Source organism: Thermobia domestica, chromosome 10 (genome assembly GCF_964235325.1).
Source record: "Thermobia domestica chromosome 10, izTheDome1.hap1.1, whole genome shotgun sequence".
NCBI lineage: Eukaryota > Metazoa > Arthropoda > Insecta > Zygentoma > Lepismatidae > Thermobia > Thermobia domestica.
Window position 1 is genome coordinate 111,415,635 of NC_137463.1, and position 144,179 is coordinate 111,559,813.

The window sequence follows — 144,179 nt, forward strand, 5'->3', positions numbered from 1 at the left end:
CTGAGATGTCCCATCGATTTTCCAGTGGGGTGTAAGAAGGACGTCCGAAGAATACCTCGATTGGGCACATCTTAAGGCCGGTATGCTCGCTTATGTTTAACGTATATTGAAGGCCTGGTATCAGAGACGACCAAAAATGCTTATGAGTAATAAGCTCTGATGGAGGATTTTAGCGTTTTAATAAAACGCTCCGCAGCGTTCCCTTCAGGGTGGTATGGACTTAGAGTAATGTGCTTTATCCCAAGCTCGAACAAGAATTTCTTAAAAAATTCAGAAACACAGAAGCGTTGTCGGTAGAAATAGCTTCTAGATATCCTAGTCGACTGAAGATGTCTGACATTTTGTCCACTATCGAGGCTGAAGATAACGATCTTAACTTATCTAGCACGACAAAGCGGCTAGCATTGTCAACCCCGATTAAGATATATTTAAACCCCCTGGAGTTAGGCAATACACCGATAATATCGAAATACCAGCGGGATCCGATTCTCTTACTGTACTCAGATATAAGTAACCCCATTTTCCTTTAATTTTCTTTAGAAAGCTGACATCTATGGCAACAACGTACAAATTCAGTCACTTCCTCTTTCATGTTTCCCCACGTGAAGCGTTTCATTAATTTCTTAAGAGTCCGATATGAACCATCTTGACCTCATACAAGCTTATCCTCATGGTAGTACTGTATTAGAACTCTTCTCAAAGCGTTAGGGATTAAGATCTTGAAAGGATTATGAACTGAATTACTTCTTTTCATGAGAATCTTTTTGTTTAATACATTACCTGGAATGTTGTCGCCATTTTCAATTCTATCTATTATCGCTTTCAATTCAGGGTCTTCTCTTTGAAAATCTTCAATGGGTTCCTGTATCAGAGGCAACTTCCATCTATGCGCTAAACGCAAATTGCTATCAAAGGCCGCTAAACCCAAAGGACCATCAACTAAATTAAACTCGAAAGGGTCATACACTCTTGTGAGAGTGTCAGCTATGACGTTATCTGTTGACCTAACATGTTTAATATTAAACGAGAACTGACACAGTCTGAACAAGAGGACCATACTTTAGTAGTCGCTTTGAGTTGCTTAATAGCCATGTAAGGGCCTTATTATCTGTCAGGACATCAAATTCTCTAACCAAATAGTGCTTAAATCGGGACATGGTTTTTACAAGGCTTATGTACTCTATTTCGTATATACTTCTATGCTTGTCTGCTTCTGATAGTTTCTTACTAAAGAAAGAAACAGGTTGAATCTCCCCGTTACTATTTTCTTGTGACAAACAAGCAGCTATGCCTTTTCCTGATCCGTCTACATGTAATATAAAGCGTTTATTTAGATCTGGGGTCTTTAATACAATGTTTTCAACTAATATTTCTTTTAATTTGTCTAGAATCCTTTCAGGAGTCCAGACAAATTTATTCTTAGGAGATTTTAATTCACACTGAGAGATCCCATTAGTTCCTGGAACTCAGGAGCAAATTTTGCATAATAGCTGAACAGCCCCAAGATCTTCATAAGACATCTCCTATTTCGTGGAGGTGGTATGTTTTTAATAGCTGAATCTCTAGCCGGGTCGATTTCCATCTGATCTCCGGAAATAATGTACCCTAGATAGTTAATCTTAGATTGGAATAACAAACATTTATCCGGAGATATGGTGACATTAAATTCTCTGAATCTTTCAAGTACCTTTATTATAGTATCTTTATGTTGTTCCATAGTATCGGAAAATATAAGAACATCGTCGAAATATGATCTTACTCCTTCTCCTTCCAAATCTCCGAGTATTTTGTGCATTACACGGTTAAGAATGTTACTACCTGTTTTAATACCAACTGGGACTCTCGTAAACTGAAAAAGACCCTTCGGAGTAACAATTGTTGTGATGTCACGTGAGCTAGGATCCAAAACAATTTGGAAATATGCTTTCTTTAGATCTATTTTCGTATAGAATTGCTTACCTGATAAACCAGCCAAACATTCTTCAATGTTCGGAGACGGAAAGGGACCATTTACAATCAACTCGTTAGCTTTAACGAAGTTCCCAACTATTCTATAACTCTTGTCTTTATTCTTCACTAAGAAGCAACTACTGGCATAGTTCGAATGGTCAACTTCAATTAGAATACCCTGCCTAACCAATTCTGAGATTTGATCATCAAATTCTTTCTGTTTATTTCTAGGAACAAGGAACGGATTTTGCTTAAAAGGTTTGTTTTCAGCTAAATAAAGTTTGCCTACACAACCCTTAATACATCCTATTCTATTAGTTATTACATCTGAGTATTGATCCTTAATCGAACTTATGAAAGAATCTATTTCAGGATCCCGAAAACTCCATGATTCTCGATTCGAGTTTTCCAGCTGTATGTATTCTGGATTTTGCACCTGTGGGAATCGATTAGAATTATTAACCGAATCTCGATTTATATTCTCCGCAATATACTTTCTGTTTTTCTTTATCAACGTGTGGAATTTTTCTGACTGTTCGACGTCCACGTCAGATGCTTCCGAAGAATTCGATGGAACCCTGTTGTTAACATGCGAGTTCACTGAAGGAACTGAAACAACATTTTTCTTTTCCTTTTTAATCACAGCACTATGATCACTCTTAGTCTGTTTTTCTTTTGCACGATCTTTTCTATTTTTCTTCATCATCTTCTTCTTTGGCTTCTTCTTCCTCAAAGTTTTCTGTTGTTTAACATTAGGATCCCCCTCTATATGGTTTAAATCTGGCTCAGTCCGATGATTAGTGTCGCACTTCAAATTATCCTTTGCATTATTCATATCTTCTATTTCTCCCACATTTGTAGAAATCATTGCTAAGTCAACGGAAGATCTACGATGCAGACGATTTTGACCACTATCCACTGACTCATGGGTAATGGAAGAGCTTTCTGGGCAAACTTGTTCTGTATCCAACCTCCGAATTTGCTAATCCACACTATTACAGTCTCTCGACAACTCTCCTTCGATTAAATTTCGTAGCCCGAGAAGCTGCGAAGCATCAGGAGCATTTATGGTCAAAAGATGTTTTTCTAGATGTTAAGGTCGAGATCACATTGTACACCTTTTTCGTTATGTCGGATTGAATAAGAAACTGCCCTAATAAACATAGAAGGTATCCCAATTGATTTCGAAACTAAGTTCTTCCTTCGAAACTTTCCACCAGTCCATACTTTTTGACTAACCTGTTCTCCAGACCTAAATCCTTTTCGAAGTGAATCTAAAAAGTCCCTGCGATAATTGAATCGCACACGCATCTTTCCATCGCACAAAACCAAAAGATTTTTATCGTAGTCAACTAACGCTGACGTTGAACGTAGATATGGCATTCCTAGTAAGAAGTCACAAGGGAGTTTATTAGTTACTCGAAAAATCATGGACTGGAAAAATCCGGATAAGTTAATTACCAACGTCACCTCTTCATCTGTAACAAAGTTAAGACCAGAAGGCGCATTGATAGTTCTTTCTTCCACCTTGCGAACATGTTCTTTCACTTTACATCGTTTCACTAAGTCTCTGTTCACCAAATTGAAACTAGAGCCCCATCGACACAAATATTTGTTAAAATGTCATTTATCTTACCAACGACGAATGTTGCAACAAATCCGTCCATTTCCGATGGGACACTATTATTCTTTTTAACAGGAGGAACAAATCAATTCCTATTTTTTTCAGAAAATCCTGAAGCATCCAAAACTCCAAAACTATTCTTCATGTAACTCGATTGTACATTAGTAATATGAGAATTCGGATTACTATTACAATGTTCGTTCTTTTTTATTGAATAACCAATGTTCGAACAAGAAATTTTTTCCTTGCTTTTATTACTCCTCAACAATATAATGTATTCTAATTGTTCCCTGTTATGAGACACATATTGTTCGGATATCTCTAGCAGTTCCTGTCTATTAGCTGGACAATAATAGTTTAACATCCGAAATCGCTGATTCGGATTCATACCATTCAATATGATTCCTACTAATTGACTTTCATTTAAACCAAGTTGTAAAATATTCATAGATATCATTACAGATTTAACATACTATTAATTCAGTCAACCCCTGTTTTCTATAGACTTTATCACTAACTAGTAAATGCAAAACCGTAGGTGTAATATATGTAGATACAATATTATTTCTAAAATAAACCCAATCAAAGCTATTGTTTAAGGCTGATGTAACTTCCTTTAATATTAAACCATCACATTTAGGAAGAAGTACCGAAAGAACCATATTAAATGAATAGCTAGTATCCATTAATATTTCTTCTAATTTAAAGAATATTTCAAAAGTTTGAAAGCTATAATTTCCATTGATGTTCCTAAAACCGGACGGTTTATTCTCTAAATAGGTTAAAGATTTCTGATGGGTATATTTAATCATCAGCTTGTGTTCTAAATTAACATCTGAATGCACATGATCTTGTCTATTGACAGGAAAGTTGAAAACCCTATCACCTTCAGATATATTCTGATTCCTAAAATTAGGATTACGATCATGAATTCCCAGACTAGGATTATGTAAACCTATTTTAGGAGTCGAACTCATTACGTTTGAAACTCTTTTGTAATAGTTACCTAAGTTAAGATATCTATTTTGAATACCAACTCGTTCTCCTGAGTTACTACTCGAAGAAATATTCGGAATGTTCCTACATAAAAGCGGTTATGAAAAAGTCACTCTAGGATCATGACTACTAGATGGATTAGCCATTCGACTGGCTCTATCTAAATCAACGGAATTCATCAATGATTGATTAACTACATTATTATTAACAGGAGCACTAAAAGATCTTACATTAAAAGTGTTTGCTAAGGGAGGATTAAGTTCCATGCTAATACGAACAAAACTTGAGTTTCGATCTAAACTAGAATAACCAGTAGCGTCTACTGTTAAATAATCTGCATTCGACATGTCTATACTTATATAATCTTGTCGAGATTACGTGTTTTTATAAAAAATTAAGCACACAAGATTATAAAAAACAAAACAGTATAAGAATAGAATACTATATTTAAACATATACTAAGGCTATTATTATCTACTCTACTATAATAATAAGATGAAAATCTACACGACCAAAGCAATAAAGCTGGAAGCAAAATAGAAATTGTCCCAATATTCCAATAATTATAAAGTATATACCAAATTTTTCAAAAGACCGGAAGAAACATTTTGACATATAATTATATTCAAAGAGAAATATTTTAATTTCAATTAATTTAAATTGATTGAGTCACTATAAACATCAAAGAATAAATCTATTTTTAATTCTGTATTCAAATTTCAAAAAAAAATATTGGTAGAACTATAACATTGGAGGAAAATTTTCTAATTTCAAACTCCAAAAATATTTAATTTAATTCAAAATATTATTTTGAACTATAATTTCAATACACAGAAAGAAAATGTAAAAGACTGAGATCTATTAATGAATATTAATGAATAAACAACTATAACACTAAACTAAATATTAAAAAAACAAAAAAGTTCTTGACTTGTTATTCATACTTGTAACGCCCCTTCCACCCGGTATCTCAAGAAAGCCTCCAGTTTGAGAATTATTATTATTATTGTGAATAGTAATAGTTCTCAAACTGGAGGCTTTCTAGAGATACCGGGTGGAAGGGGCGTTACAAGTTTTTTTTATAGTGATCTCTATAAGCTAGATAAATGTGTCACGCTTTAGGGCCACCCAAAAAGTGGCAACTCTCAATATATACTAAACTACTTCAAGTGATGTACACATGATAGAGCTAGTTATCTATGTAATGGATTACCGGTCTTAAATGCGAAAATAGTTCTTATAATCTGCAGTCACGTTTTGTACAGGAGAGACAAACTCAATTCCCAATGGGAAGACATAGAACCTATCACTCAACTTTCATTCGCATGCTCTTAGGCTACGAGAAGACCAAATGACGAATTCAAGTGACATATTATTGGTGATTTTTTTAGGGCTATGAAATAGGAGAGAATGAAACTCAGATAAGCCGCACGTACATCTAGTTCTCCAATACAAACTTACGTAACTTAGGGGTCGAACTAGAAACCTTTCTCTCTACAAATGGGCTCTTTAAGTAGTACACTCCGCATCAAAAAATTGGAACAGCTAACGCCGTGCAGCTAGGCCACCCAATATATACCTTCTTATCCCATAATCGTGTCTGGTAAAGAGACCCCCTCTCTCTCCTGCTTTCTTCTCTCCATAACTAAAATTAGCTAACAACATGAACGCAATTCTAATTTCAAACTACACATGAATTAATATCAATAAAATGAAATAACAAAACCGAGACGAAACAAGATTCATAAGTCGATTTAGAGAGAAACTGACACACACACACAATGAAAAATTGAAACCAATTGATGTATATTACACAGGGGTTCAAAAATAAGCCAGAGAGACAGAGAGAGAGAGAGAGAGAGAGAGAGAGAGAGAGAGAGAAGGCAAGAGAAGAAGAAAAAGAAAAGGAAGAACAGATAAAAATGTGGAATTTTAAACTTAGTAAGAAAACAACCTAACATTATAAAGTTCCGTTACCAGAAATCCAACAGTAATATAGAAATAACGTTTCTTTTTATTTTTTCAGGACTATTCGAATATATAGAGGATGCATGAAACATCCATTAAGTCACTTTCAAAAAGGATAACATACTCAATTTTCAGTAGAACTGAAGATCTCACAGACACATCTAAGATAATGTCAACAGTTTAACACACATGCTTCGTTTCCGCGTGGTTCAGTTGTAAATTCGATAGTGTTCATTGGACGTACTGATGCAAACCACATTCTAATAAACCCAGTAGGTAGCGTAGGTATATCTTCCGTTCCAGACTACTAATGCAAAGTGAACAATAAAAAAAGAAGAAAAAGAAAAAGGAAGAAAGAAAGAAAGATAAAATTGAATGAGTGCTATTTTACTGGTAAACTTTTATCAGAAATATCCTATATTAAAGTCCAAACCGTATCATTATGAAAAGATACAAATGTTCAAGTGGAAAATTGGATGTTCTTCATAGACGTTGCAAACCTTGCATGTTTCAAATTTCAACGTGAATAAATCACGTTGAATTATAGGATGGAAACAAATTTGTTTCGAACTGGTATAAATACAATTTTGTTTTCAAGTAAGCCAAGAGGTTGTTATTTTCTAGTCTTTTCCGAAGATTTATCTGTTCCGAACATCCAGCATCACTTTCATTTCTTGCGGATATAACTTATGGACCACCACTTGGACCACCACTTAACTTATGGGCCACCACTTGGTCGAGAATTCAAAACCGTAGTGACCCAGTAATTCGACTGAGACTCGGTAACCCAGGTGATAAAAAAGATATTTTGCTTATTTCCTTGCATTTAAACAGTGTTTCTTTCAGACATGACCAGGACTGGAGATGTTATCAACAGAGCACAAAAACTCGACGCTGAAGTTGGCAGTTAATTACATTTTCCAGACCAGGTCTATCGGTTTCTTGCTCCGTTTTAACTTTGGAACAGGCACATGCACATGATGTGCGTGTGTACGTGAGAGAGAGGGGGAGAAGTGAAAGATTCAAAAACAGGATAGGGAAACGTCAAGAAAGCGAGAGAGACGAATATAAATATGAAACATACTTATCATTACAGTGTATGGTGATGAACACACACATTACTTATTCAAATTCTTGCCAGTGATGCTTTGTAAGTTCTTCAACAGAAGATAAATCTCTGTTTGCATTATTTTATGCGAAAAAGTTACACTACCTGACGGGGAAACGAACCTAGATTTTCGCTTGGAAGTCTGGTACTTTGCCACTACACCACCTATTGCTTTACCCAAATTTTCTCTAACAAATCCTGGAATATTTCTTTCTGAGAACGGTAACATGAAAAGTGATTACTGCAGATCAATGAAGTGTTTCGAATATCCTGGTAAATCTCTTGCCCTTTCTCAAACAACATTCGTAAATCGCCTGTATTATATTAAAGGTGTTTGCCTTCACATTCTTAAGCATTTCATGTCTAATATGAGAACTGGATTCTTCACTATCACTTTGTAAAAAATGCAAGTTTGGTGTGAACAGGATTTGAACCAACGCCTGACAGCTTTATTAATCGTAACTCCATTACTTTACCGCTACACTATCATGCCAACTGAAACTAAAACCGAAATATTACTTACTTTAGCCTTGATCTTTGGAACGATCAAGCTTCTTCCTGTAAGGTTGTTTGCATCTAAGTGCACAACGAAATTCATTTATTCGATGACCTAGAGAGAAATTAGTACCCACTAGTAAAGGAAACAACATACAATCCAGGAAAAATTACAGAAATAAAAACATATTGGTCAAGGGGGGTCAAGGCATGATCTGAATATTTGTATATCAATCTTAGTTTATCTGGTTGTTTCTAACACTTGGTTTGACGAAAGGTTATATAACTAATAGGATACTGTCTTCTTCGGTTAAAATACCATATATCGTATTTCATATTTTATTAAATGAATTGACAAGAGCAACGGAAGTAGATACTAGCCTTTTGTACTCTTAAACAACGAAGGTGTAAGAAGAGATTTGATTCCTTGCTCATGAACATCTTAAAATTTTGTCTGGAAAATTGTGTGATCAGATTATTTAATAAAAAAATTTACAAAACTAGTGAATAGAAAGGATAATATTAATTACAGTAATGAATAATGAGGCTTCTTTTGCAAAAGTAATGTTCAAACTGGAGATTAATGAAAACTTAATTTCTAATTCCACACATGACATTACATATATGTTATTACTCTTACAAAGTACATTCGCGAAGTGTCCCCTCAAGATTCGTGTAAAATTGATTCAAATACAAAGTTCTCCTCGCCACAATGTGTATTGTACTAATTTTAGCGGCCCACACTGGTATTTATGTACCTTCATATATCCGGAATTCAACCATACACTAGTATAACGCTCGGACACAAAATTGCTTTTAGTTTCTTAGATGTAACTGAACATGAACGTGGGCATGTGCAAAACAAATTTGATCAAGTACTGCTTCTCTGACACATGTTACCAACCCGAGCTGCCATCTTGGATTCAATTTTCGTTTTTTCAAAAAGGGAATAGGTGCAAGTGATACATCAAATTTCTCGGAAATTCACTGATGTAGTGAGTTTCATCGTAGCTATTGCATAAATGTCAGGCACTTCATGAATATTGAATCAAATAGAAAGTTGTGCAGGGCCCGCTGTGTATATATAATGTTTTACGTGATTTATCGTTGACGAAATATTCTCTGAACGTACATAATACAGAAACACAGACGTCAATACGGAAATGGCCTTCACCTAAATATGGTCGTATCTGAATTTACATTAAGCATTTTGACCGTTATACAATACTTTTTGTTGTAGCATATCAAGGAACTAATACAATCACTCACAGAAATGTAATAAGATTATGACACCAATGTTGTAAGGAGTTTGTTAATACCTACAATATTTTTTCTAGTTAGAAATTGTTTTGATTTGTCAACATCAAAAATATATGTGTAACTGATATTACTCTGCAATGTCTATTCGCGAAATGCCTGGAAGGATTTAACATGCAATACCTTGCAAACGGTACAAGCTATAGTAAAATCCTCTATATCAGTGAGTTTCCGAGAAAATTGTACATGAATTTGATGTCTCACTTGCACCTATTCCCTTTTGAAAAAACGAAAGTTGAATCCAAGATGGCAGCTTGGGTTGGTAGCATGTGTCAGAGAAGCAGTACTTGATTAAATTTGTTTTGCACATGCCCACATTCATGTCCAGTTACATCTAAAGAAACTAAAAGCAATCTCATGTCTGAGCGTTATACTAGTATATGATTGAATTCTGGATATATGAAGGTACATAAATACCAGTATGGGCCGCTAAAATTTGTACAATATACATTGTGACGAGGAGAACTTTGTATTTGAATCAATTTTACACGAATCCCGAGGGTACACTTCGCGAATGTACCTTGTTAGAAAATGAAAGACAGTAAATACTACAAGCATATGCTACGAAATTTAAAGAAATACGCAATTGCAATATTAATTGCTTTGAATTGCAATTAAAATGCAATTCCTGTAGCTTGCTTAATTCCAAGAGAAGACAACCAATATGTACTCACGCAACGGGAAATATTATATGGCACCATTTTTTATGAACCAGTAATACATACAAAACTTAACATTTTCAAATGAAGCTACATACATTAATGGGTTACTTTAAAAAAGTGGGCGGGGGCAACTGCCCCCTTTGCCCCCCTTATCGCCGCCCATGTCGTCAAGTATAGTGTTCTGAGAATTTTGAGACTGGTGTATGTTTCTTTAGATTATCTTTAACATTAGTAACATATAAAAATATACGAATATATCTACGAACTGAGGTGTTATGGGTGTGGTTACGTTATAACTTTTATAAGAATATAAAATGTGGCATAATCTATTTATAAATGGTTACGAAGTACGAAAACATTTGGTCAGCTCAGAAAAGGGACATAACGAACATAGAAACAAAAGATGGCAGCACTTGCAGTCATGTGAAGAGTGTTAAAAATTTATGTTTTAATACTATTTTCAATAAAATATTACAGGATTATAGGGCAAATTTTTACTTTGACTCCAACTGTGACTTCAACCGATTCATGTGATCCGGTTCCCGAAGCAGTTTAGGAATCATTCCTAAACTGCTCCCGAAACCGGATCACATGAATCGATTACAATTACTAACACAGTGAAAGTAATGTACGATGTTAAGAATTATACTATAAGTACAAGGGCCACCATGTTACTATACGATGTTAAGAATTATACTATAAGTACAAGGGCCACAATGTTACTATACGAAGTTAAGAATTATACTATAAGTACAAGGGCCACAATGTTACTAAACATCAATTCAGGTGAAGCGGTGACTATGAATTTTGAGATCTAAATGGGGGGCGGTCGCCCCCCAAACCCCCCGCTCAAGTACCATAAAAACATTCAAAATAATAATAAATAATCACACCACTACTATAAAGCTAAGATAATTAGGGAAAAATTAAAAAAAAAAACACTCGTCTCTAATCATAAATCAGTGCATGACAAAAAAAATTACATCTCAACAAGACAATAGGACAAGCAGCAGCAAACCAAATACTTTGCCTACTACTCAAATGCAAAACAAATCAAGAATAAAAATAATATGAATTAAAAAAAGAAAACACTCACCATTTCGCCATAGCAGAACACTCATAAATAATGAACTCATAACTGCTGATTCCACACACGAAAAAATAAGATACCAAGAACACATGCACAATACTCAACATTACTAAAAAATGTTCCTTTCCGCACACACGTCGTTTTATTAAACCGAGCACACTTGCTATTATTACAAACAAGAAACCAATAAACGTCCACTTTTACAATACGTCGAAAATATCTTCACTTTAGACCACAACTATGATAGGTTTTCTCTAACTCAATTCAACCAATTCAATTACGCGCTTCTCGCATGCTACAAACAGCAGCACACACATACATGCACACAGAACATGTGACTACTAACCAACTACCATATGACTACACAGACACGTAGTGGGAAAAATATGAACTAAGACGTCACCAAAGGCACACAACATTCTAACAAGTGATTCACGCACAAACAGTTTCAGGAAGTAACTAAACCTATAAGAACCGATTAAAGTCACAGTTGGAGTCAAAGTAAAGACTTACCGGATTATAGAATAAATTGTTCATTATTTGGTATAAATATCAAATATATCGCTTAAAGCTATACTCATAACAAAAACAAAACCATAAATTATCAAATTAGTTACTAGAAACTTATGGTATTCTTGAAGTTGCAGTTGCCCGAAGAAAGGGCACAACCCTTTAAACCGGACGAAAGACAAATTTAAAAAAAATAGAGTATGATGCACATGATTATAAGACGGTTGGCCTTCGCTCACCATGCTAGTTGGCTTGTTACTAATAACACTTGATAATATATAAAAGCATTACTGTGGTGCTTTCCTCTGCGTTCTTACTTTTATTCACCTAGTTCTTTAACACCGTCGCTGTGTTATTTTTCACACCGCTCAACACTCCCTACGTGTCAGATCGGTAGTACCGGGCCTGTGTCACCAGTAACACTGAACCTTTAGGGCCTTATGCAGAGTCATTCTGACGCCTGATTAGTACCATACTAAAGAGTTCGACTAGCATACGTCTCCTGCAGTAGTCAGGCCTTTAGTATGACGCTAATCATACGTCAAAATGACTCTGCATAAGGCCCGTAGTGTTGAAGTAAAATACTAAAGTGGTAGTCATTATGGGATCATTACCCTGTGTTAGAATTATGTTGTTTTAAAACCATCATGTTTTGCTGTGTAACCAGAGCTGATGATGAGATAATAATTAGCTTATTACATTCTTTTTGGAAGTTTTTAATGTAGTAGTTTCCTTCGTGATCCAAGTGTATGTTTTCTTCGTAATCCACAGGATTTAGCAATAGTTGAAAATTGCGATCAACAGCATTCTAAACAGTCAGTTGTACTTCTTAATCGACTGAAAACTAAACTCATGCTATTAGGAATGGTTCTACTAATACATATATACATTTTCCGCAAGTAGTGAAGGTTATGAAAGTTACCTGCAATTTGCATGAGAGTATGGCAAAAAATTTAAAGATGTTTCTCTGAAAGTTTGATATGTTTTCCATCAGCATATATATCGCCACCACTCGTTGATATATCATGTCTACTTGGTGAACTGTACATACATCTTTTGCAACGTGTAGTACATCTCTTAAAGTTTGCCGTTGCCGATCGGATGTTAACCAGGAGATTTGGATTGCATACCACTCACATTCAGAAGTTCACCATTATTGGTAACTAGTTTGTATGGACAGGTATGGTTTTCCGAGTACTCTATCCAATTTCATGTCTACCATATGGTACTGGAGGACTTAACTTGATATAATACTGCAAGTAAAACGAAAGCCTTAATTTCCCACAGGGAATTCCAAAATATTTATAGTATTGGAGATCAACTCAGCACTACGGTCCATAGCAATCCATTAAATATAAGGGAAGTTAATGGGGTCAGAAAAGAGGTGATGAATTGCATGAAGCTTGTAACGTACTTCATTCGTTACAGATTTGTTTCTGAAAGATGATCTAGTTAAGGATTTTCTGTTTTTCTTGTCTTATCATTTACTTAATGTCTATTTCTAACTTAAATGTTTTGTCTTCTTATATTGTCTTCTCTAGTTGCTTATCAAGTATCTTAATTCATATGTTCCGCTGTTTGACGTTCTTTTATTTACTAGTTGGCATCCTCATTCTTCATTCAGCTACCTTGTTAAACAGAAATAAGTTGCATCCTCTTGAGTATTCGAATGGGGAGGAGAGAGAATGGAATGAGACCATATCTTGTACGGAATGAGACGGTATTCTGTACTTGTGTTATTTTCCTTTTTCATTCTTCTTTTGACTTCCTACTTAATAATTTCCATATTTCATGTTAGACTAGTAAGTATATTGTGTAACTCATCCCTTATTTATGTGTTCTAAAAACATTTTTTGAAGATAAATAGCCTTTCTACAGGAAAGTTTAATAGTCGATAGATCGACTTCGATTGTACGTCGGTTTATGAGTAGTGTGTGATTATGCACAAAATCTCGAAACATGTCGTAATAAGGAAGACGGTTTTAATCTCTTTATGAGATTTTAGAACATCCGAAGTTGTCGGTTGAATTGTAAATGGAGAGTATTTTCCTAAGGAAGTTTAAGACTGTTGCGCTGCATAAATGACTGTTGGAGCGGTTTGTTGACGTGTTATAGGACTGTGATGCCTAAAGTGAACGAAAGTTTGTAGTCACATGGCAGCTTTTGGAGCAGTTCAGGCAACGCTAGTCTATAGATAAAATATGTACAGATCTGTCCATTTGGATTTTGGATCGGATGTTAACCAGGAGATTTGGATAAACGATCAATTCTCTACGGAAACTCGTTATGGAAATGTCATGTCTTCCATCTGTCGTCGTAGCGACATCTTATAAGTATTCTATCAGAAACTAAAATCGTTAAGAGTAACGTTATAAAAATTTGTAAATCTGAGTACCTGATTAAAATGAATAGTAAATAAATATTTGTGATATAGTATCTTTGAAGGTTCTTAAACCATGGTTTCAGTCGTCCGGTTGGGTGTCGCATTGGCTGCCTATTATGAAAGCTTTTACTACAAACTTAATGGCGAATTGGGGCCGCGGTGGCTCAGTGGTAGAGCGTTCACCTCTGAGACATGGGGTCCCGGATTCAAACGCTGCTTGAATTTTGTGGTGGACAAGCACCATGTGCGTGGGTTTCCTCATGGTTCTCCCGTTTCCTCCCACTTTCTTCATTCCACCATTTCATTCATTTCTCATAATCACCGTCTTCTTTAGCCCAACCGGCATAACCGTGGGACGTAAAACTCAAAGATTTCATTCCTTTTTTTAATGGTGAATTGCGAGTTTTAAAGGTAAATAGGGTTCTATAAATAAATGGAAGAAGCTGTTTCTGTGCTTCGGGTGTGTCTCCAATTTAAATAATAGTGTTGGGGACCGCGGTGGCTCAGTGGTAGAGCGTTCACCTCTGGTGCTTAGGGTCCCGGGTTCGATCCCAGCCCGCGCCAAGTGAACTTTGTGGTGGACAAACACCGCGTGCGTGGGTTTTCTCGGGGTTCTCCCGTTTCCACCCACTTTCTTCATTCCACCATTTCATTCATTACTCATCATCACCGTCTCCCTTAGCCTAACCGGCATAACCGTGGGACGTAAAACTCAAAGATTTCATTCCTTTTTTTAATGGTGAATTGCGAGTTTTAAAGGTAAATAGGGTTCTATAAATAAATGGAAGAAGCTGTTTCTGTGCTTCGGGTGTGTCTCCAATTTAAATAATAGTGTTGGGGACCGCGGTGGCTCAGTGGTAGAGCGTTCACCTCTGGTGCTTAGGGTCCCGGGTTCGATCCCAGCCCGCGCCAAGTGAACTTTGTGGTGGACAAACACCGCGTGCGTGGGTTTTCTCGGGGTTCTCCCGTTTCCTCCCACTTTCTTCATTCCACCATTTCATTCATTACTCATCATCACCGTCTCCCTTAGCCTAACCGGCATAACCGTGGGACGTAAAACTCAAAGATTTCATTTCATTTCATTTTAAATAATAGTGTAACGTTGTTGAAATTGCGTTGTCTTGGGATAGAGACGATTTATGTTAAGATACATTGATGTTCTCTGTTTCCTCTTAATTTTGTTCCGGTGACACCTGAGCTAGATTTGTGAATTATTCTCACTTCCGGGTCCCGATACGCGTCTCGGCGGAATATCTGATCCTGTTTGATATTAAATGTGGATGTAATATTGTATGCAAAACCTTAAAATTTGTTATTATGAATAACGTGATGATATTTAAACATTGTTCGGAATAATTTAGGTAGCAAAGTGTAACTAGAAATTCGTGAACGACAAATTCTTGGTGTTTATTTTAAAATTATACTGAAAGAAAATCGTCTGTCCGTTGCCATAGAAACCGCCGTTTCTAGGGCAACAGATCCTGTCACGGTTAGCCAAAATTGAAAGAAGACGTAAAAAATTAACGAAGATAAAAGAGCTAATGTAGAGTTGGAGAGGAGTCGCTAAAATTAATTTTCTTTAACGAGGACGATTACGAAAGATCACTTTCTGATTGAAATCCAGATTATTTTCCAATAGAGTAACTTCCAATAAACCTTTTGTTATTGTTAATTATTCCATATCGGACTCCCGAAGAAAACTTATCGAAACAACTTATTGACCGTGCCAATAGCGACTACTCTCAATCATGACTCCGTTTTCTTTCATTTAGAAATAGGAAAAAAAGAGAAGAAAGTAGAAGGGTAAAAGAAGGAGGTAGGTAAAGAAGAAAGAAAAGAAATAGGGTATTTTAATGAGAAACAGATTACTGGATAATTCCGGAAATATAGTAAAAGGTCGGGAAAGTCGTTGAAAGATGAATCATTCTAAATGTTATTAACAACTAATCAATTTTGGAATGCTTCGGAATAGACACATGTTCCCTCATACCACCCAGACCTAGCTCCAGGCACCACGATCGTGGGGTTGCCCAGACCTAGACCTGGAAATGGGAAAAGTGAAATTTAATTCTTTGTAAAGTTATTCCGACCGGTGACTGATAACTATCCAGCATCTGAACTCTGTCCTCTAGGATCGACCACACATATGAATTAGCCGAGGAAAAAAAAAATCACACAATTTGCAATATAAATTTATGTGTCGTATCAATCGAAGTCTCAACTTCCTGGAAGAAAGATGTCGTATTTAGGCTTATTCTTGCTATTTTTGCTTCACTCCTCGAGCCGATTTGAACCGTTAGTGACGGTCCTTCATGACCTAGGTTATTTACCTTAACACATATATTAAAACATGACACATATATTACAGATGTTAATATGACAAATGATATCACTAAAATTACTTATATTAAATCTATCATGCATTCACACGCTCACTCACTCAGGACAGTGTATATATGGTTAAAGGAAACCAACTAACTACAAGGGTACAAATAGTTTATTACATTCATAGTGAAAAAAAAGACAAACATATAATTATGAAGAAAATATTAAAAGCACAAGTTCTTGGTTATATATTAATAGAGTACATAGTGTTATATTTTAGTAATTTTTTATATATTCAATCATATTGACAAATGAAAAAGAAAGAAAAAAAATAATTACACGTATCATATCTTAGGCATGCTAAAGCAAAATGATGATTTGCGACATACGCAAAAGAAAAAAACTTATTTCACTTTAAAAAAATTGGACAAAGAGGAAAGAAAAAAAAACTTTTTGGTGTATTAGAACTTATATGAGTCTCTACCTCACGTCGAGATATTAAAATATTAATAATTTCGAGCGTCCAAATCACAACTCACGCACTAGTCGTAGTGTCCAAAACGTTTCGCTCCATTTAACTTAGTTTGTGGTCATTTATATATATCTCTATATGTATATATATATATCTATTGGTTTACAAAACCATTCGTCGTCTATATTTGGTTTGTAACTGGTAACAGTTTATATCTGCAATCGCACACTGCTACGTCTATACCCATCTAGGGATTTCGAGAAAATAACTTTCACTAGAGGAGGTTTCTCCTCTTAGACGGTCTATTTCCAAATTTATTAATCGAATAATTTCAAGTTATTTATCCAACACTGGGACACTTCACGAGACCTTTCATTAGGATCACTTTCGTATATGTTTATACATGGTTCGGATTAAAAAAAAAATGATCTTCCACAGGTGTACGGAGTATGATGGTTCAAATTGAGGATAAAAAAAAAACTGGTCAAGTCATAGGATACACATGTAGGTGAGAAGGATTCAAGGTGCACTTTCCACAATGGTTTTAGGTTAATTGTTCAGGGATAATATTTGTTATGATGTGGGTTACGTTTAGACCTGCCGATATTTTTTCAATGCATGTCATTATATAAGTACAGAGGTTATCACTTACATTGATTCAGAAGAAAAGGAAAATTACTTAAGTGCACGGCGGTATTCTTAACAAAATCTACATTCTTAAATTCGTCGGAAGACTTCTGGTAAACTATAGCAACCAATACACGTCTAGGGGGACAGACACGAGCGCTCTTACATATATTCATAATACATTTAATATCATACTTTTACTTTAACATCATATTCACATACTAATTACACATACATTTCGAAGTATTTATTTCTCTCTCTATATATATATATTTATAATAAATGCGCACACATTTAAATTAATCATCCCCAACAATAAAATTTTACAAGGTTGCAACATTGTCCAAGAAAACAAATGACTTCCAACATTACATTTGGAAACAAATTAAATTTTATCTGATACCGCGCGTCTATAAATTTTTAACTTTTATATAATCAATTCGTGTTTAAATCATGAAGGAGAAAAAAAAAACTTTGTGAGGCAGGCACGTAACACAGAGCATTTCTAGATATAACTAGGTAAATCAAAATACAATTTCTGGGCCCAGGTTAACTACAAGGTAATTGAAAACCAAAACGGAAAGGAAAGTGACCAACGGATTAAAAAAAACTTAAGAGGAACGACGGTGAAAGAACGTAATCGAAGTGTCGTCAACTACGAAGTCTTTGTTCATTTCGGCGATAGGTCAAAATGTGATGGAGGACCCAATCATTATCTACTCCATTCATGAATCGTGTCTCGCAACGTCTCAGCTGGTAATTTCAGATCAGAGTTGTACGTTAAATAAATCGTAAGTAACAAGTTCAAAATCTTGGGGGGGGGAAGGTTAAAAAATTAAAAAAACTTGAAGAAATGAAGACAGAGAGAGAGATAGAGAAGAAGGAAAACGAAGAATAGGGGCGCCAAAGACTTAAGTGAGAAATAACTAACGCTACAAAGTTAGAAGTCGAATTTCGCTCTCAACAAAATCCATAGCCAAAATATTCTTAATATGCCAAAAAGGGTGGTCTACTCAAATACGTAGACTCAAGGGGCGTCCTGCTGCCAAGGATGCAAGTTCTGTGTCCATCAGATCCCAATCCCACAAGAGTTTGCTTGTAAGATTGAAATCCGATCCCCGTATCCGGCCCAGACCAGCAGGAAAAAAGGAGGGGGGGAAAGGGACCAGGTAACTGCGTCCCCAATTTTGAAATCTCTAAGTAAAAAAAAATATTCGACCCCTTAGAAAAACTAAGAAGGTTCGAGGACAGTAATGAAACTAGAATAGAAGTATTAGCTAAGATATCCCTAACTAATGATTTGCCGAAATAAAAAAAAAATTAAATAAACTGAATTTTGGATCGGTGATTTCTATGCCAAACCTCACCGATAGCTACCCTGCGCAGACACGCCACGGTCTGGGATGTCGTTAATTTCCCTCGTCTAATTAAACTAAGAAAAGAAATGAAAATACTTAAAGGGACTAGGGGTCGACATCCGGGTACGCGAAAATAAGTTTCAATAACTAATTGTTTTGATTCTGTACCCAGTCAGAGCTGTCGCCTCCATGAACATTGTAAGCTAGCCTGAGTAGGTAACGTGAAGAAAAAAAAATCTCACGGAGTGGTACATTCTATTTTTAAAACCGACCAGAAGATATGATTCACTACAGCCCTGTTGTCTAACTACTATTGTCTTTTCATAATTTATTATTCAATATGTCTAGTCAGCGATTATATGATGCTACCCATTCTATCAGATGGTATTACTATGGTTGATTACTATTATGACACATAAACTACAAAGTATTACCGTAGTCCGACTATATATCGCCCTCCGGTCCGCGTGATATTATGGTGCAGGGGTCAGAACCTGAGATGTTTGTAGTTACACGTATCTATTCAATATCTATATATCAACACGCGGCGAAGTATTCACTGGGCTACTATATATTTAACTATATGGGTGTCCTATATTCTATATTCATTTACTACAATATTCATATACTTATTAATATTCATATTCACATTAATATTCATTTGCCACGACGCTATATTCTACAAACACCCTGTTTCCTCTATCTACGCCCAGCCTATTTACACATTTCATCATAATACTTTAAAATCTATAATCACTACAAACATTTTCCCATTCCGATCACCGCACGACAACCTCACTCGAACCCAAGACTCTTTTACCACACACACACAATACTATGTAATACTTGGTAGCTTTATTAAGAACGAAAGAAAAAAAAATCCTATGTATGTTCACTGAAAATAGAATTATCTGCGATAATGTCTAATGTTTATAAAATTCTGCATCAACAATGAAATTCTACAGCCACGAAGAAAAATGGACATTTAATATATTTTCAAAGCGAAGAACTAGCATCATATCGCCCGACTTCTGTTAAAAATTTACGTATTGTTTATTTATTTAAATATTTAGATTTCTAGACTATGCAGAATGTTGAAACTTTCAGAATATATTAATCTTGGGTCACTTGACCTAACTGTACATTCATATGGGCTGTGAATTATACCTTCTAGGTTTTATTTCGAAAAGAAAGGTCAATTTCATGAAAACTAAATCACTAAGCACCTCGACGGAAGAATGGCGGTTAGTACTGACTTTTGACACTAGGGCTAGCGACGATATAATGAACCCTTGAACAACTGAATGTGACCTTGTACACGGAATCATTATACTATATTACGTTCACTTAATGACGGAGTAATCAAAATTTATCGCATAGTAAATACTACACTGTCCAACACACTCTTTCATCACTTAATTATCACTATCACTGATACTACATTACAAATATACACATACTACTCGAACTACAAGACACATCATGCCACATTCATACTACACACTACATTAATACATGTTATACTAATAAATATACACAGAAATCATTCAGATTTCACCATGTTAAATCGGCTCTATGAAAGGTAACGAAAGGAAAGAAATGAACAGGGCCAACTGGCTCTTTATTTACTAAATCACATTCTTGAAATCAACCTGTTTAATCGATGCCCTGAGGGGACATATCGGAGTATTAGCTAGCAATAGGACCCCTGCCCTGAAGGGGCAGGAACCCGGAAACAAACTGAATGTTCAACTCATCCCGCTGGAAGCCGTACTCCCAATTTGGGAGTCAGATAGGAGCCCTTACTGAAATTTACACGTGCATTGTGATTACTGGACTGACTACCACAAAATTAAATACCGCCATGTTACTAATAAATAAATACAAAAAGAAATCACATCCACTACATACACGAACACAAACGGTAGTGAGGCAGGCCTTACGTAACTAGAAAAGGAATAATTTTAAGGATAAGAATATTTTAAGGGAGAAAACACCACTCCTCCGAAACTGTTTATAGATTCCTAAGAAAACTCGCAAACTGATGCACTTTACAAAGCCTGTCCATAACTAACAATATCTGCACAACATGGCGTCATCTATTTTTTATTTCTTCAGTCCGGTTTTTACTAGGAAAAACTAACAAATTATGGCTCCGTAGCTTCCTGCTTGGTAGTTATTCGACTATTATATTAGTTTTACCTTTTACTGCAGTTTCTCTCACTCCGTTGCGACCTTTTAAGCTCGACGATCGAAATCTGGCTGTTGTCAGCAAGATTTTCCGGCTTGGAATGGAATAATTGCGCCCTAATATCATAGCGTGGGTTTATCAGCCAATCAAAACTAAGCATTTTGGCGGTGGGGCTTTGAAACGAATAAAATTTGGTAAAATCTGGATTAAACTAGATTTTAGAAGGACCTAGGTATCTAAAAGAGAGGTGAAGGGTGGTCCTGAAAATTCTGTCGAATTTTAGATTGGTTATTTGATCTGGAAAGTTTCGTCCAATAGTGGATCTATATTTTCGGATAGCACTGACACCGTAAGAATTGTAATAATCCATTTACATATACATATGCAAGACTTATAACTAATTTAAAATATAAATAAAGATATTGATTCCCAAAACTATCATTCCCAATGAATTTTTTACAGTTTTTCCATGTTAATTTGAAATAGAATAACAAATAAAATTACGAATTATATGAACAGCCAGAAATTTTTTGTTAAACATCAAGTACAGTCGGTGCAAAAAAATTTTCGGGCACCCTCCTATTAAAAACATAATTTCATTAGACTGTAATGGCACATTACAGTTCCCCGGCGTCGTTAAAAAAAATTTTTGTTTGAATAACAAAATTTTGTTGAATAGAATTAACATGTATTAATACTAATAAACTAACTACTCACTCATACTCTCATACACTCAAATGAGACAGTGTAACATTTACTTTGGGTATTGAGATAGAAGTTCCCGTTTTTTGTCCTCAGTACAGTTGAAAAGTTTAAGATTTTGGAAATTGTGAGTTCACCTTTTAGGTAGCAGGAAAACACGAGGTAACCAGTTCGCAATGTTCTCATCGAAAGTGAGAAAATGTTCAATATCCCGGAGGGACACTTTAGAGCTCATACTAACATAAGTAGGGGAATAGTTACTGGGAATTAACATATTATCCTGCACAATCGGAGTCGTCACCGGATTTACCACCGACGACGTAGTAGCGGTGTTATAACTACCCATGTAAGGGAAAGGGATTCTGTTGGTCGTATTGAGTATGTTGGGCTCCATCCCCGGACCAATCGCACCCATGAACAACGACTCATAATGGCACCCATCTCCTTTTCCCGGCAACACGCTATGTGATTGTATACCTCCATGTAAGGAGGGAGCACTCACGCTAGTGACCGTAGTCGTCACAACACTCGACTGATTCGGCACACTATTAGAATTGAACCACGACTTTGGTTCTGACCGATACATGGGGTAGTGAGTCGCAATATCCCGTGCATCAACTGACGTTAAATTTTCTTTTCCTGCGCTACATGTAGTTGTTATCGCAGGTAATATTTCTGAGAAATCGCTACCGGGGAAAGTATAGGTTACCTCTGATTTTTCGCGACTAGATTTTGTCATTTCTTTTCGAATATTTACTATGTCGTTCTGAATTTTCGAAATTTTCTGGTCAGTTACTTCCAGTTCGGTTTTCAATGATAAGTCTGACAAGGTTGACTTTAAACTATCAATTTCGGCCTGCTGTGTTTCTAGTTTATTGTCGATTTTATGTAATTTTGTATCCATTTCTTCAATTTCAGAATTTACATGATCTAATTTACTTTCAGTCTCCTGCTGAAGTTGCTTTATGGACTGTTGAGCCTCGCATCTGACCAAATCGATGTCAGTAGACGTTTGCTCTCTCAATTTGTTTATTGAGGAAGCAAAGTCCAAACATATGTTGTCTATTTTGTGAGTTAATACTTCGAATCGAGATTCGGTTTCTCGTTTCGAGGTGTCAAATTTCTCATTTATTTCGCGTCTCATTTCCAGACTATTCTTATCTATTTTTTCATTTATTTCGCGTCTCATTTCCCGGTTATTTTCATTCATTTCTTGTAGCATTTGTTGCAATGAAAGGAGGAGAGCGTCATTATTAGATGACCCAGTCTTCCTTTGCTTTTCTTTGGGTTTATCACCAATTGGATCCCCATCTCTTTCATCATCATCGAGGTCAGATATCTCCACTGGAGATATTTGGCCTCGGTTCTTCGGAGTACTATACCCTCGCTCACCGTCTGAATCGGGATGTTCCTTTTCTCTCTCAGAGGATAAACTCATGGGTTCACGCGACTGGTGGAGCTTCCCCTCACATTCTTTGCAGTATTTAACTATCTCACCAGCCCGGACCTTTTCTGCATTTTCAGCAGTATCCTCTAAATTAATACAACTGAAATGAATCCATTTCAGCCCACATTCGTGACACCTCACTAGCCTACGAGAGACGCGAGCTCTTTTCTCACTACTTTCTAATGTACATTGTGTACATGAGACTTCCGCGTTCTCGTGTGATACGACTTCTCTATTGGTTGCCATAGCTTACACCCAAAAAGACACAATATAAACACATGCAATTATATACTTATCGACTAACAAGACTTATTAATCAGGTACTATTCATAAATTAAGGGACTCCTATCTAATTCCGTCCTTGGGTCAACTTCCAGCATTTTCAATTTTTAGAATTTACTTTGACAAATTCCTTCATTTCCCCCTTTCTACAGAGAGAGACAAAGATAGCAGAACAGCCAATGACTATAATTATTTAATCTCACTGTGACTTTTTAATTATTCATCTTTGTGGCCAAGTCAATATGTGCTCGATCCTAAACAGTGTTTAATAAATAATTTCAGATTCGTTACCAGGGAAAACAATTGTTTCCATGGTAACTGTCCTATGTCAACGGTCGCCAATATTGAAAGAAAATCGTCTGTCCGTTGCCATAGAAACCGCCGTTTCTAGGGCAACAGATTCTGTCACGGTTAGCCAAAATTGAAAGAAGACGTAAAAAATTAACGAAGATAAAAGAGCTAATGTAGAGTTGGAGAGGAGTCGCTAAAATTAATTTTCTTTAACGAGGACGATTACGAAAGATCACTTTCTGATTGAAACCCAGATTATTTTCCAATAGAGTAACTTCCAATAAACCTTTTGTTATTGTTAATTATTCCATATCGGACTCCCGAAGAAAACTTATCGAAACAACTTATTGACCGTGCCAATAGCGACTACTCTCAATCATGACTCCGTTTTCTTTCATTTAGAAATAGGAAAAAAAGAGAAGAAAGTAGAAGGGTAAAAGAAGGAGGTAGGTAAAGAAGAAAGAAAAGAAATAGGGTATTTTAATGAGAAACAGATTACTGGATAATTCCGGAAATATAGTAAAAGGTCGGGAAAGTCGTTGAAAGATGAATCATTCTAAATGTTATTAACAACTAATCAATTTTGGAATGCTTCGGAATAGACACATGTTCCCTCATACCACCCAGACCTAGCTCCAGGCACCACGATCGTGGGGTTGCCCAGACCTAGACCTGGAAATGGGAAAAGTGAAATTTAATTCTTTGTAAAGTTATTCCGACCGGTGACTGATAACTATCCAGCATCTGAACTCTGTCCTCTAGGATCGACCACACATATGAATTAGCCGAGGAAAAAAAAAAATCACACAATTTGCAATATAAATTTATGTGTCGTATCAATCGAAGTCTCAACTTCCTGGAAGAAAGATGTCGTATTTAGGCTTATTCTTGCTATTTTTGCTTCACTCCTCGAGCCGATTTGAACCGTTAGTGACGGTCCTTCATGACCTAGGTTATTTACCTTAACACATATATTAAAACATGACACATATATTACAGATGTTAATATGACAAATGATATCACTAAAATTACTTATATTAAATCTATCATGCATTCACACGCTCACTCACTCAGGACAGTGTATATATGGTTAAAGGAAACCAACTAACTACAAGGGTACAAATAGTTTATTACATTCATAGTGAAAAAAAAGACAAACATATAATTATGAAGAAAATATTAAAAGCACAAGTTCTTGGTTATATATTAATAGAGTACATAGTGTTATATTTTAGTAATTTTTTATATATTCAATCATATTGACAAATGAAAAAGAAAGAAAAAAAAATAATTACACGTATCATATCTTAGGCATGCTAAAGCAAAATGATGATTTGCGACATACGCAAAAGAAAAAAACTTATTTCACTTTAAAAAAATTGGACAAAGAGGAAAGAAAAAAAAACTTTTTGGTGTATTAGAACTTATATGAGTCTCTACCTCACGTCGAGATATTAAAATATTAATAATTTCGAGCGTCCAAATCACAACTCACGCACTAGTCGTAGTGTCCAAAACGTTTCGCTCCATTTAACTTAGTTTGTGGTCATTTATATATATCTCTATATGTATATATATATATCTATTGGTTTACAAAACCATTCGTCGTCTATATTTGGTTTGTAACTGGTAACAGTTTATATCTGCAATCGCACACTGCTACGTCTATACCCATCTAGGGATTTCGAGAAAATAACTTTCACTAGAGGAGGTTTCTCCTCTTAGACGGTCTATTTCCAAATTTATTAATCGAATAATTTCAAGTTATTTATCCAACACTGGGACACTTCACGAGACCTTTCATTAGGATCACTTTCGTATATGTTTATACATGGTTCGGATTAAAAAAAAAATGATCTTCCACAGGTGTACGGAGTATGATGGTTCAAATTGAGGATAAAAAAAAAACTGGTCAAGTCATAGGATACACATGTAGGTGAGAAGGATTCAAGGTGCACTTTCCACAATGGTTTTAGGTTAATTGTTCAGGGATAATATTTGTTATGATGTGGGTTACGTTTAGACCTGCCGATATTTTTTCAATGCATGCCATTATATAAGTACAGAGGTTATCACTTACATTGATTCAGAAGAAAAGGAAAATTACTTAAGTGCACGGCGGTATTCTTAACAAAATCTACATTCTTAAATTCGTCGGAAGACTTCTGGTAAACTATAGCAACCAATACACGTCTAGGGGGACAGACACGAGCGCTCTTACATATATTCATAATACATTTAATATCATACTTTTACTTTAACATCATATTCACATACTAATTACACATACATTTCGAAGTATTTATTTCTCTCTCTATATATATATATTTATAATAAATGCGCACACATTTAAATTAATCATCCCCAACAATAAAATTTTACAAGGTTGCAACATTGTCCAAGAAAACAAATGACTTCCAACATTACATTTGGAAACAAATTAAATTTTATCTGATACCGCGCGTCTATAAATTTTTAACTTTTATATAATCAATTCGTGTTTAAATCATGAAGGAGAAAAAAAAAACTTTGTGAGGCAGGCACGTAACACAGAGCATTTCTAGATATAACTAGGTAAATCAAAATACAATTTCTGGGCCCAGGTTAACTACAAGGTAATTGAAAACCAAAACGGAAAGGAAAGTGACCAACGGATTAAAAAAAAACTTAAGAGGAACGACGGTGAAAGAACGTAATCGAAGTGTCGTCAACTACGAAGTCTTTGTTCATTTCGGCGATAGGTCAAAATGTGATGGAGGACCCAATCATTATCTACTCCATTCATGAATCGTGTCTCGCAACGTCTCAGCTGGTAATTTCAGATCAGAGTTGTACGTTAAATAAATCGTAAGTAACAAGTTCAAAATCTTGGGGGGGGGAAGGTTAAAAAATTAAAAAAAACTTGAAGAAATGAAGACAGAGAGAGAGATAGAGAAGAAGGAAAACGAAGAATAGGGGCGCCAAAGACTTAAGTGAGAAATAACTAACGCTACAAAGTTAGAAGTCGAATTTCGCTCTCAACAAAATCCATAGCCAAAATATTCTTAATATGCCAAAAAGGGTGGTCTACTCAAATACGTAGACTCAAGGGGCGTCCTGCTGCCAAGGATGCAAGTTCTGTGTCCATCAGATCCCAATCCCACAAGAGTTTGCTTGTAAGATTGAAATCCGATCCCCGTATCCGGCCCAGACCAGCAGGAAAAAAGGAGGGGGGAAAGGGACCAGGTAACTGCGTCCCCAATTTTGAAATCTCTAAGTAAAAAAAAATATTCGACCCCTTAGAAAAACTAAGAAGGTTCGAGGACAGTAATGAAACTAGAATAGAAGTATTAGCTAAGATATCCCTAACTAATGATTTGCCGAAATAAAAAAAAAATTAAATAAACTGAATTTTGGATCGGTGATTTCTATGCCAAACCTCACCGATAGCTACCCTGCGCAGACACGCCACGGTCTGGGATGTCGTTAATTTCCCTCGTCTAATTAAACTAAGAAAAGAAATGAAAATACTTAAAGGGACTAGGGGTCGACATCCGGGTACGCGAAAATAAGTTTCAATAACTAATTGTTTTGATTCTGTACCCAGTCAGAGCTGTCGCCTCCATGAACATTGTAAGCTAGCCTGAGTAGGTAACGTGAAGAAAAAAAAATCTCACGGAGTGGTACATTCTATTTTTAAAACCGACCAGAAGATATGATTCACTACAGCCCTGTTGTCTAACTACTATTGTCTTTTCATAATTTATTATTCAATATGTCTAGTCAGCGATTATATGATGCTACCCATTCTATCAGATGGTATTACTATGGTTGATTACTATTATGACACATAAACTACAAAGTATTACCGTAGTCCGACTATATATCGCCCTCCGGTCCGCGTGATATTATGGTGCAGGGGTCAGAACCTGAGATGTTTGTAGTTACACGTATCTATTCAATATCTATATATCAACACGCGGCGAAGTATTCACTGGGCTACTATATATTTAACTATATGGGTGTCCTATATTCTATATTCATTTACTACAATATTCATATACTTATTAATATTCATATTCACATTAATATTCATTTGCCACGACGCTATATTCTACAAACACCCTGTTTCCTCTATCTACGCCCAGCCTATTTACACATTTCATCATAATACTTTAAAATCTATAATCACTACAAACATTTTCCCATTCCGATCACCGCACGACAACCTCACTCGAACCCAAGACTCTTTTACCACACACACACAATACTATGTAATTCTTGGTAGCTTTATTAAGAACGAAAGAAAAAAAAATCCTATGTATGTTCACTGAAAATAGAATTATCTGCGATAATGTCTAATGTTTATAAAATTCTGCATCAACAATGAAATTCTACAGCCACGAAGAAAAATGGACATTTAATATATTTTCAAAGCGAAGAACTAGCATCATATCGCCCGACTTCTGTTAAAAATTTACGTATTGTTTATTTATTTAAATATTTAGATTTCTAGACTATGCAGAATGTTGAAACTTTCAGAATATATTAATCTTGGGTCACTTGACCTAACTGTACATTCATATGGGCTGTGAATTATACCTTCTAGGTTTTATTTCGAAAAGAAAGGTCAATTTCATGAAAACTAAATCACTAAGCACCTCGACGGAAGAATGGCGGTTAGTACTGACTTTTGACACTAGGGCTAGCGACGATATAATGAACCCTTGAACAACTGAATGTGACCTTGTACACGGAATCATTATACTATATTACGTTCACTTAATGACGGAGTAATCAAAATTTATCGCATAGTAAATACTACACTGTCCAACACACTCTTTCATCACTTAATTATCACTATCACTGATACTACATTACAAATATACACATACTACTCGAACTACAAGACACATCATGCCACATTCATACTACACACTACATTAATACATGTTATACTAATAAATATACACAGAAATCATTCAGATTTCACCATGTTAAATCGGCTCTATGAAAGGTAACGAAAGGAAAGAAATGAACAGGGCCAACTGGCTCTTTATTTACTAAATCACATTCTTGAAATCAACCTGTTTAATCGATGCCCTGAGGGGACATATCGGAGTATTAGCTAGCAATAGGACCCCTGCCCTGAAGGGGCAGGAACCCGGAAACAAACTGAATGTTCAACTCATCCCGCTGGAAGCCGTACTCCCAATTTGGGAGTCAGATAGGAGCCCTTACTGAAATTTACACGTGCATTGTGATTACTGGACTGACTACCACAAAATTAAATACCGCCATGTTACTAATAAATAAATACAAAAAGAAATCACATCCACTACATACACGAACACAAACGGTAGTGAGGCAGGCCTTACGTAACTAGAAAAGGAATAATTTTAAGGATAAGAATATTTTAAGGGAGAAAACACCACTCCTCCGAAACTGTTTATAGATTCCTAAGAAAACTCGCAAACTGATGCACTTTACAAAGCCTGTCCATAACTAACAATATCTGCACAACATGGCGTCATCTATTTTTTATTTCTTCAGTCCGGTTTTTACTAGGAAAAACTAACAAATTATGGCTCCGTAGCTTCCTGCTTGGTAGTTATTCGACTATTATATTAGTTTTACCTTTTACTGCAGTTTTTCTCACTCCGTTGCGACCTTTTAAGCTCGACGATCGAAATCTGGCTGTTGTCAGCAAGATTTTCCGGCTTGGAATGGAATAATTGCGCCCTAATATCATAGCGTGGGTTTATCAGCCAATCAAAACTAAGCATTTTGGCGGTGGGGCTTTGAAACGAATAAAATTTGGTAAAATCTGGATTAAACTAGATTTTAGAAGGACCTAGGTATCTAAAAGAGAGGTGAAGGGTGGTCCTGAAAATTCTGTCGAATTTTAGATTGGTTATTTGATCTGGAAAGTTTCGTCCAATAGTGGATCTATATTTTCGGATAGCACTGACACCGTAAGAATTGTAATAATCCATTTACATATACATATGCAAGACTTATAACTAATTTAAAATATAAATAAAGATATTGATTCCCAAAACTATCATTCCCAATGAATTTTTTACAGTTTTTCCATGTTAATTTGAAATAGAATAACAAATAAAATTACGAATTATATGAACAGCCAGAAATTTTTTGTTAAACATCAAGTACAGTCGGTGCAAAAAATTTTCGGGCACCCTCCTATTAAAAACATAATTTCATTAGACTGTAATGGCACATTACAATACCATCGGTGAATAATTATTAATGTAAGGGGAAAAACTGTACCTATGGAAAGCTGTTAAAATGTTGGACTGAAACTAACCGAGCGGAATATACACAGAGTTTATATCAAAATTAGTAACTTGTAATTGATTTCTTTCTTTCCATCATTTGCAAATATCTGTGTTAACCCAAGTGATAAAGAGTGTGGTGTTAGTAAACAATAAATGTAAACTTTACGGAACATTGTTTCGATTATTTAACATTTAAATATCAACTTAAGTGGGGAAGTTAAACTAAATGAGTATTATACTAATTAATTGCCTTTTTCGAAGTACTGCTTTTAAGATATTCTTCACTCATTTTTTTCCTTTTCCTTTGCTTTCCGTGCTGCATCCTCCGGGGAACAAGATCCTGGTTCTTATTATTTTGAAATTTTGTCTTCTTTCTTTCCGTTGCGCATGATACCGTCCTACTGGCTCCTATCAGGATTCTTAGGATCCCGAGTTAGAGGTTGATACGACTGGGCTAAATTAGAGACTAATATATGCTCTCTGTATTTGTCTTCCAGCTAGGCTATATGAACGAACTGCGTGTGCCTTTTATATCTCTTCCTCTCTGCCCTTGCTTGTGGTTGCGAAAATATTGTTTGTTTTCCATATTTGTCACATTGAATTATTAAAGAACCAGCTTCTTCAAGGGGTTATAAAATATGTTAACATGGGAAAATACGAATGATATGAAGTTAATAAAGGTGCTCTTTTCCTTTATGATTGAAGAGGTGGATGTGTTCAAGCCTCGTATTTTGATAATTCTGGACGCATTCACCGTTGAAAACTTTGATTTGCTTTCCGCTAAATAGCCTCTACTTCTTAATCACATAAGGCAAATAATGAAATTAACCAAAGTTGGTTAATTTACCATTACTTAATCAACCAGAATGTATGTTGTTTCCTTTATACTGTATGTAGGTACTGTGGCTCAGTGGTAAAGCATTTACCTCTGATTCGTGGAGTCCCTTGTTCGATCTCCGATCAAGTAAGTTTGTGGTGGACAACAACGTGTCCGTGGGTTTTCTCGGGGCACTCCCGTTTCCTACCACAATTCATTCCCCAATTCTTCCATCATCATTCAGTTGCCTTAATCACCCGTCTTCCTTAACCTAAAGGGCATAATCGCGGGATGTTGAACTGAAAGATTTCATTTCATTGACATTTGTTTTCACTTTATCAAGGAAACAAATGCACAGAAAGAAAATTGACCATTTTCAGCTTCCATTGCATTCGCCAAGGAAAGGATATTCCACGGTCATAAATAATTGGCTACGGTTCTTGTTTCAAAAGTGGAAGACTCATCTTGGATTCAAGGTTTCGGACATGGTGTCTCAGTAGTAGAGCGCTTACATCTGATACACAGGGTTTCTGGTTCGATCGCGGGTCAGGTACACTCATGTCCAAAATTATTGTCGCATGTCTATAAATATGTTGTAGGAATATAATTTGATAATGAATTCACCCGGTATTTCTTACAATGTTAGTATGAGTATAATCGGCAAAGACATGTACGTGGTAAATTTCATGTCAAAAGACCAGTAAATAAGAACAATAAAACGAAAAAGAACTTTCTTGTCCATTTAGCAACATTTTATTTTACTCATTGTCATTTTTGTATTTATAATTATTTTCCTATGAAATTTACCACAAATATACATTTCCCGGTTATACACATAATATCAGTATTAAAAGTACCTTGCAAAATCATTATCAAATTATATTCTTACGGGAAGACAGTTATAGATATGCGACAATCATTTTGGACATGAGTGTACATTTGTGATAGACAATATCGTCTCTGTGGATTTTCTAGAGATTCTCCTGTTTGCTCACACATTCTCATTCTTCTAATTCTTCCATCATCATTCACTTACCTTAATCATCCTTAGCGTGAAGGGTAATCGCAGGACGTTAAACTAAAGATTTCATTAGATTTTTTAAAATTTCAGGGTGATTGGTCGTGTTCGGAACTCACTACAAATTATAGGTCTATGTACCATATAGTTATTGAACTGTACCTATTTTATAGACTAAATAGATAAACGCTATTCATCAGGAATTGATTCTCTGAAAGCTTTTAAACTTACAATTTAACTGAAAAGATTAACGTTCTGTGATAGGAAGGGAAGAACAAGAATAATAAAACAAACGTAAGGTCTAAAATATAAACAGAGAAGTATTTTCAAAACAGTAAAGCTGATCTACTATCTCATGTGTATATAATTGTACAGGGTGTCCGAGAAGTCCTTCCCTGATTACAGAAATTGATAACTCAGGCTAGAAATAAGATAGAAATATGAAACGTGTTGAATTGTTTACAAACTATAAAAGTTTTTGTCTGTGTTAGGTTTGTTCTGTTTTACCAGGTCTCATTGGGGTTTGGACGTCCGTGCCTATCTCGATAGGACATTTCCTGGGCGATGGATTGGTCGTGATGGACCAACAGCTTGGCCTCCACGCTCTCCTGACATAACCCCATTAGACTTCTTTTTATGGGGTTATGTCAAGGATGAGGTCTACCGAACACGTGTATCAGATCTTGAAACCCTGCAGCAACGAATAACCACAGTCGCTGCATCGATCCCTCCAGTGATGTTGGCTAATGTGTGGATGGAAATTGAATATCGCCTAGATGTGCTACGTGCTACCAAGGGTGCTCATGTGGAAGTGTACTGATGTGACCAAAACTTTTATAGTTTGTAAACAATTCAACACCAGTTTCATATTTCTATCTTATTTCTAGCCTGAGTTATCAATTTCTGTAATCAGGGAAGGACTTCTCGGACACCCTGTATTAAAATTATCATTCAACAATAAGATAATGCATAATTTTAGAACATTGAGTTATATTGATTTTGGTGGCCCGGTTGCTCAGTTTTAAAGCATTTACATCTGATGCGTAGACTCGTTGGTTCAATTGCCGGCCAGAAAAGATCATAGTGGACAACATCGTATTCCTGAGTTTTCTCGGGTTTTCCCGTTTCATATCACGTTCTCAATACAATAATTATTTCATCATTATCTGCATGGCATATCACCCGACTTCCTTCGCTGAAACGGTATAATTGTGGGATGTTTTCTTTATGGCATTGTGAATATCCCTCCAACTTGGGGTTACAATCTACCAAAAATAAAAGTGTGAATTAACCTCTCTCTTGAATTTCATAAATATGTTTCACGATAATTTTCGTTAATTTTTTTTAATTTTAGCGTAATATGTCATACATTTTTCCCAGTTATCTCTGCAAGGAGTAAAAAAATAACAATTTCTAGCTCTGCTTCCCTTTGATTTCTTTTCGAGTTAAACAATAAACTTTCTAAAACTCGTTCGGTTTTCAAGCAATACATTTTCTTTGACTCTTTTCCGTAATTCGAATTGATTAGAATTAAAATTACTGAAGAATTTGTCCATATATATATATATATATATATATATATATATATATATATATATATATATATATATATAATATCTATCTATCTATCTATTTATCTATTAGTAATATGTCGTACATTTTCGTTAAGGCTTCCCAATCATTTACCCTACCTACATGGAGCTGAAACCAGTCAGGAACACCGAACTCGTATTATTTCCTTCTAATTCCTCCAATGTTTTAGAATTCCACGATTACTTATACAAAACTAAATTGGTTTTCATACAATACCGTGCATATCTTTGACTTTTTCCATAATTCTGGCTTGGTGTTTAATGTAAGCGCATTTGATGTGGAAGATCCGAGTTCGTTTCCTGGCGGGAGCTCATGAGGTTTTGGTCCCACTTTACGCTGAAGGTCCACCTCTCATATAGCATCATTGCTGACTAATGGAAAATCAAATATTTTCCATATGCCTTGTGTTTGTAAATAAGATCAGTTAAGAATGTGCGATGAATTTTGTTTCCCTCATGTGGTATGAATTCCCTTCCCCCGGTAATTTCACGATAATGTTCGTAAAAAAGTTTTAAAAAAACTAGTTGACTTTGGAGAAATACAACGCATATTTTCTTTCAGCCACACAATGATCCCTTTTAAATATTGTTTTAGTAAGATCACTGACGAATATAGGATGTATTTAACCCCTCTCTCCATTAAAAAAAAAAATCTAGTTCCTTCGTAGCTAAGCAGTTATTGTACGCGCATTTCGCATGGGAGACCTGGGTTCGATTCCCGGAGGAATCTCATGAGGTTCGTATTCCATGTTAAAATCAGTAGGTTCCGTCTCATATTGCCTCGTTGCTAACTGGGACGTTAATCTCAAAATCAACTCACATCCATTTTAAAAAAAAGAAATTTCAAGACAGCTTTCATAAAATAACGTTTATTCCATTCCGATACATTATGATATGGGGCAGTTTCTTAACATTCTAAAGTAAGTTAAACTACAACAGCAAGCTGCATTATATATAGTTCAAACAGAATTCGTATTTAACAGCCTCTTCAGAGGATATAGATAGTAACTTCAGTTGTGATGATAGATAAACAGCTAAGTATTTTCCTGTTCTTCAGCGGTTTTGCATTTTGTGTGTCTGGCATTGCTGCATGGACTGAAGTTAATCGTATATAAACAAATCAAATCTTCGATTACTACCAAAAATAAAAAAGAATATATTATCGACGAGATGTTGGATAAATCAAGGTATTATTATTTTGTTGAACATGAGGAAAATAATGCTGGACAACAGACATTTTGTTAAATTGGAATAAATTAAATGTAATTATTATATCGGTGAATACTTAAAATAAGCACACATTTGGAGGATAGGCGTACTATTGCCTCCACATTGAAGGCGGGAGCTCATGTAGTTTGGTTTCCACGTAAATCAGTAAGTCCACGTCTCATATAGCCTCGCTGTTGAACGAGACGTTAAACTCAAAATCAACTCAACTCCTCTTGAAAGGTGAAGTATAGAAATCACTTTATGTTTATGGAATGTCCTAAATATAATGAAAAATTTTGTTCAGATAAAGAATATGAGGACACTAAAAATTTTTGTCACGTTACTTTTCTCAATTCAATTCGTGTGTTAATATATTCAAGGTGTTTTTTTTTCTCTTGGTATGCGTACAAGCGCAAATAATTACTTAGAGATTTGCCTAATATTCCTGCAGATTCATATGCTACCTGCTAATTTTAAATATACTTTCAGTGTATTTTTTTTTAAATGAATTTTATTGTACATGGTAGGTGTTTTGTTGGAATTTACTTGCATACTCATATTGTTTGGAGTTAGTGGGAGATAAGATGAATGATTTCTCTGTTCAATAATACAAAGCATCACTAGTTCTAACGTGGGTTATTCGGAAAGTTCTCCAAATCAGATGGAAATAAAGAATATCAGAGCGATTGAGTGTTTTCTTAAATATAATCTCCTCGAAGTTTAACCTTTTAAAATTATGATGACACAACACCTGTGCCATGGTGTCGGCCTTCGGAATTTGCTTTATAAGTCTCTAGTAAAGCTTTTTAGAGCGAGTTTTTTTTTTTTGCATTCATTCAAATATAGAAGCATCATAAAACACAGTTTATGGACATTTTGCAGCCTCGCGTGCTTTGTCTGGGGGCTGTGACGTCACAAACTTGGACGATGGGTTTTAAAAAAGGGTATATTTGAGAAGTTTTTTCAAAAAGTCCCTGACACATTACTATTTACTCTAGAATCATGGTTTGTACCTCGTTGGTTTCATTATGAGAAAAGATTTCGAAATGTACCACTCAAAGTTTCCTATCGTGTACCAGAAGCGGGAAACTCTCGTCCAAAATGAAAAAAAAAAAGGAATTTTTTAAAGAAAAAAATTGGCTTTTCCCCATTTTTGTCTTCACAGGTACACGATAGCGAAATTTGAGTGGCACCACCTGAAAGGCTGCCTTACGATGAAGAAAATGAGGTACAACTCATGTTGCTAGAGTCAACAGACGTGTGTCAAGAAATTTTCGATTTCTTTATTTTTTTCAATTTTTACACATTTTTAGTCAATTACTTTAGTAAAGTATCTACAGTATTATTACTATTTATTCTAAAGTCATGATACGTACCTCGTTTTCTTTGGCAAGAAGCAGCCTTTCAAACGGAACTACTCGCATTTCTCTAGCGTATACCATAGTGGAGAAAATTCGCAAAAAATTGAAATTTTTGTCAAAAAATCCCTTTTTCCCCGTCGCGAATTTTCTCCACTATGGTACATGCTAGAGACATGCGAGTGGTACCTTTTAAAAGACTGGTTTTGGCCAAACGAAACGATGTATCAATCATGTCTCTACGATAATTAGGCATGAGTCAGGAATTTTTTATACAAAAATGGGTTATCGATTGCTCCCATAGGGGAAAGCTGATACTATTTGCACATGGGGCAATATTTTTCCTCTCTTATTTTTCAAGATATAACATTGAAACTTCGTACAGTTATTACACATAGTATGTAGTATGTTTGCGATTTTAGGGCTCTGTGGGTTGACACAGACACCGGCCAGAGGGGCCCAAAATCGGGAAAAAGGAATTTTTTGACAAAAATTTCCTTTTTTTTTTTTTTTTTTTTGCGAATTTTCTCCACTATGGTACATACTAGAGACATGCGAGTGATACCGTTTGAAAGACTGGTTCATGGCAAAGAAAACGAGGTACAATTCATGTACCCACAATAAACAGTCTTGATGATGATGATGATGATGATGATGATAGTATAGAAATTCACTAAAAGGTATTATCAAAGGAAAATATGTAAATCGGCTGTAGCATCAAAACTATTCATCCCAGGGCCACTCTTTGTATCTCATTCTCTTCACCATAAAGCAATGTATTTTTTAGTAGCATTCGAATGATCGTATCTTATACCAAGGGGGAGATATTGGTGATAAAAAAGGGATATTTTAAAAAGAAAGTCCATTTTCCCACTTTGAGCGGAAATTTCCCGCATTTGGTACATTTTAGGGAAATTTTACGGACGCAGTTGGAAATACGGCTTTACTTGAAACAAAACGGGGTATGAACCATGATTCTACGATAAATAGTCTTGACGCAATAGATGATTGAGTGAAAGTCTACAAAATACCTAAAAAAGAGCCATAATTTAAAAGGGTTAATATACTTCTGAATGACCTGTCAATCCCTTGAGAGCAGAAGAATATGTCGATTCGTCCATGACACTAGAATAACCTGTGAGTGTGGAGATGGCGTGCTATCCACTTGCTATGAGTGCAAAGTAACGCTGCTTAGTCTCTCAACACTTGTGTTCAATTTCTCTTTTATGACGGTCCCATTTAGTTACATTTTCACAGAAAATTGATGACCACAAACATCCTTTTGTTAAATGTTGTCACTTTTCTAGCACTTTTGGTCTTCAAACCATATCCGGGCCTCTGTAAATCATACTATCAGATAAGTAGTAATGTGTGTTTCCTTGCACGTTCAGAACATATTTGACTTTGTATTACGAGTAGTTTATTCTTATTGCAACCCATCTCTCAGTGATTCTTAGAACTTTCCGAACAATCCACGTATAGTAAGTGGTATGCATTCGACAACTTCATCCTCCGGATTCAATAATATCCAGATATTTCTGTATTATTGTCGATATTGGCAAGGAGAATATCTAAGGTTTTACAAATAATTTATTCTTCTTCAATTTTATCCAATTCAGGTGAAACCAGAATTTTACTTACTTGTTAACGAAATTCCTTCCAACTACAGTTTCTTGAGAAGCTGCTTCCCGAATGATGGTCTAACTGTAATTCGAACTTATTAACTAGTTTATTCTGAGTATCATTAACTCGATCTTCTTCCTTTAACCCTTTTAAGTTATGATGGCACAACACCTGTGCCATGGCGTCGACCTTCGGAATTCGCTTTATAAGTCTCTAGTAAAGCTTTCTAGACCGAGTTTTTTTTTTTTTTTTTTTTTTTGCAATCATTCAAATATGGAAGATCATAGAACATATTTTATGGGCATTTTGTAGCCTCACGTGCTCTGTCTGGGGGCTGTGATGTCACAAACATGGATGATGGGCTTAAAAAAGGGTATATTTGAGAAGTTTTTTTAAAAAGTCCCTGACACATTACTATTTACCCTAGAATCATGGTTTGTACCCCGTTGGTTTCGTTATGAGACACTTTTTTGAAATATACCACTCAAATTTCCCTATCGTGTACCAGAAGCGGGAAAATCTCGTCCAAAATGGAAAAAAGGGAATTTTTTAAGGAAAAAATCACTTTTCCCCATTTTTGTCTTCACAGGTACGCGATAGCGAAATTTGAGTCATGCCATTTAAAATTCAGCCTTACGCTGAAGAAAATGAGATATGACTCATGTTTCTAGAGTCAACAGACCTGTCAAAAAAATCTCGATTTCTTTATTTTCTCATTTTTTACACATTTTTAGTGAATTTCTTTAGTAAAGTATCTGCAGTACATGGAGAGTTTGTATATGCCATTCCAAAATTTTTACATTCTAGATTCCCTTTCTTAACTCGTTTTACATCCTTTAGTGACTTTGTACATCCGTTCAGGAACTGGCCATTTCGATACAATAGCTATGTTTAGTTTGGACACCATTCTCAAGAAAATTTAAAGTAAGAAGAGAAATTGTTCCTACCTTAAAGAAATCTGGAGTAAAGCACATTAATATCTATTTGTGATCTGTATATACAGATACATTACTAGTAAGATAGATATTACAGACATTTTATTGAACTACATTGACAATCCCGGTATGAGATTTCGATATAATTACCTTTATTATTCCACATTGTTTCACAAATGCGTGATAGCCGTTGTACGCTACTCGTAACTTTGTGTGTGTGTGTGTGTTTAGCTTGGCTGTAGGCTGCTCAACTGAAAATCTTAAAATCCGGAGCCTTAAAGGTCCTCTTTCAACAGTAGGAACAGAAATCACACAGGCTCATATCCGGCAAGTATTGCGGATGTTCCAAGATGGATTGTACCTGCTATGTGAAAAAGAGAGTTGAAATATCTCCTTCAAGATGTATCATACAGTCTGATGGCTAAGTCTAAATTCTACAGATTCTTTCTTGGTGGTGCAGTGATGTTCAATTTTAATGATTCTTCGACTGACTCTAACTGCTCCTCGATGACAGATGGATGACCACTACGGTTTCCATCTTCTTACTTCTTCCAGTCTGTATGAAACATTTTGACTCATAGTTCAATTGTTCAAATACGGTAACGCTTCCTCCTCACACGATTTCTACAACCTTCCACAACACAGAGTTGTATTCTTATCACGAATTATATTTATTTTCACCCAAAAACTTAATTCAAGTTCTTTGAATATGATTAAGTCACTTCAGATATCAATGGCTACTTCAACTATATACAATATCACAACTATTCGTTCCAGAGACTGATTTCGGAACTGCACATGACTCGACTTCGAACAGCTGATTTCAAAATCTTTATAGCATAAAATCGTGCTTCTACTCACATCTCGAGAATGTTGCTAGTATTTATCGGCCACATTTATAAAAGTAATGATAATGTTTACTTGCAATTAATGTTTTCCTTTTACAAAAGAAATTCCTAACCCAAAACGAAATCAATATAAACTGTCAGTATTCTGACATTTGTGTATAACCTTGTACAGACAACCATATAGAAGTGTCTTCTTCTTGTTCACCTCAGTCATAGGTTGGTGGGCAACGTGGAAATCTTAAAACTTTTCTATCTCTTAGGAGGGCTGTTTTACACTTTGATAACGTCTCTTCTTCGTAACTACATCTAGATATTCTATCCTTGGTCTTCCTCTTCCTGGTTTTCCTTCTGCCTTTCCTTCTATCAGCACAGTGATCCAATCGGAGTGTCGAATAAGATGGACAAGCATGCTGTTTCTTCTTTTCGCTATTATCTTCATGATATGTTCTCCTTCATTAGCTTTCTTTGGCGCGTCTTCATTCCTTTTCCTTTCGGTCCGTGATATGCGCAGCGTTCTGCGCCAACACCACATTTTAAATGCATCAAGCTTGGAGATGTCAGCTTTTCTTAATGTGCACGTATCTAAACGTAATAAATAAACATTTAAAGTTCATAGTTCCACTACTATGGGATCTATCGTAGTCGGGTCAAGACATCATTGAGGTATGTGAACTATCCAAATATCTATGTTTAAGAATGCTGCAGTACTTGCACACCAACTTTTAGAGAGGTAGATTGGAGAATGATCAAATACTTCCAAACAGCCTCTCTAAAAATGATTGATTCACATACTAGTTCCTCAGTGATATTTTGACTTAAATACAATTGGTTCTATAGTAGCGGAATTATGATCTTTAAAGTTCATTTTTTAAAGATTTCGGCAAGCTACAACTAGGAAACTATGCACTTCCTACCACCGGCCCCTATGAACTTTTTTTCTTATTTTGATTTTAGGAATCTATTTCCAAATATTGTGACTTATTTTTGTAATACGGTACCTTGTATATTAGATACGGTACATCAGTTTACAACGTTAAAAGTGAAAACTTAATTTTTCTCCAAGAAATTAAACAATTCCACACCAATAAGTTAGAACCGAACATCGCCATCAACCATCAATTTTACTTCAAGACTCCTTTGTCAGCAATATTATGAACACTGTCTTTAGTCACCTTTCTACTGTGGGGAAAAAATCAAACCTCTACTAATATGCTCCGTGTACTAATGCTCCCCCCTTCCCTAAGGGTAATGCAACGTTGTATTGCACTAATGCATGACAACTATATAGTATTTTTTCGAACGCACTATACAGGGTGAGCACAGAAACAATCCCAGGTTTCAAATTAGTGTAAATATTTAATATGCGAAGGAATATTTTGCTGAAATTTTGAACACTGATACATAAACTCAAAAAGTTTTTGTAGCAATAATTGAAATCACAAACACTCGATGTGCGCGCCACCTGTAACGCGGGAAATATCGAGGCGGTAATCTAGCTCCAACCACACGTTGTGAAGCATATCCGGTGTGATGGAGTTGACAGCATCACTGATGCGTTCTTGGAGATCGTTCAGAGTTGCGCGTAGTGGAGGTGCATACACTTTGTTCTTCAGAAATCTCCACAGAAAGAAGTCACAAACAGTGAGGTCAGGTGATCTTGGAGGCCACTTGCAAAGAACTTGATCATTGAGTCCAGAGCGCCCTATCCATCGGTTTGGGAGGTTCTCGTTTAGAAACCTGCGTACAGCACGATGTGGCGGCGCTCCATCTTGTTGTAGAATGAAGTTGTCTATCTCTGCATTACTAAGTTGCGGAATCAACCAGTTACGTAGCAATGCTAAGTAACTTTCACCTCTAATTATTTGTTCCTGAAAGAAAAAAGGACCGTGTACCCGACGCTCTGTCACTGCACAAAAAACATTGATTTTCGGTGAGTTACGTTCCACATTTACAGTTGCATGAGGATTCTGGGTTCCCCATATACTTACACTGTGTCTATTCAGCTTTCCACTTAAGTGAAATGTCGCCTCATCGCTGAAAATGATCTTCGTCAGAAAGTTTTCGTCGTCCTCCATGAAATTTTGCATAGTCTCACAGAACTGACGGCGCTTTACCTTGTCGTGTGGGTATAACTTCTGAACCAACTGCAGTCGGTACGGGTAACACCGCAAACGCTTGCGTAAGATCTTGCTTACTGTTGTTTGTGGCATCTGCAACTCTCTGCTAGCTTTACGTGTAGACTTCTGTGGGCTGTGTACGACAGGAGCGGATCCAGGGGGAGGGGCGATCGCCCTCCCCAGAAGAGGAAACTTTCTTATTTTATATATATAAATAAAACCCATCCCAAAGTTTGGAGCCCTTAAAAGTAGCAGTATGACAACCCACCGCCCCCCCCAGAAGTCCGTCCTGCATCCGCCCCTGGTGTACGAAGGATGCTCTTACGCGCTCCACAGTTTCCTCGGAGACTGGACATCGCCCTGAATGTCCTTTTCTTTGATCACAAATGCACCCCGTCTCAATAAACGTTCTATGCCACTTCACAGTGGATTTGTGTGTGGGTGGATCAGCATTAAATTGTCGTTTGAAATCACGCTGCACTCTCACAAAACTGCTTGTTTTTGCAAATTGTAAAACGCACCAGCTTCGTTGCTGTGGGGTGAACGCCATTTTCGATGTTACTGCCCTCTAGCTGTCCTGGTCATAACTAGGATTCTGAAAAGATAGATGGGAAAATACTTTGAGTTTACTGAGCTCTGTACAAAATTTCATGTAAACATTCAATTAAATGCTAATTATATGGCACTTTAAAATCAGGTACTGTTTCTGTGCTCACTCTGTATAACACCGCAAACCTGAAGCAAAGCATTCAAAAGATCATTGTCAGCTTTACTGAGAATTAATTATACTGTATTCATACGGACGTACGGGTAAATTGAACACCGGTTTGATGTACTGCGCACAAGAAATTATATATATAGCTTAAAGATAATATTGGACCTCATACGTTAGTATGTAGTTACAGTAAAAATTACCCATAGGCATCCAATAGTGCTGCAGACAGTGACAAACTATTTCAACTAACTACCGTCATCTTCGTCAGTATACAAAGGTTGTTCAGCCTACGTTTGGCCGAATTCGTTCCTTCCCCCTCCCGGGCAGAATGGACTCACCCGACCTGGTTCGTGGTTACCTGCAGTGTTGTGAAGTGGCTTCCTGGGAACGGAGTTGTTTTTCCGCGCGGAACGCACAAAACAGGACCATTGTTGTGAGTGTTGTGTTAAATTTGTTTCCAAGTGTGTGGGTTTCCGCTCTGTGACCAAAATGCCGCCCAAACTAAGCCGGTTTTGAAAAGGCTATGTTGCGGCTCTTTATGACGCCCACTTTAGTGTTTCTGTTATTAGAAAACAGTACAAGAAGAATGGTTGCAACATCAGTTTAAGTAGAATAAAAAATGTTATTAAAAAGTACAAGTGCAACGAAGCTCCATCATTTGGATCACCAAGAAGTTGCCTAGGAAGCGGGAATGCACCAAGGCCATCTCCACCATGCAAAGAAAACTTCGAAAAATGGCAATGCAAGAAAATCCGCCAACACAAAGGTATATGGCTAATCGTCTTGACGTGCCTTTGGGGACTGTGAGCCGGACATTACACCATCAACTCAAGCTGGAAAAAGTCATGAAAGCTCGCGGCCATCTTCTCTCGGATGCCCACCAAAAGAAACGAAAGTGTAACGCCCGGAAGCTGTACGAACGGCATCTGGCAAAACAAAGGTGGATGTACGTCATAACGCTCGATGAAGCATGGATTTACCTTTCCGACTGCGGCAAATCGAGAGCCATCATGTACCAAGAGAAAGGTGCCAAGAACTTCAGAAGGTGGGTCCGTGTCTGTAAAGAATGCTTCCCAAAAGGGTTCATGGTTGTTACTGGCTACTGTTACCGAGGTAAACTGAAGATTCGTAGGGTGGCGAAGAACTGCAAAATAAATTCGCAGTATTTTCAGGAGCAGATCATGCGGCCGATCTACGAGCATGAGATTCCAACAATGTACGGAAATGACGCCAATCTGGTGCGCATTCACATGGACAAGGCCTCATCACATACCTCACGATCGTCCCTCGCATTCTACAGGGAGATGGAGGAGGCAAGTGGTATACAGGTGATACCTTTCAATGAGGTACCTGTTAAATATACAGATGCAAATCCTATGGACTATTGTGGATTTGGATTGCTGAAGCGGGCTTTGGGAAAACGGCGTGTGACAACTGTGGAAGGACTTTGGAAAGCTGTGCAAAGATAATGGGACAAGATTCCTCTCCCAGTTCTTCAGAGAAGCCTATTACAGTGGAAATTATGCTGTCGGGCTATTGTTAGGAACCAAGGAAAACACATCGAGCACTTACGGACCTGGCGCCATTGATTCTTCTAAATTTTAGGTAAGTCGAAATTGGTCAAATGTAGACTGAACAATCTCTGTAGATTGAAAACAAAAACAGCTGCTGAACATTTCACATTATGCAGTTACCGCTAACTCATATTGATATATAATGGAAAATTACATAAGATTGAATGCATGAGTTCTTGAACACTATATATAGATGAAGTCGATACATTTTGAATTCCTTGAACTGAAAAGAAAATGACCATGTGATAAAATTTGCACTTGTTCAAAGAATAATCATATAAAAAAGAAACAACAGTTACAAAATTCTACTACCTGTTTTTATTCAACGTTATCTACACACAATAGTGGTAAGTCGGACGTTTTTAGTGATTTTTGCGTGAGTTGTAGCAAACATCATCATGTGAAGTGTTCAGTAGCTTAAGTTTTTTTTTTCTTTCTTTCTTTTTAAATCTATATTGACGAAGACTACAGCAACACGTTGAAATAGTTTGACACTGTCTACAGTATTACAGGATGCTTATATGTGATTTTTTTAAAAGTAAATAGTACGCATGTTGAGACTTGGTGAATTATGATACACTTATAATTAAATACATCAGTTATTTTCAATCAATCAGACTTCAGTTATCATGGACGAGGAAAAAGAACCGATTCCTGACGAAAATATTGATTAAAATGAAATTATGTACTTTGTTAAAGTTGTTTCTCTTAGGGCCAGCCTATCTCTTAGTTTCACATTTATTTTATATATACATTTTTTTTAATGTTTTTATTTGGAAACTCATCTTTCAAAAGCCTGCTGTCCATTACCTTTCTTCCTTTTATAGAATTTTTGTGAACTTCTTTTTAATTGCCTTTTGAATTATGTTAAACAAACTGAAAATTTAAAACTAAACATTAAGAGTGTACATAATGCTAAAAATAAATTATGTATAAATGCATTAAATATATGTATGGTACGAGGGTGATTCAGAAAGTGATGCTTCCAAGATTACCGATACAGGTATTAGTGGAAAGCTTTAAATGGTGGCATCATTTTTCCACAGTCCCCATTACAGGCAACACACTTGAGCCAACCCGCAAAACAAGGTTTTTCGCACCGTCGGTGAAGAATTGTTGTGCTTGCTGGCGATACCATTGTCGAACTGTTGCTTCCACCTCCGCGTTAGAACTGTATCGTTGGCCATTAGGGCGACCCTTAAGTTTAGGGAAGATCCAAAAAGTCGCAGGGCGCAAGATCAGGACTATAAGCAGGATAAGGCAGAATATCAACAACATTTTACCAGCGCTTTGAACTTTTTGGCGGAGAGGAGTGTTGTAGTACTCCATCTACTAACGCTTCCTTTTGAATCGTAATAGTGTAATACCGCCGCCGGCGACGAATGTTCCTGAGCACACAATCTCCACAGTCAGAAATTCAATGACAGCTCGCTGTTTCAACCAGACGTCACCACTGGAAGACATGGATTGCTCCATTACTCTGGAACGAGAAGAGATAGGAAGATGAAACAAGGGGCATTCTGTATTTTAAACATGAGTGTATTAACGATAAACAGTTCAGAATGTTTGCAGTATTATTGGCCAAGTAGCGGGATGGAGGAATTACTTTCTGAATCACTTTCATACTTACATCATTCATCCTGAGCAATTGAAATAAAGCTTGGCACCAGATCAGTCTGTGATTGAATCTTGCCGCATTTAGTAAATAAATTTAATTTAATTTCAATTTTTCTTCATGTATTTCATCATTATTGTTATGAGCTTATTTTCGTGTATCAAACAAGCTAATTATTGATGCTAGTCGAGAACATTTAAAGAACTGAAAGAGCTGAGATTTTAGAAGAACGGAAAAGAAATTTGTCTAAATTTTTCTGCCCTTAACGTTGACTATTTAATTTGTTCCTATAGACTTGAAATTCCTGTTTCGTAACAATAGCAGCATTTCAGATTTTGCCAGGGGGAGGAGGCAGGATTGTCCACGGACATAGGAATGTCAGGATTCTTTTAATATACAAGTATACATTTGTACAATATAGCAGAAACTTCGTGAGTATACGTATCTTTTCACGTATAACTCGTCTTTGTACGCCATATACTTGTAAACAAAAAGTGGTTTGAAACCCGATGAATCATTTAGGCTACCCTGTATATTAAAAAAAAAAAAAATAATTAAAAAAAATAGTAAAATATTTTAATTTAACGTCCAACGATTATACCTTTAAGGCTAAGGAAGGCGGATTATTAAGGCAAGTGAATGATTACGAAATAATTAGTAGAATGAGCTAGTGGGAGGAAACGGGAGTACCCTGAGAAAACCCACGGAAACGATGTTGTCCATCACAAGCTTACTTGACCGGGGATCGAACCACCGACTCCACACACCAGAGGCAAACGCTCTACCGTTGTGTCATTCTTATACATTGAAAAAAGAAAAAAAGGACTATGCTTTTGTTGCTATAGAATTTATCAAACCCATTGAATTTAACGTTTGATTTTATTTATATTTATGTTCTATCAGGACTTGTCTACAATTCCAGTGCAAAAGAAGTTCTTTGGATTATAATGTAATGAGTTTGAGTCAGGTGGTGCAGAACTCTTTCAGTTTAACATCCCACGTTTATGTCCTTTGGGTTAAGGGAGATGGATGATTAAGTAGGGTGACCATAATTTTAACAGCTAAAAGCGGGACAATAAAAAAAAAAAAGAAAAGTAGTAGTAGACCAGTGTATGTGTGCAACAGGAATCAGGTGGAGGTCGAAAATCAAGTCATTGAATTGATTCAATCTTTGGTGCATGTGGACAGGAGCTGGACTGCCAGGGAATTGGCTAACGAGGTAAGAACATCCTACACTACAGTGTTGAATGTTTGCACAATGTCCTTGGTTGTGGAGAAATTGCATCCCGGTGGGTAGCGCACCACCTTACAGACATTCAGAAATGCCACAGATACGCCCTCGTCGGTGATCATTTGGTACGTTACAGACGGGAAGGTCGCATGTTCCTGGACAGGATCATACCATTTGACGAAACATGGGTGCGCTCTTTTGAGCGAGAACTTAAGCGCCACTCAAATGAATATGGCCACCCATCATCTCCTGACTCAAGAAGCTGTGTGAGGAACCGGGGAATGTGAAGGTGATGCTGATAGTGGTATACGATGTACATGGTGTCATATTACGGTATGCAGTTCATCCGAATCAGACCATAAATGCAGTGTACTACTTCACGTTTCTGGAACATCGTCCTGCACTACGCAGGAAACAACCTAACTCCATAAGAGATCCATCCATTGTTTTGCATCACAATGCAGTTGTTGTTAAAAGCCTATTTGCACGATGGGAGTGGGAGGTTCTAGAGCACCCACCCTATTCTTCAGACATGAGTCCATGTGACTTTCATCTATTCCCTAAGATGAAAGAACCATTGCGAGGGATGTGTTTCCGCACCAGAGATACCATATTTCGAGATATAGGGCGCTCTCTTGTAGACACCCACAAAGAGAGCAACGCTGCTGGTATCCTGCGACTTCCCGACATCTGGCAACGGGTGCAGAGGATTACATTGAAGGCCTGTAGAAGTCTCATGATTATACAATACATGGTTTACGAACGATTTAAATGTTGCCACTTATTTCTTTCCAGCTCTCGTAATTTTCTATTTTGAATTTGTACAGATTTTGCCTAACAATTTGCATGAATTGGGTAAATCTATCCGTTAGGATTGTGAGAAAACGATTAGACTCATTCTTTTTATAAAATGTTATTAGGGACGATTGTGTTGAGGGTTTATATAACTTCGATGAAATGAAACTTGCTTCAACAAGTATCTTAAAAACCACGAAAAGTTTGTACTTATCTTTCAAATATTCTTTATCTTTTCAATATATTTCATTGTTCCAGTGGGAAGAACAGGCATTCTGCTAATTCACTGCAACATATAACAATCTGTCTTGATTGGTGATCTGTGAACGCTTAGGGGTCCGTGGAACAAATTAAAAAGTATTTGAGAAATATGATTAGTTTGACGCTATTTATATGAGGTATGACACGCAGATATACATACACACAGAAGTAGTGGATTCATAAACTCTGGTACTGACCGCATTATTACCTGGTGTGGTCATCACCTTCGAAATAGTACCTCTCGGCATTCGCACTCTTTTGTATATGCTGTTGCCCTGTTGAGAACAATATTAGAAGTCATTTTCTGTGAGTTCAATTTGGAGATCTTCCACTTCCGAAAAATGAAATAAAATAAATTTTCTAGTTTTACGTTCCATGTTTATGTCCTTTAGGCTAAGTAAGACGGATGATTAATAAAAATGAATGATTGAATTCGGGAGGAAATGGGAGAATCCTGAGGAAACTCACGGACACGATTTCGCCGTTTTTACTTGACTTCTTCAACTGAGGCAAAACGAGTTCCCTTTGAAAAGAAAGAAAGGTCATATGTTGCGAGAGTCAGCAAATATGGAGAGTAATTTTATAGCAGACAGACAGAATCTTATAGGCTGGCGCGTTGTTCTGTTGCAGAATCCATCCATTTTTCCTCAGTGAGCTCTCACTTTTTTGTGTCGTCTGGTCAAAATCTCAACGTTGAAATGCTGATTGACTGTTTTCCCAGTAGAAATCCTCTCAAATGCTACAATCTCATGTACATCAAAGAACAAAAACAGCGCTGTCTAAATCTTTGAAGGTGGATACATGCTTCTTTCGATCTGGGAAACCCAGGGCACTTCTACTGCATGGATTGTTGCTTAGTCAAACCATATATGTTTCATCGAAGATGATTACATTTTGATGGTATTTTCTTTGTTCCTGCCAGAGATTTCTTTATGTTTAATTCTTGTGTGATAATCTTCCGAACAAATTTCCTGTCCAAGTTTAATCAGTTCAGCCACTGCATCGGTTATTTTTGACCACCTCTGTTGATATTTGTGTCAATAACTGAAAGAACATTGCCTTGAATACTTTCCCTCGCTTCAGAGAAACGTTTACACCATTGAAAGACTTATATAGACATACAAATGTCATCGAACGCTCCGACCAGCATTTGGAAAGTTTTAGGTGACAACCTTTTAACTTAAAAAAAAAAAAAAAATGTTAATCCTTTGTTTCACTTTCACATTAGGCATTTTCCGACACAGCATGGTTACGCATGTTCAGACGGAGTCCCACCCTATTCGCAACTACAAAGGTTGTGCGAGTTTAAACTGCATGCAGATAGGCTGAAATGATGGTGCTTCAATACCACATTACCGATGTAGTATATCTGCTTCCGTTTATGAAATATAAATTTAGTACGACTTCTATGTATGTCACACTTCGTATAATAAATTACTTACCAGAAAATAGTGGAAACATGATCACAAAACTGAAATCTACATTAGAGACTTTCGCTAACCTACTTCATTATATGGGGAAGAAGTTGGGAGAAAAGCAAGACATAAAGAACAGACAAATAGCTGAGAGGTATCCAGATGGACGCCATATTGGAATGCAAGATCATGTGGTAGTGTTACCAGGCTATAAGTGGATGTATTTTGGTGAAGGAAGATAATGGGATGAGTAGGTCGGTAGGAGTGCAGGAGAGCAAAGGAATAATAAGTGATGATTTAAAAAAATGCATGATAAAGGGAGAGATTGAAAAATGAAAAATATCGAAAATAATAAATAAAGTTGAAAATACAAAATGAAATGTAAAAATGAGAAGGTAATATCTGTTTTTAATTTTTGTTTATTTTTATTTTTAATTAAAGTTTTGTTATTTATATAAAAATACAAGAGAAAATATATGGCACCTCACTTCATAATTACACTTTCACATTGTAAAAGTAATAGCTTGTTAGTAATCTGAAGGAGTTGAGCCTTTTCAAACTTATATTTTATTTTCTATTGGCCAGAGATGACAGACTACTACAGTTTTTCATAATATGACTGAAGAACATGTGCAAATCTTAACCCTTTGCGTTCCGGGGGTCATTTTCCTCTGTGCGTGCTGTAATACCAGGTTTTCATTTACTTTTAAAAGACTGTTTTGACCGTTATGTAAGACATAGTTATTATGCACGCGCGAGGAGAGCATTCATATTATTGATAATATATATATATATATATATATATATATATATATATATATATGTCTGCATTGTGGAACAATTGGACTGAAAAAGGGAAATTTTGATGTTCTGAAGGGATTTTATGCTGCTTCAGGTTAACAAAACTAAAACTGACCGGAGATCAAAGACAAAGTTTCTTCTTTTCTCTTTTTCCCGATCTCAAATTTGCTAATTGTTTATCGTCACAAAAAAAAAAAAAAAAAATCTTGTGTCGTAATTGAATGCTTCCTTAGGCCTGTCATCTACTGAGATAAGACTTTTTTTTCTGTCAGTAAGGTGCTGTCACCTAAAGAAAAACAGTAGAACTAACTTCTGTAGTGCATCAACTAAAAAAAAAATCACCAGCAGGATACGACCCTTAATAAAGGATACTTTTTCATGACGTCCGCATGGATATCACTGTTATTTTGCAACGGAGTATTTTATAACACCTACATGGATGTCACTGGTACGCAAGAAGTTAATATTTCTCTTACACTTCTTCCTAGATCGTTGATGAGGAGATTAAATTATGTTCTATGCAGTGGGCAGATACAGCTTATTCCTCAGTTTTACACACCACTCATCATTGAAAATTTTGTTATATCGCTAGTCTCAGGATATATTTACGTCCAAATGCAACTTTTCAAAAAAAACACTAAAGTTGCGATTTCAAATGTAGTTGGATTTTTTTTGCATAAATTTCAAAAATATGTATATTCAACTATATAATTACATTTTTTAAAAAGTTTCTGTTACTATTTTAAAATATGCATAACGAATAACAATAGTTATTTTCTCCTTCTTTGACAAGTATTTTTATTTGTTTGTTTCCTTAGAGTGTTGAACGTACAGTTTACTGTAAGATAAGAATCCTTTGATCTTCCACCAAAAATCGAATCCGAATCTCTCACACCAAAGAAGAGATTGCTGTTAAGCTAAGCAAAAGGTTTAGTACTAATACTGTGTACAACCCACTTTCTACTTTTGAAGCAGGCACAAATGATCTGGTTTTGAATTATCTAGAACTGAGATCCACTACTATAATATAGCCTCAGGTAAACTGGTCGTTTGTGAGATTGTGAGATCACATTTACCTAGTAAATACAACATACACTAAAAACTTCTGTTATAGTTCACACCATTTATTTTTTGTCTAAATGCTATATATATATTTCATCTGAATAAATCGAAGAATTTTTGAAAATATTAAAGAAGTTCAAATTTTTTTTACTTTTCAAAAATGATAAAAAATTCCTCAAATGTAAAGCAATTACCACGCATTCTATTTTCTTAATTCAGTTCCTTTCTTTTATATTATTGGTTTGGAGCGTTTGAAGTGTATAAATGTCTTGCATATAGTGTATTCTGTTGTATATTTTTACAAAATAAATATTAGATTATCCGAAATTTTCTAAATACTTTATTACAAAACTAAAGGGTGATTTAAAAAAAAAAAAAAAAACTCACGGATTTCATTTGGATCTAGAATTTCTAACTGAAGTCCGATTTTCATGCGGTTTGTGGCAAATGATCAAGGAGGAATCGGAGATTTATGAAACTACGTTTACTTGTTTAAATTCATCCGGGGTAATATAGGCCATACCTCAACAAAAGCAGCAAATGTTCGCCAGTCTACCTTACAATTGGAATGAGATGCAGTGCGGTATGGAGATTTGAGAGTTTTCTTCGTTAGATAGCAACCTCGCCAAGTTCAATAAGAAACAGGAAACTGGGTCGTTGTATTGGGAATTGTACTGTACAGTTATGTGCTGGCTACTGTGTGAGTATCATCGGGAGACAGTGAGAATAGTGTACTCTTTGGAGCAACATGAGTTTATTGTTAAAAGTTTTTGGAGAACAAAATCTGTTGATGCTACGCAAAGGGCATTTAAAAACAAGTTTACCTCACGTTCTGCCCTAGATAGGAACATAATATGGTCGCTAATGAATAAATTGGAAGAAACAGAGTCGCTTCTGAGTGAGACGAGGAAGCACCGGACCCCGCAGGCGGGTGTTGTGGAAGATGCAAGTTATCGACTACTTAGGTCGCCCAAGAAATCTCTTCGTCGTTTGTCGCAAAAAACCGGCTATAGTTATTCAACATGTGATTTATGGGTGTTACCACTAATATTTACTTTGTATTCTCACTAACACTTAATATGTATTCTATGATTTCGCTTCAAAAATCCGAAACCTCATTCCAATTGTACGGTACACTGACGAATATTTGCTGCTTTTTGAGATGTGGTCGAAATTTCCCCGGATAAATTTAAACCAATAAACATAATCGCATAAATCTCAAAAAAAAAAAAAAAAAAAAAAAAAAAAAAAAAAAAAAAAAAAACCTGCAGAAAAACATGATAGGAACCAGTGAACTGAAGAATAAAATTTACAACAAAGGACCCCGACCAGTGTTCGAAGTGGAAAAAAAGCAGAGACAATATGTTTTATTACGATTTTGACCACATACCGGCTATCTAAATGCTGAAATACAATAAGGGTATGTTGCCTAAAAGATTGCATTTCTGTTTACATAATGACTCAAAACTATTGAAAAGCTTCTCTGTAGTTACGCGAGAGACATGGAGAGACTTTCATCCCCCACCAACAACTTTCTTTAAAAAAATTAAAAAAATATATTCTTGTGTTGTATTATAGAGAATTATACATGGAAATTCTCAAAAACCGAGCTTCTATATTAACAATTTCCTGCAGAAAAACTCCCAGACCCCCTATTTGACTGAGAAGTACTCTAAACTCCCAGAGTATTCCCCCTCCACAGCAGATATTTCCCAAATTCGCCCATACTCAAAACACGACATATCCATTAAGGTAAGACACACACATACATAAGAAAGAAAAAAAAATCAGTATGACACATCAAAATATAAATTAGATGAGCTTCTTTGAAGACATCCCATTTTAGAAACAAAAGACAGGAAAAAGATAATAAAAATGTCGGTGTTGTTAACTTAGACATTATTCCTACATAAGAAATAAAATCTTTTTACGTGCAAAGCTTTCCGTCAATTAGTACGTATAAAAATGGATTTATTAAAGATATTTAGCAGTAACAGATATTCAGTCTTGATTACTGAAAAACCAGAGGTAGTATGTCTTCATCACTGAAAAACCAGAAGCGGTATGGCATACCACCGCATACCGTCTCACTTCGACCACTGGCCCCGACTGAACTGTGTTAACTGTACTGTTTCGGCACTCCACGACATCTTTCTCAGTAGATCTCTAGAACTTACGCACAATTTATCTCACTTGTTATAATTTTACTTTGCAATATTTCGTGTGGACGTACAAATAATAATAATAATAATAATAATAATAATAATAATAATAATAATAATAATAATAATAATAATAATAATAATAATAATAATAATAAAATAAAATAAAATAAAATATGAAAAAACTGTTAATGTAATCATGTAAATTTCTTGCCCTAAAATCATCTTTTGAAAGTGTTGTTACTGTGAAAAGTTTTTTCCAGTTGTGTGTATGTTGCGAAGTTAGGGGTAGTAACTAATTTTAACAATTTTGACTAGTGCTCCTAAACCTATTTCTGAATTCTGAGGAGTGTGTTTGGCTTACGAAATGCTTACTATAGATAATTTTGTCTTTCGTTTCACCTCTTTGTGAATATTGAATTTCATTTGAATAATAAACATTATTACTTTCATATTGAAATCCTACTGAAAGCTCCCCTTGTCCAGATTCAAACTTCGAATCCTTGTTCTGATGAAAAGTGATTTATGCACATTTCTTTCAATGTAAGATGACGATCTACGTAACACTTTAAACTATCCAATATTGTGTCTAAATACAGACGTTTCGAGATACCTGACTGAGCAGTATCTTCACTTCATGCGTCTCTAATGTGTTCCTTTAACTCTGTTTCTATGTTTCTCTTTGTCGTTCTAATGTAATATTCCGAACATTCACAATTTGCCTTGATATACTCCTGACTGAATTAATTTTTATATGTATCCCGGGCTAAACCTGGATTGGAACTCCGAATGCGCTGGATGCGTGTGTGTGAGTGTTTGTGTTCACACTAGGCGTTTCTCGTGTGCGCGCGTGTGTGCTACAGGAACTGTTACCTAGCTAGGGATTGGATGGCAGGAGTATCTCAGACTGGAATAAGGTTAGCCGGTGTGCGGATCTCAGTTCGGATATAGGTGGTAGGACACAACGGACCAGTGCCTGCACTAAGTGCTCTGAGTGGGCCCTGGACCTCAAACCTGTATCACTGAGATTACTCGATAAGGATACTCGACTGAGAACACTCCTCCATTGGACAAACATAAACCACTAGGATCAGCTAAAACTAATGTAGCCATAGGGAAATCGTGTGTGATTACAACTATATTGGAATGTGTTGAAAAAAGTGAGAAGAGTGAATATGTGCAAAAAATGTATGTGACTGTAGCCAGTGGTAGTGCTTAGTGTTGTTATTCCAGTGTTAATCAGTGTTTACGGTGAAATTAGAAAGACACACAGGGAAAAACCAAGTGAAAATCGTTTAGTAAATTAGTGCATTTTCTAGTGAAACACAGGAGAGAAGCCCAAAATTATACAAGGATTAACCAAAAATCATACAGGGAGAAACCGAAGAAAGAAGAGGAGACCAAAAATAAATAAATAAATAACAAATTAGTGTCCATACAGGAGTGGATTAAAAAAGTGACACACCCGTATGTGCCACTTTGGCCACCTGGGTCCGAAAGAGTTATTGTACATTTGATTATTATTATTATTATTATTTTTATTTTATTTTTTTTTTTTTTGATTAGTAACTCGTGTTGTAGTAATTATAGTCTTGACTAATAATAATATCGTTGTAGTAAACAATCACTTTATAAGGAAAATTTTCACTCCTTTTTACATCTTAGTTCCAATACTGTTGCTGAGAAATGCAGGGTGTTTCAAAATGAATGTCGGGGATTTAAGTCTTCGTAGTACCTATTACATTTTACGTACAATTATAAACAATACATCAAATAAAAGAACACCTCAAACAGTTTTTGCTTCAAGTGTTCGATGTGAGCTTCATTCGTCAGACGGCACACATTGAGTCGATAGGTGAGAAAGGCCCATAAACTTTCCGCCATATGGCACAAAACATTCAATTCACACAAACGGTTGCACTGTAACTACAGATTCAATCTTTGCAAAATTAAAACACAAAAAAGCTTTCTGGTCTCTAGTCTCCATCTTTGCTACTTGCTCTTTCTAACGGCAGACAGAGGAAACAATGCATGGCATGCGTGTGTACAAAACTGTTTGAGTTGCTCTTTCATTTGATAATACTTATAATTGTAAGTTAATTGTAATAGATACTACAAAGTTTCAAAACTCTAATATTCATTTTGAAACACCCTGCGTTAATTCAAATTACTTCAAATTATGTCATCCTATATTCATGTTTTGTATGTACACTCCTATATTCATGTTTTGTATTTGTGGTAAATTTACCACAAATATACATTTTCCTATTATACTCATAGCATCAGTATTAAAAGTACCCTGCAAAATCATTATCGAATTATATTCATACAAGAAGACAGTTATAGATATGCGACAATCATTTTGGACGTGAGTGTACATATTATCAGGGCCGGCCCTAGGCAATTTGTCGCCCGTGCAATGACGTAATTTGCCGCCTCCCTCTTTCTCCAGAAAGAACAAATCGTAAAAGTCATGATTTTAAGTATGCTACTCCAGCATGAACAACGAAGGGGAGGGAAACTACACACACTCAGAAAGGCTTAAATACTTACTACAAATACAATCTTGTTGTGTCTGTTTTTTTCTTTAAATATTAATCTATTATGATACTGAAAGATAAAGCAAACACATCTGAAAGATGGTAATCCTTTTTATAGAATTCATTATTGAGCTTCAATCTCATTATATCAGTTTGCAATAATCCAGTGCAACTAGGTCTTTTATCTTTATTTCTTGATTTTCCTTCTACATCTGTTATTTTTCTTTAAAAAAAGTTGTTTCCACCTTTAATGATAACGATCTTAATTGCGATAAAGACAAAAGAAGCTTTTATATCAGAACTCTAATAACTAACCAAAAAGGACAGGCGTTCGAGAATTGAGTTCTTGTATTTGACAACAATCAAGCAATTCATGCTGGGATTTGTTTGACCATTTGCTTTAACACTGTTCATGTGACCTTAAACTAATGCGACCTATACATGATTTATGAATGTAGTATTCAAATAGAAGGTCAGCTTAGTAAATTTAACTACCATGATCATAAAGTCTGTTTCCAACAAGAAATATTTATTTTAAATAAAATACTTATGACAGATATTGCAGCCCCGTGGAAATGCGCGTGTTGCACATATGGTAGAGCCGGCAATGCATATCATATATCTAGTCGACAAATTATTTATATATGATATTCAGAAAAATATTAGTAGGCAAATTAGTATTAGTTTTTACCTTTAGACAAGTTATTTGCATTTTATACTGTTTGTGATATTATTTTCGTACTTATTAAAGGCCTACTTTCAAGAATAAAAACAAATGTTCATTTATACTTTTATTTCTTGGTTGATATTGGTGAAACACCACAGAAACCCGAATTATTAGTAGGTACGCTATTCATATAAATTGTAAAATATTTGTACCGTATCAATATCTAGTATTTAATTTATGTTGCATTTTATGGTAATTACACCTACATAAAAATACTTCAGACTTAAATGACGTAAGATACATTACAAATGACTATTTGAAAAACAAAACGAAATTTAGAAGAAAACGAGAGGCAATGTTTTTTTTTTTTGTAAAAAAAAAATGTACATTTCTGAAAAAATGCGAACTTTTTTTTTTCTATTTACAACACTATATGTGCAAGATGTGCATTTGCACGGGACAGCAAGTTGCGAGGGGCGACAACATCTGTTGTAACTATATTATTTAAAATAAATATTTCTTGTCGGGAACAGACTTCATGATGATGATAGCTAAATTTATTAAATTGTTCTCTATTCGAATACCACATTCATAAACGTAGACTGAAAATGATATCTGTGCTAAGTGCCAAAAATGAAAAGTTCAGTTTAATGTAAAAATGTAGGCTATGTGCCTAACATTGCTCAGTTAAAATCGGGCTATCTAGTATTCACTGGAGAAGTAGTTCCAATAATCGCCAGAAGAATGCGCGTGGACCTGTGTGCTTTAGCTCTCAAGTAAAATCTGGGCTTTTTACTCAACATTTCAATTTTGACATTTAGCACCGATTTTATAGTTAGTCCACAAATCATGTTTATATCACATTAGTTTAAGGTCACATGGACAGTGTTAAAATAAATGATCAAACAAATCCCAGCATGAAATACTTGTTTGTTGTCAAATACAAGAACCCAATTCTGTAATAGTAGCGAACACCTGTTCCATTTAGTTAGTTATCACAGTTTTGATACTAAAACTAGCCTTGTCCTTGTCACAAACAAGCTCCTTCTCATTGCAGATAGAAACGAGTTTTTCTTATTTTTTTAAAAAAAACAGATTTAGAAGGAAAATCATGAAATAAAGATAAAAGAGGTAGTTGCACTGAAATTGCAAATTGATATATTGAGATTGAAGCTCGATCTTGAATTCTATAGAAAGGATTACCATCATTGCTCTGCACGTATGTTTGGTTTATCTTTTACTAAATAACAGATTATTATTTAAAGAAGAAAACAGACACAACGAGATTGCATTTGTAGCGTTTAAGTCTTTCTTAGTGCGAGTACTATTTTCCTCATCCTTCTTGTTCATGATGGCATAGCATACTTAAAATCGTTCTTTCTGGAGAAAGGGTATGGCAAATGATCCAATTGCACGGAGCGGCAAATTGCCTAGGACCGGCCCATGATATGTAACAAAACAATGATAAGATTCTTTAGCAAGCACAACAATGATGAGTTTCTTTGGCAATGAATCTAAAATGTATACTTAAAAAAATAGAGATTGTTGGCGTATGAGATAGATTGATACTATGATTTTATTTCCGTTAATTTTAATCTTATAAACAAGAGGGATACAAATATTTGTTGGTGCGAAGACGATATTGGGAGATTGAACCATATAATTTTCATCTCAACACGAAAATTTAACAATTTTGATCGCATTTATGTTTTAAAAAATAGAAATAAGATGGCCAAATATTAAGAAATATGCATTATCAACAACAAAGATGTGTCAATAAAGGATTATATAAGAAAAAATTCTATTATATAAACCAACTTATCTAGCTTCAATAGTAAATAAAAATAACAACTTTAAACTCCATCAGATTCTAAAAATCAAGAAGAAACGTTTCAACATTAACTTCTAAGGCTTCAATTAAAACATATTGGCGATGTGGATAAATGATCTACGCCAAGGAAGAAGAAACCTCGAGAGAGCTCAAAATGAACGAACAAACGATTTTATTTCTTCACATTGGATGACAAGAGCGCTGTCAATCGAATGACGTCCTAGAAAAGTGAACGTAACTGTCTAGACAACTCCGCGTATTCGGAGCTCCAAAAAGGAAAGGCGAAGGAAGAAAGGGTTTACCTTTGGTAAGGGAATTTTACATTGTATTATTCTTTTCCATAATGTCATAGGTATCTTTTGGAAATCATACAGAGTTAGCCTAAATGATTCATTAGGTTCAATCAAGGCCGCTGGGCCGAGCTCTACCATACATGCATGTGCATTTACACGTGGCGTTAACTTTCGAAGAGCAGCAAAACCTGTCATAACTATATTATTCAAAATAAATCTCTCTTGTTGGAAACAAGCTTAATAATGATGGTAGACCAATTTGAATAGTACATTCATATATCATGTTTGGGTTGCATTATTTTGAGGTCACATGGATAGTGCTAAAGCAAATGGTCAGACAAATTCCAACATGAATTGCTTGGTTGTTATCAAATACAAGAACACAATTCTCGAACAGTAGCGAACACCTGTTCTATTTAGTTAGTTATCACAGTATTGATATGAAAACTAGTTTTGCCTTTATCACAAATAATTTTCATGTCATTGAAGGTGGAAAAAGTTTTTTTTTTTTAATTTTAAACAAATGTAGAAGGAAAATCAAGAAATAAAGATAAAAGAGCTAGTTACACTGGAATTGCAAATTGATATATTGAGATTGAAGCTCGATATTGAATTCTATTTTCTCTGCAGGTGTGTTTGCTTTATGTCTAACATAATCGATTATTGGTTAGAGAAAAAACAAACACAATGAAATTGTATTTGTAGTGTTTAGGCCTTTCTGAGTGTGAGTGCACTTTCCCTTCCCTTCGTTGTTCATGATGGAGTAGCTTACTTAAAATTGTGTCTTTTTAAGATTTATTCTTTCTGGAGAAAGAGGGAACGGCAAATGATGTCATTGCAAGGGGCGGCAAATTGCCTAGGGCCGTCCCTGCAAGGGAACCCACGTCGCCACATCTCACGCCATGTGATTTCTTTCTGTGAGGTTATTTTAAGAAGAAAATTTATGTACTCCCAATGTCAACAACGCTGCATTAACTACAGGACTTCTGCTGTGACGGACATAAACGAAAACATATTAGCAATCGTATGAAAGAACTGGATGACGGTTTGGAAAATGAAATGAAATCTTTGAGTTTTACTTCCCACGGTTATGCCGGTTAGGCTAAAGGAGACGGTGATGATGAGTAATGAATGAAATGGTGGAATGAAGAAAGTGGAAGGAAACGGGAGAACCCCGAGAAAAACCACGCACATGGTGTTTGTCCACCACAAAGTTCACTTGGCGGGGGCTGGGATCAGGATTACGGTTTGGGTAAGTACTGGGTGACGAAGGACGCACACATTGAACATTTATAGAATGTACCAGAAACTTAGTGAGTGTACGTATCTTCATGTATAACCCGTCGTTGTACGTCGTATACTTGTAAACAAAATGTGGTTTGAAACCTGATGAATCATTTAGGCTAACCTTGAATATTGAAAAAAAAAAAAAAATAGTAAAATATTTTAGATGGATGATTAAGGCAAGTGAATGATGACGAAATAATTAGTAGAATGAGAAAGTGAGAGGATACGGGAGTTAAGGAGAAAACCCACGGAGACGGTGTTGTCCACCATAAACTTATTTGGCTGGGGATCGAACGAGGGACCCCAGGAGCACTCTACCACTGAGCAACTGTGCTTCCGTAGAGAATAATGAGAATGAATATTTAAGTGTGCTTATAAAGTCACTGTCAATATATAAAAGTGAAATCGATATTGTAATTATGTCTTTTGTCACGACAAGCAACTGTACTATTTGAAACCTGAAACGTGAATTTTTTAACATAGCATGTGGATCGACATGAAGTTTTGTAATTTCGCTTTAAGTGAAATAATATCCTAAGGAGAGAAATTTTTTATCAAGGATATGCATCTCACAAACCCTTTTAGCTAGAGAGATGAAACTCGGTATATAAACTCGTCATTACAAGTAAGCGAACACGTGCTTCAGTGTTTTCGAAAATTCCTCTTCTAAACGATAAAAAGGGGAATTTCTATAATATTCTATGAGTTCTGGAAAGAAGCAACACTGTTTTCTCCCCACACGGGGACTTTTGTTCGAGCTGCTGTTAGCAACACATGTAGAGGGTGGGTGGAGCTATACAACTCGGATGGCGGTGCTAGTGTAGGTGCTGCAGTGATAGTAGTGGAGTGTGCTGAATGTAGGTTGTCAAATCAGCGCTCTAAAAGGGCTGTTTTCCAAGGTAGAACAATATGCATTGATAAAGATCGAAGCGACTCGTGGAAAAAACGCCAAGGAATCTCACTTTGTTCTACCTGAAGCATGCGGTAATGAAGCACTGCCGTATCGGACCGTGGCGAATTGGGTTACGTTTCGTGCAGGACGTGATAGTGTGCAACAGGAACTAGGTGGAGGTCGACATGGGGTCGACAATCGAGTTATTGAATTGATTCAATTTTTGCTGTATATGGACAGGAGGTAGACTGCCAGGGAATTGGCTAACGAGGTAGGAACATCCCACTACAGCGTTGAATGTGTTGCTCAATGTCCTTGGTTGCCGAAAAATTGCATCCTGGTGGGTACCGCACCACCTAACAGATGTTCAAAAATGGCATAGATACGCTCTCGCCGGTGACAATTTGGCATGTTACAGGCGGGAAGGTGGCGTGTTTCTGGACAGGATCATCGCACTTGACGAAACATGGGCATGCTCTTATGAGCCAGAACTTAAGCGCCAATGAAATAAATGGCGCCACCCATCATTTCCCCGACCCATGTGAAGGTGATGCTGATAGTGGCATACGATATACGTGGTGTCATATTACGACATATAGTTCCTCCGAACCAGACCGTAAATGCAATGTACTACCGCAGGTTTCTGGAACAACATCTTCGTCCTGCACTGCGCAGGAACGACCCAACTACATAAGGAATCCACTCATTGTTTTATATTAGAACACCTGTTGTCACAACGCAGTTGCTATGAGGAACGTGTTTGCATGATGGGGGTGGGAGGTTCTAGAGCACCTACCCTATTCACCCGACATGAGTCCACATGACTTTCATCTGTTCCCTACAATGAAGGAACCACTGCGAGGGATGCGTTTTCTCACCGGAGATGCCATATTTCGAGCTATAGGGCGCTCTCTTGCAGACATCCACAAAGAGGGCAACGCTGCTGGTATTCTGCGACTCCCCCACATCTGGCAACATGCTGCAGGGGATTACGTTGAAGGCCTGTAGAAGTCTCATGATTGTACAATACAAGGTTCACGAACAATTTATATGTTGCCACTTATTTCTTTCTGGTCCTCGTAATTTCATATTTTGAATTTGTAAAGACTTTGCCTAACGATTTGCATGAATTGGGTAAATCCATCGGTTTGGATTGTGAGAAAACGATTAGCCTTATTCCTGTTATAAAATATTATTATTGACAATTGTGTGAGGGTTTACATAACTTCAGAGAAAATCAAACTTGCTTCAACAAGTATCTTAAAAAGAAGAAAAAGTTTCTACTTACCTTTCAAATATTTTCAATACATCTTATTCTTTCAGTAGGAAGAACGGGCATTCTGCTAATTTACTGAAACATATAACAACCCTGATTGGTGGTCTGAGAACTCGTAGGGGACCGTGGAACAAATTAAAATGTTAGGTGCATATGCTGTTGCCCTGTTGGAAACAATACTTGCAGTCATTTTCTATGAGTTGAATTAGGAGATCTGCCTCTTCCTAAAAATAAAATAAAATAAATTTTCTAGTTTTATGTCCCCTATTTATGCCCTTTAAGCTAAGTAAGATGAATGAGATAATAAAATTGAATGGCTGAATGTGGGAGGAAATGGGAGAATCCTGAGAGAAAACCCAATCTCTTCGATTAAGGCAAAACGAGTTCCCTTGATCCTAGACTCAAGTCTACGGAAAAGAAGGAAAAGCCATGTATTGACAGATTCAACGAGTATGAGGAGTAATTTTATTGCAGGCAGACAGGACCTTATTGACCGATGCGTTGTCCTGGTGTAGAATTCATCCATTTTTCCGCAGTTGAGACCTCTTTCTCCTCACCTTTTTTGCGACGGGGGTCAAAATCTGGACGTTGTAGTGCTGATTGACTATTTTTCTAGTAGAGCCACTCAACTATTACAATTCCATGTTCGTCAAACAACACAAGCAGCATTGCTGAAGTTTTGAGCGTAAGTGCGTGCTTTTCTCGATCTTGGGAAAGCAGGGCATTTCTACTCCATGGATTACTGCTTAGTCTCTAGGCTATAGGGAAATGATATATGTTTAGTCGAAGGTATTACAGATTCCAGCTAGCCTAGATCCTTTTCGATGTATTTTAACATAGCCGCACACAATTCTTGAAGCGCTGTCTTTGTTTCTGCCAGATATTTTTCGGCATAACCTTGGAACAGATTTTCCCCATCTTTAATTCTTTTGTGATAATTCTTCGAACAAATTCCCTGTCCAAGCTGCGCATAAGATATTTCTATCTTCTTAATTCATTGCCTTTCCTCTCGATTATTGGGTTGGAGCGATTGAAGTATATAAATGGCTTGCATATAGTGTATTCTGTTGTATACGTGCGTATTTTTATACCGTGCACACGAAATATTACAAAGTAAAAATCTAACCAGTGAGAAAAGTGTATGTGAATTGCAGAGATTTACTGAGAAAGGTGTCATGATACGCCGAAACAGTTTGTTGTAAATTTTATCCTTCAGTTCAGTGGTTCCTACCATGTTTTTCTACAGGGTGATTTTTTTTTAAACTTACGGCTTTTATTTGGATCTAGAATTTCTAACTGAAGTCCGATTTTCATGCGGTTTGTGACAAATGATCAAAGATGGATGGGAAATTTATGGAAGTATATTTACTGGTTTAAATTCATCCTGGGTAATATCGGCCACGCCTCAAGAAAAACAGAAAATATTCGCCAGTGTATCTTACAGTCTGAATGAGGTCCGTTGCAGTGCGGAGATTTGAGTTTTCTTCGTTAGATGGCAACACGGCCAAGGTCAATAAGAAACAGGAAGCTGGGTCGTTGTATTGGGAATTGTGCTTATAGTTCTGTGCTACTGTGTGAGTATGATCAGGACACAGTGAGAATAATGAACTCTTTGGAGCAACATGAGTTTATCGTTAATAGTTTTTGGAGAACGAAATCTGTTGTTGCTACGCAAAGGGAATTTAGAAACAAATTTGTCTCACGTTCGGCTCTAAAGAGGAACATGATATGGTCGCTACTGAATAAAGTGGAAGAAACAGAATCGCTTCGAAGTGAGACAGGGAAGCATCGGACTCCGCAGGGGGTGGTTGTGGAAGATGTAAGCTATCGACTCGTTAGGTCGCCCAAGAAATCTCTTCGTCGTTTGTTTCACAAAACCGGCTATAGCTATTCAACATGTAATTTATGGGTATTACCACTAACATTTACTTTCTATTCTCACTAATACTTAATTTGTATTCTGCAATTTCACTTTAAAAATCCAAAACCTCATTCCATTGTAAGTTACACTTGCGAATATTTGCTGTTTTTCTTGAGACGTGGTCGATATTACCCCGGATGAATTTAAAACAATAAACATAGTACCATAAATCTCCCATTAATCGTTGATAATTTGCCACAAACCCCATGAAAATCGGACTTCAATTAGAAATTTTAAACCCAAATGAAATTAGTGAGTTTTAAAAAAATTAGCCTGTAGAAAAACATGATAGGAACCACCGAACTGAGGGATAAAATTTTACAAAAAAGCGCCCCGACTGAAATGTGTTAACTGTACTGTTTCGGCGCTCCATGACACCTTTCTCAGTAGATCTCTGCAACTTACGTACACTTTTCTATTAAAAACTTAAAACTTAAAACCTAAAAAAAACTTTTCTAACTTGTAAAACTAAGAATTATATTTTGCAATATTTCGTGTGCACGGTATAAAAAAATCAAATCAAATATAATATTAAAAAAAGTAAAAAAAAAAAAAAAAAACTTGTTAGTGTGGTCATGTAAATTTCTTGCACTAAAATCACCTTTTGAAAGTGTTGTTACTGTGAAAAACTTCTTTCAATTATTTGTGTTGCGAGGCTTCCTTGTATGTTGTTCAAGTTTTGGTATTTTGATTTGAGTTACTAAACCTATTTCTGGATTCTGAGGAGTATGTTTGGCTTACAAAATGCCTAATATAGATAATTTTCTCTTTCACTTCATCTGTATGTGAATATTGAGCTTCATTTGAGTAATAAACATTATTACTTTCATATTGAAATCCCACTGATAGCTCCCCTTGTCCAGATTCAAACTTCGAATCCTTGTTCTGATGAAAAGTCATTCATACACATTTCTTTCAATGTGAGATGACGATCTACGTAACACTTTTGAACTATCCATTATTGTGTCTAAATACAGACGTTTCAAGATATCTGTCACAGCAGTATCTTAATTTCATGCGTCTCTAATGTGTTCCTTTAACTCAGTATCTATGTTTCTTTTTGTCGTTCTAATATAATATTCCCAACATTCACAATTTGCTTGATATACTCCTGAATGAGTCTCTTTTATCAACAAACAAAAAGGGAAAAAAAAAGGGGGTGTACAGACTACAATTTTTCAAAACTTACCGATAACTTTATGTAAAAATTTTGCTGCAAAATCGAGACTCGTCACTCAACACGATCCTATCATTCATGAGGATTCCATGCTACCCGAGTGCGACGCCACTCCATACGCTTTCGCTTATGCACTGATGTTATTGGAAAACTACGTAGGGGACATAAGGTGTTCTACAGAGTTTATTATTTTGTTTGGATGGCAGTCATGACAGGGTTACGTAATGCTTCACGCACAATGCGACGATTCTCCCGTGTTTTGATCGGTGGTGATCGACCAGAACCTTCATGTCATGCTTGTTGTTTTCATGCATCCACTAGTTCCAACATCGGGTTACAGTTACAACAGAATGTTACACATGATTTTCAATCGCACAAAATACCCAACTGGACTCGTGGTGGCGCATTTCGAACGCTGTCAAATGCTGGTAATTCCGTCTAATGCGGCGACAAGGTATTATGTGTTTCTTGACTTTCTTGCACTGTGTTGTTTGTGTTGTTCCTGATATTTGAATCTCTAATCATCTGCACATCCTCCATAGCGTTAAAATTTACTGAATCACAGTTGACTTGGACGATTCCTTCCTGGCTTTTTTTTTTTTTTTTTTTCAGTGAGTGTTATTGCTGGTGGTAAGGCAAGGCTCCAAAATTTTTACAATTTCCCTTATTTCTAAATCGTTGAATGGGATTGATTTTGAGCCATTTCTGAGTGCATTCGATAGCAAGACTGACCGGAGTGGAATTATACACGTGCACGAAGTCCAACGTCGTTGATTTTCAACTACTGACATTGACTAATGAGCAACTTCCTATTTTAACTTCAACACTGTTATTTATATTTGTTTTCTTCCGTGTTTAAAAATAGGCCTATAATTGGATAACCACTTCGCTTTTCTGTAAATGGAAGTTATAAACTTCCTATCAGGAACTATGAATCATATAGGGACACCTTCTTTATGCACTTTCGGTAAACCAAAGATTAGTAGCAGAAATGGGGGATGTGTTTTTAGACTCTTAGCTAGTTTTTCGTCTATGACCTACGATTCATCGAATAAGTTATTTACTTTCCGTGAACTTCATTCAAAGAATAGGAACTAAAATGATGTAGTTGTTCTTAGTTTTAGTTCTTAATTTTTGCGTAATCCTATCTGTCTAAACTAGTAAACGTAACTTCTTTATCTGATTTTATGACCAGCATTCCATTGTGTCCAACCAATCTTTTAAACTCTGAAATTTCAATTTTCTTAATTTTGGCTGATGATGTTGATGCTCTTTTTTTGTTAGAAAATTTCGTATAATCTGCCTACAGTCTGCTGTCATACGAAATAGTGCAAGACAAAATTCTAAGAAATGAGCTGAATTGCACGTGAGTTGCCCAGGCTGCTGAGGAAGGTGTCAGGGAACACCGAAACAGTACAGTTAATAGTAAATTACTTTATTGTGATTTGTATTATTATTATTAACATGATTATTGTTTGGTTAATTTGAGTTGAATGTGTTTTCAACATCGAGGCTATATGAGACATTATTTACTGTTTAAAGCAGGATTCGAACCACTGCTCGGGTTTGTGTCAGAGGCAATTGACCCCAGCAGGCATCACACCCACAGTATAAACGATTATTATTTGAACATATGCTAGTTTTTGATCTGATTCCGATTCACTTTTCACCCCAGAAAATAAGTAATAAGGCAAGAAACGTAAAACAACTTCTAAAAATTCAACGGGTTTGTTGGTAAATATCACCCTTTATCTGAGCTATTTTTCAAATTGTGTATATACCGAAATGAATCGTCGTTTTGTTTATATCATTTGAAAAAGCACCATTTACTTGACAGCATTTAGTTTTACAGATAAAACATTTTTTGACCTCTAGGAAGGAAGCATTCATACTCCACACTTCATTCCTCCTACCATTTCATCTCATTATATTTTTATTAACAGTTTAACAGCATCATTTATCCTAAGAGAAGTGATCATAGCTCCCATAGCATGTGCAGTAGCGTTTTCTAGTATAATGCAAAGGAGCACTGAATACCGCGAAATTATTGAAATTGTGCCATCGTTTATTTTAATATTCACTGCATCTCACCAAGCACCTCAGAAATATGTTTTCCAGCTTACCATTCGTCTTCGAAACACATCAAATCAAACTAAAGAATCCGTTCGACAATGTATCTTTACTCTCATCCTAGTATCAATTCACTCATGAGCTCCTTCGTTTCTACGCGCCTTTGGCGTAGGAGACCCGGGAGCTCATGTGGTTCGGATTCCACGTTAATCAGTAAGTTCTGTCTCATATAGCCTTGCTGCTGAAAGGGATGTTAAACTCAAAATCGAATCAAATCAATCAGTTCACTCAGTGTTTAGTTTCTGCAAAAGAATGAAGTCGATTTGCCTCTGGAACATTGAGAGTCGACATGGAAAAGTGGCAAGAGATGAAACTAAGTGCCTGCAATATCAGAATGGTTTAACAGGGTGCGGTACGTAAAACGGTCCATCCCTTTATGAGACATCAGAAGATGAACATAATCAATGATTAAACAAATTCAACACATAAAATGAAATGTAATGTTTTGAATATGATTACTCACCTTCACAGTAGGCGCTGAAAGTGTCTTCCATCCTGAAAGTATCCTCCGTATTTAGTAGATGTGTTCTGTTCCTGGGAGTACTTTGAACAAATCCTATACGCCGCAATTTTTCAATCAAATCCTGTATGGTGCTTTTTGCTGGTACACACAGTTCTGGAAATTTCTCGTGAAACAAATTCTTTGTTTTCGCAAAAGGTCCAGCACGAATGAACGCTTCAACAATGGCAAAACGCTCGGTTATTGAGTACGGCATTATCACACACTCACCCGACTTCACACAATGAGGCTTACTTCTCAGCTGGTTTGGACACGTTTCACTGGCTGCGGCTACAGCTGATTTACATGTGCACCTGCAGGTCACGTGTCTTGATCCCGGTTCGACACGCCATCTCTTGGTAGGAAACTGAAAGTAATTTAATTGTCGCCAAAATTGCAATATACCATGATATTACGACGGGCCGGTTTTACGTGCCGCACCCTGTATAGGAACAACAGCTCAATAGAAAACTATTTTTATTTTTATTTCTGAAAGGTAAGAGAAGTAATTCTCTTACTGAACTGAGCGAATCCTGTTTTATCTGTTAGTATGAAGGGTAGGCGTCAAGCATTTATTTTCTCTTGTTGTAGTTTCTTCAGCCCACTGTTAACTTTCGTACTGTATCTGGTGTTTCATTGAATATTAGTTAAAAGCAAAAGTTCAACTACACCAAGTGGAATTTAGTAACAGTTATAAAAGTAGACAATTACCTCAAAACTCGATACAACTATATACAGGGTGCGGAAAAAGTCCCGGAACGGTCCATTATCTCGCGAAATATACAGATCAACAAAACAAACAAAAACACGTGTTAAATAGTTTTGAAAAACTATCCAATGATACCAAACGCAACCCCTATTCCCACTCCTTTCGGGGATACAGAGGGTAACTTCAAAATTTTAAATGGGAACCCTTATTTCTTATTGCACACTTGGATTCTCCAGAAAAAAAGGATAGTGATTTAACCCAGAATTGAAAACAGTGCCTTCATGGATGACGATTGAATCGACACACTAAAAAGGGAGTAACAAAACGTTATGAAAATGCCAATTGTTAGTCCTGTCCTCTGTGGCCATAAAGTTAGCGTCCTGGACTGCGGATTCAGAGATCGTCAGTTGAATACCAGCTCAAGGTAACCTTTTTTTCTTTTGTTATTTCCCCAAATAATAAGTCCATATGTTTTAACTTCAAGTAGTAATTTATTCAAGTTACATACAATACAAATTTCGATAAATGTTTTGCAAACTAGCTTTATGAGGTGGTTTTTAGTAATAGTGTTATTAGCATTAGAGTTCATAGAGTTATTTACAACAAAAACAAACCTTGCAAATTAATAAATTATGAACAAATACATTATTTTATCGCAGTTAAAATTAACGAATTCATTATTTGGGTACAAAAAATACACATAAAAATGTTACTGTGAGCGGTAATCGAACTCAGAACCTCTGACTCCGCAGTTCAGTACGCCAACAGTATGGCCACAGAGTACAGGTCTTACAATTTCCATTTCCATAACGTTTTGGTACCTCCCTGTTTTGTGTGTCGATTTAAGCGCTATCTGTGAAGGCACTATTCTCAATTCTTGATCAAATCACTGTCCCTTTTTCTGAAGAATCCAAATGTGCAATAAGAAATGGGGGTTCCCACTTAAAATTTTAAAGTTACCCCCTGGTACCTCCAAAGGTGGTGGGGGCAGGAAGTTGCGTTTGGTATCATTGGATAGTTTTTTCCAAAACTATTTAACACGTGTTTTTGTTTGCTTTGCTGATCTGTATATTTCGCGAGATATTAGACCGCCGCACACTGTATATTCTTTTTGGCATTCACGTGTCTTTGCAGGTCACTCAGTGACTCAACTCTTTGAATCTTTATTTGCCTTACAACATCCTCTCTTTTTATTAATATATCTAACTCCTCATTGTATCTTATGCGCCAGATTCCATCTTGCCTTACAGATGTATATATTTTCATTAGAATGTTTTCAAGCTCATTTCGTATTTCCTTGTCTAAACCCATATCTCTGCCTCATAGGTCACCATAGGTCTCATGACTGTGCGAGTGTACGAGTGTACAATACTTTGACTCTTTTACAAACTAATTTACTTCTCGGAAGATTGAGACTTGCATAATAAGCTTTGCTTCCGACTTGCATTCTATACTGCATATTAATATATACCGAATCTATTTCTTTTTGTTCATCCCATTGCTTGTCTATACTACCTTTAGCTAAATTTAATTTGAGTCCTTGGTTCTGATGAATTTTCTTTTCTATAAACGTTTACGTCTCTCTATAAACAAAGAAATTTTGTGCAAAATGTTGGTTTGTTTAATGGAATACTAAGATTCACTTAGCTGTTATGATAGTTCTGAAACCGTGTGATTCTTATCTTAGTGTTTAATATGAATATGTTACATTCTAGATTCAATGTTTCTCTTCGTCATACAATTTCTTTTTTTCCTCTCTTATTCGGATGGCTTTATTCTGCGTCCAGGTGTTGATCAAATATCTACAATAGTTCAGTGTTATTGTTATTATACCTTTTGTGTGTAACTGGTCTAGCCAAAGTATCTTGATCAGTAGTGAATTTTTGATAGGGAATTTATCGATACTTTTATTAGATAATACACGAGGCTTAAGATGGAGTCTCTGGTCTTAATATTGTGATTACTCTTCTAATGCCTTAATAACCTAAATGTCAGCTGCTACTGTACAATTCTCAGTCATAATAATTCTGTGTTAACAGGACAACTCCATCAACTAATAGAAAACCTCACGTTATCTCCACTATATTTATTCATGCTTCCATTTCTTCTGGCAGCTACTATTTCTGATAATAAACCTTAATCAATTATTATACAGTTATTCTAGCTTTTACATCAATATCACAACTACTTCAACACTAAACACATATTAACAACATCGGAAAAAGTAATTTTTGTCTTCCCCTTTATAGTAAAATCACTATTTTAAAAACGTTTATTATCCATCGCGAATTCCACCCTACATGCAGAATGTTAGTGAACCTAGTCACATGATTTTTGGTACACTCGGATGATATGCTCTAGAACCTATAAGACTGTCTGGCCCTGAACTCAGTGAAAGACTGCCAGTTGTTTTCCTCTCTATATTCAAACGTGGCGTTTTTTTTTTTTTTTTCTCCCTGTCTCCAAATAGCTAATGCACACAGTCCCGGGTTTGTACCCTGGTCAGGTTACGAAGTCTCACATATAAATCGGAGGAATGGCTCGGATTTTACTTCAAGAGGTAACTCCCAGTCACCTACAGCCTTGGTACTGAGGACATTAAATTCCGACAAGTCAATCAAATAAGGGAAATGTATACTTGTAAGATTCTCTATGGTGAGTTTCATAGTTGTCAATTGAAAACTAAAAATAGAAAGACATATCAAGATTCAATATGGACAAATATAACAGAAACTTCGGATTTGTGGTTATAAAATATCAACCAGATTATCTACTAGGGTCAGTCAAAAAGTCAATTGCACTACTTCAGAAAATAAAACAGGATAGAAATTTTACAATAACTTTGTTTGTACCGTAAAGTTCCATTCACAATCTACTTTTCAATGTAATTACCTCTGTTATTTAAGCATTTGTCGAGGCGTGGTACAAGTTTTTCTATGCCTTCTGCAAAGAAATCCTATCCAATGCCCGATAACTATTCTTGGGCTGCAGCTTTCACCTCGTCATCCGAGTGGTATCGTAATTTTGAAGTTCGTCTTTCATGGGACCAAACACATGGAAGTCACAAGGTGAAAGGTCTGAGCTATAAGGAGGGTAATCCCACACTTCCCACCTAAACTTTGTCAGAAGTTCGCACGTTTGTTGTGTTGCATGTAGTCTTGCACAATGCCTTTAGACAATTTACTTGGCCGTCGACTTTTAAATGCTGATAAATTTCAGTGCAGTTACGCCTTTTCGCCCACAAAAAACGAATCACTGCATGCATTTCCAATTTGGACGCCACTTACAGCTGTCGACACGTTATTACAACTAATTATCAGAGCACTTCCACTTGCCTCGTGAAAGAAGCTATGTCACACGATACAGCTACATGTCTGCAGTGTTGATACACAATTTCATCAAAGTAGCCTTTAACTGAAAATATTTACGAAGAAGTGCAACTAACTTTCTGACTGACCCACGTATTTATAGAAGCTATAGGGCACGTATTCATAAGAAAAGTAACTCACCTTGTGCCTCCATGTTTAGTACTTTAATTGAATATTTTCTTCCTCTCTGGGAACGTCACCAGCACCACTTGTATTACTTATCAGCAGATTCTTACTCTTATATGTCATGCAAAAATTCTTTAACTTACAAATTGGCTAATTCACTAACATCTTTCATTTCTGACACCACACCTTTTGAATACTCCATCAAGAATGGTATGGAAGTCATTCCAGACATCATATCACTAGTTAATTTACATCTACCTTCGCTGGACGTCAAAGCTGTGTTTACTTCAATACTAATCAATTTAGCTATATCCTGTACATAGAGGAAACTAAGAGAAACAAGGTATCCGATCTCATCATTTATGAAGTCATAAAACTCCTTTAAAGTTATCTCGACAATAATAATCTAATTTGAAGAATATATTCACAACCAAAAAGATCTTGGGATGAGAAGCCCATTTTCTCCTCTACTTAACTATATAGTTATGGATAATTTCGAAAAGAAAATTCTTAGCCATGAGTGCAGGAGAACCCACTCCTCCTGCAAGGCGGTTCCAAGTGCGGCAGGTAAATTTGAACGAGTTGGTCTGGATTTTAAACGCCGCTCCAATTCATCCCACAGATGTTCCATGGCGATTGAGAAGGCCACTGGAGTCGTTGCACATTGTTCCCGTAATACCACAACATAACATTGACAGCTTTATGGCAAGGGGCATTATCATCTTGATAGTAACATCGGTCCATTCCAAAGAATTTCCACAATGCGGGAAGCACTGAATTGTCCAAAACTTCCACTCTTCGTGTTACCAGGTACAACAACAAGCGGGCCTAAGCCGAACCCACATCATTATACCATCACAACCAAATTTCACTGTTGGCACAATGCAGTCTGGTAAGAATCGTTCCCCGGGTTGTCGCCACACCCACACTCGACCATCTGACATGAACACGTGTAGCGTGATTCATCATTCCATAACACATGTTTCCATTGGTCTAGGGTCCAATTTCGATAAGCCTTCCACCATGCCAACCTCCTGGCTTTATTTGTTGGAGTGATATGTGGCGTGTGGGCACCTGCTCCACCATGGAAACCAAGTGCAAGAAGTTCTGTCCTGACAGTGTTCAGTGAAACTGATGTGCCCGATGCAGTGTGGAACTCCGGTTGGATGACAGATGCAGTTTGACGGGGACTGCTGGATACCACTCGTTTCAGCAATTTCCGGTCCCTGTCCGTCAATTTCTTGGGTCGTCCGGGTTGTTTAGGAACACTGATGACAGAGTGATGTTTCCATTTCAGGATTACATCAACCCACCGCTGATTTTGGGTGGCGTAATTGGGCACTAACGGCACGATTCGACAAACCCGCATTATGAAAACCGATGCCGACTTCCCTATCGAATTCACTAAATTCTTATCTGTGTACCATTCTCAGTCAAATGGACTCCTCGCATGACGTACGATCACTGATAATGCGTTCTGCACTTAAACAAATGACTGGCGTCGTGCAAGTTGCTCTGGATTCCTTACGGCGATGTCCTAGCAGAATGACCAGTGACTTTTTGGTAGATAGTGTATGTTGAGAATTTTTTGATCTACAAAGATAAGAACACTTTCTCAGACCTAATCAAAGAATTCAAGGGCATTCGCAATAGTATAAAATTCATCACAGAAGAAAATTCAGAAAACAGCATTAACTTTCTGGACCTCCACATTTATAGGAAGCACAACAAATTCTTCATTTCGGTCCATGAAAAAAAAAAAAAATAAAATAAAAACTCGGATTTTATTATTTTTCTTTTTTCACAAAGAATCGGCAAATTTGCACCCCATCAAAGAAATTATTTGGAAAAAACTTCTTTTGAGGGTCTTCAGGTATTCTACAAAAGGAACAGAACTCAATGAGAAGATCGAAACACTTTTTGAATAAGGAAGAAAAATGACTAGAAAAAATGGAAAAGCTCAGCATGGGGATATTATTATTTAAAACAAAAATAAACACGAAAGTTGACAAAAAATTGGTTTCTTATCTCTCTGGCCAGGCATTTCTGAAAGGTTAAAGAAAATAGGCAATGCCTTTGGAATTAATTTCTCGTAAAATCTGGTACCACTTTCGAAAGTTTCTCATCAACATACAAAAATAATTTTAAAGATGAATTGGTTTCAGGGATCTACAATATTTCGTGTGAATGTAATGAATCCTATATTGGTATGACTAAAGGAATATTTCAACCAAGGTTAAAGAATATATCAAGAAAGGGAGACCCCTCCCACTTCCGGTCTTTCAAATCATCTGCAAGATACAGGACATAACATAGAATGCACTACGTTTTCATACCTTATTCCAATAAGGCAGAAAGAAATGTTTTTGAGTCCATTTTCATCAGACCCAAAAGACCTAAACTCAGCTTAGATAAGGACATCCTAGATCACAGATGAAACAACTTCTCATCAACATCTCAAGAAAAACATAAAATTAATGGAAATATTTATTTATATTTTATTGCATTATTTATATTTTTGTCACGGATTGTTTCCAGTTTACACAACTTCACCGTTAAGATTCACAGTCTTATCAAGGACCTAAACAGGATCTCAATAAATGTTTTCTGAGGATATTTTACATTACTTCAAACACTGGGTCTGGACACACTGCCTTCGCTTGGAGCTGAATCGTCAATTGAAAATTATTTCACAAATTCACACTTTGATTATAACAAAAATTTAAACTAGCTTTCAGAATAAATCTAATTGACAAACTACACAAGCTACAATAAGTGTTCAATGACCTTAGTCCAAAAATTCACTAAATTTGCGGAATGTTAAATCTGCCAATGGAATTAGTGTTTACAACAGCCGAAAATGAATTGAGGAACATCCACATTGAACATAAATTAAAGACATATTGTGGAAGTCCGCTGTTAATGTAAATGGTATTTTTTATAAACATAGAGAATTGACGTAAAATACACAATTATTAATCATCATCATCATAGATATTCTGCCCTTATTGGCAGGTCATTTGCCGCAATTATTAAGGGTAATCAAAAATCAAAATTAAGTTACTGAATACCTTGCACTAATTGTTAATTAAAGAAAACAAGATTTACAATAGGAAATATACGACGGTGGTTGAGCATGGTCCGCTCCTGACCCATTTCTAGTGATAGTAAAGACTTGTAATTTTATACATAATATTGAGCATACTTTAGACTAATATCCACAAAGTTTCAAGACTTTACAACAATTTCTCTTTTTTTGTTACAGGCTGGTGATCAGTAAGAAGTGTAGCCACATTTGAAGAAATGGAAATATCAGAGGTCCGAGCAGTGATAAAATATTGACTCAAGAAAAATCTATCACCGAAGGACATGCAGATATGGTGGGAACTCTTGGAGACTCTAGCCCATATGACCTAGTGAAGAGATGATGCCATGAATTTTAAATGTGGTTGACTGACCTGTAAAGATGAGCCGCTGCAACGTGACCACATCAGAAATGATTACAAGAGTGCATGCCGTGATTTTAGTAGAACGGTGAGTGACTGTCTGCCATATAGCTGAGACATGTGGCATCTCAACTGGCAGTGTGCATTCCATTCTACATAAACATTTGTTAATGAAAAAAATCTCTGCACGTTGAGTGCCACCGATGCTGACAGCCCAGTAAAAGAGGACACATTGTGTGACAAGTCAGAACCTGATATGGACCGGTTATACAGTAATAAAAATGGTGCTGATATTCCCTGAGAAAAAGAAACTATTCCGTTCTAGTAATAAACGCAGAGCACAAGGTGAGCCACTTTTCTTACCAAGTAGACTATTTTGTTTTCTTTGCCTCAAGAGACAAACAAAAGCAATAGCCTAGATAAAAGTGACATCAAAATAACGATGTTATTTTTTAATGGCTGAATTAAACTATAATATTAGCTTAAGGAGTTAAACTAATTCTTTAGTAAGTTTTACATATAAATCTATCTACCTATATATTATAAGTAGAAGTTGATTTCGCATATTACACAGGGTTCGATTCGATTCTCGACTCATGGATTCATATTTTTAATATAAGTTACAATAGTGGAAAGTCCCTTGAAACATAGGTAAAAGCTACTTAAAATGAGCATATACCTTTAATAATAATAAACAGTAACACTGTCATTTATCTTGAATGCATAGTTCTCTTTATACGCAACTTATGTATTATCCGTTATCACACTATGTTGTAGACATTGCCATGTTAGTATAAGGACGAAAGATGGCTGAGTATTTAAAATAACTAGGCAGTCAACGTAAATAACAATTTTATTTATGTATATTTTAATTTGTTATACCTTTACTGATTTTAGGCTCAACTTACACAATCGTAGTCCTCTTCGTAAAATTTGACTCCAGTGCCGTTGAATCTTTCTCCAGGTGAAGTTGGCCGTACATTTTCCCTCCTGCTTTTGCAACCGGGCTTGGGACCGGCTTAGGCGAGTTAAAAATGTACTGCAGTCACCTCTGCAGTTTTCCTTAAAAATAAAACATACATTAACGTAACACTAAATGAAATAGAAGTCACAAAAGAATATTACGTATATTTCATTTATGTATTTTTATTCATAGAGTATGTGTTTGTTTGTTTGTGTTTCGACTCTTAAGTTGTTTTCGGTGCAACTGTAGACTAAATTTTGCCAAATGAATTCCGATTAAAGAACATTAACTATTCATTCCTGTTACTGAATTGGTTTCATTGATTAATGCTAAAAAAGTGAAATATTAATAAGGTACAAACTCGGAAACCTTCATAATAATTCATCAGTTCATGCCATCAGATCTCATTACTGGTACAATACAACCGATCCTATTCTTTTGCAACATCTATTTTCCTTATAGACGTAATGTACTACACACTATGTATTAGGTAATAATAATAATAATAATAATAATAATCATAATAATAATAATAAATAAGAACTGAATTGAAAACTCTAAGACAACGACCGCGGATATTTTTTTTTAAGATTTAAAATTATGAAATATAACAGAGGTTTTTAATATATACACAGAGATCGGCGTATATTTTTAAGACTCTTTTCCTTACTTGGGAAATCCACCTTCAAATAAAGGTAAAAATAAAAATCCTATCCTTGCTTATATTTATGGTGTCTAATTATTTGAAAGGAAGTGGCAAGCGTATGGCTAGATGGAGAGAAAATCGAAAACGTTAAGACGTTCTCTTATTTACGAAGTCTATTATCCTCGGATGGAAGAAGTGAAAAAGACGTAAATTCAAGAATAGCGCAGGTTAAACAAGCATTCAATATAAAACGACGACTACTAATATTAAGAAATGTGTCGTTGGGCGTTCGAAAATGATTTATTAAGACTCTGGTATGGAGCGTGGTGCTTTACGGATCAGAAACGTGGACACTGAGAAAATCTGAAATATCCAAGGTCGAAGCATTTGAAATGTGGTGTTTGTGCAGAATGCTGCACATATCATGGATCGAAAGGAAAAGGAATGAAGACATACTAAAGGAAGATAATGAAGGACGGCAGATCATAAAGATAATAGGAAAAAGAAAAAACAGCATGCTTGACCATCTTATTCGGCACTCTGGATCACCGTGTTGATAAAGGAAAAGGCAAAAGGAAAACCAAGAAGAGGAAGCCAAGGAAAGAATATCTAGATGCAGTTACGAAGAAGAGACCTTATCAAAGTATAAAACAGCTTTTTCAAAGGAGGGAAAAGTTTTAAAATTTCCATGTTGCCAACCAGCCTATGGTTAAGGACAAAAAGAAGAAGAATTACTTGATGCACAGAGTGCAACCAATCGCCAACCCTCAATCGTTTATTAGCCATCTCCACTGGTCAGCGGCTAGAGTGCGCGCCTTTAGTACATGTGATCTCGAGTTCGATTCTCGGTGGGAGGGCTTTGAAATTTGATCGTTTTACGTAAATGTGTATTCCACCTTATAAGTCTACATCTCATATAGCCCCGGTGCCGAAAATGGATGCTGAATCAACAAATCAACGGTTTAACTCAGTAATTACTAGAAAATGTGAGTTTAGGTTTATCTCGGATCACAAAGAACCTGGGTAATCGCTATTTATTATTATTATTATAATTATTATTAAACTTAATCTATTACCAGATTAAACATGTCCCTTCTTTCCCCTATATACTAGATAAATGCTATGATGATATCTTTCTTCTTTCTCATTCCTGGAAAAGCGACAAAACACAAACATGAAACAAAAATACCAAGATTATAGCAAAATCACACTTAACGAAACGTTTAGTTAGAATGTTTGCTAAACTACTAGTTTTAATTTTAGTTTTAACAAAATATTTTAACTGTTGTACCTTCATAACTATTTGCTAAGCAGTGAGTTGTTGTACAAGTGATGCAGGATTTGGGGTACCTCAATGTAAAACATGACTGTGATCATAGTGATGTTATCTATATATACCGTGTTATATATCGTTCAACAACTTGTGTTACTTATTTTAGCTATACACCTCGTAGAAAGTATGGATTGTTTCCGTTTTGTGTATTGAAACCATTTCTGTCGAATCTATCTCCACGAATTTAAACTTCACTGTAGCGTGCATAGACAGCTGAGCAGCATGTGAGCTCTGTCATCGGTATTTCAGCCTCAAGATACAGTAAGTCTCGAACATTGGTTTAATGCTGGTTACCAAGTAAAGAACATCCAGACCCAGGGACAACGATGCGAAAAGTTGTACGGGATTTCCGTCGCATGGCATTGGAAAAATTATGAAATGTCTAAAAGATGGACACATTCGTAGCACAAGAATGTACAAAGAATCGAACAATTGGTACTTTTAATTAAGAAAAACAAAAGACTGGAGGCTTTCTAAATACAGCCGTGAAGAAGAGTAACGAGAAAGTGTTAGAAATAGTGAAGGGAGAAAAGTACAATTTAGAGGAAGAGAAACTGGTTGGGACATTCGATGAGAAGGACATGATAGAAGCTAAAGTGAAGTGGAAAAAGGAGAGCGAAAGAGCCTACAGCTGATGGACGGTATTAAAGAGAAAATTCCTACGTCAAGATGAAGAGATTAGCTGAAGAACGTGATGCATAGAAGCTTCTTTGTTGCAGCAAACTATCTACAATAATGGTAGAATATCTGATTATGAAATAAAATGAATGAAATATTTTTCAGTTTTACGTCCCACGGATGTGCCGGCGAGGCTAAAGGAGACTGTGATGATGAGAAATGAATGGAATGGTGGAATGAAGAAAGTGAGAGGAAACAGCAGAATCACACACGGTGTTTGTCTACCATAAAGTTCACTTGGCGTGAGCTGGGATCGAACCAGGGACCCCTTACACCAGAGGTGAACGCTCTACCACTGAATCTTGATTATGATGGTAAACGCTGCTCCTGCACAATAGAACAGATTCGGTTTTAGAACGCGTTGAAGATCTTGTATGACATTTCGCGCGATAGCTAGATTGCGCTTCTGCTCCTAAACACTTTCTAAAACAACAGTTATACCCGAAGATCATGGCAATTGTGTAGTTATCTTTAGATGGAGTGAAGCCCTCAATCCACGCGAATCCATTATGATCTAAAATTATCAGGAAATTACCAAATGCATCAAATCTACAACGTCTATGGCCACCATTGTTGAACATAAAAGGCTCAAATCATGTTAATGATAATAATGCTATGCACACTGTATTGCTGAACACTCATTAGGATACGAAACTGCCTCGTCCAACATATTCGTCAGACCTCTCGCCCATTATTTATCATATTTTTCTACACTTGGACTGCTTCTTGCACGAACACGTTTTCAATAACCAAATCAGTGCTCAGAATGTGTTATGAGATTTTATTAGATCCATAACCGCAGACTCTCAAGCTACTAGGATAAATAACCTTGTTTCTTGTTGGCAGAACTATATTGATGATGTTAGTTTTTATTTCAATAAATTTCGTTCAGTTTCATGTAAGTTGTGGCCATTTGAACCTGTGAACCAAGATCCTGCATTACTGTGCACCAATCTAGTAGGAAATTAAAGATGATCAGAATACTTACGATATCAGTCATCAATAAATATACCTTTTAAATAGCTTCTTCCTATGAAGAACTCCAGATCAAACTGAAAATTTAGTCTCAGCGAAAAAAAATAATTAATTATTTAAATAGCCAAGGAGTAAAGCAAGATTATTTGAAGACAAAAACGGAACAAAATGAGACCTATAATACACAATACGTCAACTGAAAGTTTTACTGAACAAATACACAGAATATGTAATGACGAACATAGACGGACTCTCAACATGCGGCGACAAACATCTTATGCAAACTGGGCAAACCTCAAAAGACTAGACTGAAGATACACAAAACACATTTAAACTTATGCACCACAGATCAAAGATACAAGGCAGAGAATAGGTTTCCATTTGACAGCATAAGAGTATTGTATAAAATCAATATAATGGATTAAGAAGTGACAAAATTTACTAACTAAATTCTTTTAAAAGTAGCATATAGGGACATTACTTTTATGATATTATTTAGATAATTTAAACAATATGAATAAAACCACACTATTACTTATTATGTTGAAAACCTTCTACGTGAAATATTACTTTTATTACAACCTTATATATATATACCCATAATGACCTCATCAATATTGGAAACCATCAAAATATAAACATAGTTGAAAAACTTGTACAATTTATCTTTCATCAAAACAACACATGTAACCTTATTTACTGATATGCAATATAAATGAAATTTGAATAACAAAATTACCTCTAAATTACCAGTCTGCTGAAACGAAATTAAAATTTAGTTAAACAAGCTTATTATATTATTCTTCAATAGGAAAAAAGAGAGAGAGAATATAATTTTTCGTAGAAAGCGATGAAGTAGCTACTCATTTACCATCTAATCTTACTTTAAACACACACACACACTAACTTGTTAGTATTCTTAAGCAAACCACGTCATATACACTTTAACCCACTTAACATTTTTTTTTAAAAATACATACTCTTTTACAACACGAAATAAAAAAACAGCATATACCTGGAAATAACTGCGATTTGTTCTAATTTTACAACCCTATGAAAGCAAAAAACAAAATCCAGTTCATTCATTCATAAGACTACTTGTTTTAATACTAATTTTAAAAGTGCGCCAAACAACATTATACCAAATAACTCACTTTTACATTAACATATTTTTATATCTGCTCCAATGTTACTGGATACTTTTTCATTTACAAGCATTATGCGTCTCTATAATTTCAACATTATTTCCTATTTTATTCCAAGTAACCGATTCTTATGATGACCTCTACATCTATCTACCTACCTACCTCTACACTACATCCTATTTTAGCCCGAGTAAACAATTCTTAGGATTTAAGATTGTCTCTGTATTTACCTACCTACCAACACACTTACAAACTATATGTATGGTATATCTTATTTTGGCCCTATGTCTATTTTTTCAACCTCTAGGTTAATAGTTTTGGAGAATAAAACGTAGAAACATCAAGTGTAACCGTAGAGCTCACCAGGTGTGATCTAATGCTGTAAATCGCTTTCTCGAGGCTTCAGCCACAATTTGTCATCGAATGACTGATCTCTACAGCGAGGACTTAATGAATGATAGTTGTGTGTACGAGGGCACAGAAAGTTTTAAAAGGGACGTACCAAGGTAAATGGCAATGGTAGTCACGGGCGGAAATCTGTGACGATGTGGTTGATTAAAGACGTAGATTTTCGTCTTCTGAAATGTCTGCTGTCTTCCCTGAAATTTCAAGATCAGTTCTCTATGGATCTTTGACTGTAATGCTTAAGTACAAGAAACTTTGTCCACTGTGAGTTCCAAAAATTGATTACTGATCACCACAAGTCTCAGCAAATAGACTCGGCCTTGAAATTTTTGGAACGCTACGACGCGAAAGGAGAGGGTTTCCTGAACAAAACTGTTACGAGAGACGAGACATGTGTGCAGTTCAAAATTATAGAGATGAAAGTCCATCCCAAAGCTAACAAAGGCTTATGGCGTCCATAGCTAAGTGATCAGAAAGAAATCTACTTTGCGGAGGACATAAGGAAACTCTTGCCAAGGTATGATAAATACTTTAATCACAACGGCAGCTATGTAGAAATAGCATAGGATTGTTCCTGTGATATATCAGTGTGGTGTCTTGAGTTAGCAACATTAGGACAATGTTTAGCAAGTGAAAAATAAAGTGTTGTTCGAAGATTTATAAGTTTCTTAAGAGGAATATTTAAATTTGGAGCATAGATATGTATCTTGGTTGGCATTGCCATAATTTTTAGTTGAGTATCAGCAAAGTTGAAAACAATACACTTTAGAAGTTGCGTCAAAATGATTCAGTGGAATATTCGTACCGGTTCTTCATAGCAAGTTAATGAATTTACAAATGTGCTGAGGATTCTTATATGAGTTGCAGGGTCCCATTGAACTGAGAAGAAATTTTGAATTCAGGTAAGGCGAACAAACAAAACAGATTTAAAAAGTAAACGACCCGTGATTCAGTGGGGAATCCATACTAGTTTTTATTTTTTATATCAAGTAAAGCAGTATTAACAAAGTAGCATTGTATAGATATATAGCTCACAGGCATCTTTTACCTGACAAGGAAATTTAAAGGCAGTAATTCAAAATTTATTAACACTATTTCTACAGTAGATCAGAATGTGTAGTTCCACAAGCAGTTGATGTCTTAAAAAAACGTGTACTGAGAATGACCAAATTTGGTCGTTGAAACGTGTATGTCAACTTGTTAAATGACTACTTTGATAAATCGATTTATTTTTATTAATTTTTATATTCATGTTCTTATTTGTACTTTACTAGAGATTGAAAAAATAGCCCTCGTGTGTGCTTATATAGTAATAACACAACATCAACAAGTTACAAAACAAAATACAATATCTTGTTAAGATATTGTTTACATCTTCGTAAGTACAATGTTTGTTTTTCTTTCCAACAGAAAGGTTATCACAGACTATCCTGATTTGCCAACTTAATTACTTACTTTACAAAATTCACTGTTAAGGTACATTCAATATTTAAAAGCAGGAGTGAACATTTGAGTTAAGTACTAAACCATATTAGTGATAACTAGTAAAGTTAACAAAGAAGTTAGTTAAACAAAAACATTGATATATACAAATTGAAATTGTAAAAAATATGAACGAACAAACCAACACATTTAAATATACAATTACGCAGTAGCGTAATCATATGAACATTTCATAATTATCTATTCACAGAACAAACACAGATAAATATTTAGAATAAATTCTAACATGAAAATATGTACACACACATATATATATATATCAAAATATTTTCAATGAATTCTCTTACGCTTACATTAAAAAATAAAAAAATACACTGTACTAAATTCATTCAATGCTTATGAACTAAACTTAGTTAAAAATATACTAATTATAACTATATTAATTACCTCTTACCTCTAGTGGGCCCTTCGCCCCAGGGATAGCGTCATCATATGAAGAGGAGCTATACCTGGACACCCCCTTCGCCACGAGACACTGCACAACTATTATTAAGCAACAGCAAACAGATAGTAGTACAATTTCTAATTTCTAATAAGCAACAGCCAAAAGATAGTAGTAGAATATACTAATTTATCTTTTTTACGAAATAATATCTATCAGATTACTTTTTGATGTTATACGTATGAATGCAAACTGGAGAATAAATTCTTTTTTGTTGTCCAAAGGAAACCACTATCTGATTATTGGTTTTCTTTATTTACTTTTAAATAACTGCACAAACTGCCTCGCTGCAACAGATTTCTACTGAACAGAATTCAGTAGATATCATTTTGCACGTGTAGGCGTCCCACAGGAAGGGGATTTTATTTATTTAAAAAATATATAATAAATATGTACATTTATGTGCCACTGCTTGACAAAATTACTGTGTTAATGAACAGAGTAAAAGTGTAATGTTGACTTCCAGGTTAACTGTTTATTATAGTATTTTGGATTTGTGAAAATTATGAAACGTAATGCATCATTGGTGCTATAGTAGTTAAGACGCTCGAAAAATCAAGAGATTTTCAGACATTTGAAGACACTTTATGTATCAATATGAGTTAAGAGGACGTTTGAGAACTTATGCAACCACTTGAAGACAAAGAAACAGCTGAAATTAGACATGTAAAGATAACCGAAGCTATTAGAAGAAGGACGAAGATTATAATATTTTCTAGAGATTTTTTTAGAAGAATCATACAAGTACTACCACAGAATGAGAATGAGTGTATAATTTATCACTCACAGTTGTAATGGAAAAGAATTGTTCCACTCAAATTTCACCAAGATTTGGCTTATCTTTCACAACATGACTGTTTAGAGAAAGAATACAATATCACTTTAACTGAAGGAAAACCTGATCATGACGTCACAACTGAAGGAAAAACTGCGAACTAAAGGAATTCATTCAGTTCAGTCAGTTCTTCATGTGGTTATTTGGACCGAAGAACGATTATTTTGGACTGAACAAACCAACCGTCTTTTGCTATTATAACTATGCTATTAACTGAAGGAAACACAAAGTTGTCTCAGTTCAGGTTCTTTCATCATGATAGCTTGTAAAAGTAAGGCATTGTTGGCTTTTACTGAAGCCTACCGTGCTCATCCCGAACTTTGGAACATGCACCATGTGCATTATGCGAATAGGTATAAAAGAGGGGAGGCATATGATATGTTATTTACAAAATTAAAAGAGTTGGAAGTTCAGGAGACACGCGATACTGTTATTAAAAAAAAATAAACAACCTACTGTTGGCATTTAGGGAGGATCTGTGGAAAGTGAACGAATCCAAGAAATGTGGGACTGGAGGTGAGGAAGTGTACGTTCCAAAACTTTGGTACTTCAGGGATCTTAGAAGTGCACTCCATAGAACCTTCGATGAAACTGAAGGACTGAACTCGATTAACTGACGGTACTTCACACACTGTCAGTTTAATTCATCGTAGGATCGGTTAAGTAAGTTTCTAGCTCAGTTGGACTGATCAGTTAGAACTGATAGTGTCTGGGCCCTATAACAGAAGTAATTCTGTCACTCGTACAGGGTTCCCATTCAAACTAAATAATCGAATTCAGTGCTTCTGCATGTTTTATGGTCCAAGATTTACGGTAGGGAAGTTCATAAAATTAATCTTTACTGACCGCACAACGTCAACAAAAATCGTCTGAAGGTTGGCATGTTGCAATGGAATAACTAAACTTGTCTTCATTAAGCCTTATGTTAACTGTTTATACAAGAAACAGAAAAATACTAAAAGAATAGCATTTCTTTTGACTTTTACTTTTTTTGATAAGCTATTCCTATTCATTTGAAAACTTTCTAGATTTTTGAGATTTGATAATGAAATTCAAGGTTCCACGGTTAAGTGAGCACCCTGGTGAAATGTGTAACATAAGAAGGAGAAGAAATCTCAGCGAATGAAAATGATTTATTACGATTTTTAACATCTCTCTGATCGACGATTGATTGAAAATCAACATCCCTTTGCAGCATCTGGACAATATTAGACAGGCATCCGAACAACTACTCAGGGTCGAACCCGATATTAGGCGCAATCAAAGAACCACTCAACCACGAAATGGTACTGTAGACTATAGGAGTCACGTTTGATGTGAATTGCAGTCCTTTCCTAGTGAAAAGTACATCGATGTTTCCACGGATTACAAAAGAAATAACTGAAACAAATATAACGCCAGTAGCCAACAAGGATATGTTCGCTTTTATTGAGAAGAACATTGTTAACTAAACCAAGTTCGAGTAATGAGCACAGGAATATATGTAAGGGCTCTAAGCTCAATGATGCACTACAGATAGTGTGTGATTTTAATTTCTTTATTTGGTTCTTTATATAATGTTTACGTAGTCACGAAAGGGAACTATTTCGCCTATTGTGCATAAACTTTTGATCCGTTATGTTTCAGTTATTAATTTTGTGTTTCTTTTTCTTGATTTTATTTTATTCTTTTATTTATATCATATTATTATTATTATTATTATTTAGAAATAAGACTTTTAGTGGAAAAATCCGTGAAGAAACATAGCTATTTCGCCTATTGTGCATAAATCTTTATTTGTGATGGTGATTCCAAAACTATTATTGGAAGAAAGCTTGCAATAGTTATTGGGACTCATCAGCTTTTCTGAAAGAATCTAGGAAATTTAACAAGTAATAAAAACAATTTTTAGTGTTATCAGAAACTATTTGTAAATGGCCTTTCTAGAAAATTCAAGCTGTTACATGCTTTTTGTAATTTTAGTAAAAATTGTATGTATATTCTTTATATATATAAAGAAAAGTGTGTGCTGTCATGTTGGAGATTATTGAAAAAGCTACTGATTTACAGCTCAGAACTAACAATTCAATTTATTAAATGTAAACCAGATATATTATAACTCAGAACAATCGGTTGCTCTTTATTGGATAAATAATCATGGAGCTTGGGGAGTTCAAGAAATATGTCGTTGGAATTTCGTAAACGATTTATTAAGACTGGTATGGAGCATGGCGCTTTACGGATCAGAGAAGTGGACATTGAGAAAAGCTGAAATATCCAAGCTGGAAGCATTTGAAATGTGATGTTGGCGCAGAATGCTGCGGATATCATGGACCGAAAGGAAAAGAAATGAAGACGTACTAAAGGAAGCTAATGAAGGACGACAGATCATCAAGATAATAGGAAAAAGAAGAAACAGCATGCTTGGCCATATTATTCGGCACTCCGATTGGATCATCGTGCTAATAGAGGAAAAGGCAGAAGGAAAACCCGGAAGAGAAAGACCAAGGATAGATTATCTAAATGCTGCTACGAAGAAGAAACATTATCAAAGTATAAAATCCCAAGCGAGAGAAAAGCTTTAAAATTTACATGTTGCTTGGTGAACAAGAAGAAGATCATCCCAGAAAGAATGGAAGGTTAACTGGTAAACTCGGAGTGCCTGAAATATATTTAGCAGAGGAAGCTCCAATAAGAATTCACATTTTGGTATAAAGGAAGATCGTTTGAAATCATTGTGCAACTATTTTGATCGCACACGTTTGATTAATTTGAATATTCAACTTGCATGTAAATTAGTCTCGATTAAAATTATTTTAAAGTTCAATTTTATTATTGTTTGGCCACGAAGTCGTCTTAGAGAAATATGTGAAGGTATTGCCGACATGAATGTTTTGTTTATAAAGTTACGTAAGAAAAATTGGATTCCCCGTGGAGTAAAGGCTAAACGTTCCATAACTGTCAAAGAGTATTAGATGTAAGTCTTTCCTCTTCTTGTTGATGCTAGATGGGGTAAATTGTGAGAGTGATCTACATAAACAACAAAGAACTCGTGATAAATAAAAAATAGAAGGATGTTAATTTTGGTACTTGGCAATATTGATGGTTCATGGAAAATGGAAACACTGTCATAGGGTGAAATAGCGGGAACACGGAAGGCAGTCTCAGCTTGTTTAATTTATTACAACAGCGTTTATTATGGTCTTTAATTAATTCTAAGTAATGGAATATACACCATGAAAATCGAAACAAAAGAAATTCACCAAAAATATGCCAATTAATTTTAGTAAGCATATTTTTTTAAGTTTGTCAAGCAGTGTAGAATGTAAAATTTGTCAAGATTTACGAAATATATGATTCACATCTATTCCAAGCGTAATGATTTCCATTTTTCAATTAATCTAATATTTATTTTATTACAACAAATACTTTAATTTTAAACTTTTTATTCTTTAATTAACTAATATTGATATGAAGTCTACACTATACTATATTTCTACAATCTAATCCTAATGCTTTTTGGAAATTAACCCTAGAGTACAATGATCATGAGAAAAGATGTATCCGTATTATGTACTCCAATCTACCATTCAAAGAGCGCCATAGAACACGTGGACATTCTCATGAAAGCTCTTTGCATAGCATAAGAATTTGACGATACGCACGGAATAGGAATAGAAATTTGAATAAAAGATAAATGGCTTTTAGGATGACCTACAAATACATTATAATGAAGAAGCATGTGCAGCTTCAAGCATGACGGGAAGACATAATATCATGCGAAATACCAATTGATAAGGTCAATTATTTAGAAAAGAATCATATCTAGATGCCGTTATTTTGAGAAGGTGATTTGGAAGATATGCTACATACATTGATAGTGAAATCGATGTTTGAGAAAGAGGTCATAAAGAAAAAGAATGGTGTCAAGAGAAGGTTTATCAGTTTTCATAAAATGATGCCGATGTTACTGTCACACAGTAAAGTGTGTTCAATATAAATACGCACAAAACTTCTAGAGGACAGCACCTGTCTCGCGTGGTACATGAAATGCGGCAGACTTATCAGGACGATGAGCCAGTAGTGCACCAACAGATACAGGAACAAGTGGTGTTATCGTGACCTTGTTTGACGGTGAGAAGGGAATCAAAGGAAACCCTATTGTGGGTACGTTGTTGCGTTGATCTGGATTTGCTATCAATGCCCAGACGTACCTGGTACAGTGCATTAAGTATAGACTAACACCGTACATACGTGCAAATTATGAACCAGGGACATATGTGTTCTGGCCTCATCTAGCGTCTGCGCATTAACCCAAAATTGTGACTGAACATCTCAATCATAAGAAACTTAATTTGTAGCGAAACAAGGTAACCCAGCTAATGTTCCAGAAATTCGACCCAGCGAAAAATTTCTGGACAGTTTTGAAGGCTGCTTTCAATGCTAAGAGATGATATACTACAAACCCGGATCAGCTCATTCCACGGATCCGTTACTGCTTGAAAAACATCGATCTATTTCTTAAACAAAACCTTGTAAGATCCACCAGACGTTGTATCGATAAAGTACGTCGTGAGGGATGAATTTTAGGAAAACGAAGTATAAATCTGCTTGTCTGTTTAAGTAAATTGAAGAAGAAATTTGCTCTCATTGTGCAATGCTTCACAAAGTGCATCTAGCACATTTCCGTTGGAATGTGTTTTTTAACTTTTAAAGGACATTATTCTGATACATTATCTTGATTGTTGTTGATCTCTGATATATTTGATGTTTTAAGCACTATGTCAACAAATAAAATATGGCCTCAGAGAATTCTATTGAATGTATGCAAAGGCAGTTAATTTTTAGTTCTATGTAGGATTGTCAGAAATCCAGTTGTGAAAAAGGAGCAAAATTGATGTTATGACGCTTAGCAAATTATTCATTTTCTCCTGACTTGTACTTAGGATTAATCATTTTTTAATTTCTTTCTTTTTTCTACTTCGCTTGGAATCTATTTTACTTTTGTTTTCCTTTTGTTTCTCAGATTTCTGCATTACTCAATATATTTTCTATTTCTATATTATATACATGTTCTACGGTACTACTACACTACGTTTTACTTCTACACAACTATTCTACTTTAACACTACTTTCTACCTACTTCATATTTTTAATTTTTTTTAAATTTTACATTTTTTTTTGCTTTTTATATTTTTTTTATTTTTTTTTATTTTTTTGTTATTTTTAAATTTTTTTACTGATTTCTATATTGAGTCTATAACAGTGCATATGTATTGTGTAAAGAAACAGTTGGAATATTTGTATTACATGAAAATGATGTAAATGGCAAGGTAGAGCTTGCTCCTTTTAGGTTATCCTCAAACTGAGTGATGGGATTCTCAACTTTCGATCACTAAGTCTGAGGCTTGAAATTCGTAACCATTTTTAACTTTTACAATAAATGAAACTCTTTTGGTAAGTGTAGCACCATCATGTGTAAATACATTGACCTGAATTTTTAACACTATGTACTAGATAATTTTATAGTCCTCTTTTGTATTTAAAATCTATAGTCTCTGAAATATTTAATGTGACTCAGAGTCAGTATGTTTCTCAGAAGTCAACCCAACACATTCAGGCACTTGTCCAATTGTGATAGTGTTTAAATCCCTCCACACAGAATTCGGGAGGTTGGTCTTTGAACCACTGTTGTACGGTGGCCTTTATTTCATCATATGTGAAATGTCATCTCATCAAAACCTGTCACCTTAGTGGCTTCTTCAGCAGACCGAATTGTGAAGGTCCCAACGTGACAGGCCAATGATGTAGGAAGGATGACTCAACATTTTTCACTTGAATCGTTGGAACAAGTCCTGTACTACTGGTTCTATATGAAACTTATATGAAAGAATTTGAAACATTCTTTGATCTTCTGAGGTTAAGTAATGATGATTTTTGTTTTCTTGAAGAATAAAAGTGTAACAATAATCATTAAATACTGTTATAAACTCAATACAATATAAATTTCATGCAGAAATCTTCCTACTACAGTGATACCTTTGAATAACGGGCATTGATAGGACGTAACTATTTGTCTGTAAATGAAAGTTGACAGTTACAAAGAAGACATGTTCCAATTGTTGGGGGAGTAAAGCAGGAATTCGTTTTGTAAACAAATAGAAGTATCATTGAAGAAATGTGTTTATGTGGGGTTGCAGGGGAAGATACAAGTACCAAGGGAAACACAAGTAGTGACTTTTTCAGGGAAGAAAAGAAATTTCGTGTAGAATTCTTGGTCTTATAATTGATTCTCCACCATAGAAAGTGTTGAAGGAGTAACGCCAGGAAGCAATTTAGTTTGGATAGATGCACAGGAAAATGAAGAATGTTGTGTGTGGTGGTTTACCAATTTATTGAGATTGAATTTGAAAGATGTTTTGTAGAGAAGAGAATTTCTGTTTACTGTAGCGTGACCAAGTTTTATTTTTTAATTGAAAGAAGCACTTTTTGTACTGAATATGTATAGAACAAAGAGCTTACTAAAGCATTAGGGGAAAAGAAGACTGCTGAGGCTCATGTCCTATTATAATACAAACAGTTTTAACGGGATTAAAAAAAAAAATCTGTCTGTATTGTGGAGGTGTCCGTTATTGTGAGGTTTCGCTGCATTAGATTCTACAAAACGACTTTTCATTGAGAATTAGCAAAAGCTTACTATTGAATTTTGAATAACTACAATTATTACATAGATTATATACACATATATACATATCATCCTTTGGTCTAATGGATGTAATTTAAAGAGGAAATGGAATATTCTGAGGTAAAACGATAGGTAGTTGGAATTTAATCTTCTTAACATAATACTTAACCCTTCCGCAAAATGACAACCTAAAGGATTGAAAAAGATGAATTAAAAGTCGCCGAGTTGAGAGTCCGTCAAATTACCCGAAATCATAACTGCGGACAAGTAATACAGAAAATCCGAGACACAGACGTCAAAGAGAAATATCGAAGACTTACAAATACATAATACAGGTAAGGACATTAAAGCGAATTGATAAAACGAAAGATATATTATGTTTAGATATTCTTATCTTTTTACCTCAATTCCTCTTTAGAGGAAGCACTCTCGCTCATCGTCGCACCAAGGAATGCAGCAGCAGCAGGGGCAAAAATAAAACTTGAAGCAGCGGCCACACTGAGATTCATGGCGGAGATGAAGTAAGTTGGGAGGAAGATCCCTGTTTCCAAATTCTCTTTCCCACCTTCTTCTTCTTTCCTCTCGTTGATCTAAAATGAACAAAAATATAAAAATAATGAGGATTTGAATTATTATATTTGATACAATTTAAATAGCATTATTTCTAATTTCAGTTTTTGTACTTGGGTTCATCTGGGAACTATTAGTACTCATGGGGACTAATGATATTTAGAGGGAGGTTACACGTTGAACACAGTATTATATAAGGTATCTCTAATACAGTAGGCTTTTCGCGTACGAAATGGGCCTAGTGTCTCAAGTCTCTGGGTATATAAGTCGCAGCGTGTCTGGCCTAAGGTCATTTTACAGTTGAAGCTAGTAGATGTATAAGTGATGTGATTCTTACAAATAGACGTAAGAGGATACTTTCAAATATCTAGGATCAATATTAATAGACGGAAACCATATTCACGAAGAAATTAAATGTAGACTAAAAGTTGGGAATTCGTACTTATTCAGTTCAAAATCTATATTTATTTATTATTCAGTTAAAAATCTCTTGTCATCGCGAATTCTGTCGAGGAATTTGAAGCTTAAAATATATAAAACGATAATCATGCCTGTCATGCTGTATGGTCGCTTACTCTGAGGGAAGAACATATATTGAAAATATTTGAGGACAAGATCCTGAGACGAATATTCGGACCGAAGAGGAACGTGAAAGCGGAATGACGGAAACTTCATAACGAGGAACTACATAATTTATGCGGTTTACTAAACATTGTTAGGGTCATCAAATCTAAGAGGGTCAGGTGGACAGGTCATGTAGCCAGGCTGGAAGAAAGTAGGAACGCTTTCAAAGACTTGACTGGAAGATCAATCGGGAAACGACCATTAGGAAGACCTAGGCGCAGATAGGAGGGCAATATTAAAATGGATCTCGCAGAAATAGGAATACAAAACAGAAGCTGGATCTAGTTGGCTTGTGAACGCGGCATTGACCCTGCGGGTTCCATAGGCCATGAAGTTAGTTAGACGTAAGGTATTGCACCGTGAAGATAAGTGAACTTCCCGCAAAACTGCGCTACATTTTCCAATTTTATTTCAGTAAAGGTGTAAATATTGCACAGACCTGTTAAGAAATTTCTGCTGTTTACGGGCAAGATAAGATAACTGTCACTTTCTTTGTGGAAATTTTTATATCCAAGATGCTCCTCACAGTAGGCATCCAATCACACAAAAAATAGGTGATATTCAGGCAAAAGTCGAGTAAGACCGACATATAAATAGTCATGGCTTCGCTAATGACCTAAACGTTCATAATCAAACTACCGTGTTCACTTGCGTAATAGTAGCACTTTTTGTATTTATTTATTTATTTATTTATTTATTTATTTATTTATTTATTTATTTATTTATTTAAATGCGAAAATCCAACTGCGACTATTAAACGAGGAAAACTGCCATTTACTTATCGCTATGATCAAGACAATTTCGAATTTTGATACATACAACATTGTGTCAACAAAAAAATGGAGGGTGGAAGAAGTAGGTTGCTTGATCTCTGTTGACAGATGGGTCACGATGTTACGTGTCAGTAAACACGAAAAGTTCTTTTGCAATTTCGAAGGAAGTCACGTTCACCAAGAGAAAACTTAAATGATTAAAATATATTTATATAATTTGAAATAAATGAATATAGACAACTAGACTTGTTTACCACAAAAAGTTGCAATCTACTGGACTAGGTATGAATTAGTTGCATTTCAGTTCAATGGATAACATCAGTAATCAGTGCTATAAGATGGTTTCACCGTGTAACCAAGTAAACATTTGTATACTGGTACATAAAAGATTAACTCATAAAGATTAATGATCATAACTCTTATGGTGATAACACTAATTTGTACAGATTAAAATATGAAAATAACTTACACCAATTGTCGCACGGGTCCACTTCAAAGCCCAAACAAGCCGAAAACGGGGCGACAACGCATCTAGCTGCACAACTGATTACACAGAGAAGTCTACTTCGCCAAGATATGGGATATGGATACGGCGGCTCCTGAACTGGGTGTTCCCTCAGATTATCATCATCGACTTCTCGCGGTGACCTCTCGGTCACCTCTTGTCGATGTTTTCTCGGTCTTGGTTCCTGTTTCCGTTCGTGCTATAATAAAACAATAGAAATTTAATGAGAATAGAGAAGCATTATTTATTATTCTTGAAATTTCATATAGAAAACTATATATAATGATAATTCTAAGCTACTTGCGTTTCGGAAAAAAAAATCAGTATCAGTGATGTCATTCAGCTAGTTCGCACTGATTCGCCCGAACTGGTTGTTAAAATCACCTCTCCACCTAATAGAGGAGCACTTATGAAAAATAAAAAATTAGTATTGTTCTTGAGAATCTAATATATTTATTTTCCTTTCCTTTCCAGCTTTCAAAGAGATGATTAACACCACATTAAATAATTTTCAAGTGTTTGTAGATAGTCAAGGTTTTCCTAAAGCAGAAATTCATCAAATCATCAAGGAGGCAAGAAAAATAATTAAAGTTATTGCTGAGAGTTAAGGCATTCAGTTTAATAAACAACGTAACTACAGATAAAAGAAACTACCTCCTTGCTGAAACTCGTATCTCACCTCTGAGAATAACTTCTTGTAGGAAAGCCTTTAGAAGAATGGGATGCAACGCACTGGTAAAAACGTGGTTACACCAAGGGTATTATACACGTGCCGATTGTTGGGTTAAAAAGAAAGCAACATCCGAGTATTCTAAACATCGACTTTAATTCTAGGCTTATCTCAACATCGGCGAGTTTTGCAAACTAAATATTAAAATAAGCTTTTGCATGACTTCAATCTAATACTGTTATTAGTATCATTGGAATCAATCAATCAATCAATAAATAAATAATAAATCAGTTTACCTCCTTGATCTCCTCCACGAAAACTTCTTTGACCATCGTCTCACGATCCATCTGCGAGGTCTCAGGAGGAGAGGTGGGATGACTTCGTTCCTCAGTTGGTGGTGGAGTGGTCCGTTTTCGTGTTGCTTCCTCCTACGAAATATAAATCAAGTTATTTTAGTTCCAGTCCAAATCTGTTTCATCAATGACTCATCTTACTTGTAACAATACCCCTGTACTTTTATTTCCTACGTAATATCTTTAGTTGCATATAAACAGCATTAACAGCTAGGAATTCAGCAGTATATGCGTAAACAGTGCTGTGTCAACAATAAGTACAGTCTCCTACTTCAAGTGAATTTTGCCACATGTGTAGTATTATTTCTTCCAGCATATTAAAAACAGTCATTTATTATTGGTAAAGAACGACACATTTCTTAGCGCCACAAAAGTTAGTATCTTCCTTTTTTTCGATTTTCCCAAAAACTAAGCATAAGAATTTAGCTTAAAGCATATTATTTCGTTCATTTCCAAGGGATCTATCGATTTATGTATGTCTTATCCATCGGCGCAAATCTGTCTTCAACATTGGAGGGGGGGGGGGGGACGGGTAATACCGTTCCTTTTTTTAAGCGATGTTCAAAATAGTTATGAAGTAGAAAAATAATGCTGTGGAGGATCAAGGGAGCACAAGTGTCTTCAACATTGGGAGGCGGGCAATTTGAGGCTTATTCTGGAAGGGTGGGGTGGGGGGAGACAGAGACTCATATTACGGTAGATGAATCTGATTTCCGAGGTGAACCTGTTGTATATTATACAGCAAGGAACATCAATTTAATCTATCTTTCCTTTGTAGCAGTCGGACACAAATAATATCATATTTCTTCTCCTCACCCCCAAAAATACACATTTCAAATCGGATTATTGGGGGGACATTCCCTCCAACTCCAAGATTGAGGGGATTTGCGCCAATGCCTTATTTTTGGACAATATATTAGTTAAATAAAAATAAAAAATTTAAGAGTTCATGATAATTTCGGGCTATATCTCATTAAGAATCTATGTCTTAATGAAAAGCTTAATGAAAGGTTACTTTAACGTTTTACCTCAATAAGCTCTCGTACAGGATAAATTATTTAAGTTTATAAATTAATTATTTTTTCCCTCCATTTTCTCAAAAACTACGCATGACCTTTTACAGTCGCACATATCATTTTGTTCTATCGATTGGTGTATTTCTCATCTGTGAACATTTTTTTTTTTTCATTAAACGCTAAGAGTATTCTAGAATTGGGTTAAGGTACAATTGATTAGTGGATTTCGCTTTATTTCTGTAATAGAAGATCGAACTATAAGTATGGATGACAATTTCACTTCTTCCTTTTCAGAGGTAGCAGCGAAGGAAAAAAAACTGAGTTAAACTATATCCTAACCAACTATTAAATTAAACTCCGGAATGCGTCTAAATACCAGTTGTCAATACCGAAATTTTCAATGGGAACCTCCATTTTCTTCAGAAGCTTATTTATTTACATAAACACACATTGCTCTTTTCAATCACATTTTATGGTTTCCATCACATAATTAAAAGAAATATATATTTCAGATATGGTTAAGCTTACATCTAACATTACATAGCTTGTAGCAAATATGGTAATTCATAATACATAAATGTTTCTGTTTCAATTAATTATTGGGGTTTCATCTGTATTGTGATTTTTTTTTGTTTTTACCTGTGGAGTTATGCTTGCTGGTAATATGGTGAAAAATAAAAATAAAACCAATTAGTTCAGTAAATAGTTTGTATTAACTAATAAAGCTCAGCTGATAACATCATTTTCCCTGATAGCTTGAAATAATATATATGATTTGCTTCAAACTTTTCAATCTGCAAAGAATATTTGGGTCGTGGTTCTCTTGATGCAATGATCCATTATACGCTGAAGAAGATGGCGGCTTGTATTGAATTTTTCGGCATTAACGAATAGTTAGAACTGTGAGCGTCAGTTTAGTTTCTTCAGAAGTTATATCTTAATATCTTCACACTCACAATTTATACCTTTTGTCAGAATTTTTACACTTAGCGTTAGTACAAATAGAAAAAAAAAATAAATTTATAAATTTCATAAATATAAATAAATAAAAAATAAAATAAATAAGAAACTACTGATTATAAATTAATTTCTATTTTATTGTCTTACCGTTCCGCTTTGTCTCCGCCGGAAGATTAAGCTTCTTATCCTTTGGAATCTAGATAAACTAAGATAAAAAAGAAATTAGAATTCGTGTGAACATAAATTCAATTTAGTGCACTAACAAATAATAAAATAAATTAATTTATTGTAAATAATTTCAATTAAGTTTTTGAGCCTTATTAAGTCCATTAATATAATTCTCGGGTCTCTAACAAGCTGGGCATGAGAAATACTACGGTCGCTAAAAGTGCATAACCCACAACCATTTTCAGAAATAATATATATGAATAAATAAGACTTTGAAGTATTACCTGGAACGGGGAGGCGGTCGAACAACTGGGCCATACACACGCCTCCTCTCTTCATCCTTAGGCCTCCTCTCTTCATCACTGGCTTCTTCCTCTCTGTGGCTGCCATTAGAGTGTGATCCTTCCTCTTCTTCCACTTGCACTTCAACCTCAGCTTCACCTAGTTGAACCTCTACTTCTGGAAGTGCAATTGCTGGGGTTCCCCACCTCTGGAACTGGAGGATTCGCCACAAGCAATACACACTTCTGAAGAAGTTAGTCATAGGAGAGTCTTCTCGAGGAATGCCACTGAGATCGTAATCGGGCAAGTCCACGATTTGCCATGGCATTCCAATTCGAATCCTCTCAGAACTTATTAGGTAAGATAAGGACACTCCAAGGACCGAAGTCTCTGGAGTGGTCATTATCAACAAAATCTTGAGACCGCTGACACGCTGGGCCTCAGACATGTTGATAATGGCAAAGATGGTGTATGATGAATAGCCATACAACATTCTCAGCCATGGTACAGACACTGGCTGCGAATGCAATGACATGACTGAGGTCGAAGTGTCAAGTATGGAACAGAAGCTCTCATCACTACTGTTGTCATATGAGTGCTAAATCAAAGAAAGAAAAACAGAGGTAAGTCACATAAAATGGACAACCATCAACAATACATTACTTTAAACACATTAGCAATTCTTGAGAAACCTAGTTGGAGCGCAATTATGAGAAATCGCCTCAGCCCATGAGCTGTTACCAGCCTGATAGCTTGAGCATGGTTTGGGCATCGGCTTCCGATGTGATTTTTTCGGAGGTTAGAACCTCGTAATTCAAGTGACTCCCCAAATGTCTGACGATACTATATCAAAACCGAAAAACATGTACTTCCAACATAGATAGTAAATTTTAATTTTTCCGTAATATCTTGCTCAGGAGGGGGGTTAAACCTCGAACTTTTTCCTTCATATATATATATATAGTGTTTCAATAAACAACACTTACAACGTTTGGGAGGTGATTCCCGAGACAAAAGAAAATTCATATGGACCTATGGAGAAAAGTCTTAGTTTTACAGCTAAAGCTGCCCAAAAGTATGGAAAAGCTATATTGCAACACTCGTTATTTCGAACACGAGAGACCGTGGAGTGGTGGTTCATACCAGTGTAAAGGAAGTTATGCATATGCATCCAAACTACATTATTCTAGTAATGTACAATGTGTGTGCAAGGGATTCCCTCATAACATAAATCCCAGACATGCTACCACCAGAATTTTTAGATATACTGTGACTTAAAAGGTGAGTCTACGTAGGGAAAAGGTAAGCTTTGACAACAGTAAATACGGAATGCGTAAGCGGGACATCTGACGTATTAGGGAACGCCAGCTCCGTGGTTACTCGTGTTGAGAAATAACGTACGCTGAGATGTGATATGCCACAGTATATTTCACGTTTTTTAATACGTAAAAGCGTCAAATGATATACTGTATCACTTTATGAACGTTGATGGTGTTGTTTTGCGCACCCTATATACAGGCTATTTCAAAACAACACCGACAGTGTTTGGGAGGTGATTCCTGACACCAAAATAAGACAAAAAGTATATATCAAGCTGGTTGCACAAGTGCTTCCTTTCGCAGTTATAAGCTGCCGAAAACGTGAAAAAAAAAAAAAAAAAAAAAAAAACTTCAAAGCTCTATCGGGTCAAGACTTCATTTAGAAACTAGTATGTGCTCTACCCAAATATCCAAGTTTCAGAATCGTGCGGTACTTCTGCAACAATTTTTATAGAGGTAGTTGGTGAGCACTTCAAATTATATGCCGGTAGCTAAACTCCCTCTATAAAAATAGTTGCGTGAGTACCTTTGGATTCTGAAACATGTATTTTTGAATAGCGCACATATTAGTTCCTAGGTGAAGTCTTGATCTTACTACGGTAGGACCAATAGTTTTAGAGCTATGGATCTTTAAAGTTCATTCTTTTCACGTTTTCGGCAGCTTATAACTCCAAAAGGGAGCATTTGTTCATCCAGATTAGTCTATATTTTTGTCTTATTTTGGTGTCAGGAATCACCTCCTAAGCGTTGTCGGTGTTGTTTTGAAACATCCTGTATATAGAAATCACGCTAGTCCTGAAAGTATATGAAATAAAGTCCTTGAAGCCCCCTTCTCCCCGTTGATTTTATACTGCGTATACCACTGGAAAAATATATTTAACAACTATACAGAATATAATAAATAAAATGTTTGAATAAGAAATAATATTCATATTAAATACAGTGAACCCTTGCGTCCTGAATTTAATCCGTTTCGTAAGCTGTTTAAGAGCTAAAATTATTTTTGCCATTTAAATTAATGTAAATATACACAATTGATCTGTTCTGGCCACAGAAATGTGTTTTTGTTTTTATGTTTTTAAGCGTTTTTTTTTTTTTTTTTTGTGATGAAGGATATAAATGAAAATATTCTTAATTATCCTAAATTAGATATAATGAAGACTAAAATAATACAAAAAAATGCAAAGAAATTTTTGGACACAACACCCTGACAAATAATGTGTATGACAAATGCTTGAAAGCACTACTGATAGCATGGATACAAATGTGTGTTCGGGTGTGTGTTCATAGCCCGAAATATCATTCGTGAACCGATATGTGGACGAATAGAGGGAGTCGTGAACTGTATTAAATAAACGAAATATTATTAAACAAACAAGTTTCGTGTGAAACTACGGTAGACTTCCAAATTATACAAATTTAATACTTAAACTTGAAGTAGTACCTCTATAACTACTGGTTCCAACAGAGGAATAAGATCAAAGATAAGACCTGTTCCTCCATCCATATTAAAAAGCCATTATTTGCTATCTCTTGCTGTTTTTGTTCTATGGAGAGTCGTATTAAAACCGGAAGTACTTGTAAATTTCAACCACTTGTGGTTTTGGTAGAGTGTTGTAGGTTGTGACGGTATGTTCTCTTAAGACGATGATCGATTACAGAAAACCTCTTGTTGCTGTTCATTACCATTTTTGTTGTATGGCAACAACCAACGTTGAAACAGGAAATGGTTAATTTGAACCTCTTCCGGTTTGAACAAAGAGTTAAGGGAGGAGATAGAACCTGCTGAAGTGATATCTCTTACCGTTTTTGTTCTGATATCTTTCGACAGACGGACGGAAAGAACTGTTGTATAAGACTCCGACATTTATGCACAGCATAGTATGGAAGTCTGATAATTCGTTCATATAAAGCTACATTTATTTTCGTAAATGTTAAGATAAAAATTACAAGGTACTAAAGTAGTAGAAACTGATGCAGACATACCTCAGAAACAGTAATCCAGCTACCGGTACTACTACTAGAGTACCGTCTGTCTCCAGTGATCCCTTCCTCCAGTGAGTCTTCTGTCAAATCCGGGTTATTGTTTTCTATCGTCATATCCAGGTAATCAATTGAGTGGAAACTCTCCGTTGAATCTGAACTATCCTCCTAAAATAATAATAATAACGTAGAAAATTAATAATAATGTAAATATATATATATATATATATATATATATATATATATATATATATATATATATTTAAAATTCTACAGCGTTAAGTCTACTCAAAGTGTATACTCATTTTTTTAAAGTTAATCTGTATTTATTTAAGATTTAAGTACGAGGTATCCCTATAAACTTTAACAAATACAGCTGCCTCCCTTTAAAATATTACCATAGTATAACAACACTGGAAACACCTTTGTCTAAGCTTCCTGTTAGTTTGATGCAGTCTGTATCTGGATATGCCTGTGACAAATGTATGTAGTGTGAAGTCATCGTACGAAACACGTGTAACGAAATAGAGCAATATTCTAACATTATGCTTTGTTACAAATTGGATAAATATTTTATTGAAACTTTGCAGATGTAGATACAAAAGTGTTGTGGATGATACTAGGTCACAACTCCATTGAACGTCAAGAAATGAGGTAAATATGGAGAAATATCGTTGAAATTTGATAAACATATAATTCCACAGCAATTGTCAACCATGTTCGAGATAAACAAAGAAAAGTTTTGGTTAATTTTAAGGAAGGACCTGAAAATGAGGAAGATGTGTGTTTGTTTTGCAAATGTCTCTGATTTTTTAACAGAACAGTAAAAAAAAAAAAAAAAAAAAAAAAGCCAATAAGAAAGAATAATATGAGGATTCGGTGGCTACTGCAGTACAGAACAACACCTTTCTGAAGTACATTGTGGTGGGCGATCAAACCTGACGTTCAAAACTTTTGTACAACGACATCACACTATGTGCATTTGTCGAACGTTTACTCAAATACAAATTGCACAAAACTGGTTTAAACAGGCACTAATAAAAAATCTTAGACAAAAGTTTTTCCAGTGTTGTTTTACTTTTTTTTAGGTTCAATTGAGTTGATTTTGAGTTTAACGATCCTTCCAGCAGCGAGGTTATATGAGACGGGACCTACTGATTAACGTGGAATCCGAACCACATGAGCTCCCGGCGGGAATCGAACTTGGGCCTCCCTTGCTTAAGTTCGAGTACCTTTATAGGCGCATCTCGTAATATTAAACCTTAGCCGTACCAATCACTTACATCCCTAATAAAGTAATTGGAAATTTTAAAAATGCGAGTAAGTAACTTAAAATAAATTTTAAAAACCCGTGACAATGAAATTTATCATATAATTACCTCTGTATAAACATCTATAAATTTTATTTTATTTGTGGGGCCGCGGTGGCTCAGTGGTAGAGCGTTCATTTCTGGTGCTTGGGATCCCGGGTTTGATCCCAACTCCCGTGTGGATGAGTTTTATTGGGGTTCTCCCATTTCCTCCCACTTTCTTCATTACACCATTTTTATTCATTTCTCATCATCACCTTCTCCTTTAGCCTAGCCGGCATATCGTGAGACGTAAAACTTAAATATTTCATTTCATTTTTTTTATTTTATTAATATTTTCACAATTATAAATAAATAAATAAATAAAAATATATATTAATTAATCTTTAAGGTAACGTAGAAGAAAGAAATACAAGTGGCAACATTGAAGAAATTTAACAATTTTGTTTTAAGAGAAAGTGCCTATGTTCAAATATATAAGAGAAAGAATTCATCTATTTTTCTGCTATACTCGTACACGAATTTTTAAATATTTTGAATAGTAATTAAATATTCTAGAGCTCACTGATAGAACGCTCACCTCTGGTGAGACGATCACAGAGTGTGTGAATTTATGGTAGACAGCATCGTGTCCGTAGAGTTTCATAATGTTCTTCCGCATTTTCATTCCACCAGTTTTCTCATATTCATTCAGTTTCACTAATGATCCGTTTCCTTTAGCCTAAAGGGCATAATCATGGGACGTAAATTTAGTTTAATTTTCTAGAATAATAATAATAATAATAATAATAATAATAATAATAATAATAATAATAATAATAATAATAATAATAATAATAATAATAATAATAATAATCCATTCTAAATTGAATAAGCAAAGACATGTATTTTTTAATAATTGGTTCATATGAAAGAAATCATTTCTAAATATTAAACAAAATTTCATTTATTTTCGTATCAAAATTTACAAGCTACCAAGGCAATAGAAACGTTGTGATAGGCAACAAAATCTCACAGAAAGAGTATCCAAATTAATGGAGTCATGAATTAAGTTACGTGTATATGTATAATACGGATATCAGGGAAATTTTAGGTCTTCAGATTAAGAATCGATTTACGCAGACAAGTTGAGTTGAGTTGATTTTGAGTTTAACGTTTCTTTCAGCAGCGAGGCTATATGAGACGGGACCTACTGATTAACGTGGAATCCGAACCACATGAGCTCCCGCCGGGAACCGAACAAGGGTCTCCCACGCCAAAGGTGCGTACGCTAACCGCTTAGCCACGAAGGACCTCAAGCAGACAAATTGAATAGTATATATCATTTATTAAAAATAATAAAAAATGTATCACGAAAATCTATTTGACGATTCTAATTGATGTTTTAATTCTTAATATGGTATTAATTTATTTTAAGAACATCACAATAGTTAAGTTTATATATGTTTAACTATTGTAATAATCGCCACACAAACACACACACACACACAAAATGACCAGATAAAGCAATTCTAAAGAAAGTTAAAATATCGCTTTCTACATTTCACCTTATTACTGTCATTAAATCACATATATTTATCTTTTATGATGAGAAACATGAGGTTATTATCCAGATAAAAAGACTAATTTCTAATGCAACAATATTATACAATGTTGAACAATTCAAGTATACTGACCTCGTGTTCACTGGTTCTGCGACAACTTACAGTAGCAAGCTGGAGATCCAGAACACAGGAACTAATATCAATCCTCGCTCTTCTTATAGTTTCCACTAGACGTTCTTCTTCTGTGGCCAAGCTCTGCTCCAAGTCCATTCCACGGTTGACGAACTCGTCGATCTGAAAAAAGAAATAAATACACCATGTAAAGCTTTTTGTTTATAGAGTATAATATGGAGTGTCCACAAAGTTCTCTACCATTACAATGAAACATAGCTCGTAAACTATACGAAATAGAGACATGCGGTTTTCTGCAATATGTTCTATAAAAGTAACCAAGAAAGTTCTGTCGCTTTTCGTGCAGGTCTGTGTTCCATGGCCCTCACAACGTGAGTTGAATGTCAATGGAGATAAGGCAAAGGTCAGTTATTGGTGTGGGTATATCCAACATACTACCTGGTTGTGGCAGTTCACTTACATCGTGAACTTGCGTGAGAACAGAGTGAACATGGAACTTCCACAGTGCATCATAAGGGCTTGTATGCTGTACGAGTTCAAATTAGGGTCAAACGTCGCTGCAGCGGAGCGGAAGATATGTCAGACCTTTAGTGAGGGTGTCGTGACTACGCGGACAGTGCAGCGGTGGTTTAACAAGTTTAAGGACGGTGGCGAAACACTCGAAGACACACCACGGGCCGGAACACCAACACGTGTACAATATGAAGATCTTTAGACAACAATTGAGGCGAACAGTGGTCAGACATGTGAGGAACTGGGACCACAAATCAGTGTGAGTGGAGAAACCATTCGGCAGCTCCTCCTTCAACTTGGAAGGCACTGCAAGTTGGGTCGATGGGTCCCATATGATTTGACTCCTTGCCAGACAGCAACACGAGCAGACACTTGTTTCTTTACTGTCAAGTCTGAGGAAGGAAAAATTTCTGTGCAGGGTGTTGACATGTGATGAAAAGTGGATCCTGTACAAAGCTCCACGGCGCCGTCATTATTGGTTAGCATCCCATGAACCGGTTCCAAAACAGCCGAAATCAGCACTGCACCAGAAGGTCTTCTTGTGTGTTTAGTGGACTGCTCGCGGCATCGAGCACCGGTAACTGCTACCAGCTGGTCAGAGATCAATGTAACTGAGTACTGTCAGCAGTTGAGCCGTGTTCAAGAAAAACTCAAAACTCTTTTGCCAGCACTTCTGAATCGCAAAGGGATCCTCTTGTTACAGGACAACGCTAAGCCTCACGTGGCTAGGATGACCCGGGACACCATTCTGCGCCTTGGATGGGAAATACTATTGTATCCACCATATTCCTCGAACATTGCACCGTCCGATTATCACCTGTTCCATTCCTTGGACAATCCCTCAGAGAACGCCAGTTCAAATCCCTAGTAGAGGTGCAAAATGCACTTGGTATCTTCTTCGCTTCACGATCCACCAAATTCTACAGCGATGGCATCCATGGCCTTCCAGATAGTTAGCAGAAGGTCGTCGATGCTGATGGGGATTATTTTTGATCTTGCAGGTACATTTTAGGTGACATATCGGTTTGAAGGTGGTGAGTGAAAAAGCGACAGAACTTCCTTGGTTACCTTTATACATCTCTACAAAGTTTTATTGCCAATTACACTACTTCTACACGTGCCAATCTATTTGCCTTCAGGATATCGAGACGATATTCAAGCTCTATCCATATATGCTACAACATAGCAGCATCAACAAGTCAGTTAAGTTTTCGCAACAATCTGTGTACGAAGTGCGGCAAGATCTGGAACAGGGGTTTCGTAGGCACTAACCTTGACCACCACAATCCGTCTCTCAGGGAAACGTCATTTCAAAAAGTTCCTAACATCTCGAGATCAATGAGGAGGTACTCCATCGTGTTGGAAGGTTATGTTTGGCCTTCAGTTCCATCATCTGAGAGAGTAGGTGCTCATGCAACATGTCATAGTAAGCTGCCCATGTAACCGTGTTCTCAGCAAAGAAAAAATGAACCGATTACTCTACCATACATAAGAGCACACCAAACTTTAAATTTTGTGCTAACATGAACATGTTCGCGAATGACATACTAATGTTCAGAGCCTCATATCTGAACGACCAGAGCTGACATGTAACTCGAAAATTGAAAACATGGGCAAACGGCACGTAATATTGGTATACATCTCGTATTGTAAAATTTTTATTATACTGTATGTACTCTTTTAGGGGAAGATTTATGTATGTATGTACTCTTTTAGGGGATAAATGAATGATTTAATTATTGTCAGAGGAACGGGAGAAATGATTGCCAGAGTTCAGAAAGAGGTCCCATGAAACCACAATCAGTCAATAGATGACGTCACAAACATGCTTGGACTCTCTCAAGGATTAGTTGACGCTATCTATATATATAATCGGTATACGCGATACGGAATTACACGTGAAAATACACACGGTACTAACACTATCAGCCGTGAAGGAGTTGACCAGTCCAACTCCAAAGAGTCATTAGATCATGAAAAGATTTATATGAAGTCTGTGAGAAAGTATATTCTTTAAAAGTAAAAAAGAATAATCAAAATCAGTACATCTGTGCTGAAGTTATGCGTGAGCATGCTCACAGTGAAGTCGATTAATTACGATATTAACACTATCCATTGAGGAGTTTCATGGTTTAGCTCCGATGATTATCATCAAATCCTAATAAAAATTTATATAAAATATCCATGAGAACATACTTTTTTAACCAAAAAGTAAATCAATAAAATAGGTGCATCTATGTCGAATTTATACGCGACCGTACACACAATTATAGTACGAAAACTCAGCCATTCAAAAGTTTCATGACCTAGTTCCGAAGAATATGATTAGATCCTCATGAAATTTATGTGGAACACCCGGGAAAGAATACTCTTTCAAACAAACAAACAAAAACATTAAAGTCAGTGCATATGTGTCGATGAATTATGCTTGATTATGCGCACAACACATATATATGTATAAACAGGTCGAATGAGAACATCATTTTGTTTTGAAGCGGCTATAAGGGTATGAGTTGAGTTGATTTTGAATTTAACGTCCCTTCCAGCAGCGAGGCAATACGAGACACGAACTACTGTTTAACGTGGAATCCGAACCACATGAGCTCTCGCTGGGGATCGAACCCGGGTCTCCCACGCCAAACATTAAGACATTCAAGATGCTATAGCTCAACTGATTTCAGAGTTAACCACAAATCATGACAACCTACCTTTTCAATAATTTGTCCCACATTAAAGACTTCTCAATAATTTTCCTGATTTTCTCTAACAAAAATCAAATTACCTGATATTCCCTGATTTTTTGGGTCAGTGGGAACCCTGTTATATATAGAAAGATTACTTCCATTACCTCTGTAGTGCGGGCATCCAACATCATTTTTTTAAAGTTACGAAATATTGCTTAATTTGTTAGGCTTTGTTAAATTTATCAAAGACGTAATCCCTTGCTACACCATCCCTAGGAAGTGCTAGTAGTGTGTTACGCCACAGTATTTTTTTTCAAGTTGTAAAACATATGTGTAGATATATTTGTAGATGACAGTTTTTAATTTTTTTCTGATACTATTCTGTAAATAAGCTGACGAAAATTAATTATACTGTGAATCAGCTAAGTCATTAAATGGATTCTAACCTGGCCTTCGGCATTTCTTCTGCCTTCGTCTGGTCCTTGTACGGCATCCTGGAGTCTTCTCCCTTCCGCTAACAATGTGTGGGTAGACTCCTCTATCTGTCTACGAATAGACGCAAGAATTCTTATACACTCATACATTCTCCTATCTGTAAAGAAAGGTGATAACACGTTAGGAAAATTTTGTTCATTTTCGAACAACTTAGGAACGCAAATTAGATTTATATCTTGCGCGAGTAAAAGTCATGCAATCCAATGGATCATGTTAATTAAAAAAAAAAAAAAAAAAAAAAACTATCGGAATCTTATTTGCGCTCCTATGCTAAGCCTTATTTCTAGAGAAGTCTACCAGTATCTACAACATCCGTTAGTGACCTTTTTGATTTTGCGTTATACCATTTGTTATAACAGCTACTTTTTGTACAATACAACTGCTTGACTGATGACTCAAATGTTAATTTCATGTTGGTTTCATGATTCACCTTAAAGGTACAGTGAAACCTGTCTATGTTGGCCACCATCGGTTCCATCGAAAAGTGGCCAACTTATACAGGTGGCCAACTTACAGAAAACAAGTGTGATTTGTGTATTTTTGGAATAGGATTTCTAGTATTACTCGATTGTAAAATTTTAATAAGCAGTGACACGACAGCTACTTATAAATAATGTATATAGAGTAATTGTAAAAGTATACAGTACTAGAAAATATTACTATAGTATGCAAGAGCGCGATTTCTCTGTAAATTTGGGGGGGGGGGAGCATTCAGATGCAAAAGGTATATATATGAAGATTTTAAGACAAATTGCACTCAAATTATACCAAATATTGTATACTCATAAATAAAATAGGGGCCACATGAGCTTTGGGAGCCCGGGCCCCCTTGGTCCCCCCTTCCCAGGATCGGCGCTCTTGATAGTATGTTTAATATATATGCATACTTTTCTCTTCCTGAAAACTAGTTTGGTACATTGGATTATTCGGATTGAAAACACAATAACATAAACAACCATGAAATAGAAGTGTATGTACGCAGTTTATTGAAATTGATATTATAGCACACTGAGTTATTCAGATTGAAAACAAAAAGCTGTTAAAAATTGAGAAATTCATATGGAATTTACATGACTTCTTTTCAGTTGTTACTGAATGGTGGTTCATTCTAGACGTATTTGTTTTATTCTTTTTGGCAGATATGTACATTCAAATATTGTAGTTAACTACCTCCTGTTAATGAGCTAGAAGTGTTTCCCTCGGAGCAAAAAATGTTTTGAGAAAATCTTGAGGGAATTCATGTCTCAAAACCTCCGCTACCTTTTGACATGCAGTCAGGTGCCAATAAATGACAATTGAGCTTCAACCTTGATTTTCCGGAATTACTAAAGCTTCCCACTGATGAAAGGAGCCGATATAGCTAATGGTTTTACCAAAACAGAAAGGATAAACAAATACGTACAACCATTTCCTGAATTCCTGTACGTGCTTTTTCTTATTCACACCTTCCTTCACCACCCTTTTATGAGGGTAGTGTTCTGGCCATTGACCTCCAAGAACAAATCTTGCGAATCTATGCTTCTTTATGTCCAGTCACAAATACAGAACATCTGCTTTTCATATGGGAATTCGAAAGAGTTAAGAAAAATAACAAAACTATATTTTTCGTGGCCAAGATACGCAGGTAAATTTACCATTATCATCATAGGGTAAACATTGCTTCAGTGTGTCCAACTTCCAAGATAGACAGGTGGCCAACTTATAGAGTAGTAAGTAACGAATGTCTTATGAGAAAATGCAGGTTCAAGACTTATCAGGCCAAGATAAGCAGGTGGCCAACTTAGAGAGGTGGCCAAGTTGACAGGTTTCACTGTACTGCAATATACTTTAGCGTGTCAGAAAATATCTGCTATTTGATTGTCCTTTCCGTTTTAAGAAATATTTATAAATAATTTAGTTCTGTTTTGAGATTATATACATTGTTTATTATTATTATTATTATTATTATTATTATTATTATTATTATTATTTTAATATAAAATAGAGGTATACTATTCCAGAAATAAATGTAAATAAATAAATAAAGATAACTTGTGTTTTTCCTTCTCTTTTAGAAATAATAGATTAAAATGTTACAGTGAAGTAACTGAAATGATGAACAATAATCTTACTTCATTTACAATTTAAACTTTAATGGATACTAGCAAATTGAAGGGCATATTAACAGTAGCTGAATTGTTAACAGTTTCTGTAGGATAACTTTTTATTTATTTAGCAGCTGTTATTAGTTGATAATCGATAACGTTTTATTGATTTAGTAACTGTTATTATAAGTAGGTCAGTAACGGAATGTTTACTACATCTACTTTCTTCATTATTTTGGTTTGTTGGGCTACATCCATAATCAACTATTTACTACTCACAATCTACGTTCGTATCTAATGGATATATGCCCTCTAGAACCTGCATTATCTACAATACCATGAACTACTTTACTTGTCAATTTAGTTTAATGCAGGCTTTGCAACGTTATCTACTTCACTCACAATGTACAACAAATTCAAGTCAAGAAACAATGTTAGAAAATTGTCTACATTAGTTGATTGTTCCGAAGCTATATTTTCCATTTTAGTGGTAAGGATATATATAGTTTGTGTAGGGTCCCAACCACATGCACTAGTACACAAGAAAACGAAGTTGGGTCTTCCAACTAAAAGCGAAAACGCTAATTATTTTGTCATGAAGCACTTCTAACGGATTGCGGTTGCTCAGTGGTAGAGAACTCACCTTTAGTGCATGAGATTCCTGGTTTGATCCCAGCTCACGCCAATTAGGCTTATTGATATGGTGGACAAACACCGTATCACGGACGTTTCAGAGGTTCTCCCGTTTCCTCCTACTTTCTTCATTCCACTATCTCGTCCATTATTATCATCACCGTCTAACTTAGTCTTGGAACATAATCGTGGGACATTATTTTTTTAAAAAAAAGTAAAGTATCTCTAGTGTCTCCTCAAGAATCACATTAGACTATATTTCCAGTAGAAGCTAAATAAAGCACAACAGTTTTCATATTGGAAACATAATTCTTTGCTTGAAATTTGGTTCGAACGGGGGAAAGTGCACCTAAAAAATCTTCAGTGAAGACAATTTACAAGCACATTTAAAAAAAAGTTTTGGTAATTTTTACAGAGTTGTTCATGTAAAATACATAAATCGGCTTTTGACAAATTTAATGCATTTATTTCATTTATTTAATTATGTATTTTGGAAATTAAGTTTTAGGAGCGAACATTTACCGAAAAAATAAGGATAAAATATCCAAAAACTATCTATATTTCGACAGTATTTTTTAAATATTTTATATTTATTACCACTTTATTATATTTATTATTTATTATATTTATTATTATATTTATTATTTTATACTATTTTATAAAAACAAGAACTTTGACTTGAATTAACTGTACATGTAAGTCTACTGAATTCTAACTACGCTACTTGGCCAAAATGAAATATGTGGAAAGTCTGGAGAACATACAGCAGATGGCACAGTGCTAAGATGGACCAGCACTTCAGGAATTAACATTCTGATGGAGATCTGAGAATTGGAACAGCTTATTTCACTGAAAGCATTGATGGTTTGATTCGGAGATATCAGCGTGGACTTGTAACGGAGACATTGGCTATCGAAGGCGATGAACTGGAAGAATCAGAGTCAGTAATTTTCGACGTTTGTGATAAATACCCCCCTCCCAGCTTTCGACGATCTTAAAATGTAGTACCCTTCCGAACTTTTGACGATCGCGACAATTACCCCCCTCCCATCGTTATATTTCGTTTAGATAATTAATTAGAATTAAACTTAGTAATTAGAATTAAGCATAGTAACTTATCATATTTTAAAAATAGTAAACAACGAAATGCAATATAAAAATCAGATCATAAATAAAAACAGTATACAAAATTTAAAATATCTAAAAATAACATTATGTAATGAACAATATGTAAATTGTAAAATATCAAAAAGTATAAACAAAATTATTATAGAGAATAAGTACTCAAAAATATATAATACAGAATTCATTAAAACATCCTTCCAAACATAGGTAAATACACACAAAAAGTAATCACAAAAATACAAATAAATGAATAAAAATTATGTATAAGATGACAAAATATCATAAAGAAATATCAAAATTGGAAACATATATAATTAAAAAAAATAGCTGCTAAGAAACATGGAGATTTCATAACTATAAAACACAATCATCGACGAAAGAAAATAAAGTTTCATAGGAAAACTGTATACATATACAAATATTTTAAAACACACAAACAGAGAGTAATACGTACGTACATAAAATATAAAATTTGAAAGTATATCTGAAAAAAGATTGTAAAAAAGAAATACTGTAAAACAAAAATTGTAAACAAAATTCAAAATTCAAAAGAATAATAGTTAAGAATATGGTTTAAAATTAAAAAAAAAAAAATGTAAAATCATGAATGTACAAGTGCATACGAATAGTATAATCAAAATATATTAAAAATTGAATTATAAAAATGTTATAAACTAGGTAAAAAGAACCAAAATAATGTCAATAAACATAAAAGAGATTGAAATGTAAATATATCTAAATGTAAAAGAAATTATAAAAAATAAAACAATAACTGAAAAGAAACAGAGAAAGGTATGTATTATACATGAAAATACACAACTTGAGAGAAATAAGTTATAATAAGAAGACTCTAGGGTATATTACTACGAAAATTAAATTTAGAAACAAATAAGAAATCATCAGTTTTTCAACTTATTACTGAGGAACCTGTATTGAAACGAAACCTTACTCCGAGAAGACAGAGTACAAAGTTTTAGTAAAGTGAGTTATCCGAAACGCTGAAAAGAAACCTCTCCTGAACACTGAACTACTTTGAATAAATATTCATAATAAATACAGTTATGCATATCTGTAACTTAAATTTAACGTGATGTTCTAGTGATTACAGAATATACAAATAAGATAGAAATATAATGCAAATACAATAACAAGAAATCGTAATAAAGAAAAATACTGTAAATAATTTAACGCAGAAAAATGGACAGTACGAAAAATTTTTACACACAAAACAGGAAGAATAATATTACCAGACAACATTGCAATGAATTTGGAAAAGAAATATATATATACTTAATCCGTTCATAATTGGCACTAAAGAAATCACACTTCATAAACACTTATTAAAGTAAGTATATACAGAAAATTAAAGCAACAAGTGGAAAGAGACAGAAAATAACCCAATTATGTTCATAACAAAAGCAATATAAGTCTAATATACTTCCTTACTCGTAGTATCTATGGATATTAAAAAGGTGGATATTCAAGCCATGTTCTAAGTATTCATAGGCATCAAGTGAATGGAGGACATTATTCATATAATGCCCTTCAATGGGGTCAGATTTGAGAAATTTATTCTTTATACAATGTAAACAGAAATGATGTTTACATTATGCATAGTCATCAACAAAAGAAAATAGCATCTTACATACAGGCTGTATGTAAACTATTATATTTTCTTCTGTTTCACACTAGAAAACACAGAACTCAAATTATAGGCGTTGGCATGGAATCAAGAGGAAGAAAGAGCCAAATTGTATTGTTCACAATGAAATAAGACATAAAAATCATATAATATATAAAAACAATATAAAAATTATCTATAAGTCACGTTATGTAATAAATAATACAGAAACTTTAAAATACCTAAAAGCATTTAAAAATATTTTTCTTTTTAAAGATTTTATTACTTCTAGATTATTTAATTGCCAACCTATTTTTATTGGACACTACAGCTCGAAAGATGAACCCGTATCGTGTCGCATCTAACTTTCCTTCAGTCATTTTATAATTGTTCCTACTATCTTTAGAAGCAGTAGCAGATATAAAAGAAAAGTTCAAATGAAAAATGATTTTCTTAGAAACACATCACAATCAGGATATGGAAAGGCTGAATAAAATAAAATATCAACGGAAACTTATAGGAATTCACGTGGGCTGGTGTACCTCACGTTACATAACCAGAAAGCCCTAACCGCAATAGAGAGAGACGCTATTCAATGGAGAACTGGCAGCGGTCTTGGAACTTATGAAGGTGCCACGATATTCTAAAATGGCAAACATAATGCTGCAATACGACATAGAACACTGATCAACTCCCATCTAAGACTGGTTATTCTGTATGAAAAGACAGTGTCAAAGAAAGCTGTTTCAAGTAAGTCATGAAAACTCGTCGGATGACACACAACCCGATCGGGCATACACTTCATTGTTCTCCCTAAGATCTTGCATGGGCTAAGGAACACGTGCAGAAATATTGATAAGTAAGCTTTAAATTATAGAAGTAGGAGGGGGGGGGGGAAATAGAACAGGTGACTAGTTTTCGATACCTGGGTAGTATTATTAATAATTATATGAAATATGAACGTGAAATAAAAACAAGGATAGGAATGACGACTCATAAAATGCTTCGTGTCGAATATTGTACTGTATGGGTCAGAAACATGAGCATTACGCAAAAATGACAAAAAACGACTGAAAGCTTTCAAAATATGGAAGTGGAGAAGAACGGAGAGAATTAGCTGTATCGAGCGGAAAACGAATGAGATAGTGTTAGAAATGGTAAGGGAGAAAAGAACAATGTTAGATATTATTAAGAAGAGGAAGAAAAATGGTTGGGACAATAGAGGGTATGGTGGCAGGAAAGAGAGGAGGAGCGATGGAGACTATAATTAATGGACGATATAAAAACAGAAAAATCATACGTGAAGACGAAGAGGTCAGCGAAAGAGTGTGAAGCATGGAAGCTTCTCAGTTGCTGCAAGTGACCTGCCAATAATAGCAGAATGCCTATGATGATGCTGATGATGATGACGATTTAAATGATAGATCTCATCCTATACAGCCTCGCTGCTAATAAAAGACATAAATCAATGGAATCATTGTCTGTATCGAGGACACCTACAACCCTTCAGATTGACATTTTAGCATGAGAAACAAACCAAAGTTGCTAGCTAGTAAGTTTGGAATTCAAGAAAGCAGGTTATGACTTGCTTAGACCATTATTATCTTCCGTCCTATTTTCTATAATCTCATTTAAAACCCTTCATTACTTAAGTTCACAAGAATAACGGATAAAATGAACAATTATATAATAATGCCAGAAAGTGAAATGTTCACGTTGTGTTTATTAGAATTAATTCTGAATACATCGTTTGTTAAGTATACCGGAAATTTTAATGTTTACTGTCAAAGAATTCTTCAAAGAAATAAATAGTTCACAACGTGTTGTTATACAATAAACGGGACAACAACTTCAAACGAACTTGAATGACTGGATCTAGACCACTGAACAATGGTTAATACGAAAAGAAAAGTTAATCTGGGAAGTCTTATAACTTTAAGTTATTTATTTATTTTAATTTGGGAAAAAATCGAGTTTTCGTGTAATGAAGGATCTAATCTCACTGATTCATCACTAATTCTCGAAATAATTCTTTCTAAAATATTAATAAGAGCACCGCTAAAATACGAAAATTTCACATTTTTTAACTTTAAAATGATCTAATTTTATTATTTATGAGTACAAGTGTGATTTTTTTTCTAGCATGTTGTTATTGTTTCTGAAATACTTAAGCTAGTTTTTACCTCCCCTTTCAATTTTCCAACTTCAGAAACGTGCACATCCCTTTTGATTCATATTACATACAGATCGAACACTATGCCTTGATTTCTGAGATACTAAAATCAAGGAAATTTATAAGCTTTTGTTATAAACTAACACCGCTTGATCGAAAATAAATAATAATCCCTAGGTACTGTCTTATTAATTTGGTTGGGTAACCATTTGTTTTGATATTTCAGGTATAATTTCTACCTTTTTCAGCAACCAAGATATTATGACTGGGCTGTATAAAAGGAAAACCTAAACGAGATGACATTTTAAGACTACACAATATTGGAGAATTAAAATGTATCAAACAATAACACGTATAAAAATATTTGAAAATAAACCACAAATACATGACGAAATTTCAACTTTAAGATATAAAAAAGAAAAAGAAAGGAAAAAGAAAAACTAATGAAATTACATGCTATATTCTAACACTAATTATCAACCTGTGAGTAAACTACTGTAAAATGAAAATAAATAAATAAATAACTTATCAAATAAATAAAATAAATGTAATCTATATAAATTGGAAATCGAAAACTTTAAGTTACAAGTCATATCCAATCTGTTGGTTAGTGTCTACACCTAAAGGAACAAAACACATCGCAAAATTTCAAAGTCAGAAGCACTTGCGAATCCAAAAATCATGGTCGTCAGTATCTCTCACGTACAAATTATGAGAGGTCCCCCTCCTCGACGGTCTTTGGATTATATCAGGGCATAAAATTTCAAAACCAGACAATTAGATTCAGGATAATCAATTTTGAACTGGACAATTCACATACATGTTAAAAAAATATCTTACCTTAAGACTTTGTGTAACGCTCTCTCTCTCCACTGAAGTACCAGTTGTATATTGCAGTGATAATGGTATCTCATGCAAATATCTATTTAAAAAAAAAAATATTTTATGCATTTATTATCACTGACATCGTGACATGATTGGTTAATCTATTCTAGGTACTGGGCTGTCCCCCCAGCTGTTCTACCTTCAAACAGCGAGGGAAATGATCCCTCGCGTTGGTACGCCGGGAGGCAAATCATTTCGATTGAGGGTGGGAAAGGAGGGGTGAATTACAACGTTGTGAAGACTTCCTCTCCATGTCTGTTGTGAAGGCTTCACATTCTCTCGCTCGGTGACAATTATTTTCGTGCGAAACAGAAACTGTGCAGGCCTGCGAGTTAAAGCAGAAACCATTCCTACTGAACACTGGTCGCCAATGACGACCTGGCGACCGGAAATTTTTCGCCCTGAACAAAGTTAGTGCTATTACGGAGAGGAACATGTGTACGATTTCCTGGATTTTTTTCAAAATTAAATTGAGGTATTTACCATTATTTTATGTACAGATATTGAAGTAGTAGAGTCCTTGCGGAGTCGCAGGGCTGTGGGAAGCATACTTTGAGAATGGACTCCTATGAACAGACTTGAGAAATAGTTGCAAACTCAAAGAACACCTATATACTTGTGCATAAGTTCAGTATGTGCACAAGCTGTTCGTTATAAAGGGAAAAGTCTATTACATTCTTTTTTAAATGTAACAACAGTTAAGTGTCAGTCCCGTCATGAAACGTATTTCAAAGGACAACAGCTTCCAAGTAGTACAACCAAGGACGATCCATGCTACTACCATTGTGGATAATCGTTAATTCGAGCGTTCGGTCGGGAAAGCACTATGATGTCCGTCCATTATAGAAAGATTTCCAATGCGCACTGCAAGTGTTATGAATGGAATACAATATTTTGAGTTAACTATCAAACATAAAATGTCTTAATTCGGAGAATTTTCATGTTACCCAAACGAAAACGAAAGGCCTGTATTCATTAGGAATAAGTCACTTGGAACATACATATATACTAGTATGAGCCGCTGAAGGGGGGTTGATTCCAGTACTGGTTATCGAAGGAGAAAATACGGATAATAGGGAGGAAAAATATTTTGTGTCACACACAACAAATGTTTTCTTTCAACAACCGGCAAAATTTAGTGGAAGAAAATAAACTCCAAAGAGCTTACAACTGCACAGGTCTGAGGACATAAGATTTAGTTTGTTTGTAATGTTGTTTACTGTACAAATGCAGTTTTATTTTTCGGAAAATAAAAGTTATTCTGAAACTAGTAACATACTGGATATATAAACAAACTAGTGGAATAAAGGTTAGTACATTTGTTAGGGAAGTAATAAATTATACTTTTTACTTTTGAAATGAGTTCTCAGATCTGCAATTGAGGAGGGGAGGGAGAAAGAGTGGGGCTATTATTTTACGTCACACATTTTACCACTTACAAATCGTGAGGCGTATTATTTTACGTCAATGCACTCCTACTAAAAGCTACTGTTTTTTTTTTTTTTTCAAAAATTCTTTTATATCTTTAAGAAAATCAAGCATGAAAGTTGGTTATTTGGCCAAATTATGAAAAAGGGGAGGAGGAATAATTGAAAGGAACTAAGACCATCGACTATACAACCTCTCCTTATATTTAACATTGCGTTCCCTCTGCAAGGATCCTTCCGTCTGGAAATCACTGGAAACTTCCCAGTGTTTCGGAGACAGTTTTCACCTTGTCCACCGAGAACAAAAAATCAAAAACATAAACAAGAGAAATAATTATTTTATAACTTAATCAATAAGATCACTAACATTTTGTTTGGTCTAGAGAATTACTTTATGGAAAGAAACATAAAACTAATTGAACTATCAACACACTGGCTACTTATATGTTGTCTATCCAACAGCAAAGGAACTACAGATATCTACAACTTCAATAATTCTAATTTATACACCTAATGTATATATAAATTCAAGTTTGTAACATCCATATTCTTTTGTATACCGATAAAGGTAGTTTTATATTACGTGACGTACATTACAATACAACATGTCTGGAGAGAAATCAGGGATGGATGCAGTCACCAGAAGAGTGTCCGACTTCATCACCACTCCTCTGGTGTCACTAGTTCCTGGATTTTTCGAAAGAAAAATCGGATATTTGCGCCCTTGCCCCATAATGGGATTCAATATGATCTTTACTTTTTTCTATCTACAATTTAACAAATCGTAAGTTTCTTTTTTTTTTCTCAAACACGAACGCGGTTAAAAGGGAGTTATCGTGGCCCCCGTATTTTTCAGCCTTTTTGGGCTTAAAATGTAAATTTCAATGAGCTGTGCCCAATGGCATCACTTTTGATTTCTGGAACCGACAGCTTCAGAATCAAATTAGGAGTCAAAAAATAAAAGGTTGGATCATTTGGAGAATGCGGACCAATGACTAACTGGAACAAAATGGATGTCATTCGATTCGTATTCACACGTACATGAATAATTGATATACCATTTTACCGAAAATTCTATTTTAATCCCGAAAATTAAGGAAAATTCAAGATCCAAAATTACAGATTTTCGTTAATTTTCGGGAAAATGTCATATCAATTATTCATGTACGTGTGAATTCGAATCGAATGCCATGCATTTTATCCCAATTAGTCACTGGTTCGCATTCCCTAATTTGTCTCACTTTTTATTTATGAACTCTAATTTGACCTTGAATCGATCGGTTTCAGACATCAAAAAATGATGCCATTGGACACAACTCATCGAAATCTACATTTTAAGCCCAAAAAAGTTGAAACATACGAGGTCACGGTAATTCCCTTTTAACCGAACCTGGGTCTTCTACGCCAAAGGCGTGTATGCTAACCTCTTCGCTACGAGAGAGTTCACTGTTTTGTACAAATGTAAGAGTACTAAGCAATTCAAGGTCTTTTCCATACCTCAGAAACTGCAGATCTCAACAACTATGGCTATAACTACAATTGTCAGCATTTATTAATTACCCTCCCTCACCTTCTATTGTAGGGTCTATCTGGTAGCAGGCGTCCCTACCTGCATAACTAACTATCTTTCTTTTCTAAATTTATACTTATTTTTTAAAAAAAGAAACTAATTTTTTTACCTTCCATATTGATTTCCTAGGCGCCTCTTGCAATCCTAACGTTGAAGAAATCTTGATTTAACCTATTCTATGAAGTTTTCACCTATTCAATGTAAATTGCCACCGAAAGGAAATATGAAATAACCACCGCACCACACTAAAAGCCATAAATTAGGCCTAAATCTACAACATGTAAAGAACACTAAGAAAATACGTAATGCATTTTCTGCTGATTATAGTTGTAAGATACAGCTAAGTTTTAATCTACAAAACTACTGAATCGACTATTAGCTGATTAAACACAGCTATACTAGCAGAAAAGTTGCGCTTTAGATATTACACTAATGTACAAGATGTACTTCATCTATAGTTTTAGGCCTAAACTACCATGTAAACCTAAGTTCAATAGATAATTATAATCTACATTTTACTTTTAATACTCAGCTAGCTTAATCTGACCTTTATCAATGAATTTCAACATTTTCTTCCGTCTCTATCAAAACCATTTTTTAAAAAAGACACAAAAGTTATTACTTCACTCACTGACCTTGATTCCGATACCATCTAGACGTTCGTTTCTGCGAGTTACACTGCAATGGTAGTTTCCATAGCATTGTAGATAAAAGAATAACGATATCCGATATACCCATTCTTAGCTCTCAAACAATGAAACGCATTTTTAAAATAAAAACTGTTAAAACCAATTGTAGACTAGCAAAGTAAATTATACTATCATAGCAACAAACATACGGTTTATTTCTTTTGCTGAGGATTGCCTATGTAAAACAGAATATAATCATAGTTTTTATTCACGTATAAAAAATCGTATTAAACAGGACATTCCATATACTGGGTGTACCAAAAGTTCGGTGTCAAAGACCAACTCCGTTATGTGTAAAGATACGGAAAATGGAAAGCATGGGAAGTTGTTGAAAATAGGCGGTATTTAATCTAAAATAGTGAAATTTTTCCAATCGCACCAGCCGTTTGGGCTCCACGCTGGTAAACAGTAATGTAGCGTGGAGTTTTGAAATGGGAAGGCTGAAATAACTTATCGGAAAGTGGTGATTCATGTAATATATTATTTTACAGTTGACTGCGCAATGCAAGAGAAAATATATAACATTGCTTCTGTTTCATAGAGAGTATTACTGCTTGAAATGAACAAGTAAAAATCTTTTGGAATTAACTATTCATCTGAATGCCACTCATTCTATCTTTGGAACTTCTTTTATAAAATAATAACAGACAAATTCTGACCAAAGCATATATTAACTAATAAAGGGTTAAATTCCAAAGTTGGGCGTCCGTTTCCAGCAAAATTTTTAAAATTTACAGGAAAGATATGGATAATTTGATCGTTTGTGTGCTTAATAATATATAAGAGTCTCGAAAAATCTGTTTATTTGTTATATATATGCGGCTATAAACATGGGACTATACGGCGAGCGGAGGGAACTACTTGGCGCAAGGTAACCAAACAGTTGCATTGTGGGAAAGAAACGAGCATTTATGTTATCAACATGGCGAATGTACAAGGGCAATGAACTAACAGTTTTAACATTTGTGAAGCAATACGTTGATAACGAGCAAAATCTTTTAAAAGTTTGTGAAGAGCATGGATTAATGAACCTAATAACAAATTACACAAAGTGTGCAGAGGAGATAACAGCGAAAAAACGTGGCGAAAGCGGACGCCCAACTTTGGAATAAATGCCCTAATAAATAATAGCGTTACAGTTTCGGCAAATTAACTTTGCCTTCATCAGACACATTATCTAATGTGTCTGATGAAGGCAAAGTTAATTTGCCAAAACTGTAACGCTATTATTTATTAGTTAATATATGCTTTGGTCAGAATTTGTCTGTTATTAACTATTCATCATTCAAACACGAACTTAAATTATCCACTTCACTCATAGCCAGGGGTAAAAGTGGATCTGAAAAGATGGGAGGACGGTAGGTAGCGACATGACTTCATGCCGTTCCCTCTGCCTACTTTTGTCCATTGTAATGTTTTAGGAACTGGGGGAACGCTGTACATATTTTTTTCGAGGTGGGGGACGCCGTCTCCCCGCGTTCCCCCGCACTTTTACCCTTGCTTATAACAAGAAATATCGAAGTGCTAAAACAAAGCATTAGGGCCTACTATTGCAGAATAGCGCACAATACTTTATTCTATTACGAGCACAAGTGCACGTTCTTTGCATGGGAAGAATAAATTTTAATGAATATCTGAATTTTGAATATTGCAGAAATTTTACTTTAGAAGCAAAATTGTCAAAAACGATTGAACACTTGTTCCCGTATTTTTAATAATGGAAAGTTCAAATAGCGAATCCAAGGAAAGGGAAATTTTAATATTATGAAAATAATCCATTCTCCCTGTTTAGACAATTAAACAACGTATTTCACAATGTTCCCTTGGGCCCTCACCATAACAGCAATATAGCATTGTTGGAAAACGGACTAGAGGTGTTCTAGATTCCATCGCGTAATAACGTGAACGTTCCCCGTCTCACTTGTTTGTGCCATTACATTCCTCTTGAACATCCTACTGAAGTGGAAACGTTACTTTTTCATTCAACATAGGGTGTCTTAGCAGTGTTGCCTACAAACGGCTGGAGCAATTAAAAAAATCCACAATTTTAGATTGAAAATCGTGAATTTCCAATAGTTCATCTCTCTTAAAACTTCTTCGTATCTTTAATCATAACATAGCTGGCTCATGACTCAGGACTTTTGTTAGACCCTATTACAAGAGTAAGTCATAAGTCTTGTAATATTTCCACAACCCAAACATCAGGCACGTGTATATGCCGCGATTGAGCGTAAGTATAAGATCAAACTGACCCAAGTGACAAGCGGACTGTTTAACAAGGAGGCCACCACTGCATCAGTATCTACGGTCCGCTTAAGTCGCAGTGACAATAAATGTTCAACGTCTGATATGTCAACTGTTACTCCACGAGTTCGAACTCGAGCATAACGCTGCGGTAGCAACCCAAAACATTTGTTACCCTAAAGAGAAAGATACAATGACAACAGCACAGCAATTCGTTGGCTCCAAAACATTTGTGCAGATTGTAAAAATGCCAAAGATCAGCGCAGGTCCGGCCACCCAGAGTAACAGATTCTGAGATCATACGACACGTCATTGAGGAAAATGCATCCACCAGCAAAACATAAAGGATTGTCAAACCGACTCGGCACTTCCCAGTCTACGAGTGTGTCAGGGGCGGATTCAGGGGGTGGCGATCGGGGCGATCGCCACCTCCCCCAGATCAGGAAACTTTCTTATTTTATATATATAAATAAAACCCATCCCAAAATTTGGACCCCTTAAAAGTAGCAGTATGACAACCCACCGCCCCCCCCAGAAGTCAGTCCTGGATCCGCCCCTGGAGTGTGTCACCTGCACGAACTGGAGAAAACCACCAGGAGCTGCCGAATTGTTCTATTTGAGTTGATCTTAGCTCAGGCCTAGAGTAAAATGGACGTCTACCAAAAGTGCTGCAAAATCCGCGTAATGTACGTTTCCTGAAATGGACTGTCATTTGCAACGAGAAATTGGTTTCTTTGAAATCCGAATGTCGAAAAAAAAAAAAAAGTGGTTAAGCAAGGCTAACTTTCAGAACTGGCGTCAAACAGGGCGGTTTAGAGCATAAAGTCATGTTCTATGTGTAGTGGAACTAGCACATTGTCTTCAACATTGGGGGGAAGGGGGGGGGCACAAGTAAGACTTTTGTTGTTGTTGTTGTTGTAAAGCGATGCTCAAAATATTTGTGAAGTTGAAAAAACAATCCTGTGAAGGATCAGGGAGCAGAGTTGTCTTCAACATTGGCAGGCGGGCAGATTTGAGGCTTTGGGGGACATCAATTTCATCTTACTTTCCTTTGTGACAATCGGACACAAATCCTCAAATTTTTTTTTTTCCAAAAAACACATTTCAAATCGTATTATTGGAAGGAACAGTCCCCAAAGTTTCAAGATTGAAGGGGACATTTCCCCTCATCCCAGTTAAAGCGGGTCTTTGCTGCACTACGCCAAAAAATCATGCATTGGTGAACCGAAAGCTCGCCCTGCTGCAAAAGGGTAACGCAGAACTACACTCGGTTAGGAAAACGCAACAAGAGCTACAGAAACTTAATGGCATCAAACTGATGCCACATTCGTCATAAAGTTCTGACCTTACCCCTTCAAATTACTACCTGTTCAGGCAATGACGTCATAGATCGATCGAAAGAAGATCGATAAACAAATAATAATATGTATCTGAGGTTATCTTTGTAAAAACAAAATGAAATTAGTTTAACGTCCTACGATTATGCCCTTTAGGTTAAAGGAGACATATCATTACTGAAAGCTAATAATGATGGAATTAAATTTTGTGCTCCACCATCGGGAACCGAACCCGGGACCACGTGCACTAGTCACTAGATCAGTGGGAACTTAACCTTTTTCAGATCAATTCATACCCTCTCATCATGAGCGGTTCTTGGTGTGGGTAAGGAACCCAATACACCTACTTTAGTACTTTTGGTATTTACTTAATTTTATTTACGCTCGACAGTAACTGGTATTGCGATGGATCAGTTTTCAGAAATCCTTCTTCCCTAACTATATCGATAGTCTAGATCTATTGTCTGCATTATCGTCTAAAGATATAATTATCCAGTTTTTTATACTATCTATGGTGAGCAAAGGCAGACGTCGACTTCAAGGACACCTATGAAGTGGACCAATAAAATCGCGTATTTTTTCCGAAAGAATTTGGACGGTATTTCTTGACTTGATATATCCAAATAATAAAACATGGTTGAAGAAATGTTTTAATTATCATTTTATATCGATGTTTTACATTTACTTTTTTTAAATTTAAATATAAATTCAATCCGTATTTTAGTGGAAATACCTATTTACAGGGAAACAGGCTGCGGGTGCTGGGAAACAAAGCGTTGATATATATATACATACATATATATATATATATATATATATATATATATATATATATATATATATATATATATATATATATATATATATATATATATATATTCTTATGGAATTTATCAAGAGGGAGTTGAAACACCCAATCTCACATCCTTTCAGAACAAGCGTGAGCGGTCCCGGGTTCGATTCCCGGTGGGGACACTCGATCATCCTGCGTGAGGTTTACCCTGAGTTTTCCTCATTCACACCAGACAAATGCCGTTACGGTACCTAACATAAGGTCCCAGGCTGCTTCCTTAATTCTCCCTTTCCCGAGGGACGTCTTCCCTCATATGTGATAGTTTACGACCGTAGCTGCAGGTAATGCCCAAAACTAACACGTGATAAATAAATAAATAAATAACGCCTGCCCATAATGTATAAATAAAGCATTATTTCTGTATATACAAGGTGCGACCCAAAAGTCTTGAAACAACTGTAATGTATAAACCACAGACCAATGTCAATATGGACACTTTTATTTTTGGAGCAAAAGATCCAATATATTTCAATCAAAAATTTTCTTGTATGTCTTATATCTGGAGAACTACAAATAGCGTAGCCAAACCCAAACTATCAGTTAACTCTATACGATGTGCTTATTCCGTAGAAAATACGAAAACTCGATTTAGGACCCCTTCAAAAATTTTGTGGTCCCTGATAAAAAACTAATTCTTGGCCAAGATTGCAATCTTTTGATCCATTTTTTTATCATTCCTAAAATTCTTGTTCTTCTTTAAAACACTCCTCCTTGATCGATGTTCTTCTTGTACGTTCCTTCATCGTCTCCATGGACTGTACAAAAATAGTTTTGGGGTATGTTGTCAAGCTCCTTTGACCCAAGAATATTGATACGAGCTGTTTGTTTGTTTGTTTGTTTTTAGTTACTATGCGTGCCATCTAGCAGCTGACATCGAAGCTACGAAGCCAAATGGTTCATGTAACACGTAACTGATAAGGGAAGTTCGGGAGAAGGCACTCACAGAGAAACTAAGCATGCCATTTGAACAGTGCCGTACCGTAGAAAATTAGCGCCCGAGGCGAGAGTATACGACGGCGCCCTCACCCCCTACATATGAGTGAAGTCGACAAACCAGCCGCAACGCGCCGCCAAGGTTGGCGCGAAGCGTAAGGAAATTTTCAAAAATAGACTCAAAAGGCTCCGCGTCAAAAGAGCCCGGCAAATATAATTTCACGGCGAAAGAGCCTAAGATCAGGAGTGGAAATCAGGAGAAACAAAGAGATATGACCAGTTGCGTAAGTAATTTTACTGCGCCCTGGATCGTTGATCATCTATTTACTCATAACTTCCCCCTGCCCAACGCATTTCAGCTGGTGAATATATATTCTATGTCAGAAGTGCGAGGACCGAAATGCCCGAGTCAAAAGGGTCCCGGTCGAAAGGGCCCCATGACAAAACTGCCCTAGTCAAAAACGGTCCCGCGTCTAAAGGGCTCTTGCCAAAAGAGCTCGGCGACCAAAAGGCCCGAGTCAAAAGAGTTCAAGTCAAAACGGCCCCGGGTAGAATGAGCCCAGGTAAGGAGTCGGCGACAAATGAGCCCGCGTAAAAAGGGCGTTGTCTCAAAAGTGCCCTGGTCAAAATGGCCGGAGTCAAAACGGCCCCGTGCCAATAGAGTTCGAGTAGAAAGTGCCACGCGTAAAATAGTTCCGAGTGAAAAAGGCCCCGCTTCAAAAGGGCCCGGTTCCACGGCTAAAAAGCCTGAGATCAAAGCACGAGTGGAAATCAGGTATACACAAGTGTATATTGTCGCTTTGGTAAGTTGAAGTGTTTGTGCAAAAGGAAAAATGTCTGTAGTTATTAGTAACAAATAGGAAATTTGAATGGTATATAAGTTTTGTTTGGTTGTTGATTGTTCTGCAACAAATGCTATTGCTTAAGTCATTCTCCATTAAAGTAAGGTTGCACTCCCGTCTTTCGGAGTTTGTATTCTCGTTACATAGCCTAATCAAACTTTATATATTATTCACTTTCCCCTTAGTTCTAAAATTCAATTTCTAGCCCTGGATCAAAGAATAGTATGAAAACTATTCTGTGAAAAAGATTAGTTTAATTTTGCAGTGAGAAGACACATGTGGAGCTGTATACAGGGTCAGTCAAAAGTATTGGGACAGAACAACAATAACGACGTGCGTGGATGGAAGCAAAAATGTTACAATTGGCATTATTGCATTGATTTGGAATGGGGTCACCTTCGAACCCATCTTGAATTCCGCCATATTGCATATCACACAATATTATTAAATATAAAAGGTTATGATTTTAGACTAACTTAGACCTTAATATTCCAACAAATGAGAATGTGAACTCGTTTGTGACACATCATCTATTTGAGACAGAGTATGTTCTGTTTTACAGGGTGTCCTATGTTTAAAAGTAAATTACAGACATTCAGTAAAGCGACTTCAGCATCATCCCTATTTATCGTATGATCGTGCTTCATACCTCGTTTTATCAGAATAGAGCAGCCTTTCAAATGGTAAACTCCGCATCAAAAAATTGCGACAGCTAACGCCGTGCAGTTAGGCCACCAATTATACACCTTCTTATCCCATAATCGTGTCAGGGAAAGAAACCCCTATCTCTCATCCTTCCTTCACTCCCATACTAAAATTAGCTAACAGCATGAGCGCAATTCTTATTTCAAATTATACATGTATTAATTTGGATAAAATGAAATAAAACAGACGAAACAAGATTCTTTGATTGATGTTGGGAGAAACTGAAACACCCACAATGAAAAATTGAAACCAATGAATGTCTATTACACAGAGATTGAGAAATGAGGCAGAGAGAGAGAGAGAGAGAGAGAGAGAGAGAGAGAGAGAGAGAGAGAGGAGAGGAAAGGAGAGGAAAAGAAGAAAAAGTAACGGGAGAACAGATAAAACTGTGGAATTCAAACGTAGTAAGACAATAACCTAACATTATAAAGTTCCGTTTCCAGAAATCCAACAGTAATAGAGAAATAACGTTTGCTTTTACATAATTTTTCAGAACTATTCCAATATATAGACGATGCTTTAAACATTTGTTACTTTCATAACGGATAGCATACTCAATTTCAAGTAGAACTGTAGATCTCCGAGACACTTCTAGGATAATGTCAAAAGTTTAACACAAAATGCTTTGTTTCCGCGTGGTTTGATTGCAAATTCGGTAGTGTTCGTTGGACGTAATGATCCAAAATACATTCTAATATATCCAGTAGATAGCGTTGGTCATATCCTCCATTTCAGACTACTAATGCAAACTGAACAAAAAACGAAACAAAAAGAAAAGAGAAAGAAAGAAAAAAGAGAAAATTGAAGAGTGCTATTGCTAAATATCTATCAGATATAACCTATATTAAAAGTCCCAACTGTATCGTAATGAAAAGCTACAAATGCTGGAAAGGAAAACTTTATATTCCTCATAGATGTAGCATCTTTCAAATTTCAACGTGAATAAAACACATTGAATTATAGGATGGGAACAAATATTGTGTCGAACTAGTATAAATAAAATTTTGTTTTCAAATAACCAAAGAGGTATCATTTTCTAGTCTTTTCCGAAGAGTTATCTGTTCCGAACATCCAGCATTGATTTCATCTCTTCCGAATATAACGTAATTTGCACATAGAGAAAGAACACGCTAAGAGCTCATACGCATCATCGTGTCAGTCGTATGATGTTGGTTAGGTTATAGACCACCACTGGATCGAGGAATTTAAATCCGTAGTGACCCGGTAATTCGACTGAGACTCGGTAACCCAGAGGATAAGAAAGAGATTTTACTTATTTCCTTGCGTTTAAACAGTATTTCTGTCAGAGATGACTAGGACCGTTCATGTTATCACCAGAGCACGAAAAACACGACGCCGAAGTTAACAGTTAATTAGATTCCCCGGACCAGGTATATCGGGCTTCTGCTCCGTTTTAAGTTTGGAATATGAAGTGCATGTATGTGTGAGAGGGAGAGAGGGAGAGAAGTGAAAGATGCAAAGGCAGGATAGGGAAACGTCAAGAAAGAGAGAGAGGGACGGGACGAATATAAATATGAAGCATACTTACTATTGCAGTGTATGATATAGAACGCACACACTATTTACTCGAACTATCGCGAGTGATGCCTTGTAAGTTCTCCACCAAAAGATGAATCTCTGTTTGCAGCCATTATTTTATGTGAAAAAATCATACTAACTGATGGGGAATCGAACCAATATTTTTCATTTGGAAGTCTGACACGTTACCACTAAACCACCGCTTGCTTTAGCCAAACTTTGTTTAACAAATGGTGTAGTGTTTCTTTCTGAGAACGATAACACGAAAAGTGCATACTTCAGATCAGTTAGGTCTTTGGAATGTCCTGGTAATTCCCTTGCCCTTTCCCAACCATCATTCGTAATATGGTCCGTTACTCAGTCACTGTTTAGTATTAGTAAAGCCCTCTTTGATATTGGTCATTTTCGGTGAGTTTTATATATCCCCTCCCACACTATGTTGTGGGGTACAGCATCTGCAGTGTCATTGTTGATCTCAGTGAGCCGGAAAACTGAATTCGATACTGATATTGGTTATTTCGATCATTTTTATGTCTCCCCCTCCTACCAGTAGAGGGACTGAATTTGGATTTAAACAGCATCAGATGTGTCACTGTTAATCTCAGCGACTCGAAAAATTGCAGATTCGCCACTTATACCAGTAATTTTTCGTTCTTTGTTAAATGTCGCTCCCCCCTCCATCTCTTCCAGCGTCCAAGTGATATGACAGAAACCATCTCAGGTTTGAGCTTCATCTAGGTTGAAAATTTGATCAAGATTGGTTTGGTGGTTCAAGAGTTATTAAGTTTTATTAATTTAATTAATTTATTTATTTATATATCTCCCACTCCCACTTCCCTCTCCAAGTTCTCCCGAAAAAGTGAAATGAAAAAAAAAATCATCTCAGTCCCGAACCTCACCTATGTTACAAATTTGATCGCGATGGATCCTTTGTTTCGCGAGTTATCAACTTTTATTTATGCTTTTTAACTTCTCCCACTCCTCAACCCTAAGCTATATCGTCAAAGTAAATAGGTAAATGCCATCTTAGGCCCGAACCTCATCTGTGTTGAAAATTTAATTGAGATTGGTCGGATGGTTCAAGAGTGATGAAGTCACAAAGACAGCCACTTTCATTTTCAGTTTTTTTTACATGTATCACCCTCTCACCGGCCCCTACGTTGCACCATAAACCTGAAATGACAAAAGTAGTCCCAGATCGGAACCTTATCTATGTTCAAAGCTTTATAGAGATTAGGAGCCACAAACATAGTTACTTTCAATTTTATAATATAGGTTATTATTATTATTATTATTATTATTATTATTATTATTATTATTATTATTATTATTATTATTATTATTATTATTATTATTATTATTATTTGCGTACTTTTGAACTTGCACGGAGAAATTACTGCAAAATATGTTTTATTTTCTCATTCTTTCCTCGATTGTAAGTTTTTTTTAATCAGTGGGCACTTATTTCTCTCTAGGCCGTCGAACAAATCAATTTCGTTGTGCACTTTGTTGCAAATAACGTTGCAGGAAGAAGCCGATTCGTTCCAAAGATCAGGGCTAAAGAAAGTAATATTCGTCTTGAAATTTTAGATAGCATGATAGTGTAGGGGTAACGCAATGGCCTTATGAATAATATTGCTATCTACGAGTAACAGAGTGATTGTGAAGAATCGACTTATCATACTGGACAAGCATTACGTAATAATATGAAAGCAAACACCTGTATCATGATAGAGACGATTTACGAATGTTGGTTGGGAAAGGGCAAGGGAATTACCAGGACATTCCAAAGACATAACTGATCTGCAGTATGCACTTTTCGTGTTATCGTTCTCAGAAAGAAACACTACACCATTTGTTAAACAAAGTTTGGCTAAAGCAAGCGGTGGTGTAGTGGTAACGTGTCAGACTTCCAAATGAAAAATATTGGTTCGATTCCCCATCAGTTAGTATGATTTTTTCACATAAAATAATGGCTGCAAACAGAGATTCATCTTTTGGTGGAGAACTTACAAGGCATCACTCGCGATAGTTCGAGTAAATAGTTTGTGCGTTCTATATCATGCACTGCAATAGTAAGTATGCTTCATATTTATATTCGTCCCGTCCCTCTCTCTCTTTCTTGACGTTTCCCTATCCTGCCTTTGCATCTTTCACTTCTCTCCCTCTCTCCCTCTCACACATACATGCACTTCATATTCCAAACTTAAAACGGAGCAGAAGCCCGATATACCTGGTCCGGGGAATCTAATTAACTGTTAACTTCGGCGTCGTGTTTTTCGTGCTCTGGTGATAACATGAACGGTCCTAGTCATCTCTGACAGAAATACTGTTTAAACGCAAGGAAATAAGTAAAATCTCTTTCTTATCCTCTGGGTTACCGAGTCTCAGTCGAATTACCGGGTCACTACGGATTTAAATTCCTCGATCCAGTGGTGGTCTATAACCTAACCAACATCATACGACTGACACGATGATGCGTATGAGCTCTTAGCGTGTTCTTTCTCTTTGTGCAAATTACGTTATATTCGGAAGAGATGAAATCAATGCTGGATGTTCGGAACAGATAACTCTTCGGAAAAGACTAGAAAATGATACCTCTTTGGTTATTTGAAAACAAAATTTTATTTATACTAGTTCGACACAATATTTGTTCCCATCCTATAATTCAAGGTGTTTTATTCACGTTGAAATTTGAAAGATGCTACATCTATGAGGAATATAAAGTTTTCCCTTCCAACATTTGTAGCTTTCCATTACGATACAGTTTGGACTTTTAATATAGGTTATATCTGATAGATATTTAGCAATAGCACTCTTCAATTTTCTCTTTTTTCTTTCTTTCTCTTTTCTTTTCGTTTCGTTTTTTGTTCAGTTTGCATTAGTAGTCTGAAATGGAGGATATGACCAACGCTATCTACTGGATATATTAGAATGTATTTTGGATCATTACGTCCAACGAACACTACCGAATTTGCAATCAAACCACGCGGAAACAAAGCGTGTGTGTTAAACCTTTGACATTATCCTAGAAGTGTCTCGGAGATCTACAGTTCTACTTGAAATTGGGTATGCTATCCATTATGAAAGTAACATGAATGTTTAAAGCATCGTCTATATATTGGAAAAGTTCTGAAAAACTATGTAAAAGCAAACGTTATTTCTCTATTACTGTTGGATTTCTGGAAACGGAACTTTATAATGTTAGGTTATTGTCGTACTACGTTTGAATTCCACAGTTTTATCTGTTCTCCCGTTACTTTTTCTTCTTCTCCTCTCCTCTCTCTCTCTCCCTCTCTCTCTGCTTCATTTCTCAATCTCTGTGTAATAGACATTCATTGGTTTCAATTTTTCATTGTGCGTGTTTCAGTTTCTCCCAACATCAACCTATGAATCTTGTTTCGTCTCGGTTTTGTTATTTCATTTTATCTATAGTAATACATGTATAGTTTGAAATAAGAATTGCGCTCATGTTGTTAGCTAATTTTAGTAAGGGAGAGAAGAAAGGAAGTGAGAGAGAGGTATCTTTACCTGACACGACTATGGGATAAGAAGATGTATATTTGGTGGCCTAACTGCACGGCGTTAGCTGTCGCAATGTTTTTGAATCGGAGTGTACCATTTACATTTCCCTATTGTGTTCCTGAAGTGAGAAATTTTGAGAGAAATCAGAATTTTTCTCTGATTTTTAAAAATGTTTTTAGTCCCTTTGAACCGCCGTGTAAACGCAGACATCTTAAAATCAACTGAAAAATACTATATGTGTGTACAAAATTTCAAGTTTCTATCTTGAATAGTAAGGGCAGGAAAAGTATTTAATTTATCAATAATCCCCACAGTGACCCAGACTACCACAAAAGACCCTGATGGCAGGCAAAAAAATTTCCTGAGACATCCGTGTTTATTCTAGGATCATGGTTGGCCATCATACTCTTGAGAATAGAACTACCTTTCAAACGGTACCATTCACATGTCTCTATCATGTATCTAAGGCGGGAAAATCGCGAAGAAAAGATTTTTCGTCAAAATATCCTTTTAATATTTGGCCCCTCTGGACCCCCCTGTTTTAACGCAGAGATCTGAAACAAATCTGATAAATACTATTCGGTGGAGTGAATATTTGTCCAAATTTCAATCTTCTAGGTGCAAAACTAAGTCTGCCAAAAAATAATATATCCATAATACCCCAGATTCCCGTATAAAACAGAATCTTGTGTAGAAATTTCCTTGAGACATCCCTATTTATCCTAGGATCGTGGGTCGTACATAATTCTCTTCATAATTCTCTGCCTTTCAAACGACACCATTCACATGTATCCATCGTGTATCTAAGGCGGAAAATCACGAAAAAAATTTTTTGGTTAAAAATATTTTTTTACCTTTTTGCCCCTATGGACCCCCAGTGTTAACGCAGAGATCATCTGGAAAAAATCTGTTAAATACTGTTCGATAGGCTATGTTTGTGCAAAATTTCAATCTTCTAGGTGCAAAAGTAAATCCGCCAAAAAAATAAAAAAAAGATAAATATCGGCCTAATAACAAAATATTTTTTAAAGTTTTGACGTCACCACCTCCTATGTCTCGATGCAGAAAGGCGTGAAACCATACATAACGTGTTCTACAATGCCTCTAGACTTGGAAAAACAGAAAACACAAAGTAAGAAGCTTTATTTATTTTTTCTAAATCGAATAATGAAGACACTACTTTAGTAGCTAAAAGATATAAACAATCCACAAGAACTGTCACATGTTGAAACCCTCATATCGAATTATGAATGGATTTCAGGTGCTGTACTCAACGAACGAAAGTCAAGCCTGATGTGTATAAACACAGCTGACCAACTCATAGCAGACACGTAGACTACAACTTTCGTGCTACAATATGTACTGTGGTAGTGGTTGTCCTTATTCATCAATGTAAAGCCCGGCATGTAAGTCTTGCAGGCCGAGTATACCTTTTAAATGTTTTTATATTCAGTCGTCTTTGGTTTCTTACAAAACTATTTTCCTGCCAAAGAAATATCTCAGTATCATACAGAAACACACAATGCAACTGCTGTGGCATACTCACTCCCTAAGTGTGAGTCACGTGACAGTGCACTTATCAAAATATGTCGGTGGCCTTGGCCTTGAAAACATTCAACTTGAGATCTGCTCGCTGTTCGCACATAGCTTGTGTCAAAAGGACTAGCTCAGGAGAGTAATGCTCCCGGAAGTAGGAACGAAAAACAGTTCTGATTGGTTAACGTTATCCATTTCTTGCCACGTTGCAATTAAATAGCAGAAATGAAATGTTTGTTGTTGTCGGTCTTCGTGGCCGAGTGGGCTAGCGCTACATGCTAGTAATGGAAATATATTTTGGCGTGAGTTCAAACCTGGCTCGAGAAAAGTTTTTTACATTTTTTATATTTTTGTAACACTTTTTAAATTAAAATAATATGAAAATAAAACTCAAAAAAGTGACTTACTTACTTTTGTGCAGATAAGTAGTAGTATTAGTAGGAACGGGCTAGAAGCGCCGCAGGGCTCGTTTTGTTCCCCTTGTTCTCCATGATATAAATTTTGCGGCCAACTTAAAACAACTGGCTAGGATAGCGCGTAAAATAGCTGGCTAGAGTAGAGCGCGAAAAAACGTACTTCCATGAGGATTACTCTCCCGAGCGGGTCGTGTGTCAAACACTGCTCATGGAGTCCCTTTCCAACACAGTAAAAGGGCGAAAAAAAAGAAAGGAAAAAAATAAAGAATACGGAAAACTATTTCTTATGCAAAGAGCGTTTAAAAACATTTCAAAAGGTACGCTATGACTATTATCAGTTAATTGGCAACAACCGATATCGCGGACAGATCCAGGAATTTTTGAGGGGGGAGCAGGTCTGAAAAATAAATTTGAGACATTTCTTGATATGTGGTTGGCTAACCAAAAATGTGAACTGGAGTGCTTCATAACACGTATTTATCGCCTTCTAGAGGCAGCATTGAGGAATGCCATGTTGTTCAACACGAGAGAATCGAGGATTACCCTTTTCTTTTTAAAAAAATTTATTACCATCTTTTTATTATTGCATTATTTTATTTTATTATTATCATTATTTTTCTTAAATTAGATTATGTAGAGTAAACTATTTTTAATTTAATTTCCTATTAACATAATTCGTATTAACTCTTTACTAATATCGTTATTTTTATACTGCATAAGTAAAATCGTGGGGTCAGATTTAACCCCATTATTTGTATTGAAATTAAAATATGAAATACCAATTTTGCTTATTTTGGGAGTTATTATAATAAAAACTATTTTTAATAGCAGAACTTTTATTCCAAAATGCTTTTATTCTGAATATATTTTTAGTGTTTTTCGCCAATAAATCAAAGTACCGGTACGTATTAGAAAATGGTAGGATGGTAATAATATTTTAACCCCATAAGATTGCTTAATTAACAGTCCTAATTCTTCAAAACTGCATACTGTCGTTTCTCAAGGAGATCACACCTATCCTTTTCTGTCAGATGATGACAATGAGAAAATACTGACAAGGAAGATGGAGATGGAACACGATCTAAAGAAGTATCATCGATCTCTTTTCCAGGGATCCAGGATGCTTCGTGCATTTGAAGTTCGCCAGTTTCCCTTCCTCGTCGACAACAGATTTAAAGTGGCTGCGCATGTAAAGAAGCAGGGACATCTCGTTTGTGAACAAGCTTCCGAGCATCTTTCTTGGACTTCGGACTTCAGTTTACCTCTTTTCATATTCTTCTTGTCCTAAATCAGTGCGAGAATGCGAATAAACTCAATTTCTTCAGAAATATTCAAATTCAAAAATCAAAAAATTTAGTACGAGATAATATCCGACGAATTAGGTTCTTTAATATCTTATTTTGATCTACAAGTCCTGGATCGTTCTATCGCGGAAAATAAAATTTCACGAAAATGAATTTCTTCTGTTTCCCATGCAAAACCCCTTAGAAGAATAGAGTGAGTAATGATTCAAATCAAAGGTTTCAGATAACATTCTCAGAAATAGCAATACGAGTGGGAACATGATGGCATTTTCAGGCGGTGGTTACGATCAATAACAACTAACTCCGGAAAAGCGTGTTCCCTAAATCCAATGCTGCGATAGCCGCAAAAAGGAGGTTTATTGTATTGGAATATATGCAGGTTTTGCCTCCATTTACGCTGGTGTCTAGTGCGTCTTCGAATCTCTTCTGTATGATTCAATTTATATAGGCTATAGTTCGCAATTTTCCAAAACGTTAGAAATATGTATTTATCTATATCTATATCGATATATATATATATATATATATATATATATATATATATATATATATATATATATATAAATGAAAGTGACTATGTTTGTAACTTAATAACTTTTAACCATCTGACCGATCTCGTTCAAATTTTCAACATAGATGAAGTTCTGACCTGGGATGTCTTTTTTCATTTTACTTTGAAGGTGCAACTTGGGGGAGGGGGATATATAAAAATGATTGAAAATGAACGATGTTAGTGTCAAATGCATAGATTTCGGGGTCGCTGCGATAAACAGTGACACTTTCGATGCAGTTTAAATCCAAATTTACCCCGCAACTTGGGTAAAGAGGAGGATGGCATATACAAAATGTTCGAAAATGACCGATATTAGAGTCGAGACCATGGTGTTTGGGGTCGCTGATATGAACGGTAACAGTTTCGATGCCGTTTAAATTAAAATTTGACCGTACAACTTGGGGAAGGGGAGATATATAAAAATGATCGAATATGACCGATATTTGTGTCGAATCCATAGTTTTTGGAGTCCGTAAGTTGATGGTGACAGTTTTGGTGCCCTTTATATCAAAAATGAAACGTATTGTCGCCGTATGAAAAACGGGTATTCTAGCTAATTTATAAAAAAAAACAACAATAAAATTATTTGATTAAAAGATTGCATATAAATCTGAGAATAAAAATATAAAATACAGCAGAAAAAACTGTTACGTAACGAAGACCTAAAGCCCCTCCTCTCGCTTGTCACACTTCGTAACGCAAGGCCGAACCCCCTTCCCTCCTTGCCGCGTTACGTAATATGTGGACGACCCCTAAATGTGTCTTAATCACATACCCATTAGACACAGAACAAATATAGACACTTTAGTGGTTCTACCGACAGACAGTACATATAGTGATTTTTCTTGATTGACCCTTGTGCACATTTCGGTTGCACATAGAACAAATCCAAGAACGTTTTTTGTAATCAATTCGAGGACAAATAGCACATTTCCTCCTTTTAGCTGGAGAATCTGTTTGCGGACGGTCTTCATTGATGTTCCCATCAGTTAGTCGTAACAATGACTGCCGACTGTCCCGCATTCGCCTCTTACTTTTAGGTGATCTTGAATGAGAGTCATCACAATACTTCTCATGAAGTCTCGTCTCTGAAGTCTTCTTGGTTCGTTGGAAAGATGGTAAAAAAAAACAAGGCTATTTAAGCATGCAACGTCCGATATCCTATAGAAAATTGCAAGAAACCACCTTCTGCAAATCTGCCAGTTCCGAGTTCTCCACACATCTCTGTAACACTCCCCAAGAAAACCACAGAAAAAATGTAATTCAGGAAACGTATAGCGCAAGTACTATCCTGGGGAAAATTTCGACCCCACAGGTCCGAAACCATCGAAACAACAAAGCGCATGGACACGAACAAGTCGCTACGAGATCTCATGATCAACTGAAAAAATGCAACCGTTAAGTTTTACGACCCACGATTATGCCGGCTAGGCTAAAGGAGGCGGCGATAATGAGAAATAAAAGTTGGACGAAACTGGAGAATCCCGAGAAAACCCACGCATACGGTGTTTATCCAGCAGAAGTTTCTCTTTGCGCGGACTGGGATCAAACCCAGGACCCCATGCACCAGAGGTGAATACCCTACCATTGAGCCACCGCGGCCCTCTAGCAAGGTCAACTGAGAATAGACGACTGAAGCCTCAGTGAAACAAAATATATAGATTTTGTCCACAGATAGAAATGTGTTTGCTGAGGTCACATTTGATCCCACGATAGTAGTTACGAGTTAAGTATGTAGTGAATAAGTGTGTACAGTACAGTATGTAGTGTACTGTTAGTATATATATATATATATATATATATATATATATATATATATATATATATATATATATATATATATATATAACGCAGCAGCTGAAATGCGTGGGACAGGGAGGTATGAACAAATCGATCACCAATGGAATGAATCGAACCAGGGCACAGTAAAACTAGTTTGGCCACTGAGCATATCTACTTCCTTCTCTTCTCTCTACTTATATCTGGAGATGTATGTTCTGACTAATAGGCTACTGTGGCGATTTTTAAAAGTAAGAGGATATACGCTATCAATGATAAACTATGACTTTTAATATATATAGGGCAATAAATCGAAAGACGCTATATATCGACCTTTGCCCCCTTCCGTTCGAAGAAATCCTGCGGGCATTAGTGATTATCATGTTGGTTAATTACTGTATTATATTGTGCTATACGTGGAATAGATACTTCTGTGTTTTATTTAATAATAAGAACCTTATTTACATTTATTACGACCCTTGATTGACGACAGCGAAACATATTCACGTTCAGCATATTCAGTTTCCATTCTGAAATCAGGACAATGAGACGAATGAAATAATTCACGCATACATTTAGGACTTAGAAAAGTGTCCTGCGAACACGTCGTGTTAAATTCCTGAAGAGTGAAAAGCGCTAGTAGCAATTGTTAGCAGTTATTAACTTACCATATAAGACAATAAAATTTAAAAAACTGAGAATACGAATCTTTTCAGAGATGACAGTGCATTGATGCTTTAAATCTGTGCTTTTACTCCCTGTATCTACGTTATTTCCCTAGTCAAAATAAAAACTCTTCAATATTAATCACAAATTCTTATGCAACTATCAGACATTAATATGTAAGGATATGTATTTGAACACTTTTCATTTAGCATATTTCACACTACGATTTAGCAGGCGTTTCCAGATCTTTCTTAAATACCTACGCAGTGAACAATAGTGAACTAAATTGCATCGATTGCTTTACTAAGTCAGTAACTATTTCTTACCCTATAAAACATTCACTGAAGAGTATTTTAAATTCGGATACATTGACACAGGAACTAACTGAAGCATTCTTAACAGTAACGAAGGCAGTTTTAATTGATTTTGTGGGAGTAAGCGGAAGAACAGAAAAAAACAGACACAGCAAAATTTTGTATTTGAAAAAGGTAATTTTATATTACTTTATTACCTTACCTATTTCACAATAAAATTTTGTCTGCAGAGGGCAGGTGTCGTCACATGAGACGGACGCTCGTCCTCCTATTCCCCTCTGGTGTGGTCACTGATTGATAATTCGGGGTATCACAAATGTGTTAGGATATGAAAAGTGGAAGGGCATCGCGAACGAAACGTGTGTATGCAACTTCTACTAGGAGAACTTATAAGGGTAAGATCAAAAAAGGACAGGTAACATACTGTATGTAATAAAATTAGTAGTTCATATGATAGAAAGTTCAATAGTGAAATACAAAGTGAGAATTTTGAATATATATATCCTAACATAATACATATTTATTTTTCCATAATATCTTACGAGAAGTTAAACACCAAAATTCTCTTGCATACTCCACAGTGTAAAGACAAAAAACTGTTATTATAATGTGACAACTTTGTATATATAATTGCACGCTATGTAATAATTATGAACAATCATATATGTGGATTCTGTCAAAGTATTCGAATGCGAAGGTTTTTTTATTCCTTTTTAGTTCTACTCTCAATTCGATTATGATGATTTGGCACTGTTCGCGCTAATGGTTATGAGTGTTGGTTACATCATGTAATTTTTATTGACTTAAGCCACAATCTTAGTAAAGTTCGCGATAATCACACACACACACACACACACACACACACACACACACACACACACACATATATATATATATATATATATATATATATATATATATATATATATATATATATATATATGTTATTACTTTAGCCCTAACTGTTGTTCTAATGACTAGTGCATGAACCTTTTCTGTATGAGAGCTCGGGTTCGAATTTCACTTTAATCTGTAAATCTACCATCTATGTCTCATATAATCTCGGTTCTCAAGAAGAAAGCTACGATTCACGTTTTGTTTGATTTAGCTTCGTCTCTCTCCCAATTACATAGGGCTGATCTCAAAACATTTGTAGTACTCTCTTCAATTACCATCAAGCAACATAAAAGTGAGATTATTTCTTCTGAATCGAGAACAGAAGCTACTTTACGAGGCAAGAGGAGACGGAATTTTTTTTTAAGATAATCGAGACGAAAGAGAAATAATTATTCGAAAACCGAGACGATACGAGAATTCTATAAAAAAATTGACTAGACGAGAAAATCTTATTTGGGGAACACTAGTATATTTGGGATTGAATTGTGGTCCTCACATCATATGTACTACTGAGCCATCAATCTTCTCCATCCTAAGTGACACGGAAGACTTGATTTAATTATCGGTACGTTTGCGTAGTTACAGAGCGTTTGCGTACCGTACGCTTGTTCACGAGATGCTACTAGAAATAAAGTTTTCTCCTGTCGTCTTTTAAATTAAGTGTTGGATTCTTGTCTCGTTTTGATTCGAGTCACGAGAGGTCCACTAAGAGTGTAATATATCAACATTTAAATCATATTTATTATTGAAATATATTATATAATAATTTAGGTATCTTAAAATGTTTATAAATACTCTTCATTGTCCGTGCTCGTGGTTTTTCTCCAGGTTCTACTGTTTCCTCCCTTTCTTCATTCCACCATTTCATTCATTTCTCATCATCACCGTCTTCTTGAGCCTAACTGGCATAAGCGTGGACGTAAAACTGAAAGATTTCATTTTACTCTTCATTGTGTTCGTACAACCACTGTAATAATTTATGAACTTTTACTATGAATCATGTAATACTAAAACACTGGTATCTAAGACTTCAGTGAATTGTTGCCCATGAGACTCGATAAATATCTTGTCTCGAAAATGAGACAAGAATTGTCGTTTCTTGTCTCGTCTCTAACTTGGACCTACACCTCTTGTCTGAACTCTTATTAGAACGTACACTTCTCGTCTCGTTTCCGAGACGACACGAGAAATTATCTGTATCCTGCACATTACTTTTTTGCTTCTCCAAATACTAAATTTCTCAGTCACCTTTCATACAATTTGCTTTCATTTGATTCATCAAGTATTTAAAAGTTGAACTGAATTTAAATATTTCTCTTTGAAGTATAATTTCTTTCTAATCAGATGTTTTTAAACGAAAAATTCTCTATACCATCTAGCATGATGCAATAATTTTAGAAGAACCAGTAGCTTTAAATCTTACTAACCTATTATTCTCTTAAAATTTCTGCCAGAAATATAATTTCTAAGATTTTTTTATATGATACGAATGTTTCTTATTACCATTATCCTCCTGACAACAGTTTTAATGTGATAGGATTTGTTTTATCACTTTCTCTGTCTTCTTAGCACTCAGTGCGAATCATTTAAAATTATTATGCAGGGTGTTTCAAAGTAGCACCAACAACGTTTGGGAGCTGATTCCTAACACCAAGATAAGACAAAAGTATAGACCAACCTGTGTGCACAAATGCTTCCTTTGAGTTATAGGCTGCCGAAAAGACGAAAAAAATGAACTATAAAGGTCCACAGCTCCAAAACTATGGGATTTACCGTAGTCGGGTCAAGACTTAATTTAGGATCTAATATGTGCACTATCCAAATATCCATGTTTCAGAATCCTGCAGTACTTTCGAGACAATTTTTATAGAGGTAGTTGGTGAATGTTTCAAATTATATGCCCGTACCAACATTCCTTGTATGAAATTCGTTGCGGAAGAACAGCAGGATTCTCAAACATGTATTTTTGGATAGAATACACACTAGTTCCTAAGTGTAGCCTTGACCCGACTGCTGCAGATCGCAAAAGCCAAGAACCTTTAAAGTTATTTTTTCATGTTTTCGGCAGGCTATAACTCCAAAGGGAAGCATTCGTGCATCTAGGTTAGTCTATACTTTTTGTCTTATCTTGGTGTCACGAATCACCCCCCAAACATTGTCGGTGTTGTTTTGAAACACTCTATATATATATGAGGGTTTTGTGTGTGTGTTGCACTAACAGAAAACAAATGAAAATTTCAGTTTAGTGTCCTACAATTATGCCCTTGAGGATGATTAATGTTAGGTTAAATCACTTTCCAAATGTTGTCGGTGTTGTTTTGAAACACCGTGTATTTATATGTATATAGTAAATTTCTGTAAAACGGCTTGTTTCTTTTAAGACTCTAGTGTTGAGCTGGCTAACTCTGTTCAGCACATTCTGCGCCTGCCTGTCACTACTTTGTGTAACTCACTCGCTACGACGAAGGGCTTCTCTTGAGACTGTCGTGCTTTACCCGATGAAAAGCAAACAATATTTTCGCAAACACAGCCACAGCTAGGGGCAGAGAAAGAATGATACAGAAGGCATACAGCTCGCTTTATAGCTGCGAATACTTAGAACTATGAGACATCAGACCCATGGACAACTATAGTTCCTCTCTAGTTAGAAAGCTTTCAGTCAGGGGGACAACTTTAGTTGTCGCGCACCTATCAAGGTCAGTTCCTGCGACGGAAAAAAAACAGCAACATAAAACTACTGCCTTGTGTTTATATTTCACGAATATTTATCACTTTCATGCGTACAGGTAAGCTACTGCTTAGATTTAAATGACATGCTATGTAAAGTATTATATATTCCCTATAAAGATATAAGTACTGAGAAGAAAAAAAACACGTATGTATTTTTGTTCTCCTTTTTCAATTAACCACTAGAAGTGTGCATGGCTGTTTCAACACCCTTCTTGTAGTTTGCATAGGATTGACATCGTCTTTTTAGTTGAGCTTTTGGCTATGAATAACACCGAGACTGGTTCTTATGATAGTGGAGTATTTTCGCATGGAATATTACGGAAATAAGTAATATAGACCCCGATGCTCTTGAAACGGACGATGAAGGTAGTTTGTATCAAGATTCTAGCATCAATTTATGTGACACGCATCTACCTCTATCTATTTCAAAATATTGTGTAGTATACAATATACAGAATTCAAGATGGCGGCCATGATGTACACTAAATCATTTAACGCTGTTTCTACACCAATGCCAAATTGTAACAATTTCTTTTCCTCCGTCCATGCGTCTCTTTTTTACTGCCCTGTCACGATATTTTTTTTCCAATAGTTACATATGTCAAACACAGCACTCCCTGTCCCAAACAGATGATGTGTCAGAAATGAGTTACATTCTCATTTGTGGGAATATTCAAGACTAAGTTGAAGTGTAAAATAATAACCTTTTACATTTAAAACAAAAATCTTTAACGTCCCACGTTTATGCCGTTTAGGCTAAAGGAGACGGTGATAATGAGAAATGAGTGAAATGGTGGAATGAAGAAAGTGGGAGGAAACGGGAGAACCCGTGAAAACCCACGAGTACGGTGTTGGTCACATTTAAAACAATATTGTGTAATATGCCATATGGCGGAATTCACGCACTGCGTAGAATTAAATGACACGCTGTGTCATGTATATATTCCCTATAAAGATACGACTATTCAGTAGAAAAAAATCCACTCCAAATCAATGCTTCCACGCATGTCGTTATTATTGTTCTGTCCCAATGCCCTATATACAGATCCACACATGTCTTCTTAGAGCAATATTAAACTAATCTTTTCCATAGAATATTTTTCATTCTATACTTTGATCCAGGGGTGGAAATGAAATTTTAGAACTAAGCGGAAAGTCAATAATAGATAAAGTTTGATTCAGAAAGTCGGAAGTGCAAGCGAGCTTTGATGCAGAACGAATTAAGCGATAGAGATTTTTGCAGAATAATTAACAAAAAAAATTAATATCACCATTCAAATTTACTATTTGTTAATAATAACTACAGATATTTTTCCTTCTTTTGCACAATCACTTCAACTTACGAAGGGGATATTATCCCCTCGTGCATGCCTGATTTCCACTCTTGCTTTGATCTCAGGCTTTTTACATGTGAAACCGTATTTACCGGGTAATTTTGACGCGGGGCAATTTTGACTCGTTCATTTTTGTTGCGGAGCACTTACGCCCACACCTTTTTACGCTAGGCCGTTCGACTCGGGCCCTTTTGAGGCGGGGTTCTTTCGACCCAGGCTGCTTTGACGCAGGGCTATTTCAACTCGATTCCTTTTGACCCGGACAATTTTGACGCGGGGCCGTTTTGACTCGGGCGTTTTAGTAGCGGGGCTATTTTGACCCGTGTGCTTTAGAGGCGGGTCCTTTTGACACGAGCTTTTTTGGTGTAGGGCCCGTTTGTCGCGGAGCCCCTTCACTAAGCCCTTTTGGCGCGGGCCGTTTTGACTCGGGTCCATTGTAGCGGGGCCGTTGTGACTCGGGCCCTTTTGTCGCAGAGATCTTTTGACCCGGGGCCGTTTTCACTCGGGGACTTTTCTCGCGGGGCCCGTTTGACCCGTGACCGTTTGACCTGGGCTCTTTTTACATTCGCTCAGCCGCGTAACTCTCAGCCGGTGCCTTAAGCATTCCAAACCGGCGAGGTAACATTATTGCGAATGTTTCTTTATTTTTTCTAATCTCTCTTGACGCGGGGCTGTTTATACACAGTCTCGTTTGACGCAGGACCTTTTTGACTCGATTGTTTTTTGTCGCGGGACCATTTTGACCCGGGTCTTTTTCACGTTGGGTCGTTTTATTCCGGAAACTTTTAACTCGAGCCTTTTCGACCCGGATCATTTTGACGCGTGGTCATTTTGACTTGGACCCTTTTGTCGCAGGTACTTTTGACCTGAACATTTCACTCTGGGCTGTTTTGACCCGGGCCTTTTGACGCGGGGTCATTTTGACTCGAACTCTTTTGTCGCGGAGAACTTTTGACCCAGGCCTTTTACGCGGGCCGTTTTGACTCGGGTTCTTTTCTAGCGGGGCTGGCTTGAACCGTGCCCTTTTGAGTTGCATCCTTTTGACCCGGCCTCTTTCGAACTAGGGACCATTTGTCGCGAGGTCTTTTGACTCGGCTCCTTTCCACGCGGGGCCCTTTCTTCTTGAGCCTGTTTGACGTAATAACCTTTTGACTCGGGTCTTTTTGTCGCGGGATCCTTTTGACCCGGGAACTTAAGACGCGGGGCCGTTTTGACACGGAATATTTAGGCCCGGACTCTTTTGACGCAGGGCCCTTTTAACTCAAGCCCATTTAACCCGGGCCCTTTATACGTGGGGCCATTTGGACTCGGGTCCTTCTGTTGCGGAGACCCTTTCACACAGGTCCTTTTGACTACTCGGGCCCTTTTGTTGCGGAGATCTTTTGAACCCGGGCCTTTTAGACTCGGGGGGTACTTTTATCCGAGCTTTATTGACCTGGGCTCTTTTCACGCGGAGCCCTTTCTACTTGGGCCTGTTTGACGCAGGTCCATTTTGACTCGGGTCTTTTTGTCGCAGGACATTTTTGACACGAGCTCTTTTGACGCGGGGTCGTTTTGATCCGGGAACGTTTGTTGCGAAGAGCTTTA

The 144,179-nt window shown here is 35.9% G+C and overlaps 1 protein-coding gene and 1 long non-coding RNA gene across 2 annotated transcripts; one reads left to right on the plus strand and one right to left on the minus strand.

Moving 5' to 3' along the window:
• The first annotated feature begins 13,400 nt into the window (after window positions 1–13,400).
• On the plus strand, window positions 13,401–76,642 carry LOC145662052 (uncharacterized). Its single transcript, XR_014126965.1, has 3 exons — window positions 13,401–13,522; window positions 75,207–75,732; window positions 76,285–76,642. It is a non-coding gene; the product is annotated as an uncharacterized LOC145662052 (long non-coding RNA).
• A 17,330-nt stretch (window positions 76,643–93,972) lies between these two features.
• On the minus strand, window positions 93,973–97,476 carry LOC145662053 (uncharacterized). The gene is made up of 3 exons (XM_081727385.1): window positions 96,901–97,476; window positions 96,596–96,653; window positions 93,973–94,547 (listed from the first exon to the last, which is right to left on the minus strand). The coding sequence occupies exons 1-3, from the start codon at window positions 97,431–97,433 to the stop codon at window positions 94,407–94,409; spliced, it is 732 nt and encodes a 243-aa protein (XP_081583511.1). The 5' UTR covers window positions 97,434–97,476; the 3' UTR covers window positions 93,973–94,406.
• Window positions 97,477–144,179: the final 46,703 nt, after the last annotated feature.

Excerpts from the sequence above, each read along its gene's own strand:
- LOC145662053 (XM_081727385.1), bottom strand. The coding sequence starts at position 97,433 with ATGTCATTGCATTCGCAGCCAGTGTCTGTACCATGGCTGAGAATGTTG. Across the intron at positions 96,654-96,900 it reads CGACCGCCTCCCCGTTCCAG|TTTATCTAGATTCCAAAGGA; the intron begins GTAATACTTCAA and ends TTTTTATCTTAG. Across the intron at positions 94,548-96,595 it reads GGCGGAGACAAAGCGGAACG|GAGGAAGCAACACGAAAACG; the intron begins GTAAGACAATAA and ends TATATTTCGTAG.